This window comes from Panicum virgatum, chromosome 9K (genome assembly GCF_016808335.1).
Source record: "Panicum virgatum strain AP13 chromosome 9K, P.virgatum_v5, whole genome shotgun sequence".
NCBI lineage: Eukaryota > Viridiplantae > Streptophyta > Magnoliopsida > Poales > Poaceae > Panicum > Panicum virgatum.
This window is the reverse complement of record NC_053144.1, coordinates 42,275,720-42,419,898: the sequence shown is the minus strand read 5'-3', so window position 1 is coordinate 42,419,898 and position 144,179 is coordinate 42,275,720. Positions and strand designations below refer to the sequence as shown.

The 144,179-nt window shown below is 44.1% G+C and overlaps 8 protein-coding genes and 2 pseudogenes across 9 annotated transcripts in view; 6 read left to right on the top strand and 4 right to left on the bottom strand.

Annotated features, from left to right (window-relative positions):
• Window positions 1-32,859: 32,859 nt before the first annotated feature.
• Window positions 32,860-34,653, bottom strand: LOC120651478 (protein PHLOEM PROTEIN 2-LIKE A10-like). Its single transcript, XM_039928956.1, has one exon. It carries the CDS (start codon window positions 34,462-34,464, stop codon window positions 33,343-33,345), a length of 1,122 nt encoding a protein of 373 aa, XP_039784890.1. The 5' UTR covers window positions 34,465-34,653; the 3' UTR covers window positions 32,860-33,342.
• Window positions 34,654-41,196: 6,543 nt separating this feature from the next.
• On the top strand, window positions 41,197-49,659 carry LOC120651477 (uncharacterized protein KIAA0930 homolog). Its single transcript, XM_039928955.1, has 12 exons — window positions 41,197-41,408; window positions 42,186-42,378; window positions 42,479-42,553; window positions 43,297-43,403; window positions 43,929-43,986; window positions 46,904-46,963; window positions 47,042-47,116; window positions 47,273-47,419; window positions 47,805-47,859; window positions 48,082-48,204; window positions 48,635-48,846; window positions 49,256-49,659. Exons 1-12 carry the CDS (start codon window positions 41,305-41,307, stop codon window positions 49,277-49,279), a joined length of 1,233 nt encoding a protein of 410 aa, XP_039784889.1. The 5' UTR covers window positions 41,197-41,304; the 3' UTR covers window positions 49,280-49,659.
• A 473-nt stretch (window positions 49,660-50,132) lies between these two features.
• LOC120648011 lies at window positions 50,133-52,677 on the top strand (annotated as a pseudogene).
• Window positions 52,678-73,500: 20,823 nt separating this feature from the next.
• LOC120651475 (homeobox-leucine zipper protein HOX15-like) lies at window positions 73,501-75,329 on the bottom strand. The gene is made up of 3 exons (XM_039928954.1): window positions 74,752-75,329; window positions 74,561-74,640; window positions 73,501-74,314 (listed from the first exon to the last, which is right to left on the bottom strand). The coding sequence occupies exons 1-3, from the start codon at window positions 75,109-75,111 to the stop codon at window positions 74,020-74,022; spliced, it is 735 nt and encodes a 244-aa protein (XP_039784888.1). The 5' UTR covers window positions 75,112-75,329; the 3' UTR covers window positions 73,501-74,019.
• Window positions 75,330-82,858: 7,529 nt separating this feature from the next.
• LOC120651474 lies at window positions 82,859-91,171 on the bottom strand (annotated as a pseudogene). Its single transcript, XR_005666206.1, has 10 exons — window positions 90,709-91,171; window positions 87,740-87,820; window positions 87,159-87,191; window positions 86,766-86,886; window positions 86,317-86,409; window positions 85,028-85,147; window positions 84,774-84,950; window positions 84,496-84,551; window positions 84,332-84,416; window positions 82,859-83,363 (listed from the first exon to the last, which is right to left on the bottom strand). The product of XR_005666206.1 is annotated as an inositol-tetrakisphosphate 1-kinase 1-like (transcript).
• Window positions 91,172-105,419: 14,248 nt separating this feature from the next.
• Window positions 105,420-106,328, top strand: LOC120648714. The gene is made up of 3 exons (XM_039925401.1): window positions 105,420-105,464; window positions 105,584-105,792; window positions 105,885-106,328. The coding sequence occupies exons 1-3, from the start codon at window positions 105,443-105,445 to the stop codon at window positions 106,083-106,085; spliced, it is 432 nt and encodes a 143-aa protein (XP_039781335.1). The 5' UTR covers window positions 105,420-105,442; the 3' UTR covers window positions 106,086-106,328.
• A 481-nt stretch (window positions 106,329-106,809) lies between these two features.
• On the top strand, window positions 106,810-110,191 carry LOC120648010. The gene is made up of 3 exons (XM_039924796.1): window positions 106,810-107,968; window positions 108,113-108,456; window positions 110,177-110,191. The coding sequence occupies exons 1-3, from the start codon at window positions 106,810-106,812 to the stop codon at window positions 110,189-110,191; spliced, it is 1,518 nt and encodes a 505-aa protein (XP_039780730.1).
• An 8,548-nt stretch (window positions 110,192-118,739) lies between these two features.
• LOC120648713 lies at window positions 118,740-120,875 on the top strand. The gene is made up of 2 exons (XM_039925400.1): window positions 118,740-119,878; window positions 120,586-120,875. Exons 1-2 carry the CDS (start codon window positions 119,359-119,361, stop codon window positions 120,624-120,626), a joined length of 561 nt encoding a protein of 186 aa, XP_039781334.1. The 5' UTR covers window positions 118,740-119,358; the 3' UTR covers window positions 120,627-120,875.
• An 11,054-nt stretch (window positions 120,876-131,929) lies between these two features.
• LOC120648009 lies at window positions 131,930-136,611 on the bottom strand. Its single transcript, XM_039924795.1, has 6 exons — window positions 135,845-136,611; window positions 134,716-134,954; window positions 134,489-134,607; window positions 133,169-133,832; window positions 132,518-132,933; window positions 131,930-132,427 (listed from the first exon to the last, which is right to left on the bottom strand). Exons 1-4 carry the CDS (start codon window positions 136,609-136,611, stop codon window positions 133,743-133,745), a joined length of 1,215 nt encoding a protein of 404 aa, XP_039780729.1. The 3' UTR covers window positions 131,930-132,427; window positions 132,518-132,933; window positions 133,169-133,742.
• A 6,811-nt stretch (window positions 136,612-143,422) lies between these two features.
• The window catches only part of LOC120648712, a 905-nt gene continuing 148 nt past the window's right edge, over window positions 143,423-144,179 (top strand). Inside the window, exons 1-2 of the mRNA XM_039925399.1 lie at window positions 143,423-143,589; window positions 143,661-144,179. The exon at window positions 143,661-144,179 is cut by the window's right edge and continues 148 nt beyond it. Of these exons, the coding sequence (XP_039781333.1) occupies window positions 143,574-143,589; window positions 143,661-144,172 (528 nt within the window). The 5' untranslated portion in view covers window positions 143,423-143,573 and the 3' untranslated portion in view covers window positions 144,173-144,179. The remainder of the gene's footprint in view (window positions 143,590-143,660) is intronic.

The following is a 144,179-nucleotide window of genomic DNA, read 5'->3' as shown; positions in this document are numbered from 1 at the left end:
CCGGAGATAAAGATTAGCTTCATCAAGGAAGTTGGATCATATTGCCAACATTGCCAAGTCACCGGGCACCACACTAGGGAGTGCACTTTACCATCACGTCCTCTTCCTAAATTACCCAAGAATTACTCTTCAATGTTTCAAAATAACCATTTTCTCTTGAGTAAAGTGAAGGGCAAGGTGAAGGCCAAATTCATTGGCAAACTCACTAAGGAGTCAAAGAAGAAGCTCCCCAAGCAACTTTGGGTCCCAAAAGCTCTTGTCACACATGTGCAAGGCCCAAAGCTTGTTTGGGTTCCTAAAACTCAAAAGTGAATTCTCATGTGTGTAGGTGAACTACAAAGCCGGTGGAAAACATTGGGTACTTGATAGCGGTTGCTCTCAACACATGACCGGCAATGATAGCATGTTCACCTCTCTTGAAGACCCCGGCGATCATGAACATGTCACCTATGGTGATAACTCAAGGGGAAAAGTTTTAGGTTTGGGTAGAATAGCTATCTCCAAAGATTTATCTATCTCTAATGTCTTGTTTGTAGAAGCACTTAGTTTTAATCTTATTTCTATTGCTCAATTGTGTGATCTTGGGCTAACGTGTACCTTTGACAAGAATGGTGTTGTAGTAACTCTTGAAGAAGACAAGTCAATGGTATTCACGGGGTTTAGGCATGACAACATCTATTTAGTGGACTTCTCTTCAAAGCAAACAAGTACCATGACATGCCTCTTCACCAAGTCTTCTCTTGGGTGGCTTTGGCATAGAAGAATTGCTCATATTGGCATGAGCAACCTCAAGAAAGCCCACAAGAGAGGGATGATCACCGGCTTGAAGGATGTCACGTTTGACAAGAACAAGCTATGTAAAGCATGTCAAGCCGGGAAGCAAGTTGCAACACATCATCCCATCAAGACGATGTTGTCTACCTCCAAGCCGCTCGAGCTACTTCATATGGATCTCTTTGGTCCAACTACATACAAGAGCCTTGGTGGTAACCTCTATTGCCTAGTAATTGTTGATGATTTTTCACGTTACAGTTGGGTCATGTTTCTAGGCGATAAGGGTGAAACTCCGGAGATCTTCAAGACTTTTGCAAGAAGAGCTCAAAGGGAGTACAACTCCCCAATTGTGAAGATCCGGAGTGACAACGGCACCGAGTTCAAAAATATGAAGATTGAAGAATGGTGCGATGAAGAGGGCATCAAGCATGAGTTTTCCGCCACCTACACGCCTCAACAAAATGGAGTGGTGGAAAGAAAGAACAAGACACTCATCACCCTAGCTAGAGCGATGTTGGATGATTATGGCATGTCCGAGAAGTTTTGGGCGGAAGCAATCAACACGGCGTGTCATGCATCCAACCGAGTATATCCTCACCGACTCCTCAAGAAAACTCCATATGAGCTCATCACCGGGAAGAAACCAAATATATCCTACTTTCGAGTCTTTGGGTGCAAATGCTTTATCTATAAGAAGAAAAGGCTCGGTAAGTTTGAGAGTAGATGTGATGAATGTTTCTTTCTTGGTTATGCATCAAACTCCAAAGCATTTAGAGTATTCAATCAAACCTCCGGGTTAGTTGAAGAAACATTTGATGTGGAGTTTGATGAATCTAATGGCTCCCAAGAGGAGGTTGTTGGCTATGAAAATGTAGGTGATGAGGAGATTGATGAAGCTTTGAAGAATATGTCCATTGGGGATATCAAGCCGGAAGAGGTGCATGAAGGCAATGATCAAGAGGGAGGACCTTCCTCATCTACACCAAGCACCTCCACGGCGCCCCAAGTGGATGAAGATCAAGAAAAAGATGATACACAACCTCAAGAAGATGTGCCAACGCCAACACCCCAAGTCCAAGAACAAGAAGAGCAAAATGTTCCACCACAAGCACAAGTCACACAAGATCCACCCCAACAAGCATCAACACAAGTACCGCTAGTGAAGCATGGTCGCATCTCCAAGGATCATCCAATTGGTCAAATCATTGGTAGTCCTTCCAAGGGAGTAAGAACTCGCTCCAAGCATGCCTCATTTTGCGAATTTTACTCGTTTGTTTCTTGTATTGAACCCACTAGTATAGAGGAAGCGCTTGAGGACTCGGATTGGGTGATGGCCATGCAAGAAGAGTTAAACAACTTCACCCGCAATGAAGTTTGGGTCCTCGAAGCTCCTCCGAAAGACAAGAACATCATTGGCACCAAGTGGGTCTTTCGAAACAAGCAAGATGAACATGGGGTGGTGATACGCAACAAAGCAAGACTTGTGGCAAAATGGTTCTCTCAAGTCGAAGGTTTGGATTTTGGTGAAACTTTTGCTCCGGTTGCAAGACTTGAAGCTATCCGTATCCTTCTTGCTTACTCTTCACATCATAACATTAAATTGTATCAAATGGATGTGAAAAGTGCATTCTTAAATGGCGTTATTAACGAACTTGTTTATGTTGAGCAACCTCCCGGGTTTGAAGATCCGAGGAAACCTAACCATGTTTATAGGTTGCACAAGGCACTCTATGGGCTCAAACAAGCTCCAAGGGCTTGGTATGAGAGGCTTCGTGACTTCCTAATCATGCAAGGCTTCAAGATCGGGAGGGTGGACACCACTTTGTTCACAAAAGACGTCAACGGGGATCTTTTCATTTGTCAAATTTATGTTGACGATATTATCTTTGGCTCAACTAATGATTTACTAAGCCATGAGTTTGCTACCATGATGTCTAGGGAATTCGAGATGTCCATGATTGGCGAATTGACCTTCTTCCTTGGTTTTCAAGTCAAACAAATGAAGGAAGGGACATTCATCCATCAAGAAAAGTATACTAAAGATATCTTGAAGAAGTTCAAGATGGATGAGTGCAAGCCAATCAAGACACCCATGGCAACCAATGGGCATCTCGACTTGGATGTGGACGGTAAACCGGTTGATCAATCCCTCTATCATTCTATGATAGGGTCTTTGCTTTACCTTACCGCATCTAGGCCCGATATAATGTTTAGTGTGTGCTTGTGTGCCCGCTTTCAAGCTAACCCAAAGGAGTCACACCTTTCGGCTGTGAATAGGATCCTTCGGTATCTCAAGCACACCCCTAGCATAGGCTTGTGGTACCCCAAAGGCGCTAGTTTAGATCTCTTGGGATACTCGGATTCGGATTTTGCCGGAAGCCGTGTGGATCGCAAGAGTACCTCCGGGGGTTGCCACTTGCTTGGGCGTTCTCTAGTCTCTTGGTCAAGTAAGAAGCAAAATTCCGTGGCTTTGTCCACCGCGGAAGCGGAATATATAACGGCCGGTGCATGTTGTGCCCAAATCCTATATATGAAGCAAACCCTTTTGGACTTTGGTGTGAAACTAGATAGGATCCCACTCCTTTGTGACAATGAAAGTGCCGTAAAAATTGCCAAGAATCCGGTTCAACACTCTCGCACAAAGCACATTGATATTCGCCATCACTTCTTGCGTGATCACGAAGCCAAAGGAGACATATCTCTTTAAGGTGTGAGATTCGAGGAGCAATTGGCGGATATTTTCACAAAACCATTAGACGAGAGTACCTTTGTTAAGCTAAGGAATGAGCTTAATGTGTTAGATGCGGCAAACGTCATGTAAGTTGCCATGTCATATAGAAAAATGCATACATATAGGACACTTGTCTAACCATGGTAAGATAGTGATGAGCAAGGGTTTAGCTAGAGGTGGTGGTCCACTTGTTTTCCTCTAGGCTTGTAGAAAGGCTCATCATGAAGAAGCTTCCCGTGGGTTCAAACTTGACAAGTAGATCTTAATTTCTTGTTATGAATTTCTTGTCATATAGATGTGCACTTCATGTTTACTTTACTTTCGCATGTGGTTGTAGCTTGCATTATCATTGCATGCGTAAGGGTCACAAAGGAGGTCACTTGATGAAAATGAGACTTGTTTCATATACAAGATCTTAATTCATGAAAAGTGAAAAGAGCAAAGTGTTAGGTGCGTTATTGCCTAGTGAGTCATGTCATAATGAGTTTGAAGCTCTCTATCTTCAATATTCCTATGACAAGGCTCATACATTTTATTTGGCGCTTTGTCTCTTTGCGGCTTTTCCTTTTTGTTTGAAAAGAAAATTATTTAAGCAAGTGTGCTATCCTATTTATTTTGAGGGGTAAAGTCGTCTATGCAAGTCCATTAGCTTGAGTTTATTTGAGTTTTATAAGTTTATTGGACTTAGCATAGAAGAGTGAGCTGAGTGTGGGGTTTTTGGCTTCACCGGTTAAACCGACGTTCAAAGGATCTATACCCATCGGTTTAACCGGCGTTACTAACTTGTGGCTCAGCTCAGTCAAGTTTCAGGCGTTCAACCGACGTATTCAAAAGTCAGAGCATCGGATCAACCTGTGATAATAAATACAGATCAGACCTAGCAATCAACCGGCATTTTGATCAATCAACCGACGAGTTCACTTTTGGCATCATCGGTTCAACCGGCGTTCAAAAACAGATCTGCAGAAGTCTCGGGTGAACTACACCGACGCAATCAACCGGCGTTCAAACCCTATGCGTCGGATCAACCGGTGTTAAAGAAAATCGCGGGCCCACCTGTCATATATGTGTCTTGCCCGCGGACGCCTGGCTTTCTTCCTCTCTGTTTCGCCCGACTCCAGCCGCCGCCGCTCGCCCTCAATCTCGCGCCGCCGCTTGCCTTCACGCCGCCGCCGTACCTCCACACCGCCGCCGTGCGCCCGCGCTGCCACCACCGTGCGCCAGTCTCGCACGCTCACCGCGCCGCCCGCGCAACCGCTTGCGCCGCCTGCGCGCCTAGCCGCCGCCGCCGCCGCTTGCACTTCGCCCCTGCACCGCCCGCACGTGTCTCCATCGCCAAGCGCCGCCGTACTCCACGCCATCCACGCGCTCAGAGCCGCAGCTTCCACACATCGAGCAGCCCACGCAGCCGCGCCGCCTTCGCTTTCTCACGCCGCAACAGCACCCAATCAGCGCTCACCAGGTGTTCGAGTTTTTGTCTGATAGAGATGGGTCGCGAGAAGAGGAAGGGGAAAGAGGTAGTTGTCGAGAAGCCCGCTCGCAAGCGGACTCGTGCAGAGAAGGAGGCCGAGAGGGCCGAGATGGTGGCCAAGGCCGCCGAAGAGCAGGCATCAGGCCGTGCTCGTCCGTTCCAGATCAGGGACGACCCCAGAGGCAGAGGCAGAGGCAAAGGTAGGGGTATGGGCAGAGTGAGAGGTGCCAGGGCCACCAGAGCCGCGACAGCAGCAGCAGCAGCAGCGACAGATTCAGATGGTTCTGTCTCAGAGGCAGCACAGTCAGAGGGGCAGAGTTCTCCACAGCAGTCGTCAGAGGGAGGTTCCCCGGCAGCGACAGAGCGTCGCACTGGACCGAGGACTCGGGGAGGACACTAGCCACAGGAGCCCCGCAGGTCAGCAGCAGCAGCTCGCAGAGCCGAGGCCCTAGAGGCCGAGCGCGCAGTGTTCCGTATGGACACTGTTGTGCGTCTGGAGCCAGGTGTGATGCTCCAGAACTTGACCCGAGCCAATGCGGCCAAGGTCAAGAGGCTCAGGTGGAGTGTTGAGGAGGAGGTCTGGTTCCCAGTGACCCGAGACAGCAGAGTCGACAGGAGGTTCTGGACTCTGCTACAGGCCAGCTTCTACGAGACTTTCCAGCGGAGGGGCCACCGGATCTTCCAGCACAGGGTTCTTGACTGGGTCTCACTGAGGACAGCCGCAGGGGGAGCAGACGTGAGAGAACACTTCGCTCACTTCAGAGGACTGCCCAGGCTGCTAGAGATGGAGCAGAACCGTTATATCGAGGACTGGGTCAGATTTTTCTACGCCACAGCTTGGATAGCTCCCGAGCGCAGAGCCGTGCACTTCATGTTTGGAGGGCAGGACTTTGGTTTGTCGAGGGCGACCATTGCTGGTATACTTGGAGTTGACCTGGTCAATGTCTCGCTGCACGAGAGGGTTTACGGGGACTCAGATCCACCCCGCAGGGCGATGGTTGGCGGGATTGCTCCTTCCCACGAGGCGATCACTCAGTGCTTCCGCCAGCCGTTCCCAGCCTCTTACGCCAGAGTGCCGAGCTTGCTGACTCCAGAGGCTTACGCTGTTCACATGGCACTTCGGAGGACTCTATTACCGAGGAGTGGCTACCCAGAGGGGTTCACAGGTTTGCAGCAGCTCTTGCTCCTACACATCCTCACTCACGAGCCATTTGATATAGTTGACTTTATTCTGGCTGAGATCGAGGATGTGATAACTGATGGGATGGGTGTGGTACGACAGTTTCCTTATGCGCACTGGATCAGTTACATATGTTCTATGATAGTGCCAGCAGAGTCACCCATCAGCGCCCCTTACCGTCACGACGAGGCTCCCAGGTTCCCTGTCTACCGACCCACAGCTCCACAGGACAGGAGGAGGGGCAGACACGCAGATAGAGCAGCGATGGCTCGACTGTCACCGGAAGTTCAGGCACGAGTGGCAGAGGAGGATGAGGCACTCCTGGCAGCAAAGGCACAGCTTCCCGAGGGAGATGATGAGATTCACTGGTCTGAGCTTGAGTCAGACTCCTCCGACGACGTAGAGTACTTTCCTTCAGCTGCCCCAGCCAGTCACGACCACGAGGCAGGAGGTTCCGGAGAGCCAGCTCCTCTGACTTCAGCAGCTGCTACAGTCTCTGAGTCCCAGGTGACTCAGCCGTCCGAGCTCACTGCACTACTATAGCAGCTCGTGACTCAGCAGAGGGAGGACAGACTTGCTCAGGAGGAGGCCAGGAGAGCCCATGAGGCCCAGATTGCAGCTATTCAGAGAGAGGCAGCCCGAGAGCGTGCAGCGACAGAGGAGCGCTTTGTCGGCCTCATTGACAGAGTTTCACAGAGGACAGACGCTCAGTTCCAGCAGATGCAGCAGGGCATGATGGCGATGTTCGGGATGATCTCCCGGCTTTACTCTCACACCGGACTCGCCCCACAGCAGCAGCAGCCCGGACTTCAGGGTGTAGGAGCACCTCAGCTTGCAGTCACACCAGCTCCTCCTCCTCCAGCCCCTACTGCAGCTCCAGCTACCACAGTGACACCGGAGACCACGTTCTCGATGTCCGCACTCTTCGGGTCTGCCGGTCGTCCGCTCTTTTCACCACTGCCAGCGACCACACTCTTTCAGGACTCACCGTCAGCGGTTCAGTCGGTCGCCCTCCCTTCCTCACTTCAGGCAGCACCTTCAGAGGGAGGAGCAGTAGAGGAGTCCCTGCTTCCACAGTCGACGCAGCCGGCAGCCTCAGCGGTCCCTTCTTCAGATATTGATACTTCTTCTGCTGACCCGGTTACGACTTCTACGGATCCTCTACCAGGCAGTGCTAGCACGAGAGCCTCCACGACAGTCACTCCCCCAGTGAGCTCAGACCCAGACCAGCAGCTTCCGTCTGTCACCGAGGGTGAGGGTTCTCCGTCCGACGACGACGACGACGACGACGACGACGACCCGGACCGCTTCCTCGCCGTACCACGACAACACGACCCGTAGCTCACCTTTTGGTGCTTTGATGCCAAAGGGGGAGAGGTGGTAGGGGGAGCCTTAGAGTTAGGGGGAGGGTAGAGCTAGAGAGAGCTCGTAGTTATCAGGACTTTGATTCTTTGTATCACATTTGGTGTTAATTCATGGATATGTACATTTGTCGCTTGAGTATGCCGTTCTTTGAGACATATCTATGGATTTCGTTTGAGCCGTTGAGCTCTTTGGTCCTGCTTTCGAGTTTTGCTTGTGTTTATTCTGTTTTATCTTTCTCGCTCTCTCGTTATTTATGTTTGTGTTGTCATCAATCACCAAAAAGGGGGAGATTGTAAGCATCTAGGCCCTCAAGGTATGTTTCGGTGATTAATGACAACCATTATTGTGACTAATGAGTTTGTGCAGCTTAATAGATCATTATCGCTCTTTTGGTCATATGTCAAAAGAGGCCCCTAAATTTTGGTTATTCAAAAAGGCGATCTCGGTTTCCAACTTATATATGTCAAGGCTAAGGATCTTTCTAGTCCTAAGTGTCACAAGATTAAGAAGGACACTTAGGTTAGTATAGGTTTTATAGTTTTGTAGTGATCGCACTATTAAGAGGGGTTAAGGCTAAGTAACTTGAGCATGGACATGGTCATTTGAAAATGGATGCACACTATGGTCACTCAGGTTTCTAGAAGTTCAAATAAGTGGTTCTCAAACTATATCTCAAGAATATTTGGATTTCATTCAAGACTCAGATCAGAAAAGACAAAATCAGAAAAAGTCTATACACCGGTTTAACCGACGCTCTCAATTTTCTATACGTCGGTTAAACGAAGTCAGCAGAGTCTGGACAATTTCAATACACCGGTTAAACCGACGTGTTTAAAATTAACATCGGTGCATTAGTCCAGAGTTAGTTTTTCCAGGGTATTTCAAGTTCTATACACCGGTTAAACCGACGATGTTTAAATCAAGACGTCGGTGCAATTGACCAGTGAGATGGATTTTCAGAGGAATTCAAAAGTTGTACTCACCGGTTAAACCGACGATAGGTTTGAGTTAACGTCGGTGCAGTTGTCCAGAGACTTGGTTTTTCAGTTGATCAGTGGACAACTACACTCACCGGTTAAACCGATGATACGTCGGTTAATCTGCCCAAGTGGTAACGGCTAGTTTTCAGAAGTGGCAGTTTACATTCACCGGTTAAACCGACGATGACTATTGGAGGGACGTCGGATTAACCGGCGCTACGCAGTTTTCTGGCAGCTTTTCTCCAACGGCTCTATTTGTGTGAGCTGCCTATATATACCCCTCCAATGGGTCATTTCGCCCACTCTTGACACCAGGCAACATCCACACACTCATACTATAGTCAAGAGCCACCTTGAGCTTCATCATTCACATACTTGTGCATTCAATCAATCAAGAAGCAAGATTAAGGACTTGAGTAGAGAGAAGCTAGTGTGCATCCGTTCTTGGTGATCGGTTCTTGCTCAAGTGAAGGCCTTAGCTTGTTACTCTTGGTGATTGGCATCACCTAGGCGATCTTGGTGATCGAGGTGTTTCTCGTGGAGCTTGCCAAGGATTGTGGGAGCCCGGAGAAGAAGATTGTACGTGGCTTGAGCTCCACCACGCCGGGATGGTGAACGGAGACTCTTAGTGAACGCCCAAGTCTCGGTGACATGGGAGGTGACAAGACTCTTTGTGAGTGTCACAACGTGGATTAGGGGTGTGTGCCAACACATCGATACCACGGGAAAAAATCCGGTCGTCTCTTGTCCACTCTCGTTATTCAAGCATTTTCTTTCATGCAATTTACTCATGTGCTTGACTTAGAGATCATAACTTAGCTCTACCTTGCTAGGTTTTACTTTGTTTTATCTCTCTTAGCTTGTGTAGGTAGCTTAGTTATCCGGTTGGTGAATTGGTGCCCTACTAGCATTGCATAGGTTAAGGTTGCTTTACTTTGTTTTAGAAATTGAAAAAGGCCCAATTCACCCCCCCTCTTGGTCCATCGATCCTTACACCGGGCAAGGCTGTGCATGACTGAAACGAGTGCTTTAAGCTTCTGATTGTCTTTTGGCATAGGCTTGGCCTCGTTGCTAAGTAAAGCATGACAAGCTTTCAACCCCTGGCACTTAGAATTGCTTGATATAAAAAATTGATTGAAAAGTGAATGTTGGCAACTTATTTTGGCTGTTTTGGCTCACCTATATGAGTATGAGTAGCACTGCTTTTCATTCCCTACTTGTTAGTGCTAGATCATGGGTGATGCTTTTATTTCTCATAAACTGAACTTGCCTAGCTCTAGACTGATATGATATACCCTGTTGAGCTAGATGCAGGTCTTGTTTTTGGATGCACACGTGCTTGTGACTAGATGTTGTTCATATCCTTGTATCCCTGAATGCTTTCACTTACACCTTCTGCATTGCATTCATTGCATAGCATCTGTTCAGGGGGAGTCTCAGCTTCAGGGGGAGTCTCAGCTTCAGGGGGAGCTTTAGGTCTTTTTAGACTTGATGTGTGCATGTGCCAACAAGGGGGAGAATTTTGAGAGAAGTGATCGAACAAGGGGGAGACTTGTTTGATTTTTGAAAAACTTGTTGTGCACAGGGCTTTGAGAGTGCATCTTTTTGGGAGAGTTGCACATGTGAGAGGGAAAAACTTTGCTTGTGGAGTTTCTGCTTTGGTTTTGGCTCCTGGTTTTCTCGTTTTCCCTCTGCTGCTTGCATGACTGCATCGAGCGTTACCTCTGTCTTTCAGGAGTCATGTTTTGGCTTTTGATCGATTGCGTCGAGCCGTTGCCCTTGTCTTAGGGGATCGATCTGTGCTTGAGTAAGTGACTGTTCTTGCCTTTCTGAGCTTTTTGTCACTTGCTTGGGTTCTTCGCTTTCTTGCTTCTCTTCTTTTCACTTCTCTTGGTTCGTTTGTGGTGTGTTGACAATGCACTCATCAAGGGGGAGATTGAGGAACGAGAGTACTCTATCCTGCCTGTGATGAGTGAATTGTCAACCGTGCGGTGTGATCGTGCGCTTGGTCTTTGGATTGCAGGTACACGGGCATCGAGTGTCGACGGGGAGATGCCGTGGAGGTGCTGTGGCCGATGGACCGTGCGGTGGACGGCGGGCGGTGAAGGGCAGCCGGGACCGGAGCTCGGACCGGGCGGCAGCTGTGGCGTCCACTCCTGGATCGAGGGCGCAAGCGGCGACGGAAGGCGGGTTTCTTGGTTTGCGCCACAAAACCAAGGAGGCGGACTGCGGTTGAAGACGCCAAGTCGTGGAGGCACGGGCGTCGGTCTCGGGACTGACGGAGGCGACGGGCGTCGACGGCGTCTAGGGCCTCGCTGCGGGCGAGGAGGTGACGGGCGTCGGGCGGCGTCTAGGGCCGTCAAAAGGCCGAGGCGGGAACGGCGTCTAGGGCCACGGCGTGGAGGCGGGAATCTTCCCGCGCGTGAGGTTTTGGCGGTTTTCTGAAAACCGGCCACCTACCCGGGTTTCGCGGACCCTCCAAAACCGCGGACTGGATCTTCATCAAGACGGCGGCATCGCGGAGAAGACTTCGTTTCGAAGAAAGAACCTCGGCCGTCGAATGAGATCGTTGTACAGGGGGTGCTGCAGGCCAACCGGTCTGACCGGTCCCTGGCACCGGTCTGACCGGTCTAACCAACCGGTCTGACCGGTCCAGCGTACCGGTCTGACCGGTCCCGTGGGTATAAATACCCCTTCACTTGTGTTAGGTTAAGGGGGGCTTTTGTAATCTGTTCGTGGACTCTCTATTTCTCCAGGCCGCCGCCCCTGTGTCTCCCTCCCTCTGTTCCTCTCGTTTGAGTTGATTTTGTCCATGGATTGTTGAAACCTTGTAAGGGATTTGATTGGGAAAGGAGGCCCTATCCTCCTTGTGCCCTCTGGGCTGTTGATTTGATTCAATCCCCTGGTTTTGTGCCTTGTGCAATGGATTTTCGATTTCGTTTTTGGCACACTTGATTGAGAGGAGACCTCGAGTTCTTTGCTGTGATTCCCGTGCTCCCAACTCTGATCTAAACCCTCTGGAATCACTGGCGTGTTCGAATTCGAGTTCTTGAGTGTTTGAGAAAAACCCCAATCCCTTTTGATCTTCCCCATAATTCTCACGATTCGTTGATCCTTGGGGCGAGATCTTTTGGGGATATGCTCACGGGGTAGGGGCGAAGCAATCCCCCAAGTTTCGTCGGATTTCGTGGTCGTTTGCTCAGGATTCACCGTTTGAATCAAATTTCTCGGGGGTTTTCTGGGTGCTACCGGTCAGACCGGTAGGCACGACCGGTCAGACCGGTACAACGCACCGGTCAGACCGGTCCAGGCAGATCAGTTCTGCAGCTTTCCCAATTCGCTTCCGTTTTGCTTCGTGGGTTCGCTCGTTCGTTCGAGGCCTTTTGTGTTGGGTTAGCTTTTCAATAGTTACCCCAAACTTTGGTCAGAATGCTTGAGAGCTTGGGCGATTTTGGGACATAGGCCGACGGTTTGAATTTCGGAAGAAATTTTGATCGGCTCCCATTCACCCCCCCCCCCCCTCTGGTCGCCGGCTCCGGTCCCACACTTCTATACTAATCGTGCTCTCTAAAACTCTTATTTTCTAATATTTTAAAAGTATGCTTAACACGGAGTTATTCTATTGCTGCCAAATGCATTCTTACCTTCTTCCAAATCTATATGGTTTACGATTTCATACTATTTATAAAGAAAAAATGTTCCTCACAAACATGGTATACTACTAGTAGGTGCTTCTATCGACTGTATATATTAGGTGATCTATGATTTTCTAATGATGAGTTTTTCTAGTTCACATTCTTTTCAGGTTCCGAGGTTGTGTAGACTACAGATCTTTGTTCGGACTGCAGACACATTTAATTAATTTAAATGTTTGTTCCATTGGAACAAATGAAATAAATTATGTTCCATTCGAACAACTCATGTGTTCCAACATAAATGTGAGATTTTTGTTCATAATCAACAATTTTGACCTACAATTTTTGAAATAAAAATTATTGTTCCATTGGAACAATTCTAGTATCCTGTTCCAAAGAAATTATGTTAAACATAATTAATTTAATTTTTTATTCCATAGGAAAAAATGAAATAAATTATGTTCAATTGGAATAATTCATAATTAAAAATATTGTTCCACATAACAAATTTAAATTTGTGTTGCACAGGAACAAATAAAATAATTTGTTTCTAACAAATTATGTTCCACATAACAAATTCTAGTATTTTGTTCCATAGAAATTATTCCAAGAAACTTTTTTATTCAAAATTTTGTTCCATTGGAGTTATTCCAACAAACTTTTTCAGTTCAAAGTTTTGTTCAATTGGAACAAATATAATAATATGGTCCTAAGCAACATCATTGTTTTTAAAGTTTTAAAAAATTGTCCCCTTTGAACAAATGTACTAATTTGTTTTTACTATTTTATGTCCTACGTCAATAATTTCCGTAATTTGTTCGGTGTTCGGCTACAACAATTCAAGTATTTTGGCCTATGATTTTTTTTAAATTTACAAATATTTGTTCCAATGGAACAATTTTTGTATCTTGTTCGAAAAGAATTATGTTCCACATAATTAATTAAAAATTTTATTCTACAGGAACAAATAAAATAAATTATGTTCCATTTGAACAATTCATGTATTTTTCTTCCACCATAAATGTGAGATTTTTTAATTATGTTAAGTTCATATTTTGGAATTATATTCTACCTTTGAAACTCGCTTTCCCTCTTCACACTGGTGCTAGCGAAAAAACAAACGAACGCAAAAAAAAAACACTCGTTGCATGAGAGAAGAAGAAGACTCATTCCGAAAACTGGTTCCGAACGAACCACTTTTGTGGGTCTGAATGCCACTGCCAACCCTACGATCGGAAACAAATCGATGGAAGAATGGTCCACAAAACAAAAACAGCCCTACAACCTGTTCAGTGAAATTGGCCCAACAAAGAATTGGCGGGGCGCCAATTCACTTCTGCGATATAATACATCGCAGTCACATATGTGACCCCTAGTACGACCCGTAAAATGGGCCAAAACCATATCAGACAATTTTTACATTTATCAACCCATTTTTACCCTCATTTATCAGCCATGGCAGGATAATTTACATTTACGGCTCAAGCTCGTCGGGAGTGGAGAATGTAATTGATAGTAGAGATCAATTAATGGACATAAATTTCGCATCTTGTCCTATTGATGATGGTAGACAAGACCTGATGAGCATATTTCCCACTGTATTTTTCAAAGGTAAATTGGTTCCATCGTAATTCTGAAACAGAACAATAAACATGTGAAGAAAATTCAAAGTAGTTGGGGCCGGTGCCATTGAACTAAGTTGTTCTTTGAAAGGGCCACAAGAAAATTGCCGGGATATACAGTATTATACTAGGAGTAAGAAATAGTGAAGAAAACAAAAGGGTTCGACCCGGTTTCATGACTAACTTGGAATGGATTTTCCTTAGTCTAAAAAAAACTCGGAATGGAAAACATGGGGGCTAAACAACGACAAGACAGCCCGTTACAGCAGAACATATGGCAGAACTGCGACTGAGAAACGCCACCGTGAAGCTGAGTCGCAGGTTGGAAAATCCACACTCCCCGGTGAATGAACCAAATTGCCTTAGAGCAGGGCAGAACCACTATTCAGTGTCAGGTTAATTCCTAATGCCACCCATTCGCAATCCACATTGTGTTTCCCACTCCAGCCCTGACTAGTTTACTAGCTTTTGAAACTATAAACGGGTAGTTGCAGGACCCACTACTATCACTGGACAGGAGGAGGCTAGGGTAAGAGTCTCGTTATATTATATGCGAGCCTCTGCTTCACCACCTTCTCCAATGTGACCGTACAGAAGTGCTTGCATAATTTTTATATCCTATAAAAGCTGGCGTTAGTGCATTAGTGCGTTACCCTCTGGCAGTGCATTGCTATCTCAATACATCACCCTAGTAATGACATATGACAGAAAAGACTTAATATAACTATTTGGTAAACTTTCATTCACTAACAACAGCAGCACATGCGGCACAATGTTTCTCCTAGAATTTTTCTAAACTGAACAATACAAACAGGCACTGCCAGATGATCAACTGAATTGCATATTTGGGACTCCAAACATCGGGCTTCGCAATTATGCTATTCCTAACATCTTCTTGTGTGTAGTTGGAAGACCTTGCATGGCGAGCTTTTTTGGCCGTTGGAGTAGGAATATCAAAGCCATCTTGTTCAGCCTATCCCTCTTGTTCATATGGCATTGAGAGGGAGATATCATCTGTGCCAACATCATCTCTCATCATATCCATAAAGGAACCACCACTAGCCATTGGATCACTGCATAGATGGAATTATAACAAAATTAACTAACCATCTTCACCTTAAACTTGAGGTGCTCTAGCCACCGTGAGCGCGAGCGCTAGGTGGTTGTGGTTCTCGATTTGACCCGCAAAATACCGATAATGAGAAACTACATGTGAAGGGTTCATTCCTGGTACCACCCATTCCGATCCAAACCAAAAGAAGCAAGCCACTAGTGTTACCGTGCTTGTTCAACTTTGTCTTGTTATAGTGTGGGTTCCTCGTCAACAACAGAGCCCCAGGAACCAGTGGCTCATGCTGCGGACACTAGAGATGTGTGTACATATAGAGAGAGAACCCACGAGCCTTCCATACTATGTACTGGTGTCTCATAACAAACAACAGCAAACTACTGGTAGGAGTACGTGCATTTACTGAGCCATCTGTGTGTTTTCTTCAATAAGGGAAACTTTATTTAATTCAAGATTTCTTTTCCTGCAAAGAAAAAGAAAAGCCAAGCGTAAGCAAAACAAGACACAAGAGACCATTCCGGCTCTCGCGCAACCTGGATATGAAGCCGTCTTGAACAGACAGCTACATCAAGATCTCAAGCTACATTGAGTAGTCTTTTCATCATTTAAATTGTAAGAATCTTTGGCCGAAGTCACGCCTTGCATCAGCTTGGCGCAGCACAAGTTCGCGGCAATGCCTATATACTATCTGAAGTTCAGAGAAGCGCCTACTGGTCCTTGGTAACAGCTGCATGTATTAGTGAGTGCACCATGTGCTCTTAAGCTCTAGACATCAAATGAGCAATTTCACAAATACAAGGGGAAAAAAGCTATAAAACAAAGAAAGAAATCTAGAGGACTAAGCTTCAAACTTCTTCTTCATTCCCGCTTCAATCTTACAATGTATTCATATATACCAATCCATCACATCGCTCACCTTCTTAGAAGCTTGATATCCGAATGGTCTAATGCTTGCTGATTTCACATCAACCTCGATCTGGAGGATATGTCAACATCTCCTCCGGCGAGGGAATGGCACCAAAAGATGTCACCAATACCGATGCTGGCATTACACTGGATAAAAATTTCCTCAAACGGTTTCCCATATCACCTGACACTCACGGACCTGCAAGTAGGATAGCACATCGACAAAGCCACCAGCGAGGAAAGCACTGCAACAAGCAGCACCATTGTTGGCCGGCATGACACCGGCTGAGATTTCTCCCCGTGCACAACAAATCAAGTTGGCAAGTTAGTGCCAGATCAATTCCTAATGACTTCCACTCGCAATCAAAATTGCATTTCTCTGTCCAGCCCAAGCGCTATCAGAATTGAACAATAGGTGCTTGCTACAGACACTAGTACACTACCTACTATTTATTGGACAGCTTAGGAGGGGAAGAGTCTCGTTGTATATATATAGACCACCCCGCTTCACAATCTTCCCCTATCTCACCTTACAGAAGTGCTGCATAATTGATATTCGGCCTATAAAAGCTGGCATTGGCTTTTGGTATTGCACTATTAGTTACATAATGGACTATAATTGATATCAGGCCTATACAATCTTTTCTTTTTTTATATATACTCCAGCTGTATGTCTGGCGCACCCTCTTAGATATTACCTGAGGCGTCTAATCTTATTTTGCCATCTTTGCAGCAACGTGGTGCCATGGCATTCCTGTCGCCAAATATCTGCGACCATATCAAGGAACCCATCTCTAATCAACCAGCCCCTCTCAAATTTGAAGGACGATTGCCCATTCTGGTGAGTAGAAGAGCTAGTGTTTAAGACAAGGGGACATGGGACTTAAAAGATAGGTTAAAGACTAATCTTGTGATGTTTTTTCTAGATGGTACAGGGTGCCAAGCATAAATACATTACAGAAAACGTTAAAAGTAAAGCAAATCTACACGGCTGTTTTGTTGTATGTCAGATCAGTTCCTAATGCCTTCCATTCGCAATCAAAATTGCATCTCTCTATCCAGCCCAAGCGCTATCAGAACTGAACAATAGGTGGTTGCTGGAGACACTAGTGCACTACCTACTATTTACTGGACAGCTTAGGTGGGGAAGAGTCTCGTTGTATATATAGACCACCTGCTTCACAATCTTCCCCTATCTCACCGTACAGAAGTGCTGCATAGTTGATATCCGGCCTATAAAAGCTGGCGTTGGCTTTAGGTATTGCCTATTCGTTACATACTGGACTCTAATATCTCAATGCAACATCCTATATATTAATGGCATATGGCATACGACAGATAATACTTCGTACAACTATTGACTAATAATTAATAAACTTCCTTTTTATTAACAGTTAATGAATGGCGGTGCAGGTAGCACATTGTTTCTCCCAAAAAATCTTCGTAACTGAATGCAACAAACAATCATTGTCTCTGTATGATTGAAACTGAATGGCATGGACTGATGGCTATCTAAATAACAGCATCAGTATTAAGGTGTGACCAAAGGTTAACAACCACACCATGTTTACAGTGCTAATATGTAATATCCTGACCCATCATTAGTGCTCTGGTTTTGGCCCATTTTGTGACCCATTTAGTCTATTCCAATTTTTAATTAGTTCCACATAAGTAGTATAAGTTTGGACCAGCTTTTATAATCCTTAACGCTGCAAACATAGCATGAGTCCTAACTTCGATAGGTCGCAGTCGCAGTAGTTCGTCACCAAACTGCTTCTACAATGTGTTGATTGGTCAGGTGTTATGTTGTGCACCCTGTGTACAGGAGATATGAAATTTAGATTGAAGGCTCAATTAGTGATGCAGCTAATTCACAATATATATGCTTCGTGTTCCCATATTAATCTGCCATGGTTGATAACTTGGGGCCAAACAAGGACAAATGAATTTTAGTAGGGACAGGTTTTCTGCTCATCAGCCACCGGTTACACAAATGGACATGCCAATTCCGTCCTTCCGACATACATGGAGCAATGGTGAAATTTTGTTCGTGAATGGTGTATCTGTGACCTCCATCATGCTGCTCTGGTGGAGATGCATGCTGAACAACAAAGAGTTGTTCAAAGAAATTGTGATAGTGAGCGCTAGGTGCTTCTCTATTTGATCCACAAGAATATCGAAAACACAAGACAACAAGTGGAGACTTGTCCATGTCATGTATCTGAACCATTCCTGGTACCACCCATTCCAAACCCGACAAAGATGTTATTAGCCACTAGTGTTACTGTGTTAGTATCTAAGTACGTTGGTATCTATTATCTTATTATTTGGCCAACAAATGGAGCCTCCGCGTTCGCTCTCAAGGCCTAGAAATTTCCACGTTAATCGAAGAAAAATAAAAATTACCCACCACTGCCATTACGATAAAAATCTATTATCTTATTATTTGGCCAATACGATAAAAATTAGCCTAAAATACCCCTGTGCCTAATTAAAAATCGCCCACCAATGCCATTATAAAAAATTAAATATAAAATATCATTTAGCTATGTAATAGTTACAAATATATACTATTAATAAAAATTAAAGCTAACAACAATCAATCAAAATAAAATGAAAATAAGAATAATTATCTGCATAATATTTTAAAGCTCAACAAATTAAATTGTTATTATAGGTAGATCATAATTGAATTATTTTAATCAACAATAAGACATAATTTACGATAATGAACAGGATGATGTATGGTAAAAAAATAGTATAGCCTTTAAGTATGGATACAACGACATACAAATGTGCGGGCTATACGCCTAGTTGTTAATTATATAGCATGGGTTCCTCAACAAGCCTCGGGTGCCGGTGGCTCATGCTGCGATCATATATATATAGACCCGACGAACCTTGCATACTCTGTACTGTCTCCTCAAAACAACAACAAACCCTGTGCTTCGCATCCCCCACATTTATCAGCCACATGACAGGGCAATGTAATTGGTGTACAGAGATCAATTAATGGACATAAATTTTGCATCTTGTCCTATTGATCATGGTAGACGAGACCTGATGCATGCACATGTTTTTCACTGTATTTCTGAAACAGTTTCTCAGGTAAATTGGTTTTATCTAATTCTGAAACTGAACAATGAGCAGGTGAAGAAAATTCAATGTAGCTGAGACGGGACCACTGAACTACGTTCTTTGAAAGAACCACATGAAATTGCCGAGATATATTATACTAGGAATAAAAAATAGTGAAGAAAACAAAAGGGTTCCGCAGGGCACAAGGAGGATGGGGCCTCCTCTCCCAATCAAATCCAACACAAGGTCTCAACAATCTATGGACAAAATCTACTCTAATGAGAAGAACAGAGGGAGGGAGACGCAGGGGCGGCGGCCTGGAGAACAGAAGAGTCCACGAACAGATTACTAAAGCCCACCTTAACCTAACACAAGTGAAGGGGTACTTATACCCGCGGGACCGGTCAGACCGGTACGCTGGACCGGTCAGACCGGTTGATTAGACCGGTCAGACCGGTGCCAGGGACCGGTCAGACCGGTTGGCCTGCAGCACCCCCTGTACACGATCTCATCCGACGGCCGAGGTTCTTTCTTCGAAACGAAGTCTTCTCCGCGATGCCGCCATCTTGATGAAGATCAGGTCCGCGGTTTTGAAGGGTCCGCGAAACCCGGGTAGGTGGCCGGTTTTGAGAAAACCGCCAAAACCTCACGCGCGGAAAGATTCCCGCCTCCACGCCGTGGCCCTAGACGCCGTTCCCGCCTCGGCCTTCTGACGGCCCTAGACGCCGCCCGACGCCCGTCACCTCCTCGCCCGCAGCGAGGCCCTAGACGCCGTCGACGCCCGTCGCCTCCGTCAGTCCCGAGACCGATGCCCGTGCCTCTATGACTTGGCGTCTTCGACCGTCGTCCGCCTCCTTGGTTTTGTGGCGCAAACCAAGAAACCCGTCTCCCGTCGCCGCTTGCGCCCGCGATCCAGGAGTGGACGCCACAGCTGCCGCCCGGTCCGAGCTCCGGTCCCGGCTGCCCTTCACCGTCGTCCACCGCACGATCCATCGGCCACAGCACCTCCACGGCAGCTCCCCGTCGGCAGTCCCGTTGGCTTCCTTGTCCCGCTTCTTCTTCTTCTTGTCGTCGTTGTCGGAGGTCACTGAAGAAGAGCGATCGGTGTCGGAGCTCTTGTCGAGGTAGCTGAGTTGCGCCAGGAAGGCCTTCTCCCGCTTCTTGGCCTTGTACTGGAAGCGCTTCTTGAGCAACTACTTGTCGAAGCATCCTCCCCGGTCTCTACTGCGATGCTTGTGGCGCCGACGCTCCTTGTTGTAGCCTCCCTCGTCGCGGTCGCGGTGGCGGTAGTAGTCGAAGGAGTTGTTCTGGTCACCGCGCGGACTTCTTGGGGCACTCGGCGATGAAGTGGTTCAGGTCACCGCAGTTGTAGCACCCGGGGTTCTTCTTCCTCTGCCTGTTGTGGTAGATGCGCTGGAACTTGCTGATGAGGAGGCACAAGTCGTCGTCGCCCAGCGTCTCCAGCTGCTCATCTGTAACAGAATGCAAAGAGGCAAGAGAAAAGCCAAGAGCAGAGTTAGCGTTAGAGCTCGATCCACCGGGGCCAGTCACAAGAGCGATGCTCTTGGAAGGAGGGGCACCATTGATCTTGGCTCGTGTCTGGTTATCCACCTCCGTGGCCTTGAGCTTGCTGAAAAACTCATTCACCGTCAGAGTCTCATAGCCAGCAGACTGAATGATGGTGTTCACCTTGAGATCCCACACAGAGCGGTCAAGTGCGTAGAGCAACTTGAGGACCTTCTCATGCTCTGTGTACTTAAGGGCATCAGCAGATCTGTTCGCATTGACTTTGTTCACAATCGACTGAAAATGACTGAACCTCAAGTCAATGCTCTCACCCGGCTCCTGTGTGAAGTTCTCGTACTCACGCCGGTGAGTCTCGAACAGTCTAGCCTTCACCTGTGGTGTGCCCTCGTGGTAGTTCTCAAGGCACGTCCAAATCTTGTGGGCTTCCTGAAAACCCTGGACGCGTGAGAACTCCGCACGAGAAACGCCAGCAAATAGGGCATTGACAGCCCTGGCGTTAGCCTCGTGCTCAGTCACTTGAAGAGGAGTGACCCGAGCGGCAAGCACCACGTAAGCCTGGTTCTTGGTAATATCCCATACCTCGGCTCCCATGCTCTGCAAGAAGGCTCTCATGCGAACCTTCTAGTAGGCATAGTCCTCGCCGGAAAACACCGGGATCTTTCCAAGACTCGCCATGGTCGCCAAGTGGTTTTCGAACCGGTTAAGGTACTGAAAACCTCAACCAAGCTCTGATACCAATTGAGGGACCGAAGCCGGCGACCAGAGGGGGGTGAATGGGAGCCGATCAAAATTTCTTCGAAATTCGAATTGTCGGCCTATGTCCCAAAATCACCCAAGCCCTCAAGCGTTCTGACCAAAGTTTGGAGTAGCTATTGAAAAGCTAAACCAACACAAAAGGCCTCGAACATGCGAGCGAAACCACGAAGCAAATCGGACGTGAATCGAGAGAAACCGCAGAACTGATCTGTCAGGACCGGTCTGACCGGTTCACTGGACCGGTCTGACCGGTCAAGTCTGTCCAATGGCGAGCAGACCGGTCTGACCGGTCTTGCCTACCAGTCTGACCGGTGGCACCCAGAAAACCCCGAAAACTTTGATTCAAACGGTGAATCTCGACCAAACGACTACGAAAATCGATGAAACTTGGGGGATTGCTTCGCCCCTACCCCGTGAACATATCCCCAAGAGATCTCGTCCTAAAGATCAAAGAATCTTGAGAATTCGAGGGGAGATCAAGAAGGATTGGGGTTTTCTCAAGAACTCAAGAAATCCAATTCAAAAGAGCTCGTGATTCCAGAGGGTTTGGGACAGGATTAGAAGCACGAGAATCACAACAAAGAGCTCGTAGAATCCTCGCAATCATGTGCACCAAAAATAAAATCGAAATCCATCACACAAGGGCACAAAAACTAGGGGATTGGATTGATTCAAAAAGCCCATAGGGCACAAGGAGGATGGGGCCTCCTTTCCCAATCAAATCCAACACAAGGTCTCAACAATCTATAGACAAAATCTACTCTAATGAGAAGAATAGAGGGAGGGAGACACAGGGGCGGCGGCCTGGAGAACAGAAGAGTCCACGAACAGATTACTAAAGCCCACCTTAACCTAACACAAGTGAAGGGGTATTTATACCCGCGGGAACGGTCAGACCGGTACGCTGGACCGGTCAGACCGGTTGGTTAGACTGGTCAGACCGGTGCCAGGGACCGGTCAGACCGGTTGGCCTGCAGCACCCCCTGTACACGATCTCATCCGACGGCCGAGGTTTTTTCTTCGAAACGAAGTCTTCTCCGCGATGCCGCCATCTTGATGAAGATCAGGTCCGCGGGTTTGAAGGGTCCGCGAAACCCGGGTAGGTGGCCGGTTTTGAGAAAACTGCCAAAACCTCACGCGCAGGAAGATTCCCGCCTCCACGCCATGGCCCTAGACGCCGTTCCCGCCTCAGCCTTCTGGCGGCCCTAGACGCCGCCCGACGCCCGTCACCTCCTCGCCCGCAGCGAGGCCCTAGATGCCGTCGACGCCCGTCGCCTCCATCAGTCCCGAGACCGACGCCCGTGCCTCCACGACTTGGCGTCTTCGACCGCCGTCCGCCTCCTTGGTTTTGTGGCGCAAACCAAGAAACCCGCCTTCCGTCGCCGCTTGCGCCCTCGATCCAGGAGTGGATGCCACAGCTACCGCCCGGTCTGAGCTCCGGTCCCGGCTGCCCTTCACCGCCGTCCACCGCACGGTCCATCGGCCACAGCACCTCCACGGCAGCTCCCCGTCGACACTCGACGCCCGTGTACCTGCAATCCAAAGACCAAGCGCACAATCACACCGCACGGTTGATAATTCACTCATCACAGGCAGGATAGAGTACTCACATTCCTCAGGGTTCTCCTCGTGTCAAAAGAAATGGGAACACGAGCATGTCCTTCTCCTATAGGAGCAGCAACAGTCGGTCAACCATGTGTTGTGAAGCCTTAGAACAGGGCAGAACCACTATTCAGAGTCAGGTAAATTCCTAATGACACTCATTCGCAATCCACATTGTGTTTCTCACTCCAGCCCTGACTAGTTTACTTGCTTTTGAAACTATAAACGGATGGTTGCAGCACCCACTAGTATCACTAGACAGGGGAGTAAGAGTCGTTATATTATATAGGCGAGCCTCTGCTGCACCAACTTCTCCAATATCATCGTAGAAGTATTGCATAATTTTGATATCCTATAAAAGTTGGTGATGAGGACATGATACCTTCGGATACGACCATTGATTATATGGTGAGCTCGTTTCGACATTTGCATAGTAAGTTTTAGTACAACTCACTTGGTTTCACATGTACATGTATTTATTTGATTGAAGGTCCAATTGTGTTTTAAAGTGCAAGCTCATCAAAGTCCAACATTCGGTTCGTCAGCAGCCCAACAATGCTTCATTGGGAATGCCATAACTCATCCATCAGAGTGTGATTGAGGTCGATGAGGACTTGATAGAAAGCTTGTTTGAAAATCTTTGAAATAGATCTGGTCACACCTCAATATCATGTTGGCAAGACCTTCGAATCATCAAGACAATATGTCGCTGTTTCTGCCGGAAGCGATGTCGTCGTCATGGGCCTGATATTCACCCTTGGGACCCCGGCCCAAGTTGGAGCATGGCCCAAGGACATGGAGAACACCTAAGGAATGACCCAGGACGTCCTCCATCTTGGCCACTACCTTAGGACGTCAGCAAGGGCGTCCAAGCCAAGTTGGAAGCCCAATCAATTCGGCTTCAAGTCCGTCTCGGAGTCCAGAAGCAGCCCGCACCAAAAATGACGCCCAGGTCGCATACAGAGTCTGTTTTGGACGTTCTTTATATGGATGGAAAGATAATTTCAAGGAGCTTCCAATGGCACCAGTTTCAGGCCCAAATTCATTAGGAGTCTACAGAAATCGTCGAAACAATGTGACGTCCAGAATCTGTCAGGCGCTGCATCGTCGTTTTTTGGGCTATTGTCCCATGTACCGTGTCGGGCCAAGTGGCCCAAGTGGTGGACGCCCCCTTGGCCACCACCAGCAACTCTAGGATGTCCCTTAGGGGTTATCCATCACCAGAAGTGATGGTTCTACAACCCATCGCCTGCATGCATTGGCGCGTCGAGATAATATTTTGGGCCGCCCCACTAAATAGAAAAATCTTTGCATGCATGCTAAAGTAGACAAAACTGATGATGTCATCCATACGCATACAAATCTGAAATTTAAAAAGCTATAACTCTTAAACTGAGCATCGCATCGTTATCTTTTTAAGGACAAGATCTTCAAAACAAGACCAAACCGTTATCTTTTTAAGGACAAGATCTTCAAAACAAGACCAAACTTGCCTATATTTGCACGATATTTTTTAAAAGCATTTTAAAATACTAAATATTAATTTAAAAAACTAGGAACAAATATTCTAAGAACACAAGCAAATGATTATTTTCTGCGAATAAAACAATTAAACATAATGAACAAATAATAATATACAATGAACAAAATATTACATAACACGAACATTTAACTGTATGGGATATATAATGAAAAATAAATACCACGAACAAATGGATCAATGTCACGAAACAATTTAATCTACAAAATGAATAAATAATTTGGCATAAAGAACAAATTAGTTACGCGCGAACAAATATTTTATAAAAAGATAAATACATCTATATTCAATATGAATCATTTCACATATAAAATAATATTTTTATAAGTATATATACACATGCTAAAACAAGTTAGCCTATAGAAAAATGGAACAAATTATTTCACACACCGATTTATAAATCTGCAATACAAAGAAATGAATGTGCATATGAAAAAAAATACTAAAGTAATAGCAATTTAGATTGAATAAAGGAGAAAGTGTACCGGAAGGAGAAAATAGATGGAACGAAATGAAACTAGTAACGGAAGAAAAAAGTGTAGAAAAGAAAACAAAATTAGAAATAGAAGGCGTGACTTGCTGGTAGTGTGGAGCCGTGGACTGCGGCAGCAGCCTGCAGCCTGCAACACATCGAGTGGCAGTAGCCTGAAGCATGTGGACAACGAGGTCTGGTAGCCTGCACATGGATGGCAGCAACACATCGAGATGCTGAAACTGATCTAGAGCTGCAATAAATAAAACAAAAACAACATGCAGCAACAGAACAGAATGTTTTAATGGGCCGAATTTATGCTACCGATGGTTCAGGCGATGAATCGATAATATGTGGCATCGGCGATATATAGCCTCCGTTGTCCTTTAGGGTATAAACTCAGTAGCTGCCGCCTAGGATGATTGGGTTTTGCTTAAGTTATTCTATCAAGAACAGTTCGCCGCTAGATCAGTTTATGAGACCCCAACTCGAGTGTTTAATCATTTATCTATAATTTTCCAGATTGTATTCTTTCTTGTTCTTACACTATGACACCTACTTATCTTGAACCCAACTGGAGTTCTATGTACATACTTTTGCATGACATTCAATGGTGAAAAGATAGTCGCGGAACCTCAACTGATATTTGATCCACCCCGTGCATATATTTTTTTTAGCCGCTGGGATAAAAATAGAGGGACAACAAGATACTTTGTTATCCCTCCATTTTTATCCCCTTTTTTTTTGCAGGATGAAGCTGAAGGTATAGTAGCTATGTTGCTTGGTGAGGTGATACATCTGGTCGGCAACTTTGGTGAAATACAGGAGCTGAATGCATCTGAATTTAGCCATGGTAGGTGCACGATGACATTTCAATTCATAGTCATGGAGGGAACTTTCATTCCAAAATAGATGGCTGTCAATGTACAAGATTTGTCGCCACTGAATGCAAACTACCACTCTGCCTATGTATATAAAGAGAAGTGAGATGAAAATAGAACATGGCTAGAGAGAGAGTTGAATAAACATTCAAACTACGTATAGGGCTATGCATACATCCAAATAACATTCAAATTAGATGATATACAAAGACACTGGTATGCAATGCAAAGCATAAACACAGCCCTTTTGCTTTGCTCTTCTTACTACCAACTAGCTCCCAAATGTTTCTTTCCCACAACAGATGCGTTAGGTGCTTCCTACTCACAAAACAAAACGTGTTCTTCATTGGTATCTTGGGTAAATGGATTGTTCTGGGCAAAAATCATAGCAAATAATATATCCGTTAGGCTGATCAATGGGTGGTTCCGATTCAGCACTTCCTCGAGGAAGAACCATGTCAGTGGCACGGGGCACGGTATCTCATAAATATTGAACACTGTATCTAGAATCTTGTGTGCTCAAGGGGATGAAGCCGGAACTCTTTTTGTTATCTAAAAATAATCTTGTGCACATCACGAGTCAAAGTCAGATGTGTGTGCGTTGTGAGTGTCTAAGTATACTGTGTAATCTTAAAAACTAATAAATAAGTAAATTGCCACCACATTTTTTCTATTAAGTTAGGATTTTAGGTGCAACTAGTCGAGACATGCAAGTCGACTCAACAATAGTACCAGCAATTACAAATTTCAGGACCTAGGATTTGTCTTTATTTTTCTAGCTCTTTTCTTTATTGTTTTTATCCGTTTGGCCAAATTCTTAATTCTCTAAGTGTAACAGCTATATGTCCTCATTGTGTTGACATCTTGTTAGTGCAGAGGTTGCAAACTGTACTGCAATTATCTACAAAACTTCCAGATTCAAGATGACAACCACTAATGTGGCATTAACTTCATGTTGTTAGTTGCGAATTGAGCATAGCTCAGCTGGTAAGGTTTAATGTGACCATCCAAGTTTGAGGTCTCAACTCGGCACGGGTGCTCGTATTTTTTCTATATTTATTCTAGGATTTGACCGGCGCTATTAGGTTTAATGTGACCATCCAAGTTTGAGGTCTCGACTCGGCACAGGCGCTCGTATTTTTTTATATTTATTCTAGAATTTGACCGGCGCTATTCTTTCAGTGGTAGCACATCCAAATTCGAATCCTCAACTTAGCACGAGTGCTTGTATTTTTTAAAAATATATTCTAAAATTTAACTTGCGCTATTCTTCTAGTGGTAGGTGATGAGCTCGTCAACAACGAGGCATCTGTGGTGACTTCATCAATCATAATCTACCGGCTCAGTCTCTTAGAGGTGCTCACGTAGGGTTGCATGCGGGTGGAGGGGGTGAGTGTGCGTGCATGTATGTATGTAAGCGCCTACATCATCTGTACTGTGTTTTCAAAAAAAAAACTTGTTGTTAGTTTTGTGGGTTTCTGAAAATAAGCTTTGAATACTTGCAGTAGCGGCTCGAGCTACTAACACTAGAGATTAAGGAGAGGAAGGCACAAAGGTGGCACTCTGGTCATAGATCCATCAGCCTTGCGTACTCTCTACTGTCGTGTCTTGTTGCAATCACTCATTCAACCCAGGTAGCCCTCATGGTGTCACATGTTTGCATTGAGCTGAGTTGCAAGTTGGTTTGTAGAATTTCAACCACCCTGCGTTGGATGAGAAGCCAGCAAATATACCATTTAACAAATGAACTCGTCTGAATCTTTATTCGCTGCTCAATTCTCTTCTCACAAGACAGGACAGCAGTAATAGATAGGGTACTCTAGCTATTAAGTAAACCAGTCTCTTATGGAGTAGAGACAATGCACATGTTCTGCGTGAAATAATGTGACAGCTATCTGTAGGTTCGACCGCACCGGTGTAAAATTGTTAGTGGCAGTCAAGTGACAACTAATTGAACAACACAGATCAAATATTCAATTAGCACATTCATAAACTGAAAATATGACGAGAAGGACAAATTAAGAATGGAAATTAATGTGCATTCTTCAGCTTCCCTTTGTTACAAACGCACCAGTATACCAGATAAGAACTGATGCCATGTGTAAGCAAACAGACCGATTCCCTTTGTTCCCTTCATTACAAATATATGAACAAGTGGCATATAAGTAAGAACATAAACACCATGCTGACACAAAGTAAGGTCTATTCACTGCTTGGTTGAGTTCAAATGGTTTCCAAACTTGTCATAGTACCACACTCACTACTCATCTCAGTCCTATCATTATGAAGCATAAACAGACTATTCACTCAAACAGCAAGTCACAGGCTTCTACAACACAAATTTATAGATCAACGCAAATAGTGAATAACATCTATCGCCACCACCTACAAACATTGGCAATCCCCAACACAATTGTGCCGTGCAGCTTCGAAGATGGCTCTGCTGCTAGAGTGAAGCTTTTCTTAGAAGGCAGCGCAGCATTCTCCTATACGATAGGTTCATCAGTCTCTGGGCCATGTGCCGTGCCCCGCACTGGGCAGAACAACCCTCCAGCCTCGAGCCAATTCCTAATGCCACTCATTCGCAATACACATTACGTTTTCCCAAACAGCCCTAACCTAGCTAGTTTACAATCTTTCAAAACTGTACAGGTGGTGATGGAACGCTAGACAAGTGAAAAGGTGAGGAATCTGGCTATTATATAGGCCAGCCAACTTCAGATTCCTCAGCTCCTACCACACCTTATAGGTGTAAATTGCTATCCACATTTAACAACTGACACTGCAGATTAACTCCTTGCTCCATCTGCATTCAGTTTGGACCCTGATGCCCTTTGGCAATGCACTAGTTATATACAGGAGTTCAGTGCATCTCACATAGGGGTGATATGGTAAACTTTTCTTTCATTAACAGTGAATGAATGCCAGGGCAGGCAACACATTGTTTCTCCCAAAAATATTCAAAACTGAGTCAGAACAAACAGGCACTGACTCTATAAATAAAATGACAAGCAGATAGGGCATGGATTGATGGCCATATAAAAAGATCAAAATCTTTTGACAAACCGAGCAGAGACAGGATTACAGCAAGCAAACCACATTGACAAACTGCGCAATCATGTCTATCTTTTGATTGTTTAACTAGAGTAGATATTGTCTCCCACCTTCTACGAGTAGCGGAGTATCAGAAAGCACTACCAGCTTTCACAATCATGTGGCGAAAACAAAAATCCTTACAGGCCACTAGTTAAATGATATACTCAGAGACAACTGAAGAACATCCTATTAGCTGCAAGCCTGCAACCAAGTGATAACTCCTAGGAAACCAAATCGGAGATCCATGCTAAAACCTTTCACTAAAAACATAAAGAATGAATGAAATGATACCAGTGGAGGCGGGGAGCATGCAAAGCATCTCAAGAAGTTATGTATATCATAGACCTCACATAACTAATTTGCACAGCCAATGCCAAGCACCCAATCCGCCTTTTTATTAATTAATACTTAATATTGACCCTTTACAATTATGCTGATAAATAAGTAGTTCCATAAAAATGATATGAATGTGGTTTTCATTTCTGCATGAAACTTGGCACAACAGATGGGTACAATAGTGGTTTACAGTTCACAACCACCGTTTTCCCATAATCCAGGGCACAGTAAAATTATACAACAGTATCTTGATTTTTTCCAGTCCCGCTGATTCTATAGGGCATATGCATATATAACATCTGAAATTCTTCAATAACCCCAACATCTAAAATAGCAACAAAAGTGGGCCTCAACTCTCTGTTGAGATCAAAAGTCAGGGGAATGCACAAGCAGTTCTCCTAATGGCCTATTGGTTGATTCTCTCCACTTCCTTATGTAACACAAACTAAACCCTTGCTCTAAATCCACTTCTTCTTGTTAGTACACAAACTAAATCTTATCTCTAAATCCACTTCCTAGTATGCAAACTAAACCTTTGCTCTAAACAGGCTTTGGAAACTGGATGACTCATGCTGCCAGTCTGCTAGCAGTAGTGAGGAGAGAAACTGAGAAAGGCACATATAAGCCAACAAACTTGCATTGTTGGCACAACTTATTGCAGCACTCAACCCCCAACAGCTACTCATTTGGTTGGGAATTTAATTTGCTGGACTATGACACCACATGCGAGTTGAGCCGAGCACTGAGTTGCATGTGTGACATTCATGGATGGAATACTGCACAATGAAAATATTCTAATAGTGGATCGGATCGGACAATACACAAGTTCAGTAAGAATTTAAAATACTGTAAAAGAAAGACATACAGAATGTATGTTTAGTCATAGAATTAAGTGGAGTAAAAGGCAATGCACAAATGGTCGAAGGACAAGTAAAAGCTACTTAATCGCCACAGATCATTGCTATGAAATGTCAATTCGACATTCAAGTGTGTTAATTTAGTTTACCTACATCTCAGGTGGTACTACAGTACTACATTCACAAAAGAAAATTGGAAAAAGAAAGGATAGAAAAGAACATGCTAAGAAACCAGGAAATGTCTAATGAGCACATAATTCCTCTATTCACTTACTGTCCTCTGTTATAAATAGCACTGAAGAGAAAATGTAAAGCATAAGCAAACAAATTTTCTGCTCCTGCTACTCCGGATGGATCTTTATCCTTTTTTCAATGAAAAACAGCTCAAGAATATACACAACCTCCTGCAAGAAACAGGTGGTAACTGCTAGGAAGCAACACTGTCGGTCTCAATACATTGCCAAATTGGTCAGTGTGATTTAGCTGATCCATATATATACATATATATATAGGACGGATCTAAAATGCACCTTGTTGCATTTGCTATAGAAAATACACAAACCCCCGGACTCCCGAACCAACCAACCCGACCCCGCGCGCCTCCCCCGCTCCCGTTCCCCCCCCCCCCCCCCCCCCCCCGCCCCCGACCTCGGACCTCGATCCCCCACGCGCCTCCCCATCCCGCGCGGCCCCCTCCCCCGGACCCCACGCGCCCCCACGCCCTCGGTCTCGACTCTCAGCATACGTACAGAGGAAGCTGCCCCTCGTTGATCTCCCGCTTTAGGCCACTACAGCTCGATTCTTTCGACGGTGAGCACCCAATGACCCTCTTCTACCATCCCCAAGCCTAGCCTCTTGCTATCCCCTCCTGTGCAGAGCTCCCTACGAGCTCCAGGATATCATCCATGGCTGCCCCATGGCCCCCTCCTTTTCCAACAGCAGCCCCTATCGGGAAGCCCGAAAATCGAATCCACTCGTCCTCCTCTCTCTAACCATGCCCTCGGATTTGAAAACGGTGGGCTGTAGCTCGATTCCGGCGAAACTCCGGCGAACTGTCATGGGTTGCAGTTCCGCGAAAACAAATTGCAACAACGAAAATAGATCAATTGCAACGACGACACCATATCTATTGCAACATGACAGATTTTAATTTCTCGTTCCTCTGTTCATGTACAGAGGAAGGCCGCCCTCGTCGATCTCCCGGATTATGCCACCAAAGCTCGATTCCTTCGGTGGTGAGCACCCTAAGTCCCTCCTCTACCTCCCCCAAGCCTCGCCCATTGCTATCCCCTCATGTACAGAGCTCCCCATAAGATCCAGAATCATCATCCATGGCTGTCCATGGTCCCCTCCTTTCCCAGCAGCAAACCCCATCGGGAATCCCCAAAACCGAATCCCCTCACCCTCCTCTCTCTAATCATGCCCTCAGATTTGGAAACGGTGGACTATATCTCAATTCCGCCGAAGCTCCGGTGAACTGACATGGGACTAGTACAGTAGCAGTTCCGCAAAGACCAATTGCAACAGCGGGAATAGACCAATTGTAACGAAGACACCGTATCAATTGCAACGCGACGAAAGTGCACTCTAAACAGCAAATGCACAGACCGTGGCGGTTGCAACTGCGCCACTGCACCAATTGCAACTCGATGGACAAGTTGCAACTGGACGCCAATCAAACCCAACCCAGTTGCAACTAGAGACGCAATTGCAATCAGACCCAACCCAGTTGCAACTAGAGACAGACCAATTGCAGCTGCGTGCGACCAATTGCAACCACGGCACTACAGCAATTGCAACAGCGATACCATACTAATTGCAACTGACGAAACTATTGCGACAAATTTGATCCTGTTGGAACTAAATATGAATCAATTGCAACTGGGCCCGACCCAGTTGCAACCTGACACGTACCAATTGCAACTAGAGGCGACCCAGTTGCAACTACACGACGAGCTCAGTTGCAACCAGAGGGTGGGTGCATTCTCTATATAGAATGCACCCAGGTGCGTTATAGAATAACACTATATATATATATATATATATATATATATATATATATATATATATATATATATATATATATATATATATATATACACACTTCTGTCAACCAACCAAACAATCAGAAAGTAACTTAATCCCACAGATTTGAAGCTTTTCTTTGTTGCGCCTCCTTACTTTTCAGTTTTCACCAACAAAAAAAAGGCGCCTAGCAATAAGATTAATTTGCAATCTACATAATTTATCTGAACCTACAAATCAGGACAGGTGGTAATTGACAACCAAGAAATGGAATTTCAGCGACCCCCCCCCCCCCCCCCCACCCAAAAAAAAAAACTCCAGGTCAACAAAATGTGCATGCACTAATTTTTACATTCCCAGTACCATTACCACCCACCCCCAGCCCAACTCTACAATCTTCCTCAGATCAATCACTTGTAGTATCAACTTCATCTTGGTAACATCCACACAAACCAACTGGTCTCAAAACATCTTGAGTCTGGATGGCTCCTGCTGCTAAACTGTTGAGGAGGAGCCTATTGGGGCTGGCAGCTAGTCCTTAGCTAGGGAATTAGATTTAAGTGGCTGGTGGTATCACATGAATTGAGCTGAGTTGCAGGTGTGCAAAATTTCATCCACAACATGGCTGAAATGAAAAAGATTAACATGGAAAATCAAAGACATACTCCGAATAAGTTCATATGAATCTGCACCCCCTGTTATTGCTTTCCATAGGAGTTGTAGACTTTAGCTAGTGAGAAAAATACTCTAATACTATGAGACAAAAAGTAGATGATCGGTGTGAATTTAAGAAACTGAAAATTATGGTAAATTTGTCTAAGTAGGAAGCAAAGGTCAGTGGTCAGGTTATTGCTGCTCAATCTCTACTGATCTTATCTACGAATTGTGGCACTGATTCATCATTCAGCTGAAATCAATTAGTTCAGAAAAGAAGGGGAAAAGGACACAAAAGGAAATGACAAAATCCACTCACACTTCTCTATTAACTTCATCTTCACCTTCAATACAAAGCATACAAAAGAGAGGATTTCAAGTGTAAGCAGTCGAGATTCCAGCTCCTGATCCTGTGTCTGGTTGTTTTACATTGATCAACAGCTTAGCAACAAAAACAACCGACACAGCAAGCTAGTGACAGCTAATAGGAAGCAACACTACAGATGTCTAACCTCACAATGACATTGCCTAATTGGCCAGCGTCATTTTAGCTGCATATATACCTCCTTCAACCAAACAAACAATCATAAAGAACAAAGCACCAACTACAAACCCAAAAGACTTTCAAGCTTAAACTTTAATACTTCTCACCAACACACGAAAGACAAGGACAACTACTAATATACAATCAATTGTAATCTACATAATTTACTCTGCAACTACAATCAGGGCAAGTGGTAATCAGTCACCTGCAATGCAACTCCAGCTGCCACCCAGCCAGGTAGCTAGGCCGGCAATAGGAACCTTGTTCCCATCAAAATGTGCATGCACAATGCCAGGGAGATGGTGAAGATGGCCATGGATTTGGCTCCGAGGTACTTGACAGCAACTAGTCCCCTCTCAGCGACCTCATCACGAGCGATGACAATGCTTTTCCTAGCCCCATCAGACATCCGCTGTGCTAGGAAGTCAAGGAACGAACGGACAGTTTCCGCCGTGACCCTGCCTGTGACGTCCAGAACGAACCTCCTGTTACTCGGCACTGCCAGCGTGCTTGACACCCTCTGGATCACGCAGTTGTTGTCTGGATTGTGCGCCACACGCTCCATATGTGCTGCCTCAATGCGAGCAATGGAAGCCTCCTCAGCCAGCTGCCGCGATGTCCTGAGGAAGGTTTCGACGGCGCCATTGCAGACCGACACGGCCAGGTCCTTGACCTTGGCCTCGTGCCTTGGGTCGGAGAGGCCAGCGAGCAGCTGGTCGTTGGTGCGCACGGCAGCTGTGCCTGTGCGGTCGAGGTAGGCGGCGACAGCGGTGCTGACGAAGACTCGGACGAGGTCCGCGGCAGCCTCCTTGCCCGCTGCGCTGCAGAGCGCAGCCAGCCACCGCGGCTCCTCGCGGTCGCCGGGCTCGGCGGAGGAGTCGGTGCGGGCGTTGCAGGAGGACAGGACGAGGTTCCTGGCGAAGCTTCCGACGACAGCGGAGGCGAACCCGGCACCTTCGGGGGAGAGGAGGCGGTCCAAGATCCGATCTCGGAGCGGGGTTTGGGGGTTTTGCTGCTGCTGCTGCTGTTGACGCAATTGGTGCTGGTGAGAGGAGATGGCGCGTAGGACGCCGGAGGCGAGGGACTCGGAGAGGGAGGACGCGGCAGAGGAGACGGGTTCCGAGGCCGCGAGCTTGGAGAGCTGGAGCAGGCTCCGCGGGACTTGGTCGGAGTCGGAGCGGAGGAATTCGGCGAGGTCGGAACCGACCTGGGAGACGGCGTCGGCGAGGGAGAGGGCGGCGACGATACGGCGGCGGTGGTGGCGGTACAGGCCGTACCCGGCGGCGGCCGCGGTGGCGGCCAGGAGTAGCCGGCGGGCGCGGCGCCGGCGGGGGCAGAAGCAGGCGGCGGCCAGCGAGTCCATCGAGGTGAGGGACTGAGAGGGCGAGGCGACGGCGCGAGCTCAGGTGAGGATCGGAGCCGAGGTTATTGCGCTGTTCACCCGCTCCCTCTGCTCCCTCCCTCCCTCCCTCCCTGCCTCGCCCCGCGCCGGCGCTGGGGAGGAGGAAGAGCAGAGGAGACTGGATCGGAGGGTCCAAGTCGTGCCCAGTCGGGCTGGTCTCTAACTGGAGGGAGCACCGTCGTCCTATACTGCTGGAGCCACCCCAGTTGACCACACCGTCGATTTGCCTCCTCCGTAGTATTGATTTTGCTCACCCAAAGTAATCGGTTTGATTCAAAAATAAACTAAATGATTTGTTCTAAGAGTCATCTATTTAAAAAATAATTAGTGTATTCCAAACTTTGTATAATTAAATTGTATAAAGTATTGATGAACATTACTAGGAGAATTGAACTCTAAAAACAATGAGGCGCTGTAGAAGAAAAAGCAATGAAGTTCTTTGTAGCTTGTCAGTGAGATTGTAATATTATTGAATTCCATCATAATTTTTTTGTAAACAAGTGGCCTGATGACCTGAACGCAAACACAATTTTCATATGAGCTGGGTTCAGCAAAATTGTTGTGTGGCAATCTCGAGGTTTCAACGAGATACGTCCCAGGATTACAAAGAGGCTCCCAAAAACATGCTAAGCCAATATGTTATAGAGAGGCAATGAATTTAGAAAAAAAATAGTATATCTCAAAATGGATGTATATGCCATCTTCTCGTTTGGAAAATTTTGCTACATGTTGCACCTTCATGAAATTAGTTGTAGGACACTAAATGTGTTTTCTTTATTCTTTGCTGCAGGGGCAATGGGTACAAAATACCCGTGTACCCGCGGATACACAACCCGCTGGGCGCAGATTCGGGTCTGGGTTTGTGCCCGCGGGAGCGGGTACGACTACAAACCCAACGGGTATTTTATAACGGATCTGAAAATTTGATACCCGAATCCGAAAATCCGCAAACCTGCTGACATATGGGCCCTACCACCATTGTATATAAAATATCTCTAGGGTTTCTCTCATTTCCTCCCCAATTTCCAGTCCAGCCCCCCTCCCACCGCCCCACCCACCCGGCGCCCCGCGCGGCGCCCCTTGCCCCAGCGCCGCGCCCCTCGCGGCCTCACGTCACGGGCTGGCACATCGCCGCTCGGCGCTCTCCCCCCTCCCCGTCCCCACGCTCCCGCTCTCCCTCCTAGGCTGCGTTGCATGTGCCTCGCGCGAGTGGCCCAGAAGAAATGGCCCCTCCTGGCCTCGCGTCGCGGCTTGGCGCATCGGCTCCGCCCCTCCCTCATCCTCGGGCTACCACCGCCTGCGCCGCGCGGAGCTGCGGGTTGCCCCCCTCCCCACCCAGCTCGCGGCTCGCTTGTCGCCCTTGGAACAGCATTCCCCCAGGTCCACTGCCTCCTCGCCAAGCATGCTCGCATCGGGCCCTCTACCCTTACCCGGCCGCTGCGGGGACCTGGCCGCCCTGGTCCCTGGAGGCCGAGACCGGTCGCCGCCGTCATGGGAGTCCTCGGCGCCTTGGACTGGCCGCCACCGTGAGCTATTCACCATGTCATTTTCAAGTTCGCGGGTAGCGGGTTCGGGCATGATTTCGTGCCCGTTGCGGGTGGCGGGCGCGGATGCGGGCATAGATTTTGGGTCGAGGGTACGGGTACATGAAACAAGTATCCGCGCGGGTTTTACCCGTTGTCATCTATATGCAGGACACTCTAGTATCCTGCAGCCAATCACTCTTTTCTCAATATCCCACAACATATACTAGAATGACTGTAGCAAAATTTCACTCCCCTTTTTTTGCTTTTCTAGTTTGAGATATAGCATTTGACAAATAGCAATGCACCTTCGCACCTTCCGAAGTGTTTAAATGCAAAACAAAGAGAAGCGAGTGAAATGCTATTGTTACACTCAGTATTCTCCTTTGACTAGAGGCAGAAAGTGCCGGGTCGCTTTGTTGGGTATGCCTACCAATTCTGTCTAGATGAGAGGAGCATCGGAGGAGTTGCTGTGTGTTGGGGACTCTAAAGACCGACTTTATTGGGGGACATTGACAATACCGTCAATGACATACGGGCCCCATTAAGATGCAGGCCCACACAAATATACATCGAGATGGAGGAGAAATTACAGAGGGAACTGGAGAGAAAAAGACACATCACAGAGAAATTGCCGCGAAAAGCTACTGCCGTTCTCTTCTCATTATCGTACCCGCTAGACTGCAACAGGACCCCACCAGTATCTGTTGAGGTTGGGGTTGGAGCCTCGGGGGCAACGATCTCAATACGGGAGGATTAGCTGGGGCCCAAGATGAGAGATTTTTACCTATATATTTTTATGTTAAGTGTTTTTAATCTCCATATTTTTTTTTCAATCACAACTGTATGTCCTGCCGCCAATTTATCTTTACCTCTGTATCTTTTTGGACGAAATGAGCACTAACAGTGGCTAACGGAGATGGGAAAAGACAATTTTGCCCTTATGTTGGGAGGTGCTGGACAGAGGAGTCAGGAGAGTTTTAACAGATTTGCACAGAGGCCCCTGAAATCCTAAAACTAATTGCAGGGAGGTCCCTGGACGGAGGTTGAAGAAGGGGGCGGGCGAAATCCGACGAGCTCCCTCACTGGCGGCCAGGGGGGAGGGGTGGGGGAGCAAGAGGAGACCGAACTCTACCTGTTTGTACGCTCGGACGGGGCTGGAGGCGCCCAGAGAGGGATCGCCCACAGCGGGCGGCGGTGCACCAGCGAGTTTGGGCGGAGGCGAGCGGGTCGGGGAGCTTCACCGAGGCACAAGGAAGGCCCGCCGGAGGGGGGCGGCTGGGGGGGCGCGCCCTGCCCCTGCTCATGCGGGGCCTCTAGCCAAGCGCCCCGGGCCGTCCGGCGCCCATGGCCGTACCACGCGGCGCCCCCTGGCCGTGCGGCGGCCGAGGCGGGGCCGGCCGGGAGGCGGGCCTGGAGGTGGGGTGGATGGAGGAGCCGCCGGCCGGAGGTGGGGCGGGCCGGAGGGTGGCGGCCGACGGTGGGGCTAGTGGGAGGCCGCGGCCGGCGGCGGCAGGGGGGTCGATGGGGGCGGCAGCGATCCGATCTCGGGTGAAGGGGAGGACTTTTTTTTTACTTGAGAATATGAGTAAATGGGCACCTAGGGGCAATAGAGTCATTTCCATTATTGAGTTCCACCTGTCAGGGCTTTACTTCCCTTATCTTCTAACGGAACATGGACGGAAGTGTATAGGGGTAAATATGAGTTGGTGGTAGGACATATAGGTGCGACTGAAAAAATAAGGGTATGGAGGTCAAGAGCACTTAACATAAATATATACAAGTAAAAGTCTCCCACGACGATGGGATCCAACCAGGTGTGGGAATGAGATTCTCGCAGCCGTATGATGGGCCTTACGCCGCTCCCCTGTCGTCGTTTCTTTTTTTCTTAACGGAAATGGGATTATATTGCACGAAGAAGCACAGTATAAATTCATTTTACAAAGAAACCCCTGAACTTAAGAAAAAACACAACACACGTATGCAGAGGTCTGTTCTCCATCACCTTCGGCAGCCGCCTCACCACCCCCAGTAGAGAAAGTATCCACAAGAGATCGAAGCTCCAGAGCAAGATCCACAAGCCAACACCAAAAAGAAGCTCCAAACATCGAAAGATGCCACATGAGACATCGTTGTCGATCCACCCAACGACGAATCAAAGACGTTGAACGAGCTTTGGTGCTACCTTTCTGATGCCGGCAAGGGAAAGAAGCAACCAGCTCTGCAAAGAAGCCGCTGCCCTGATCTGCAGCCATCTCCGCAAAAGGAAAGGTGTGTTTGGTTGGAGGATCCAATTGGGTTGGGATGGGTTCGACCTAGTTGGACCCGTGTTTGGTTTTGATATTCACGTGGGTTGGATTCAACAGCGAAGGTCCGTTCTTCTCCATCACCTTCGGCAGCCGCCGCTTCCCGTCTCACCACCCCCCGTAGAGAAAGTATCCGCAAGAGATCGAAGCTCCAGAGCAAGATCCACAAGCCAACACCAAAAAGAAGCTCCAAACATCGACATATGCCACATGAGACATCGTCACCGATCCACCCGATGACGAATCAAAGACGTTGAACGAGCTTTGGCGCTACCTTTCTGATGCCGGCAAGGGAAAGAAGCAAATAGCTCTGCAAAGAAGCCGCTGCCCTGATCTGCAGCCATCTCCGCAAAAGAAAGGGTGTGTTTGGTTGGAGGATCCAACTAGGTTGGGATGGGTTTGACCTAGTTGGACCCGTGTTTGGTTTTGATATTCACGTGGGTTGGATTCAACAGCAAAGGGGCATATTCCCCTCAGATGTGGGTCGAAGTGGTCCGCCCAAATCGAGCGGACCACCCCGACCCACTTGGACTCCATCTTGATTCGGTTCGGGGGGGGCAAGGCTGAGCTCGCAGGCGTTGGGGCGGGTGGAAACACGGGCACGTGGGAGCTCGCTGAAGCGGGGCTGGGCGGAGGCACGCCACGGCCGGCGAGGGGGTGCGGGCAAAGGCGCTGGCAAGCTCGCCGGCTTGGGGGAGGGGGGTTGGCAGCGCGTGGCGGGCGGAGCGGGGCGAGGCGAGGCGAGGGGAGGCGGAGGAGCGAGGGCCCGCGACGGAGACAGGGGAGGGCGTGACAATGGCTGGAGCTTCGAGGAGTGGCGCCACGGTGCACGGGGTGGATGCACGGCGGCGGCCGAGCGGATGCTGGATGGCACAGGTAGCTCCAATGAAAAGAAGGGGAAGGAAGAGAAAGAAGGTGAAAGGAAACACCAACATGTCTGGTCCCGCAAAAGGCTCCCTAACGGTGTTACAAATAGTTATCCAAACCCACATATGTAAACTTCGAATCAAACATAAAACTGGAACCAAACCAACCCATTAACCAAACACTTGGTAGGTTGAACCCAATCCCAAAAAATAGGGATGTACCCAACCCATCTCTAAACCAAAAACATGCGAAGAAAAATTCAGGAAAAGAAATCCCAACATACCTCGCCGAACAAACAACGAATAGCACCTCGTCTCTGGCCTCGGCACATGGACTCGACTGGTGTAGGTATATCCATCTTCATATTAACGCAAATATGTGCACTACTCCAAATATGTTGGAAAGAGTATTAAGGTTAGTTTCAGTTAAAATGTAATCGCACAGTTACCAAATTTGTGAACTAGGTAACCGAGTCAAAGGAGTATTATGGTGATGACACTCCTGTGGTAGAACCACCCAAATCAAAGAGGCACAAGTGCGCTATTCATTACCTTAAAGACAATTCAAGTTAACACGCACTTCAAATAGAGTAATATGGAAGCTTGTTGGGTAACATCCCAATGCAACCACTAAATCATGATCGAAACAAAGCATAAAAAATACTCACACGAAGTTGAGTCCAGAGATTACAACATTCCATAATTTTTACAGCATAGAGTCTTACATTGATAATTATTACAAACCAAGATTCAATTCATAAAACAAGTACTTCAAAGTTCAGTCCAGTGAAAAATAAATGATAATCCTAAACGACGATACAAGACATCATAATAAAGTCGTACATAACATCATTCAACATTATCATCGTTGGCCGGGGAGACATTCCATTCCACCGACCAACCAGGAGGAAGAGTACACGGCCAAGTCAAACTAGCAACCGTGTCCTCAAAACTTTCGCTTGAAAACAAAGCCTCAAGCAAGGGTGAGTATATTAATATTTAGCAAGGCTTACTCAAATAGTGGGTGCACTTAGCCGACTCCTAGACATGCAACACGTTTGACTTAAGGGTTTTGTTTTTCCCCAAAAGCATCTAAGAGTGAGTCATTGCTTTCAAGTTTTAGCACCAGGTTCTAATTCGATTAGCCCTTCTAAGTGAGCAACTATCCAACATCATGCATGGTGAAAAATTAGTTTAAGCATCCAACAATATTCATCATTATCATTGTTCCACTTCTTACTCTATATGGCAGAAGGATTAAGCAGTCTCAATGGACACGAGAAACGGATGAATTGAATTTCTTAACTTTGCAATAAAAATCTAAACACATGTCACGTGATTACTTCTAGAGTCACGCGTGCAACTTTTCCCTTTATTCCAGTTTCATGGAACAGGCCCCACCCTGGAGTACAGAGCCCTGCTCCGCACTCCACATGTGGCCTCGTGGGAATGAAGTTCAAGACGGCGGGGACTATGTTCCAGCCCTGATTCAATCAGATATTTAAGTTTACTGATTATCATATTCTCGGTACATGAGCAATATGTTCAAAAACTTCTTTTTTTAGAAACAATATGTTTAAAAACTTAACCATCACATTTTGCATTAAAGTGGCCACATAGATTGAAAACACATTTCGCCCCTAAAAATGAAGGTGACTTGTTGATAAGGTGGACATGTGATGACACAATTTATTTCCTGCGACCCAAACATCTCAAATTTTCATTACTATGTCTTGAAATCCTGTAGTTTCTTAGTTTGCCTCTTTCTTGGGCACGCGGGATAATGAACCAGGCTGGACCGGAATTGATAGCTTAGTCAAAGGACAGCCTCTACTGGCGGCCCAGTGGGGGAACGCACGATCTGATTGTTCGTATTCTTTTGGCCCATCATCGTCAGATTCCATCCGCGCATTCCCCCGAGCCCAGCCTTGTCTGAAGCCACGTGTGCCGTGCCGTGCCGTGCCGTGCTGCGCTGTGCAGGACAGCGGAGGAGGCGTGCGGGTGCGGTGCGGGCGGCTTGGCCGGCTGCTTTGCTTCCGAGTTCCGACGCGCGTGGCCTCTCTCTCCCTCCCTCGGAACCGGCCGGAACCCCCAATCCCGTCCGCCATGGCGGCGCCGCCTTCTCCTCCGTCCCCCTCCCCCTCGCCGTCCGGAGAGATCGCCGTCCACAGAGTCGGCTGCAACATGGATGCGTCATCATCGCCCTCTAGGTATGTGGTGCGATGGGCTCCCTCCCTCGCGGTCTTCCTCCCGCTTTCCCTCGACAATCTGGATGGGGGTGGGGATGGGCACTCCGCGCGGCGGCCAGGGGAAGAGAGAGGAGCAGCCAGAGACGGGAAACCAAATTTAACCTGGGAAGCATTGCCCTGTGGCCGTGGAGATGGGGTTATTTTTAGCCTGCGATCAAAATCGTTCCTGCCTTGTGCGAAGTTGTGGTATCTCAGTCTAATCTAGTTCTGAGGGCTATCCACGAGCAAGCGTTCCATGAAATTTAACGGTCTCAAACTGAGCAAACTTGAAGAATCAAGCTTGTGATTCTCACGCCTATGATGGTTGACTTCAGTTCCTGTTGCTGTTTGAACCAGTTATCTTCTAATTGACCGTGCTTCGGTTAGACAAAAAAGAGAAAAAGAGCTTCCAATTGACAACAGCACACTACAGTGGGTTGGTGCATGGTATTCAGTTATTCACAGTTCTGGCACTGACGTGTGTCATTACTAAACCTATTCGACTATAAGATGATGGTAGTCAAAATCATTTATGTGGCCCTGGTACTTGTACGCCTTTGTTGTTATATTTGCACAAGCTAGTCTGTTCTAAGTCTGTAACACACTTAAAGTAATCTATGTTAATGAGTGATTGATCGGGTCCATGATCTGTTTATAGATTTTTCATCAAAAGAGACGTGTTTTGCAGCCACAGATACTCCTTTGACAAGCTTTGTCTGCTGCTTAATCTTCACTCTTCTGCATGCTATATGTTCTCAGGACCGAGTTGTTGAGCATGGTGAAGAAACACTCACATTTGATTGGGTGGACAATTGTTGACGCTGAGGATGATGCATCAGATGTGGGAATGGATGATAAATTCTGGCATGAAATGCTTGATCTTTTCTTTGTGCGTGGTGGGAAATCAAACAGAAGTGAAGAGGATGACCTTGTCTTCTTTGTTAATAATATGGTACTCATTATTGTTCCTGCTGGTTTAATCCTCATTCTTGCCTAATAGATCGTGATTCCATGAAAAACCACTATATTGATATTACTGGGTGTTGATGCAGAAGTTGCATGGTTATGGGTTCAATGATAACATGGAAGATCCGCCTCCCTTTTTTGTACGGAGATGGGCTCCCACGGTAAATCAAGAAAACACCCGGTTTACTTTACTGCAGATCAGCTGATGCTTGATGCTCATGACTCTTGTGCAGTTGCTTCAGTAAAATTTTCATGTTTCTTGCTCTTTGTTACCTTTTCAGCTTTTCTTAGTGGCACATTCATTCATTGGATATTATGGAAAGCTGTGACTAAACTAATCTACATTATCAATTATGGAACATATGTTTTCTTTCATTCTTTATGGAGGTTTCCCAAGATATATATATTCCTACTTCACAGGAAGGCTGATAAAATCTGTTTTCCTCTGAATGTTTTTTCCTTGACTGAAAGTTTTGACATGCACCCTTCATCTTTGTTGGGTTTTAAATTTACTTGGGTAACACAGTGTTTTTCTTTTCTTTCACTGCACAATTGCATGTGCTCAAAGAATAATTTGTGCAATTATTCATTCAAATTAATAATTTTCATTGAAATTTTGAAGTGGATTACACTTTAGTGTCCCTTTTAGATGTTTTCTTAACTTGTCGAGGAGTCTTACCTGAGTAACTTTTGTCCAACATGCATATACATCAAGCATATGGAGATGCAGTATTGTAATTTTTGTGCTTGTGAGATAGTCATCGCACCTATTATTTGCATTTCTTTAAATATATGGTTAGGTGTTGAATCGAAATCTGTGGTACGTTACTTTCTTTGGAGTTGCTGTGGTTACTTTATTTTGTGTTGCCGGGCTAATTAACTTCATCTGTTTTGTTTGAAACAGCTTGAAAAGGTCATCAATTCTAATACGGTGGAGGTTGACTGGGAACGTTCCTTCTATTTGAATTTAATCGCTCACACATTTTACACTGTTACTGTTGCAATATTTTGGTATGTTTCTGCAGCAGTTATGCAAAAGGTTGCTTGCTTAGTAGTTATTCTAAGTAATTGCATCAAATTTATGCAGGAACAACCGTTTCGTAATGATTTCATAAAATAAACTCTTAGTTGAATTGTAATGTGGCAGTTCTGATATGCCAACCGCATACAGCTGTCCAGTCTCTTGTGTCTTGATCTCTCATCCTTTTTCTGAAATGTTGCACAGTTGCGCATGATGATTCTTGTGTCATGTGTAGGTTAGGGTAAAATGCTTTTCTCTTTTCTAGGCAACAGGTTGAGGATTGGGCCTGGCATAAATCACTAGCTTACTGAACAACTAGAGCCATTGAAATTATCTTTCTTTTTCATGAGGTTGTCTGACATGTTAAAGGAAATTGTAGTTCCGAGATTCCTGTTGCATTCATTGTCATAGACTCATAGAAAAATGAGAATCAGTTGTGATATCTTCTATTCTTTAGTTATTGTTTATGGATAGTTACTAGTTTGTATGGTGTTTCTTACGGGCTACTTCCACAGCATTGGAGATCTTCGCAACCGTGCAGCGAAAACCAAACAGGTGTCTCCAGTTTATAAGGTACAGTACAATTAAGCATTTTCCATTTTGTCATCTTTGATTGTTTTCTGAAGGAGTACATATTCATATTGTTTTCTTCTTATGCTTTGTTTCACAGCTGCTTATTTTCACTAGTACATTTGAAAATCTTTTGACAATTTTACTTAACTTTGCAATGAGTGAAGGATAATGATGTAGGAGGGAATAGAATTGTATAATGTTGTGGATGTATTGCATTGAGGCCTCGGCCGGTATATATGAGAGTACATGACTTGAGGGGCAAGGCTCCCTGGGATACATATGGCAGTCTACGATACGTATATCTACAACTACCAAATATACTCTAACACTCCCCCGCAGTCACAGCGGGAGCACCGCAGACGGTGAGACTGGAGAAGAAGCCGAAAGTAAGAGCTAACGGACTAACATCCCCCCGCAGTCATAACGTCGGTGTGGTGCGGATGCTGCGACTAGAGAGAAAAACCGGCGAGTAACTCATGCGGATGGTAGCCCTTTGTGCCGATGTCGAGGTAACCGAGCTGGAGGGCGAGGAGCCATGGTCAAAGATGCTGTGCATAGGTTAGCCGTGGTCGACGTAGAGCTGTCGAGGTTGCCGAAGATGATGTAGCCGTACATGAAGCCGCGGGCGCACGAGGAGGCACCATGATGGTGGCGTAATGGATAAGACGCTGGAGAAGAAGATGGCGATGCGTCGAGGCAGTCATAGAGGGAGCGATGCCGAAGTCGATGCAGTCAGGCCATCGGGCGACACATGCCTGGGTTTGCCAGGCTCGGGAATGCGTCGGTGACGATTGGCATGCACCGGTGTTGCCAATACCGGACGCAAGGGAGGATACACAACTAGACGCCGTCGCCGAGGGGACCAGCAGAGAAGGCCTCCATGGAGGTCGCAGGCGCAGAAGAACGGCGGTGTAGAAGATGCCGACGCCTGCTGTTGCTTGGAGTAGAGGTGATGGCGACGTTGGCGACGGTTGTGCTGGATGAAGCGAGAAGGAGAGCCCGAATTTTCCAGCACAAGACCGAATGATCCGGGTGACGCGGCGGCGGTGCTCGAAGGAGACGGCGAAGAACTCGTACAGCTTGACGAAGACCATGCGCGAAGCGCGCAGCGACGAGTCGACGATGAGGTTGTGGACGTGGTCGGCGGCGGTGAGGGAGCAACGGCGGAGAAGACCACGGGGTGACGCCACTACTACCCGAAGAGGCGACGCAGCGGTAGCCCTCCATGCTAGGTGAAGAGGCGCGCTCGACGAGGACGGACGTCACGGGAGCCGGTGGATCACGCACGTCGGCTGATCAGACCGAGTAGCGTGAGGCGAGACGTCGGTGGGCGAAGTCGGTGAAGGCGTCCCGATCGGTGGAGGCGATGACGAGCCGGCGAAGGTCGACGTGCGGACAAGGCGGCGATGTAGGCGGCGGCGCAAAGAGCGCCCCCTAGGGTGCCGGCTATCTCGCCATGCCGCAGGGTCGGAGAGGAAGAAGAGGCCGGTGAAGTCGACACCGACGTCAAAGTAGAGGCGCGAGGTCGGCAGGCGGCGGGCGACGCAATCTCGATCAGTGATCGAGCAAAAGAAAAGACACAGCAACATCTCGTGTAAAACCTCTGGGTGCGCGTAGTGTAGCCCCTCATCCTCTAATCTGTTTCCTTCTTTCTCATGGTCAAGAGAGCAGCCATGGGAGAGAGAAAAGGGACAGAAGGGTGAGGCTGCCAGGCAGACGGCGATGTGGAAGGGCGGGGCGGATCCTGGTAGGGAGGCTGGTGGTGTCGGGGCAGGCGGCTCCCCGTCAAGATGCGGCGAATCCCGCCGCGAGGGGGGGTGGCCTCCGCCGGTAGGCGGCGGCGGATCCCGCTGGGCCGCCGGCTCCCGTCTGGCGCGGCGGTGGTGGATCTCGCCGGGACGAGCGACGGACGAGGTAGAAGCGGAGGCGCTGCCTGGGGGTCCGCCGGCGACGAGGTGCACGCACCACGCAGAGTCCCTGCTGCCACCACGGCAGCACGGGGTAGCACGGGCGCCGCAGGAAGACCGCGCTGCCACCGCGGTAGTGCAGGTCGTGGTCGTCGTCGACGGCTTCCATGGCGGATGGCGAGGTACACTCGATCTGCTACTGCTTGACGCGGTACGGCGACGGACTAGAGGATCCGCCGCGGAGGAGGGGCGCTGCCCCCGGCGGAGGTCATGGACGACCTCCCCGGGGGCGCGCTAGGAGGCCGTCGAGGGGGCGCGCAGGAAGTGCGCCCTGGAGGACGACCGGCGACGTGTGAGGAACGCAGGGGCGTGGGTAGCGGCAGCGGAAGATTAGCCTAGGATCCCAAACCCTAATCTCTTGATACCATGTAGGAGGGAATATAATTGTATAATGTTGTGGATGTATTGCATTGAGGCCTCGGCCGGTATATATGAGAGTACATGACTTGGGGGGCAAGGCTCCCCAGGATACATATGGCAGCCTACGATACGTATATCTACAACTACCAAATATACTAACAAATGAATTTAACTGTTTTAAGAGATGCCTGCGAATAGTATGATTTACTTTTTCAAGATATAGTATATGGGACCTAGACCTACCAGTTAATTTTAATATCAATCTTTAAGCCTAAGTACATAGAATTAAGAGACAGCCTAATTGTGTACATGAAACTGCTCCTGTATGATAGCAAGCCCTATAGTAGATGCTCATTGCCGAAGGCTCTATTCTATTCTAATTCCATGACCCTCTCCTTTTCTTTATTGCCCTTTTGACTGAGTCTTACCTTTATTCTGTATGAAAGAAAAAGAAACAAAAGAAAAATATAGGTAGGCGCCCACTTATATGACAATTGACAAACAAGTAGAAGTTGCATCAGAGGTGTTGAGAGGCCTTTATGTTTGTATTAACTAACCTTGTTGCAATGTCATTCTCTTCATGGAAACAGGTTACAAAAACTGTATATGCGTCCCCTAGCCGTGTAAATTTTCATCTTGACCGAAGGAAGGTAGGGTTCTTTTGTTCACCATATTTTGAAAGAGGCAGTCATCTATGTCCTAATAAAAGCCCATGCATCTGTTGACAGGCTGTAGAAACAGTACCTGCATATCCCAACATTTATTTTTCAGTGGACGACTTCGATGATACTTTTGATGCGGTGGTAAGGTTCTGTGTAATGATATCAAAGCTGTAGTTATACAACATAGTGTCCTGGTAATATCATTGATGTTGTTAATGCTTATTCTCTGATGCTACATGATTTCTCTAGTTTCTGAAATTGACCCTACTGAGCACTATATTCTTCTGATTTGAGCAGGTTTTGTCAGATCCTGAACACTGCTATTGTGTGATTCTTAATGCACATGATGGGGCAGCATTCCCCGAAGAAACTGAGTCCAAGAATCCTGGTTCAAATGTACAGCCTGGACTGAACTGTGGGAGTGCCCAGGAAAAACCACCAAAGGTTCCCTCTCTTGTAATTCAGAACTATGTCTATGAAGCTTTCTGTTTATCCAGATATTAGTGACAGCTGCCATTTACATTTAGCTTCTTTGTAGAACAGGATCAGGAATCTATGTTTTTTACAGAACCAATATGTCTATTTTCTAAATAGTTTGGTATTTCTCAGTAAAAGGATTAGCTCAATTAGTTTTCATCTAATAGCATAATTCACACAGAAGCCATCTGCAGTCGCCTTTACTGAATTTACAGAAGAATGTTTATGAGCTCTTATACATACATACCAAGACTCATAGCAAATAATAAAGTAAATGGTCCTGTTTTTTACTATCCGGGGCACTGTCCATTTGTACTCTTGAATTCAGCAAGATCTTTGATTGCCATCGCAGAGAACTCTCTTCTCAGGTTATGTGAGCTACCAAAACGTCCGTGAGGCTTATGATGGTGAGAGTTTCATCTACCTTGTTTAACCCATGGTGCTAATTAGTACTTGAGTTCCCATGTACCTAGTACCCACTTTCTATATTGATCTATTTTATACTGGAGGAACTCTTTGCTCAACTAAAGATAGGTGTTGAGTTGTTGAAACTTACTGTAAATGTAATATTCTGTTCCAGCAGTATTAACATTACATATTCTCATGTGTGTGTCTATCTTTTTCTATAGCTGGCAGATCAAAATTTGGGAGCTTCCTCTCACTTGGGCATGACCACACTAAACTTGACAGACTTTATATGAGGGGCCCAGAAGGGCGTGGAGAAGTGGAAGTAGCTGTTTCTGGTATTGCAGGTCTGTTATGTTTAGCATTGGAATATTTCTTTCTTTCTGTCCATTGCACATGCCTTAAAAAAAGTTTATTGGAGTTGTTATAAGAAAGGGTGCATTTGGTGCTCTCAGCTTAGGTAGTGATGTGCTTCTGGACATGTAAACTACTGATGCATTGAGTATTCTTCAGTCTCGCTTCTGCAAATGCTATCTATTGACAGTATGGAATCGCACTAAATTACAAATCGCATTAATGGTTTCCATTTTGGAATCATGACGAATTATTCAACATGCAAAACTTAAGAACAGATTGCTAGTGACCTACTAGTCTTTTATTGTCTTGCACCTTAGCTCACTCAAAATCACATGCAAACTTGTTGCTTTGAAGTGCTCGTAATGTAGCTTGTCAACCTGCCACACGTTCTCATTTGGAAGTGCTTACTGTTGTTATTAGATCAGAGCCATGAGAAGTCAAAGAAAGATCCAGGAGATAGCTTTCGAGTCCTTGTTCACAGGGCAGCTTCTGCTGCATCTAAGCTAGCAAAGCATGCTTACGAGTCTGCAGCAGCTAACAAACAAATGGATGATGGGCTTGTGCCTCTGAAGTGCTGCTTGATGTCTGTGTCTCTTCCTTGGGACTACACTGCCCATGACCTTTTGCACAAGGTGAGTTTTTCCCACAGTCTGCAATACTCTCAAAATTATCTTGCTTCTCTATCTTCCTCTGTGCTTCATCGTGTCATTCATTTAAGATGAAGCTACTGTAGTATATGGTTGATGAATTGAACTTGCTTGAAACCTTTTACGCTATAAAGATCTTTATAAGAAATGTTGATCTATGCCTAAAAAATATGGTGCATACTCCTATTTAAGTTCTGGCTGTCTTGTTTAGCTTGGTATAGTGTGATGTGAGACCTTAAATTGCATATGGTACAGACATGTGATCGAACTATCGGCGGATTACTTTGTGCTCATATTTGATTTAATGAACCTGATGTACTGTTTGCATTAATCAAATTTCTCTTTGACATGACTCGTGAAGAGATTTATGGCTTCCCTTATGGCAATGTATCAGGACACACCTCCATTGGATCTATGAGACTACAATCAGATTTTCACTGCCAGGAGGAATCAAGGTGTGATGAAATGTAAGACAAATAATCAAAGTGGAAGCGAGATGTACATGTGTACATGTAGATGGAATATGTTGTAGGATTTTGCAATTTGCTTTAATTTGTACACAGACAATCATAGAATGTAAATATGCGTTTTTTTTTAAATCTTCAGTTCTTTATAATTACATAGCCTTCATGCCTTAAAGAACTTAAGTGTTCCTGGAATGGAATGGAGGTTTATGTTTAAAAACACCCTGTAATCAAATTTATTATGGGCTTGGCGAAGTTGTTTTAGGGTTTTGTGGTCCTATAAGCTATGTACTTTGTTCTTCAATGTACTCTGACCGAATTACGGAGTAGGTTATAGGGAGTTTGCCCTTTACTTTATTATGGCTGAGTCTGTTTTCAACCCTCAACTACCAAATTGTTTACTTTTTAACTCTTAATTCTGTTAAGAATTAGAGTTTTTTTGTGAGGGGCGTGTGCTGTCGGGCAAGTGTTTGAATAAAATAACATAAATGACTTAAAACATAATATCCGAGACCCATCCTCGCTTCATCTAAAAGGATCAATCTGAAGGTACTATGATTGGAAGATAAAGATTTATAAGTTGGTTTTATTTTTGCTCAACTCGTAATGTGGTACTAAATATGTGCACACAACACTGATGGTCCACTATTGGGTCACATCTAAATTGGACTGGGTGTGTCAATACTTGATGTTCGGACAAAACAAAAATAGAGTACAAAGCAAGTTGATTTTTGGAGAAAACAAAAATAAAGTACAAAGCAAGTTGTTTTTGCTATCTGAAACCCCTTTGTTTATTAACTTAACTGGATGGAGTATCTGTCAAAGGCTAAACTATGTAACGGAGCATATTTCACAATAATTTTACTTGAGGATCTTTATTTATTGTAAACATGATACTTATCCTTCTTGAGTATCTTCAGTTGAGAGAGTACAGAGGAAGAATCATTCTCACACACTACTGTTTGCATTAATTCAGGATGGTCGTCGGGTGCGCGTGATTGAGAGAGATTTGAGGGAGCCTGATAGAATCGTTGGTGAGTTGTTGCAGCCAGGGGGATACGTGAAGCTGCTTGAATTGGGCTTCCAGGGTAACTATATAAGCATTAGCGTTTTGGATTTTCCATTACTGTTGACATTACGCTTCTGCAAATCTCATTTGCTGCTTTAATTTAATTTGTCATTTCTCCGGAGCATACTTGTAGTGTCTAGCTTGCACATTTTAATAAAATGCCGTCGTCGATCTCAGATTGTGTAGAAGAAATTGATGGTCAGCGTGTCCTGAGAAAATTGTAAAAATAGGACTCCAATCGTTGCGTTTCACATATTTGCCATTCCAAACGTTGACATCGTAAATTTGGGACTCCAAACTAGTGTCTCTTGATTATACTGCCATTTGAGGTATTTTTCCTCTTTTCTTTTTTCTTTTCAGGTATTTGGCAGGGTGAAAAGACCTTCCTGCCCTTCTCTTTTTCTGTTGCATCCCACGACAATCTGTTCGCGGGGCGCAAGCTTCCATACCCCATGGACAAGTTGTACGCAGATGTCGCTGGTAGGAGCTTCCACAACGGGCGGTTTGTACAGAGGATGCGCGAGAAGGCGTCATCTCTGCCCAGGTACGTAGTTGCAAGCGTCGCGTCTCAACTCTCAATTTTTCCATCGACTGACTTGTTGCAAATTTTATTTCTTTTCCTTGTACTGCTGTGACTTGATGGCCTATATGTACTGTATGAGCATGTATTCATCACCAGTGTGCAGCTTGAGCAAGGAACTGTCGTTTCATTGCTCCGAGAGAACGGTACAGTCAGGGGTGTCGAGTACAAAACCAAATCAGGTGACAAGTTGCAGGCCCTAGCTCCTCTGACGATCGTATGCGATGGCTGCTTCTCAACGTTTCATGGCCAAGTTGCAGGCCATGGACGCATGATCTTCAATGCCAGATTGAGGTCCCATCTTGTTCGGTTGGGTTGGTCAGGGACAAGTGCCTGCTCCCCTACCCGAACCATGGCCATGTCATCTTGGCCGACCCTTCACCTATCCTGCTCTACCCAATCAGCAGCACCGAGGTCCGCTGCCTGGTGGATGTTCCTAGCCGCCAGAAGCTGCCATCCGTCGCCAATGGCCAACTGGCAGATTATCTCAAGACCGTCGTTGCGCCTCAGGTCACCGTTGTCGTGCACTCATTCACCATTGTTTCTGCAACATGTATGCTCACGGGTTGTCGATGCTGATGCATCTTGTCAACAATATATAGACCCCACGGGAGATGTACGACCCTTTCGTAGCTGCAGTCGACAAGGGGCGCATCCGGACAACGCCCAGCAGGAGCATGCCCGCCGCACCTCTTCCAACTCCCGGCGCGATCCTGCTGGGGGATGCCCTGAACATGCGCCATCCCTTGACCGGCGGGGGCATGACCGTCGCGCTGTCGGACGTTGCCCTCTTGTGCAGCCTTCTCAGGTCTCTGCAGAACCTGCTCGACTCGGCCTCCCTGCTGCATGACCGTCTTGAATCATTCTACACCCTGCGGAAGGTTGTAACTGTCGCAGTGCAATGTGGTTAGAGTCTTAGAGATTGAGTAATTCTCAGCTTATTATATTGTGAACAGAATTTACTGCAGGTACGGTGGTGATCTGATTGTACTGTATTGATTGATGTTCAGCCCGCTGCCTCGACGATAAACACGTTGGCTACCGGGCTGTACAAGGTCTTCAGCTTGCCGCCTGATGAGGTTCATGACGAGATGCGCCGAGCCTGCTTTGACTACCTGAGCCTTGGGGGCGTCTTCTCCGGTGGAATTGCCTGCCTCCTCTCCGGCCTGGATCACCGGCCGGCGAGCCTCCTTGCGCACTTCCTCGCCGTTTCTGTCTATGGTGTTGGGCGCCTCCTGTTCCCTCTACCTACGGCCAAGCGGATATGGATGGCCTCAAGGCTGGTTTTGGTATGTTGTAACTGTAAGCTTCCTGTTTCGTGAATTCATCGGAAATAAAGGGAGTGCATTTGCAGGGCGCTTGCGGCATCTTCTTCTCTCTAATCAGAGCGGAAGGGATCAGGCAGATGTTCTTCCCAGCATCCATCCCCACGTACTACCGTGCATCACACAAACCTAAGATGCATGAATGTCATCTTTCCACCTGACGATGCCAGCACACAGCGCCCACCGGCCTCGGCAACCAACACTGGCCTCCGCGCCCGAGCCGCGACCATCGTCGTAGGACGTGCAGCTGCAGCATGTAGCAAGTCGCCACCAATCTGAATGGTTGTGTCCTCCAAATAAATCAATCGAGATAAAAGGCTAATTTGATTGACTCACATATAACTAAGGTGACTTCAGGTGGAGTTATATCGCAGATGAGCTTCATCTGGATGCTGGCACCACTGGATGACAGACCGTCAAGTTGACACAAGTCAAGTCAACTAGTAACAGGCTCAACTTAGGCACAGTTATCAAAGCACAACGTGGAGCAGAAGCCACGGTTTACCAAAGCGCCTAAAGCTTTTCACAAAAATTATTTGAACTGGAACTAAAAAAAGAACTCTTAACTAAGTATGCAAATTACCACAAATGTCTACCAGTAAACAACAATTTAAGCAAGTAAACAGAAAATAAATGTGAAAAGAAATTAAAAGGAAACGGCTCAAACCTTGCTTACTTTTTTTTTAAATTATACAGTACAACTCAGACACTCACGACACATGCACACTCACCTATGAACACAGGTACACAAATTTTACCCTTATGAGCATCTTTAAAGTCCGAGCCAGTAAGTTCTCGAGATTGACAAAGTCACCACATGCATATCTCATATATATTTCACGCCAAACCAGACATATATATATATTAGGGTTCCAAAGGTTACCCCCAAATCAGACATATCTATTTCACGCCAGAAGATAAGAATACCCTTACTTTAATAACTAGCATAACTGCCCATGTAGGGGCATTTTCATCCAAGTTTTTGTAGACGCGTCGGATGGACATGTTGGCTTCATTCACGACACTGTACATGTGGGGTTCCTTTTGGCATGAGGAGCTAGGCCAACCGCCCCACTCGCCCCACTCTAGGGTTGGACCTACATAGAGACAGTAAGGCATTTATTGCACCACCAACCTTGTAGTGTCAGTAGGCCAAAAATATCAAATGAATTAGTGACATGTTTATTGCCACTACAAGAAATATGTTGATCTATGATGATTAAATTTCATCACAAATTAATTTTAAAAACTGTCATAAAACAATATCTATGACGATCTTAAATTTTGTCATGTATTGAGTGTCATAGATTATACCTCGTGACGTTTCTTAAAAAAACATCACAGATTGCTTAACTCATGATATTTTGAAACCGTCATAAAATGTCCCCGGCCCCCGAAGCCCAACCCAAGCCCATTTTTTATGATGAAAGTAAACATCACAAATGGTGGAATATTCGTCACGGATTCAATTTCCACATCACACAACATCGAGGGGGCAATGATGTGGCTGCTTAGTAGCGCTGACATGGTGAATAAAGTGATGATGACATGGCCGATGACATGGCACAGCTGACGTGGTCAATGACATCAGATGACATCACGTAGCCCATTTGTGGATGGACCCAATTGAGACTAGACTTCTAAGATGGGCCAAATATTTCTCAGCCCACCATTTATTACCAGCAATACACAACCCATATAACATTCAGCCCACCACTTGGCCCATAAACGAAAACAACAATTCCAGCCCAGAAATCATAGTATGTATTTAGAGTCAATATCTCAAGTTACATCATGTCAAAAAAAAATCTCAGGTCTAAAATTAAGAAGCACATTGAATAGCTAGTTATTACACTCATGTTTTTATTTTTGCATCCAATGGACCTTCTTGTCCATAACCTGCAACCAAAATAAAAATATGCATCAGCATAAATATATTCTCATCCACAATCTGCCACCAAAATAAAAATATGCACCAGTACAAATATATATAGTACTCTAGGCAGTCCCGTGTTTAACGAAAATAAGAGCATGAATAGAACTATATATCAAACGTTGTTACTAACCACCAAGAATTAATATGTGAATCAGAAAGAGCTACAACTTTATAAAAATAAAGAGCCACTGACAGCTACTGAGCTATTGCCACTTGCTAACAGGAGTTCATGATCCACCAAAGAAAATAGTACTACATAGTACTACAGACAAGAATTAATAATATTATCCCATGACTCCAAAAATGGACCAACCTGTTACGTGGATTCACAGGTTTAAGCATTCAATCAGGACATAACTACACAAAAAGTCAGAACGCTGAAGAATCATAATGACATTGAAGATTGGTCCTCAAGGCCCTAATGAAGAACAAGGATTTGTCGCTCAGTTTGCACATCATATTGTCCCTTTAAATAGCTTATCATATTTGCATAAGATATTGCATATAACTTATATTTAGAAAGTAGAAATGAAGTAAGGACCACCTACCCTGCCTTATATCACTAGTAGGGAAAACAATTCAACAAATTACAAGATAAGAATGTGTGGTAACAAATGCTGCTTTAGCCGAGCCAAATCTTGCACTGCTTTGCCTCTCTCATGAGAAGCATCCTGTACTGCTCTGTTCAACAAATCCAATTCTTCATTAACCTTTATAGTAGAACTACAAGCACATCAGTACCTTACGTAGGGCATCTTGAAGGGTTACATCATAGTTGATCAGTAAATGCGTTGCTTACTTTCTGAATAAAGCAAGGAATAAAGGCGACGAAGGCAGCCATGTACGGAGTAGCATGAACTCAATTTGTTCCTAAAACAATGAAATGGAATTTTCATGAAGTTTTGATGCGGTATATGTATTTGAAAGGTTTGTGTTACTGTTAATTGAATTGATTTGAGAATTACATGGACTACATCGACTCCAAAGTCATTATACCACAGGCTAGATTGGGTAACTGAATAATCCAGCAGAATCCAAATAGTGACTGCTACTACTTAATAGTAAATTGGAATCCTGCGAGTGATTAGGATTCACTGTGATGGATTCCATGAGCAGAGCAGGTAATTAATAAGGTGGAAATAAATATGTTAAGAGCTTTCGCTGATAGCGATTCGAATATTAGTAACTACTATTATTAATGAATTAATGATAGAAATTGCTTAACCTCTCTCTCTCTCTCTCTCTCTCTCTCTCTCTCTCTCTCTCCCGGCACAATTTGTAGGAGCTGACAACAAAAAATAAAGAGTAGAAGCTAACTCTACACAGACTTGAAAGACAATCAACAATCCACAAGAACCATGGCTACAAACATATCATTCCAGAAACATTTGACCCAAACATTATAAGTATCATGTAAAATGTTAGACACAAGTTGTGAAGCTTTTTCCCCTTTTGTGTATACTCGATTAGTTTACCAGTAGGCACCGGACCCATTCAATTTCTTTTAAGTTGCTTTGTAGACAAAACAATGATTTAGATGTAAAGGATTAATACACAACTAAGGATTAATTCAAGGATGTGTAACTTAGCAAATATTTTGTGCAAGTTAGACTATATTTTGCTTAATGTCTTCGCGCACCTTCGGCGACCGGTCCGAAGGTGGTGTCCCCAACAGATACGGCTCCCCAGACGTTGCAACCTCACTGCCAGAGAGCTCTGGCTAGGGTCGACGCCAGACGGGAAACTGCGCTTGCTTGGCGCCTACCGTGGCTTCACGGTATGCTCGTGGGTGATGTTGGGGGACGGTTGGTCGCGGCGTGCCAAGGTGGACACGTTGGCGGCGTTGCGGTCGCTATCGGAGCCGGGGGATGATGAGGACGACAACGACGATGTTGAGGAGTTCTTCCGGAGGTACGACGACAGGGTTCAAGTGGAGGGCATCGGGGATCAGAGGAGCGGCGTTACGTTGCTTCGGCTGGCGAATTTGCGATTTGTGCTCGACATGGATGCGAGAGATATGCAAGACTACTGCTGGGTACAGGTTGGACGGTTTGCCGTACGTCGTGGACCTGCCGTCTCGGCTGACCACCACGAAAATCTTATAGCTAGCCCTGCTAAACTATATGCGGATTCGCGTGCTAATCTCTGAATATATTGTATTTTTGAAGGGCACTATGAATATATTATTGTTGTAAGATTTAATTTTCGATCACATCATGTGCTTGCGTTGCTTCGACTGAGTGCTTTTAGTGCCGAATCCGGCCACCGTAGATTTTGATTATGATGAAGTGGAAGTGGCCCGAGGCCTGACGATGGTAGAAGCCGTAGAGGGGTGCGGCGGGGAAGTGGCGAAGCGCGACGTGGTGAGTTGGATCGGTGGAGGGGCACATGTGGAAACCTGGAGCCGTGCCATGGGGTGAGGAAGCGTGGCATTGAGGGCACTCGCAACAGTTATCGACATTTATTCTCTGCAGCATCTACGTATACATGCCAACTCAGACACAAACGACAACCCATCCAACGATCTATCTTCAGCATATATTGTGTGTCCCTGGTGTCAGATTCATCCTTCCCATAATCCCATCTCATCCCAGAAGCATCAATCGATCGTTTGCACGCATACGGCCGGCAACCACACGGGGGAGACTAATTTACGGGCGCCCGTTAGTTGGCGTCCGTACGGTTGATTTCTGTTTTTGGTAACTTTTTTTTGATAAAAGTTTTTTAGAGAAATTTTCCAGAGAGAAAAAAGTTTTATGAGAAAAATTTGAAAGAGAAGTTTTGAGAAAAAAATTATAGAAAAAATTTTCTATCCAAAACAAAAAGAAGATGCTCAGATAAAAAAATTGCATCAAAACTTCCAAAAAAACACCTGGGCAGCTCGCCACAGCGCCCCCACCGGCCCTCCATGCCACCTCCGTGCCACCGGCCCCGTCCGCTTGCCTCGCTTCCGCTCCCCGCCGCCTCTCCACCACCAACTCCGCCGCGCCATCCCTCCCGGTGAAGGCCCGCCGCACCGCCCCTACCCGCGGCTGCAGGCTCGCCGCCACACCACGCTGTGCCGCCCCTCTCCTTCCGCCGCCATGGAGCAGAGGGAGCTGTGGAGAGAGATAAATGAGAAAGGGAAGGGAAAGAGAAAAGAGATGGGAAAGGAAGATTGCTGATGCGGTAGATAGCTGGCGCTGTGGGGCCTACCCACGTGTGCATCGACCGTGCCGAGCGCAGTGCGCGGTCGACCGCAAAGCAACATTGCCCAACCACACGCCACCATGCACCAGCAACCTCGTCCCACCACCGCTACCGCCCACGTTGGTCCTTGCGCACGCTCACTGGCCGGCCCTCGCCCCCGCAACCGGAGCTCGCGAGTTCCCTTAGCTCGTGGGCCATTGGCAATACAGGTGCCCCGCGGACGGTGGTGCTGAGGCTTTCTTTCGTAGTGACCGCAGCCGGCCGGCACATGCGTCCGCCCCGCTCAACACTAGGGTTAACCAAACTGGTGGGAACTGGTTCGATTTGAGGTCCGGCTCGGTTTCGGTTTGGACCGATACCAAAATCAAAATTCAAATTTGAATTAAAAAAAATAAAAAAGTCCTAAAAATATTTCAAGGTGGACGAATCTAATGGTGTCAAATTTTCTCAAAAATCGTCCATTTAGTATAGTTTGCGGGCATATGAAGTTAAATCAAAAAAGAAAAAGAAAAAAATAAACCGGCCCATTAAAGCCCACCGCATATGGCCACCGGTAAACCGGTCAAACCGGGAAACCACTTTTAAACCATTGGATTTTTTTGGTTAAAACACCGGTAACCAGTCAGACCGGACCGGTAAACCGGTCGGAACCGGTTACACATGTGCTTTTGAATTTGGATTTGAATTCAACCGGTTTCCACTGGTTTCCGATCAAACCGGTCCGGTAAACCGCTACCGGAGGTCGCCGGTTTGACCGGACCGATCGGTTTTGTAAACCCTGCTCAACACTGCCACGACCGCGCTCTGCTCCGCCCACTCCTGGCTGGCCTCTGCACCTCCCCTCGCACACGGTTGCCCACGCGCGGCCCCCCGCTTTCACACTGCCGGTCAGCGGCGACAGTGGCAACTTCCAAGTTGAGGCACGAAGTCGCAAAGACAGTTCAGTTAGATTTTGCAGATGCTGGAGTGAGAAAGAACAGAACTATAGTCTTTAAAGGATAAGTCGGAAGAAGATCAATCGCCCTTCATATGCTTAGAAAGTTGTTTTAGGGCGTTAAGAAAGGTAGACCGTAAATCCTAGCAAGATACTACATTAAAAAAAGTAAAGGCACACAAGTTATAATATGAAATGCGAAAGCGTAAAGGAGGGATGAGATGAAGCAAACTCTCGACACGAGGATTTATCCCGCGGTTCTGTTAGCCACGAAAGCACACCTACATCCACGTTGTTGAAGCACTCACGAAGAATTTCCGGCAATCAAGTCTCTTCCTTGAACACAATCACGGTCACATTAATCCCGCTTTCCACTAAGGAGCTTGCCCACGAAGGATGCAGGTCTGCACGTCCCTCGCACAAAGTTGTTGTCAACTCTCCACGCCAAGCCGGAGGATCGAAGATGTACTGGCGAGCCACCAATGCTACAAAAGGCTGGCGCACCGAGATATAATGTTTGATTCACTCTAGAACTATGCACAAGACAACAACACCTTGCTCTCTCACCCACTTAAGACCTAACCAGCTCTGAAGTAGCCATTGAGCTTTCTAACAGACACTTGCTTCTGACGTACCGACCATCGGTTAAATCGATGCATTGCTCCGACGGACGTCGGTTCAACTGGTCCTAAACAACTTCTCCTCTGCGCCCTTGCATGCTCTCTGGACAATGATCCGACCAATGCATCGACGCCTCCATATGACCCGTCCGTTTATCCGGCGTTGAAGTATTTGCTCTAGTCACTTGACATGCTCTCTGGGCAATAACTAGGTGAATGCACCTATGCTCTAGTCACTTGACATGCTCTCTGGGCAATAACTAGGTGAGTTTTCTTCACCTGGCTCAGCATTGCACATCACCGATGCCGACCGGTTTAACCGGTGCAGGGTTGTCGGTTAAACCGGTGCAGCTGTCTCGGGTTTTTCACTATAGTTTGATGTTTCAGCGGAGGATTGGACATGGAGTCTCGACGATAGATTAAACACGGTGAATTAGATATGTTGGATTATGGAGCCTAAAAACTCCTACAAATGGTTTGTTAGTTTCATTGATTATGTTGTCACTCAATCACGAAAATAATAAACAATGGCCTAATGGGGTCATGTTCCTTACGCACAACTCTCACATGGTCACACCCTCACAAAGTCGCACCCCTGAAAACCCTAACTCGAATTGATTTTACCGGAGTCGGCCATTACCAATGTTGATGAAGGTGATTAAACATCACCAAAGATGGAGGAGCGCAGCGCGAATCTCCACAGTAAATAGTTAGAAATTGGACTGATTTACGGAGGCAAGTATCTAGAATAACTAAAAATAACTATAGCTATGTAGAAAGTTATAGAAAAGTCGATACCTTGGTACTCATTTGTTATTATCTAGTATACCTTGGTCCTGATAAGTTACCTTCTGTCCCATTCCAAATTTAAGTTTATTAAGGACTTACTCCCTCCGTCCTCAAATGGAAGTCATTCTAAAATTTTTAGAACAGATTATGGTTGTGTAGAAAGGACCAATCTCTCCGTGCAAACTATGGAAACTTCAATCTGAGTTATTGGATCAACATCCAAAGGGTATGGGGGATTGAGTACTTTTACAATCTGGACCCGTCTTTAGATTTGGTAATCACACTTTTGCAAATCCCCCCTCCCACCTCTCTGCGTGCCTCCCCTTGGATGTTGATCTGATGACCCAGATTAAAGTTTTCATAGTTTGCACGGAGAGTTTGGTTTGCACCTGATATGTTTCCGTGTAGAAAAGACTCTCCTACCCTAATTATTAATCATTGGGAATGTGCTAATTAAACTAGCATGTCTTTTTCTAAGCACCTCCCCCACATGTACCTCCCCTACATGGTTGCATGCACATCTTTTTATTGGAAAAGACCCAAAAATAATATACAATTAAGATGGTTGGGTCCACTCTCAACTTAGAATGATTTATATTTGAGGACAAATTTTGAATCCCAGAATGACTTACATTTGAGGATGGAGGGAGTACTAGAGTGTCCAGTCATTAATAAGTTTCTCTAATACCTTGTCTAAAATAATATATATTTGAAAACAGAGATAATATATTATAATTTAAATATAAGAAGACCATCTCAGGTGCTATCAATGCAAATAAGTATCAATTCAGTAATGCTAAAATATAGTTTTATTATACTTTTGATAAAGAAAAATGGACCAATATTTGGATTAATACTTTTTTGATGATAAAGCCAATGATAATGAAGTCATTGCCGACTCCTGGTTGCCGTGTGACCTTTGCCGTGTGCGGCAGCCCGCTCGGTCTCCCGTAGTGGACAAAGGCAGGATGTGGAAACCGATCCCAATTCGGCCGGCTGCACGCAAATAGTCGAAACAGATTCGAATACATTGCGTTGAAGCCATCGCCGCCGCCGTTGACGATCTTTTGCTGTCACCACAAATAATAGCCGATGGCACCAGGCCGGCCGCTCACGTACAAGCCACATGCCCACAGCATGGCGCCACGCAAACGGCGCCGTGCTCATACACCGCCGACGTTGTCGTCGCCGGACTGGACTCTTCCGGTGGATCTCGTGCTCGAGATCGTCGCGCGCTCGGACGCCGCCACCCTCGTCCGGTGCACCGCCGCATGCAAGCTTCTCCGGCGCGAGATCCTCCGACCGGCCTTCCTCGGCCGGGTCTGCCAGGAGCCCGACGGCGTCGTGCCCCCCAGGCTCCTCGGCTACCTCGCCGACGACAGGACAGACGTGTTCTGCCTTATGCACCCAGCGACGCCGGCCGCCGCGTCCTTCGCCGAGAACCAGCTCGCCCCTTTTGTGTGGCGGTGCGCCACCAGGCTCCTCGAGGAGTACAAGACCGTGGCATCCCGTGGCGGGCTCGTCCTCCTGCAGCGCCGCAGCCTCGACGAAGACGACGTCCACTGTACGCGACGCCTGAGATCGCACCGCCTGTCCGACCTGTGCGTGTACGACCCCATGTCCGGCGAGTGCGCCTTCCTCCCATTCCCGCCGGACATCGACGTCGAGCAGTGGCACCACTCCTACGCCCTGCTCACTGCCGCCGACGGCATTGGCTGCTCCTTCCTCCTGCTTGCCGCGAACATGGCCGAGCTTATTAGTCTAGAGTCGTGCTTCAGCGTGCAGGCAGTGTCGTCGGGCGACGCCGGCGAGTGGGGGCCCGTCGCTCGCGTCGAGAACGCGCTCCGGCCGTGGAGGTGGAGCGTGTTCACCGACCGTGTCGATGCCGTGGTCGTCATCGACGGCGTCGTCTCCTGGATGGTTGACGTCGGCCACTACATCATCACCTACGACGTGCGCACCGCCGCCGCGGGGTGGATCGAGCTCCCCGCGGTGAGCACGGCAGACGACGACGGCGACAAGAGATGTAAAATGCACCTGGGTTCGTCGCCGGACGGGAGGCTGTGCTTGTTCGCCGTCCACGAGCTGAGGGTATCCTTGTGGGTGCTGTCGTCGGGAGAGTGGGAACGGTACGCCGAGCTAGATTTGTTGCCACATGTGCGGTCGCTGTTTGAGCTGTACACGGATGGGGCAGACTTGTTTGAGGCGTTCCAGTTCCAGCTGACTGAGTTGGATTTGAGGAGCCGCACGCTGTTGATATGGCTGGAGCATTGTCCAGACAGTCCACTCCCTGGTAACAGACTAGGGCGCTTCGTGGTCGACATGGACAAGTCGGAGATAGGCTGGACCGGAATGACGATGCGGGGTGTCCCGTACGAGGTGGACCTGCTGTCTCAGTTATCTGCCATGAAGACATACTAGCTAGCTTGTGACATAAGCCAGTCTTACTCAAGTTTCCTTGCATAAGCAATTTATAGCATATATATCAGCAATTTATTTGCTGACTTGACCTAGCTCATTATATGAGAAAAAGAAGAAAGTTTGTATCCCCACAAAAGTCAGCGGGCTCGTTTACCATGTGCCGTGAAACACAATGAAACACGCACTAAGAATGATGTTTACCATGTGCCCTAAAACACAATGAAACACGCGCTAATGAGAATGTATCATTTCATTGTATGAAACATTTGGTCACAACACCATGCAATTGAATGCTGCAGTCTATCTATGAAATTGTGCAGTAAAATTAACTGTACACTAAAGTGATTTGTTTAATCTGAGTAAACAATGCAACGAAATTGTGCGCCCGTACATCCAAATTTCGATGCAGAAAATGAAGTTGGTGTACGGCCGGTCCAATTTTAGCAAGTGGATCGTCAATCTTTTATTCGCTTTATCTTTTTAGACAAAACAATACTGCAGCACAAAAGCACTATCACAGACGATCTGGGGTTAGAGAAACACATGCATGGATATATATGCAATTTTTTTAAAAAAATTGTAGTTTCAAAATCGATCGTCAAAACCAAAATCCGATTGCACAGTTGTGTTTGTTTCAATAAGAGCTTCAAAATAAGATCTCACACCACTATATTTCAATGATATAGTTTTTGTAAGAAAAAAATACTTTAATGTATTCTAATTTGCTTATGATATTTGCAAAAATTGCTTATGGCTTTACAGAATGTTGCTTTACACGTCTAAGTTCAGCTATATAGATATTGGTGTTCATGTTGTGAAGATAGATTGTTTGATGTAACTAGTGGATGAGGGTAAACAACTTTATTGGATAGGTGAATATTTATTACATGATCAATAAAAGGTAAATTTAGTAGATCAGTTGAGCATTTTAGCTAATTTATTTTGGTATTTTTCTAGTATCCATAAAACAATTTATGTGTCTTTGAAAAATATTGTCGAAACATATACTTGTGTGATTTTATATTGAATCTCTCCTTGAAAAAGATACTATTATGCAATTGGAATTTGAATTTGATGGATTGTTTATGAACTATAATTTGTAAGTTTTAAAATTGCTTGCATGTGCCCATTGGCCCACTATGGCGGCAAACACTGCTCGCCACTGCATCTCGAGAGAGAGGGCTTGTGACAGTGAGCGAAGGAAAATGGAGACGGCAAGGAGATAATATTCCCTGAGGTCCATGCATATGAAGGGAGTACAATGGACATAAACTGACACTACTAAAAAAATAATTTATAGTAACGCTCCGATTTGTAGCAACATTAATGTAGCAAAAGAACCAACCCTTGAGAATCAATTTGTATGGGCGGGTTACCGCCTCACCCACCCCTATAAATGGGCGCCATTTTTAGGGGCGGGTGGGGGCTGAACCACCCCTGAAATACTATTTGTAAGAGTGGTTCAACCCCACCCACCCCTACAAATGGCGCCCATTTGTAGGGGTGGGGAGGGGATGACCCGCCCCTACAAATTGATTTCCAGGGGCGGGTCACCTCCCGACCCCACCTGCCCCTAAAAATGGCGTCAAAAGCTACAGACAACCTTCTCTCGACAAGCCACAGTTTGGTAGAGGAGGTCTCCAAATATCCGAAAAAAAAGAAAAAAAGGGAAGGGGAGTTTTAAACTTGATTTCCTTTGAGTTGGGGTCTCGACAGAGAACTTGCACACGAAGCAATGTACGGCGACCGATGACCCCGGCAGCTCCACCAGATTGCCCATAGAGCGCCTAGTTGGACCACGATGCAACCCTTATTAGCTTTGAGGGTGAAGTCGGTGCCGCTGTGAACTATCATGCTGCTCCGACCGGTCACCGGCTTGACCAAGCCGAGCAAGCGCTGCAGGCCTACGCCACCGTGGTCAGTCGACGTGCCGCCTCCTAGCCCATCTCCACTATGAGCCGCCGCCTCCACCACCAAACAAAATGTTGGACACCACCACGCGAGGCCCAAAGCCAACGGCCACACGCACTACTAGAAAAGAGGCCATCTGCACCGGTTAGTAAGGGCCTTAGTTACCAGATCTTGAACCGGTACTATGAAATCGAGACTAAAAGTCTTGATCTTCATTGCTGGGTAAAATAACCCGTATCTAAGGCTCTCTTTAGTACATGGTGAAGGTTCCATCCGGTGGCAATGTATTTTGGTCAAAAAATATATTAAACCTGCGAAGAGACCTACACATTGGGTGAAGTCACAAGTCATATGATTTTTCATGCAAAAATACACGCGCTTGTGGTGGCCGGGATTCTAACTCAGGATCTCTTACCTCGCGTGTACCTTTCGTACCATCTCACCTAAACATCACTCGTGACTTTTCCTTATGAAATAACTCACGGATGTGCCTTAGGTACCGGGTGGTAACACCACCCGGGGCCTATGGATAGCCTTGTACTAGTTGGTGTTACCAACCAGTATCTAAGGCTCTCCATAGGCTTCCATCCACTCCAAAAGTATCGGTCTTCTTCATAACATTACTTTTGGGGTGGACGTGGTTCCACCCGGTAGCAAAGTATTTTTTGTCAAAAAAAAGATATTAAACCTGGGAAGAGGCCTGCACACTGGATAAAGTCACAAGTCACATGATTTTTCACGCAAAATACGCGTGCATGCAGTGGCCAGGATTCTAATTCAGGATCTCTTACCAGCAATGGCAGATCCGCCCTCGAGAGTGCTGAATTTGCCCACCAGAGAAGTGGATCTAACGCCGTCGGCAGTAGCCGCCGCCGCTGCCTTCACCGTGCCTAGCTAGCGGCGCCACCAAGCCACTTGTTGGGAATAGTTGATTGTTCATGCATAACTTAACTTTCAAGGGATCTTGATCGTTCCGTGGGCTCTTGAGAAGAAATTAGGTCGATCTTGTGGATTTGTGGCTGGGCACCGTAAGATGTTTTAAGCACACTGGTGCTTTTGGCTAGATCTTGGAAAAGAAGGGGTTTAATCTTTTGACCCTCGCAATGCTTCTGCGAAACCTTCTTAGGCTCGGGGGCTACACCCAACGGGTGCGCCCAGGGTACCTCCCTACCAAGTAGTGTCCCAGTCTTCAGGAGATGACCCTGCATAACTGCCCTGCGAACAGGCACTCGGCTGGACGGTGGAAGGGTCGTCCTTCGCGGATAAGGATGCAAGATGAATCATGGTGCCTGGATTTTGAGTATTTTAACCGACTTACTTTCTTGTAAACAACCCGAGTATATATTAACCTAACTTGTAACTCACTGCACCCAGGCTATATAAAGTGGTCGTGGAAATACCCTAGAGCTGGGACTTGGGCTGTGAAGTGCCGGCCCGACCTGACCCTCTCATGCCTCGTGCCGTGTCGGGTCTAGATTTTTAGGCACGATTGGCACATCGTGCCGTGTCGTGCTAGCATGACAAGTCTATTATCAAGCCCAAGCACGGCCCATGGCACGCCGGCACGCCTTCGTGCCGTGCCGGCCAAGCACGACCCTCCGAATACTTGCAATTAGATTTATATGCATCGATTAAAAAATATTACTATTGCAATTAGAAAGCACATAAACTATCGATGATATGAAATTACATGATTTTCTTGAATGAATAATATTTTCTTTCATGATTGCTCTTAATTAGAAAGGAAGATTAACTGTCATAATAGAACAAGGGGCTACATACTGGCTGATGGGCTGTTTTCGTGCCGTGCCAGCCCAAGCACGGCCCAAAATGCGGGTCGTGCCATACAGCCCATCATGCTGAGATCCTAGGCACGGCACGGCCCTCGTGTTCGTGTCGTGCTGGCACAGCCCAAAATATTTCGTGCCGTGCTTTGGGTCGTGCTAAATGATCGTGCCGCGGCCCGCCCAAAATTGGCACAGCCCAAATCCCAGCTCTAGGGATACCCATTCAAGACATCATCAGCTTCATCCAGACCGCTATTAGCTCCAGCTTTTTCCAGAAACCCTAATACAATTCAGAACATCAGACGTATGGTGTTACGCTCTCGGTGGCCCGAACCTGTTAAACCCTTACGTCTTTGTGTTACCATAAAGCTCTTGTCTCTGAGATCACCCTCACCTAAAATCTACCGCCTAGTGTACCCCTAGTGAACTTGTTGGAATCCTAATCTGGCACTAGCACTACTACAGAAAGGGGCTTTGATCCTTTACATTTGTCCCGGCAAGTATTGGACCCGGGACCAAAGAGCCCTTTAGTCCCGGTTCCAAAGGCTAGGGGACAAAAGGGTTTTTTAGTCCCGGTTGGAGCCACCAACTTGGACTAAAAGTCTATCTTTAGTCCCGATCGGTGGCTCCAACCGAGACTAAAGGATCTAACCTTTTAGTCCCGGTTGGTACCACCAACCCGGACCAAAGGGTAACCTTTTAGTCTCGGTTGGTGGCTCCAACCCAGACTAAAGGACCCTTTAGTCCCGGTTGGTACCACCAACCCAGAGTCATGTGTGCTGCTTAGGTGGTGTGGCAAGAATGTTTGTATGAGACAAGAGGTCTTGGGTTCAAAACTTGAGTGGCGCAATATTTATTTACCATCGCGGACACCCCTTTAGTCCCGGTTGTAGCAACCGAGACAAAAGCCTGGGATCTTTAGTCACGGTTGCTACAACCGGGACTAAACGGGATTGGCAACCGGGACTAAAAGAGGCTTCTGTAGTAGTGTAGCCAAAACCATAGTCGCCCCACTACAACCATCCGATCCATGGAGGTGCTAGAGCGCCGCTGCCGTCGTCTGGTAGTGCTGGTGGTGACCCAAAGGCCGGTGGTACCCGTGACGGCCTTTACCGACCCCGAGAACAACTACGAGAACTATGGCAAACCCTTCGTCGCTCTCGTTACCAACCATGGTCGCGATCTGTGTCCTCAATGGTTGCTGGTCTAGATCTGTCCTCATGTTTATTTGGCTTGTGCTTACATTATTTAAGTGCAGATCTTGTGAGTTTTATGTATCGATCATGCATAAAAGAGTTAGATCCGAGAGAAATAAGAAAGATAAATGGGAAGAAAGCCTCATATCCGTAGTTCCCACCTATCAGAAAACCCCAAAGGCCCCATCAGATCCAATATTCCATAAGATCCACGCATCAGAAACAAAAAAAAAAAGAGAGAGACCATGCAGGGTGCAAAGGCCCCACAACGGTGCCATAAAACCACAGCGGCGTCCGTTTCCGCTAACAGAAAACGTACTCTCAGGCACCTTGAGGCAGGCGGTGGCATCTCCAAGGTGCATAAGATGAGGCGCGGCATTGTGACTGTGCAAGCCGCGGAAGCGTGCCGACTCCATGGCCGCTAAGAGTGGTGCTGGAGACGGTGGCGCCACCGCAGCCCGCACGTGCGCGCCCAAAGGAACAGAAGGCGGCGACACATGAGCTGAAGACCGTGGCCCGCGCGGCAATGCCTCCACACGCGCGGATTAAGGAGCCAATATGGTGATGGGCCCTCAAACCGGCCAACAGGCGCGGCGCCGTGGCCAGCACTGTCGCGGTAGCGCGCTCACTCTATGGCCGCCGCAAGGGCAGCCAAAACCGGTGGCATCATCGCGACCCGCGTGAACGCGGCCATATGACTGGCCGTGGCGGTCGAGCGGCGAGGCCGCGCTGTGCACGTGAGAAGTATCCCGAGTTATTTCGATCCGGTGAGTAATCACATACATTTTCTAGTTATCTTTTCTGTTCGTTGACTAGAAAGAATTCGAGGGCGAATTCTGTTGAAAGGGGGAGATTGTAATATCCCAAGTATTCAGATAATTATTTTTAAACATCGAGTCGACAAAGATTAGTGAGTTGACTAAAAGTTGACTTTTTTGAATCATTGGTCATATGAACGATCAGAGACCATGGTTGCATATAGCTCGTCGAAATGAATCCGTTTTACTACTAGCTTGTTTGGTTTGTATGTCGTATGAATTTTAACGGACCGTCGAAGCTGGACCATCGGCCCTTCACCTGCCGAGGTATTTTTCCACAGTGCCGCCACCCCTGCCTCAGCCCTCGTTTCTGTCCACCGCCGCCACCAAATTCTGCTCTTCTTCCTTCCCTTGTGTTTTCTCCCCTACAGTGCTTTGGGCCTGACCCCTGAATGCTGCTCGTGGTGCAATACTGCTGGTAGAGAGCCAGCAGGAAGAAGGCAGCCAGCAGCGAGAGGAAAGAGAAGCAGTGAGGGGAAAAGATTTGGGCCTTGCAAGATCCATCAATTTTTTTTGCAAATCCTTGATTTCTGGGTTAAGGTAATCCTCAATTAGTCTCCTGAACCTCATATATGGATTTAGGATGAATCAATCTGTAATTGAAGATTTCTGGCTAGTTCGGTTCATGCAGAAATCTTGTCATTAAATCTGGTATTAATTGGCCCTAAATTTTGGTTTCTCAACAATATGAAAGTTTTAGGTTTTCTGATTAACTTTCCAATGGCGCTAGTTTCACTCAATTCCGATTAGTGGTTTGGGAGTAATGGTCAAAACAGTGCTGCTGTCAGGCAAGGTTAAATGCAGATGCAGAATTATGTTCATCTATTTTCGACTTATTTAGAGGCTGAATTCCCCCTGGGTGCAGTAACAAAAGTTGTAAGAAATTCTCTGTAGATGTTCAAGATGTTGAGGACTGTCACATGGTCATTTGGTTGTTGCCTAAGATTTATTTATTTGGTTGTGCTGGTTGATGAGAAAATCCTTTTACTATCTTTAATTCGCTCTGCTATATTTATGTCTTATGTGCCGCGGATATTAGAATTTACAAATGAAACTCTGCCGAAATTTACTAGAATTTTAATAATTAGTACAATTTAATGTCATTAGTAGTAACCCCAAGTATGTCGGTACTTGGGACGTTACATGCGGCCATATGACGGGCTGTGCCAACACTCTCACGGTGCAACTGGCCAGGCGAACACACCAGAGAAGCGGTTTGCTGAGCCAGCTCGGGTTCGAGTCATAACACAAGCTTCTTAAGATGAAAATCAGGGGACGTCTCTCTCCCTGGTCAAGTTTTTTTACTTTGTTTTTTTATATGACTGGCCTAGCGGTCGAGCGGCGAGGCCGCGCGGCGCACGGAAGCCCACGATGGTGCTCGGTTCACGGAGGCCGACCAACAACCGGATTCGCTAGGATTGACCATGCCCGAAAGGAAGGAGGCAGCGGCTGTTGGTGGATGAGAGGGGAAAATGTTGGCTAGGATTAGGTTTCCAGGGCCGGCTAAGGTTCTTATACCCTCCAGAATTGCGGGGAGCCGTCGATCTCGCCCAATGGCTGAGATCACAATCGGGGCGCTGCTGGGGGTCACGCAGGTGACCCCAAGCAGACTTGTCACCCACTACAGATTTTATGTTGTTGGGCCTAAACTGGCCCATAGTCGAATGTGTTCTAGAATAAATTTATTTTGTTCTGGAACAATTTTTTAATTGTTCTATCAATACAAACAATTTGTTCGGAAACAAAAAAATTTTGTTTTGGAACAAAAAGTAGTTATTGAACCTTATGCGATGGTTTTACTAGCAGTAGCTCGAGCGATTCCTAACATTTGCGCACGATCGCCGGGGGGGGGGGAGGGGGCTCCTATTTACCTTGTGGAAGGTAGATAATATATGGATCTTTAAGCCCAATAGATGGCCCAACTAAAATTCATAATGGCCCACTGATGTACCCCAGGCTTTTCATTCAACGGGAGACACGGCAGCGTGCATCAAAGCATTCAAACCCTCCAGAAGCAACAGGAGGTTCAGACAATGTACAGATATAAGCTAGCATATTTTTATTTTCTTTCCTATTTCTAGTCCATATAGTTACTAAAGAAATGCATGTTCGATTCCATGTATTTTAAAAGCCGTCAACATTTTCAAAAAGTTAATTCAACAAATTTCAATAACTAGTGCAACATTTGATATGAAAATGTTGACATAGCATATCCAAATTGTTGAACAAGGTGATTCAAAATGTTGACTTTTGAAAAGTAGCAAAATATATTCATATTGGATCTTGTTATGTTAGATTAATTCTCAGTAACACAGTGGTCGAAACAGATTCAAAAATAAATTCATGGTTTAGAAAAAAAATGCATTTTAAGATTGAAATCTACAAGGCACATGTACGGGTAGCAGCCAACCATGAAGCGATACGGAGGTCACCCTCAAACTCAGCTAGTTGGCTAGCTCTGTTCTGCTCCGGGCTCCGCTGACTGCACATGATGTATTTTAATTGGACGGTGTAGGATGTGCGCACAGATCTTAGACATTGGAAGATATGTAATCTATTTTCTTGCGGAAGATGGATAAGATTTCTGGGGGTGCTTTGGCAGCCCAAGCACTAGTTGTCGGGCCCCCAGCCCAGGAAGGTGAGATTGGTTGGGCCGAATCGGCAGCCCAACCCGAGGTTTTTGGGCCAAAGACTACTGGTTTAGACCCACCAATAAGTTGTGTTTTTCATTCATTTAATTTTTTCTAAATTATTTTCAGTATTATTTCCTCATTAGCACTAAGTAGATTTATATCATGGAGGTTATTTATACAGTGTCCCGAAGTGTCAGACTTACCTCTTCCTAGCCTTCTTCCTTGCGAGAGCATTGCTAGCACAGCACTACTACGAACATATTGTCTTTAACATACAGGTTATATATATACATCTAATAAGCCACCAAGTAGTTCATATTAAAAGTTTTAACACTTTTCGGTAGAAATCATCCAAGTAATTTTTAGGAAATAGAGAGCCAATTTAACAACTTTGACATACATTGTTCAAAGTTTGGAGTGTCTGAAATAGAATACCTAATATCATTGACAGCAGAAGATGTCGATGTAAATATTTACCTAAATTAGGGACACTTGTTCATCAAATGCGCACACATAGAAGCGGACACAAATTTATATAGGCTTGTGCTTGAGATAATAACACTATGGCTTGTGTATCCTTTATTACTTTTTCCAAAAAAGACATTGAAGGGGAGCTATCTTTTATCTGGATCCTGAAAATCTCCTATAATCTTGTATATCATGCTAAGTGGTTCTTCACTCCGAGTCACTAAAAGATGACGTTTCAGACATCCAAATTAGCTACGTACGTGCAAGTTAAATATCTTATCTGAAACGTCAGGCTAGAGCTACGAGTCCAGAGGATAGGATTGGGGTCAGCTGCATTAGTGGACAGGGTCGGGTCAGTACTCAATGCAGTATGAGCAGTGATGATCTGCTATATATAGAGTTTACAAGATTCTGACCCGTTAAATTAAGACGGACCCGCCCCTTCTTCCTGTATGTGTGGTATGTATGGATGTCAATGGTAGCACTAGCAAGAAAAAAAAAAGGGCTCACGCTAAACCCGAATTGATCACTAGATCCATCATGATCAACTTTATTATTGGAGCGGAAAAATAATAGAGGTACGCATACTACTTGTATCAGTACTTGATAAGGTGTCCAATGTTGACTTGGTTTACAGTCAACATTTCGAAATCTCCTGAAGGGAGCATATTTCTAGACACAAATTTTCTGAGACTTTTCTATGAAACATGGCATCAGACTTTCAGCCTTTCAGGGAAGTTTGTTCCAACTTTTCTGAACAATGAAACTGATTTTTGGAAAATGGATTCTTGAATTGGCCATGGATAAGAAGTTCTTTATTTTGTAGTCGACTAGCTAGTAGTACGTGTATGGTAACCCTAGTTACTAAATACCCTCATGGACTTTATTATTGGAGGAAAATATATAAGTAAATTAAAGGTATGTACATGCTCACATGCATCTGTGTCCATGATGAGGTGTCCTTGTTGGTAGACTTGGTTTTGTAGTCAACGTTTTTTTTTTTGAATGAATTGCAGTCAACATTTCCAAATCACCTGAAGAGCGTACAACAAACTTATATTAGCATTACATGAGCCATCATTGGCTGACTTACCCATCATTCTGGACTTTCCCTACACGCCAGCTTAGTTTCCAACCCTTGTTCTTCCCATCCAAGACTTTTCACCATACACCCAAACCACACTAGACATCCGTATACCGACAGCAGGGATCGGATGATGTCCCTCTCAACGCCTTATAAAAGCATGAAAAATCGTTGCTGCATCAGGTACTCAAGGACGGATATGCTGTGTCTGTCCATACAAAATTTCATGGTCCTATCACAAGTTGCATATATATTTATATGCTGTGTAACTACTGACAGTATTCAAGGACGACGATGTCACGGACTAGCTCAGCTCATCAGCTCGATCGAATAAGCCCAATGGCATATTAATTACTCCCTCTGTCCCATAAAAACTGTTCATTTAGCCTTCAAATTTTGTCTCACAAAAACTGTTCGTTTAGATTGTAGTAAAGTCTATTCAATCAAGACAATATCAAATATTAAGAAAAAATTACATTGGGAAGGGCATGCAGCCAATCAAATGTTTAGTAGATGCTACTTTTCTGGTTTTCAATGCATTTGCATTATTTATTGAGGATCTAGAGAATCCAATAAAAAATGCGGTTTTCATCACAAATATTATTGTTAACTAGGGGTAACATGATCATTTTCTAGTACTAGTAATATGTCTGAAATTTTCTAAACGAACAGTTTTTGTGGGACGGAGAGAGTACATGCCTGTTGATCGATTCCAAAGCCATGTCAACGTACAACGGTAATTGTACCAAAATATACTTTTTGCCTTAGTCAGCGGATGGAGGTTTGAACAGAGTGCGTGACTAACACAGGGGATTATTTCGTGATGCCGGCCGTCCCGCAGGTGACGGGGGTCATCAAGAAATTGCCAAGAGATCGGGAGACAGGAGCCCGGGCGGTGTCTGTGTCTCAACAGAAAGATCATTGCTTGTCTGTGCCCCCTGCATGCACACCCATACATGCAGGCGACGCATGCCTAGCTCACAAGCTAAACTACCACAGCCCAACCTCCTCTGGTGTATCACGACTAGTTCGTGTCTTTGCTCACATAATCTGTATGTGCCTCCATCTTCCCTTATTATTAGAGGGATCTGGATATGCATATATTAGGTCCTCCAAATCAAAGTTTATTACACACTAGCGTCGTCTAATAAGCAGCTTAGCAAATATCATCAGAACTAAAATACGTTATTTTATTCTTCCAAGCACGAGCACCTAGCTACCTTATTTTATTTTCAGAAACAAAAAGAAAATGGAATTCTAATTGGTTTCTTCACAATTGTATCCATCATAAAATCGATGCAGACTTTTTGCAAGAAAATAGCTTCTTTTAGTTATTAGAAACTTTAAAGGCATCACTTTCAACGACCGCAATACACAAATTTCTCTTCATCCGTGTGCAAGCATGGCACACACAATTTTTCGAAACAAATCAATATATATTATTGAATTGGTGAAACAGATACATCATAGGCATATATATACATGAATCCACATCCAAATAAACTGGCGGGATGCGTCTGTGGTGTCATGTCATCATCATCTAATGATGATACTTCCCTGACTGACAATTAATAAAAGGAAATTCTTCAGTAACAACTACTAAAGCTATAGCTACACCAACAACATCAAACAAGACATTTCTTTTTCCTAGTTGCATGTGTGGTGCTCCATCCTCCTCACACGCTAGTAATATAATTCATTAGCTTGTGAAAAAAAACAAAGCTGACGAATTCAAGGGGAGGGGAGGAGAATATTAATTATGTGCTATCTATAGCCAAGGCAATCACTTATACTAGTATGACGAATTATCGCTAGCTGATGAAGAGATAGAATTGGCTAGCTAAAAATATATGTATATACACATATAATGATTAAATGATTTGCATGCTATTGCGTAAATCATGGGTGAATGGATGGACCAATGCAAACAACGTTCAGCAGGCGGCGGAATTGGCGAAAGGGTTGAACAAGTGGGTTGCTCGGCCAGGGCCACTCGCCTTGGGCCGGTCTGCACCGTTGGTGGTGGTGGTGGCAGGTGCTCCGGTGAGGCGCTCACAAGAGGGGCAGATGGAGAGAGTGGCGGCGGGCATGAAAAAGGCGGCGGTGTGGGGGTGGTTGAGGGTGCGGAGCTGCTGGAGCTCACGGTGGAGGCGGCGGTTCTCCTCGGTTAATGTCTCGCAGCAGCGCTTGAGAAGCTCACAGTCCACCTCTGTCTGCTTCAACTTCGTTCTGCGACAATCCATGCATGCATATATATCAAGATAATTATTCAACAGATTGGTACAAGATAATATTCAAAAATAATATCTATATATGCTGGATTAATTGATTGATTTGTTATCAGGGAGGGTTTATGGATTACTTCTTTAGTTTAAATTACAATTGCCAAGAAATATATATGATGGAAAAGAAAGGAATGAAAAAAAAGGAAAGAAGATATGGATAGGGGTTTTGAGGTGAATATGACTGACTAACCTGGCTCTTCTGTTTTGGAACCACACCTCCACTTGCCTTGGCCTGAGGTTCAGTTGCTTTGCCAAAGCAGCCTTTTGCTTCTGCCCAGAGACCAACCATGCATCAGCAAAGGGGAGAACACAATTAAGGAATCCACAAACAAAAAATACTGACAATTTAATTTCCAGACGATTCTAGTTTTTTTTTCTTACCGGGTTGAGGGTGCTGTGCTCCTTGAAGCGGTCCTCCAGCAGCGCCGATTGCTCCTTGGTTAGCCTCAGTTTCTTCCGACTGTTGCACCCTTCATCGTCGTCCGGCGCCACCAGTGCCGACGACGCCACCGAGTAAAGCGCCCTGTCGGTGGCCTCGTCGTCCTCCTCCATCCGCAGCTCCCTCTTCACGGCAGCAATCCTCACCCGTGCCGCCGGGCTGTCTTTGGCTGGGAGGCGGAGCGACAACGACGGCTCCAGCAGCGTGCACGAGTGCGACGACGGCGAGGGTTGCTCCTTGAGCTGGTGGTGGCCGGAGCCCAGGGAGAGGCCCAGGGCTAGACCGACCTCTTCTTGCTCCATACAGAGTTTCTGTTGTTGTCGTCTAGATCTTCTGCTGGGAGATAATACAAGCAAATGGTTTCTTGCAAAAGTTTACCTATGGCCTGCGTGCATGTGCTCTCTAGCTGCTTCAATTTTGTGCTCTGTGGATGTAGAGAGAGAGAGAGAGAGAGAGAGAGAGAGAGAGAGAGAGAGAGGGAGTAGTTGGGGGAGGAGAGAGGAGAGAATATGTGTGTGAGAGGAGAGGAGGATGAGCACCCATACATATAGGGGAGGCAGCAGGCAGGGCGCCACAAGAGCCAAAAACAAGCAAACACTTCTACAATAATGCAGTCGACACTTGCAAAGGTTGACAAAAAAGAAAAAGGTACAGGAATTGCAGGATCGGATCGAGTCCATATATATTCTGATGGAGAGTATTCTAATACTTGCATGCATGCACCTACTGACTTTTCTTCACTTTCCTAGCTCTATCTCTTCCTGTGGCTTTATTATTACCTGCTGCTAATCATTCCCTCATTACATGATGATGGAAGCTAGGCTTCCATGGGCCAGCGTTCATTGTTTACAAATAAAAAGCCCCCTTTGATTGTATATAGTATATTGCATTTATTTTGTTATATGCACGAGTATGAGTGTGTGGTGCATGGTGATTGTTCCAACGGCACTCATGCCCAACTGCTGCACACACCCAACAACACCGGCGTGCCTTTTTTTTGAGTACTTACTGGACGCGCATCGATATATATGCTTCGTGACTCCAAAGTAATTAACTTTGGTTTGGTAGTACTAGTAAGATTGCCCCATCATCCTCCTGTTCTCGGTAAGGCTTGGCTTGCCCTCTTTACACACCACACAATTGCTTTCCACATGGAACTCTGAATATTGGGCCAATTGAAAGGTCTGTCCGATGTGGGACATAGGTGGTGGTTAGCTCATATTGTTACAACCTTTTTAATGATGGGGGTTCCCAGGTCACAATTGCAATATCATCATCAATCTTTTTTTTTGTAGTGACCGTGTCTGAGCATGTTTTTCGCAATATCATCATCAATCAACACTATATATATGGTTGAATGAGTTGGTCTCTTCTCCTAATTCCATTCAGGAGAGTTTCCTAGAAATATCGATAACCTTCCATACTGGGGTCTCACAGCATGCATGTATATTACAAAAAAAAAGCAGTGGAAGGTTAATAAATAATCGTGTTTTGAAAGTTAATAATAAGGTCCCTCAGTCAGCAGAAATCAATTTTGATGCATAAATTACAAATCTTGATTGGATCGTGTTTTCATGTTCTCGACAAGGATCGCAAAGCACTGGGTGGGCCCCATCCATTGTCTGGCTTTTTTGCTTGGACACTACAGACATACACTAGCCAGTGGTGGATGGAGAGAGGTCATGATGATTTTGTGACCACCAGAAGGATGGCCTCATTGTCTCGGCTATATGGGAAGGGTGATGGCAGCATGTAATAATCATGCGAGGAATTAGGATCCTGATGTCTCACAATGAGCTGCCACAGTACTCAAAAGGCTGATGCACTGTTGGGGATTTTGGAAGAACATATCATTTGAGCATTTGGTTGTGTCCCCTCACTTTTGGCAATGATGTGTGTCTGGTATGATCAGCCATGTTTGAAGAGGGGTGCTAATTAGTATCAGGTGGTGATCATAATTATTACTGTCAACAAACAACCATGCCAACACTGTGACTGAGGGCGAACTTAATTATCTCATGGTATCATCTAAGTCCCTAAATTCTAGAAATACATATTTAAATTCCTAAACTTGTTAAGTGCGCCCCAAAATACCCTAATTAGCACGTGGCACACAAACAAAGAACCTTAACATGCAGTATACATGATATCAATAATAAATCTAAACACTTGGTTGAGCAAGCACACATCTCAAGCTGCACACTATAGTCATGGGATGTAAATACTTGATGACTAGTGTGATTTGGACCTCAAATAATACACTGAGCAAGCTCAGAAACCTAGATGATACCGCAATATAAGTTTTAGGACCGCCGGTGCATTTTACTCTTTTCTAAATTTTAGAATGAGACACATACAGTGATCTCGTTGATCAGAAGAACTATCAACCTTGTCTCTTGGAAGTGCTCAAAGAGGTAGGATGTGTGTGTAAATATTATTACGATGGTGAGTGCATGCATATATATGTGAGTATCTTCTTCTATACCATGTACCATGTCTAAGAAACATTATGATTGAGTGTGTTCCAGTTTTCCTTCAAACAAGCAACAATCTGTATTCATTTTCCTCTAGAACATTCCATATTGATTTAACTCACAATTATTGACCCTTCGTCTTTATTATACAACTATAGTGTTGAATCTTGATGTCCACAGTGTATCGATAGATTTGTTAAGCATGGATACATACAATCATTCAAAGTACAAATCATGTGGTTAATTGAGAGGTATTCCTAGATTCGCCAATATCGTCGACAAGTCTATATGTGTCATGCGTCTAATGTTATCTTATAGTCGCCGAGTTCCTGACCGTGATCTTATATATACAACATATACCACGTATCCATATCTCCCAACTTAGTTAACATAATCGGGTTCTGCACGTACGTAACCAATTGTATATATTGTAACGAACTAGTTAATGTGCTTTGGCCCTTTTTCATCCTTATTATCACTTAATTAAGCAATTGTCTTTCAGTTTTTTCTTCTATTTCTGCGAAACACAGTACACACGCAAACGCTCAAAGATGCACGTACACTCACCCCTATCCCCTATGAGTACACACAGTTTTAAATTCTATTTTCGAAAGTATAATTAATTAATTAATTAAGATAGAACTATAAATATAAGATGAAAAGAGAAGTCTTGCGTGCTCCCTCTGTCCCGATTTATATGTCGCTCAGGAATAGGAATTTCCCTCAGCACGCGACAGTTAAAGCGGGACCGAGGGCGTACGTGATATACTCAGGTTGCCTCTCAGCGAAGCAAGAAAATCCTGCCGACCGTTGACGTCTCCTCACAGCTGTTTTGACACGGCCACATGCTGACGAGGATTTAGTGTGGCCCTACCAATGATTTGCCATCATGCAGTTGGGTAACATTCTATCTCATTTGGATGGTGGATGATGACTTAGACTGACAAGGACCTCGCTCTTCATCTCTCGGATTCTTTGTGCCAGCGTATCTTCATTATATTGTTCTCTATTTATCTAAATGCACATAATATTTCGGCTATGTACACTTGTATTTTTTCTACTTTGCCAACTTTATTAATATTTTTATTTTGTACGTCCCTATTGTTTAGTGTTTATGTACACCGTACCATCAGGAATTCTAAAGCAAAAGTAGAATTTTCCTGTCCATATCAAAATTAGTCATAGTGAAAACTTCACGGACGTACGTACAAAGTGTTTAAGCGAGGGTTATTTTGTTTCGAACCTGTGGCTACACCAGTGACCAGTGAAAACAAAGGAATCATAAAATTTCTTACAAATGGTATTTCTGAAATTATTCATGCTGTACCTTAATCACAGCTGAGTTTTGGTGTTTCTGCAATATGCATTCAAATGTGTACATGAATTTGACAGCAGCTAGTGGGGCTACCATATACATATATCCACATAAGATCTACGTACCAGCTGTGAGTAAAAGGAGTAAGCAATCATAAAACTTTCTGTATGCATGGTGATGAAAAAGAAAGAGACAGGTTGAAGATATATATCTTGGTCATTTGGGTGAGTACCACCAATACCACAAAGATAAGGTGTTTGCATGTTTGTCTAATCCTATATGTATATGCTGCCCTCTCTCTCTCTCTCTCTCTCTCTCTCAAGGAAAAGGGGAACTTGCAACTTTTTACATGCCAATTTGACCCAGAATTATTTGTATTTGTTCTTTTGTATGCTTTGGTGAATTGGTGGTGTTGGACTATATATTTGAGAACCTTTTTGATCATTTGAGTTTGTCATACCTTTATTTTATTTCGTCCTCCACCACTGGCTGCAGTCACCATCACTAAATCCTTCATAAATCTCTGATGGGGACCTCATGCCCACCTAGTAAAATGTCTTTACAACCCAACACCTGAATTTAGTTTAACGAATGATCCATCAAATTGACAAAGCTACCACCTCTCCTTCCGTAGCACCACATTTCCAGCTCTTGTGGTCAACCGATCTTGTTGCGGCGCAAACCACGCCAGCCAAGATAACTGCTGAGGGAAATGATGGAACCAATCTTTTTCTTCAATATCTTTGGTGTGGTGCGCACGCACACATACACAAAAAAAATTAAATTTTGTTACAAGTCTTCGATGTTTAAGGTGCAGATAATTTAGTCAATCAAGAACTTGGTGGCTAATATCAATTGTGGTAGTAGGATGGTCAATAGCTCGATACATTGCCACTAGAGCATGCTTAGTCCAAGGATCTTGGAAACTGAGTAGAATTGATGGCAACATTCATATATTCTGGATGATGTTGCATCCCATGACAATGCGCTAGTAATTATCAACACTTATTAGGTGCATGATGTATGAGTCATGGTTTAAACCACAGAGTTCACTTTTACAAGCACCAAAGCACATAGGCTTTAGCCTAATAGAGCTGGAATGTAACTGTTAGTGGCATATTATTCTTTCTTTTTCCACTTTCCTATCCGTCATTTTACCCTAGCTATTTCTATCTTGCACAAGATTTCAATTATTGTACTAGGGCATTTTATGATTCTTGTACTCATGATGTTAGATATGTAGTATATGCAACTTGTTTTGCTCCCATTTGTTTTGTAGGATTACCTAAAGATGGAGAGGTTGTTATTCTATTTTCCTATACATCATGTTGGTGATTGAAGCTAAAGAAAATCTCATGCAAAAGAGGTGGAACTGGAACTCCATCATCCCATCACTATACTAAATGGGATATAAGTTGAAACTTTCCATTCAGCCAAGTAGCTTGATCAAGCACTAACTGAGTTTTGAGCTATTATACAGATAGTTGTGCACACAGCACTTTTGTATGCTCTTGAAAAGAAAAGGTTTTCCACACACCATTAGTATTCATACATCTCAAAGGCAAAGAAAAAAAAAGATATTGAATAAGTTGGTGCCGACATTTTGACTTTCTTCAGCAAGCAAATAAATCTAGACTGAGACATAAAAGCCCCAAAGGTTCAAATTGTTCATCAACTTTCTTCGAAAGAAATACATGACATTGACAAAATAAAGAAAAAAGTTCCTAGTCATCCGTATGAACTAGTACCATGAATTCCACTAAGGTATAGTACGGTGATTAGGCATCAAATCATAAAGAAAAGATTATCGATTTCCCCATGTAATTTCTCTGAATTCTTTACCCAACTTTACGGTGATAGGGCATCAAGTACAAAAACACTACGGGTGCTCCAACCACACCCGTAGTAATTCCCCCCCCCCCCCCCCCCCCAATTCTCTCTATCTATGTCCCAAAAGTTCTTTGATTATGCAATAATCCTACCATGGAAACGCAGGATCGCAAAGGACCCCAAGGAATCCCTTGCCGACGAATAGTTTTTTAGATATATACTATACAAGCAGGATGATGAGGTAGATGGAGAATTTCCAGATATTGTATCAGAGAGAAAGGGACACGGCAGCAATAGGCGAATGCCCTTTGTCTGCTCTTGAGCAATAATATATAATAAATGCACCCGATAAAGAGATTTAATTTGAGTGCACAAGAAAAGGATAATAATATAATTCACTACCATTGTTATCCCTGATTTATACTTTTGCTGACTTTTTTGCAGTAGTTATCTCAAATAATAAAGAATCCGTCACTACTAGAAACAAGCTAGATATTTGTCGAGCACCAAGGACACTCAGCAAAAATCCAAAAACACTAGGCAAAAGGATTCGACAAAGGTCACACGGCAAAAATTTACTTGACAAAGAGCTCTTTGCCGAGTGTTTTCTGTCGTGCGCTCGGCAAAGAGTTTGACGTGTGTTAAACCGACACTCACCAAACATTTTTGAAAAATATAAAAAAAATACTCGGCAAAGAGCTCTTTGCCGAGTGCCCGAGGTAATGTAGTCGGCAAACTAATAAACACTCGGAAAACACCCAATTTCCGGTACCGTAAAATATAAAAGAAGGATGCGCATCGAGCAAAATTACATTATATTTATTAGTATAATCTGAATTAACATGCACCGTTAGTTTAACGGCATCGGATTCCTTATGTCTTGGACGAAGTAAGTATGACAATGATTGCTAATAGCAACCTATCATTAGTACCATATCTTGTTGTTTGCCTTGTGTCTGCTGGTTGCAGTGGCCAACCTATCATCAGGTACGGTCCAAATTGAGAAGTTCTGCAAGCTGGGAAAACCAACCTCAACTATTATTTAGTAGTTCATTTGTGCCTTAGCTTATGACTAAGACCAATCATATGGGCAAGCTGAAAGTACCCCTAAAATATGTTGCTTTCAGGAAAGAGACTTTGGATAGAGTTGATCTGTTTGTTTCAACAATTTCTTTTTTTAAAAAAGAAAACCATGCCATTAGGATGCAAAACATCACACGCTTAGTACCTAAAAGATTTCATGACCTAACATTTAGTTGAAGGCGTTGAAATTAACAAACAGTTGATGTGTACTTATCCTCTCCTTTGCGATAAGCTGTGTGTTGACTTGGTTATGAATCTGTGAGGGGAAACCCAGATGATTGGATCAAGTAGGTAGTAACAAAAAATTAGAAGGCTGATGATTAAATTGATTAGTATGTGTTATGCTCATCACGTAATGTGCGAGATAAAGTGATCTTGACCGACTAAGATAATGTTCTGATAGCCTTCATTATGTATTTGAATGTGAAAGTCATGGGCGGACAAATCTTTGCTTGACACTTCATACAATACTTATGTCACTAGCATGTTCGGATCAGCACAAAGAAAAGTAGCCATCAGATTCTGATACTAGCTAATATGAGTGTACCCCCATGTGTCCATGTTTCAGTGTCAAAATGATACAACAGTCAATTCGTATTTACCCGGCCCATCATATACATGTGTAAACAAAAACTGAGAAAATGGGAATTTCCACTTCTAAATCAAACCGTCTAGATAATTCACCTAGTATCCAATGCGAACTCGAAATTACTCCCTATTTCCGAAATTCTTGTCTTAATCTCAGATGCAGTCGGCAACCTAGTCATCTCTGAAGAATTGCTCATTCCTGAGCAATTTCACTGTAGTATTTTCATCCACACACCGACTCTTCACTGAAACTGGATAGAAACTCACTGGTGTATGCGCATCGATAGCTTAGTGCAAGCAATTGCATCCATATAATCTCAAAAGATCTAGCTTCTGGAATATAAGGCTATTGTAAAAATCTGTAGGTTTTACAGTAAGCTGCATCCACAGCTTTTGTGTAACATCTGAAAGATGGTGAGAGGAAAGGATAAAAGTTCATAGTAGTTATGCTGTGATCATGATATTGGAGAACGAAGTGCTTCTAGCCTCGCTGTTGTGAGATAGGTGCATAACATGATAGCATGATCCGCATTCTAATCCATTAAACATATGCCATCATTTTGGTTCGGTGACGGCTGTAGCAAGATTTAGACGTCTCAGATCATCGGCTGCATCGATGTCACCACAAAAGCTATGCACACCCTCTTCACAAGTCAATTGCTAATAATTTTCAATCAGATAAAAAACTTCTGGAAAGTGGAACTGTCTCAAGGGGAACCTTCAGTAGCAGCTGCCAGCTGGTAAATTAACCCATGAGTTGTCCAGTTTGCCTTTATATCTTCTATAAGTTCAGAAAGATGTTTTAGGTATCCACTGTGTCCGCGAAATCAGCTGGCGCCTCAATCGACAACAAAACATCAGGTTATAAAGGATGAAAGCAAGCCAAGCCATGCATGTCAAGAGGACTAACTACAAAACCTTGTTGCAAAGACGCTTGACATTTAAGGTAGGCACTCAGTTAAACGATTTACACAGGTTGGGCACAGGACCAGAAACCTTTTTTTCTAATACTGCCCCCAACCACATGATGGATTTCTTTGATTTCTGATATGCACTTCCTGTCAAGGCTAACACCCATCCCATTGCTATATACAACCTGGAAAATCTATTAGTTGCCACTGTTACATGGCTGGCTGGCATCAATTAATGGGCTCCATCATGGCAATGCTTCAGCTCCCGCTTAAAAGCCTCTTGTATTTGCTTTGCACGAGGCTTAGAAGGAAGTCAGTAAATATGTGCTCATATCCTGGCATCTTGCCATACCCTGCAGAATTTAAGCTATAACAATAAAAAAACACAAATAGCAATATAACACTTTCATTTGCAACAAATTGAATGTCATATTGATGATCATATAATATGCGTTGAGAGCAGTTCTGGAAAGGTAAAGAAACTTATGCAACAGCACAGATTATAAAACTGATCTTGGCATGTATAAGTTTATCCAAATGAATTTGTTATGATCTTATCTCAAATAGATCATGCTGCAGTGATATTGAAACTGTCTTTAAAATTCACCAAGAAACGCATCTGTTGCTAAAAAAATGGTGTCTGTGACGACTATACAGATGAAGCAATAGCAATATGCTTAGGGTGTGTTTGATTGCTCGAATGTGATTCAGTAGAGTCGCATCGTATATCCTGGATGAGTGTAAGAAGGCTGTGTGGATGAGTGAAAACAGTGTTTGGTTGGTTGCATGGAAGATGCAGTAATCCTGCATCTGCAGATGCAATAACCCTGTGAAGGTGTTTGGTTGCACGTATGAACGGATGCAAGGAATATTTAACTGAGACTGACATGTGGATTCTACGCTATGCGGTTGCATCCACCGGGCCTGGCCCGAGAGACGCTCAACTTGAGCCTTTCCATCGGTGCAAGATGCCAGCATATATTTGTCTCCATTGGGCCATGCGGCTACAGTGGAGTCAGGCACACAAACACACTTCTTTTACAGATACACGGATGAGTGGATGCAGGGAGGCCAGCATCCGGCCAACCAAACACACCCTTAGCTGCTACACAAAAGTGGCTACATGCTGTCCATAAATCTAATCCAAACAAAGGTTTACGCCCCAGAGATTCATTGAGGAGAAATGAATTCAGCTGAAAAGAGAGCCGTCACGCACAAAGCTATAGACTTTACAAACTGCATGCACTATAACTTGCATGTGCACAAAAACACATGGGGAGGGAAATAGAAAAAACATAAAACATTGAAAAGAGTAACTTACCAGGAAAATAGTTGATGTCAATGACATAGTACCGATCCTTTCTTCCATGTTCTCTAATCATGTCTATGTTAAACAGTCTAAGACCCTGGTATATTCAAAAGTGTCAGGCAAGCACATAAATGTCAAGTGTTGCATAGAGCTTATATATAGTGAGAGTTCCATACCAGTCTGCGTCGAAGCTCCTTGCCGAGTTTCTCTAGAAGTGGCTTTGGAGGAAGTTCTGTCATAAGAGCAAAATATAATTAACAAGGAAATTAATAAATTGATCTCTTCTAAGAGACTAAACAATTTCAGTAGAATTTATTTTAAGGATAAAAAAAATGGCATACAGGTCACTCATCAGGGCAGTTATACCTGAACTAAAGGACTCAGGTGTAGTAAGCATGTTGCAATAACTTAAACCAATGCAGATGTAACAATTTCACCTGTACAGGAACTTTACCTGCAATACAAGGGTCAACATCTGCATCTTCTGCATTATTTGTAGCACAGGAAACTCTTGGAAACCGGAAGATGCCATCATTGTTTCCCAAGTCATATGTGTTAAAATCTGGAAGTGAAAACCGGCGGACAACCTGTATAGTTTCACCAACAATATATACCTTAAATAGGATCCCACCTATACAGATAACAAAATCAGTTTCAATATAGACCAATAGTTTGCAAGTATATACAGGAGAATAATTAAATGTTTACCATGGTTGACAAATTCCTGGAGAACTAAAGGAGGATCAAGCAAAGGTAGCGATGCCTCCACATATGCAAGGGATAGCTCATGAGATTTTGATGTTCCATCAACAACCAATGGCTTGGCGACTGCAAAAGGAGTATTGTTCACATTAGAAACATCTAGGATTTTACCATTTCTCCTTTTAAAAAAGTTGCATCTTATGAACAAGGAAGCATAGAAGATGCAGCATGCTAGAACGAAAAATAAATGGAACCATTACCAGAGAACTTTCAAACCATATAGTGTTGCCTTCATCATTAGTTGAATTGTAAGAAATAATGGAAAAGCAAAGTTGATAACAGCAAACATCCCTATTATAGTATATATCGAGACCAGTTTCCCCTTCATTGCCATGTAACCACTCACTACCAAACACTAACAAGCTAGTATGCAAACATTTTCAATAAAAGATTTGAATAATTTTACATGTCATTGACTCATAAAAAGCCCATAGATGTGGAGTAAAAGTTTGCAAATCCTAATTCTTTTCATATTTCTGTCCTTCCCTTGAAAGGTACATTTTGCATACAGCTATGAAGCACATAATGAAAACTACAGGGAAAAAAGCCTAATCAAAAAACACAAAGAGATAGATAATTAAACATCTAAATAGAAGATCAGCAAAAGGAAAATTAAGTCTAATAAAATAACTTAATACTAGCAAAGAAATAGAAGTTACTAATTCTGGAGCATCATAATATAGGTCACATTTAACAGTAAACACATACTCCCTCCGTCCCAAGAGGACTGTTCTTTTAGAAAATTTCAGACACATTACTCATACTAATAAATGACCTTGTTGCCCCTAATTACTATAGCAATTGTGATTGAAAATTTTGTTTATTTTGTTTTCTAGATCCTTAATAGATGCATATGCATTGGAACTAGAAAAATAGAATCTACTAAGCATTTGATTGGCTCTATGTGCTTTTCTTTACAATTTTTTCTTGGTACTTGCCATTGCTTTAATTAGATGGATCTTACTGCAAGCTAAACACTCTTTGTGAGACAAATTTTAATGGCTAAACCAACAGTCTTTTGGGGATGGAGGGATCAACAATATGTCAACAAAAATACAACTACTTATGCCCGTATTGGAAAGTTTAAATGAACCAGCATACAATTTTCGAGTATAAATCCAATAGAAAAAAAATTCTAGATATAGTACATCTTCAAAGCCAGAAACTTCTTCGTACTATTTTCATGATTTATCTTTGAGGTATAACAGGATCATAATTATGTACGAATAACTCACCCAAGGGCAAGGTTAGTCCAGCCTTGGCAACTGCATCAGGTATGGAAGACGGATCTTTCATGATGACCAACTGCCGTGGAGTGCAAACTTCGCCTGCAACAATTAATCACAAGAAATAACTAAGTGAAAAGCTCATCATGCTATTTTCCCAGGATAAAAGTGCATAACCCATTTCCAGTCACATGGCATGACTAAAATTGTAATTTTACACTTCGAGCAAGTTAGAGAACCATTATGAGCATTTAAGAAAGTAGAGCTCCAGTGTCTCTGATTCCATACCAATAATTATCCTATCAATAACTTGAATAACTTATTAAGAATTGACAATAACAGTTGAATTTGACTCTCCCTCCCTCCTCTTCATCTCTGTTACTCTAGATCACGACATATCAAATTAACTTATAAACACATAATAAGAGCAAACTGAACACATCACATATATCAAATACCATAGCTATTGGACAAGTTCAGATCAGCAACTTCTTGAAGCATGGACTGGCGATTGTGCAAATGCTGGATAGCATTTGGTGGATCGAGGACAGTCACTTCTGGATGCTCTTCACGATAATCCTTTAAGAACATTAAAGAAGTGAATATACGCAGAAGAAAACACAGCACTCAGTACTTACAATGTTTAGCATGAAAGTACTGCAATAAGCCTCACAATTCTGCAATCTGGCTTTGAACTGAAACATAATATCTAAGTTACATGTTGCATGTTGCAGATGGAAAGAACTATACAAGAAACATGATAGTAGATATGCTCGATGCAGATCCAGTTTGAGGTCTACACAACTACACATTACACATAGAAGGTTTCCACTTTGGTGTTCAGGGCCTACCTCCAGAACTTGCTGCCACTCCTTGCTAGTAAGCTAACAAAAAGCACACACAAAACTCAGTCAGAAGAAAACAAAATGAGCACAGAGTGTGAAGACAGGTTCTGAAAATCAGATGCAGGACATCAAACTATTCTCTTATAGATAGAGGCCAGAGAGGTACATCTGGATGTAACCTATGTACTCCCTCCATTCTCATATGATGGGCAAATTTCAAAAAACAAATCACATATGATTGGCATATATACTGGACAACGCCTCACGGGAGATGCAGCCTTGGTAAGTAGCGCCATCTCGCATTTACTATGTACCACGTGTGGGAACTCAATCGTCAGCTACATGGACTGTTTGCATGCGCGTTGGATGGGTGTGGCTTGGCGTGAACACCGAAGCATCGCGACTTCAACAGCTGGTTTGCACAAGGAAAATCTAATGATGGGAGTAAATGGGATGATAAGCACACTTGTCTGCCTTGGTCATTGAACCAAGAGAAAATGTGCCCATCATATGAGAATGGAGGGAGTAAGAAATAAAAGATACCCAAAACTGCAATATCATCTTAACAGAAACACCAACTTACGGACCTTGTGCAAAATAATGTCAATGGGCCTTGTTCAGAGAGAGGATGAGTCTCATCAATTGATACGAAATGAATGCCTTTCTTCCTGAACAAATGCAGAAAACACTCATCAAGGAGTATAAAGGGGCAGGTAAGAGCATACTGGTCATATTTACACAAAAATGAATAGAGAAAAAAGAGCAGAACCATCCGAAAGCAACATATGAAATTTTATTGAGGCAGCTTCAACAGCACACTGTAATAAATAGATGCATAAAAATTGAACTAGCAAGGATAATCACATATTGGAAATATAATTCAAGATTTTCCTGGATGTAACATAGACTCTACTTGATTTTGGGAGAGGAAACAAAGAAATAATATATAAACCTCTTCCAAGGAAACTTAAAAGTGACTAAAAAATCATATGGATGTTGTACTGGCTTGAAGCTTTGTACTCTCAGAAGTTTTACATAAGCTTTGTTAATTTAGGAAATTCATATTCTTCTAAATATAGCAAAGAATAAAACATGTATTGAATTGTATATGTTTATTATCTGTTGTTTAAAATTTGACTGATATGCTTCAGTACACATTAGCTGCACACTAACCCTAACCATTTAACGTGCTGGAAGCAGAGGCGGAGCCAGGAATTTGCGGCTGGGTATGCCAAATATAAAAAAAATCGAAGCAAAAAAAATTTCGAAGTTAATACACAATATAATGAACGATTAAGTTATACCGGCCATAACAAATCCATAATAATAACCAGTGGCGGCCTCCTTCGTGCTGGTGCTGGGGCGTTGGCACTAGGGCGGCGAGGCGGCTGCGGTCTGCCACTGGCGGAGTTGTCGTTGCCGAGATGGGGAGGTCGGGAGGTGGGAGACGAACTGTCGGACGCCGGTCTGGGGACAGGCGGAGGGCCAAGGGCCGAGAGCCGAGGGTCGGAGGCGCATTGGGGCGGACATGAAGCCAGGGGGACGGGGGCGAGCCGCAAGCAGAGAGAGAGAGAGCGATTCTTTTGTATTTTGGGCTTCCTTGTTGGGCTTTGTTGAACTGGGACTATAAGTTTGTATATAATACTCCCTCCGTCCCAAAATAAGTGTAGTTTTTGGCTTTCAAATGTTGTCCCACAAATAGTATAGTTTTATCTTGTCATAAGATCCATCTAATTAAAGCGCAATACCAAGTATCAAAAAAGCATTGCATAGAAAAACGTAGTGCCAATCAAATATTTAGTAGATATTATTTTTCTAGTTCTAATGTGTATGCATGCATTGAGGATATGGAAAACCAAATAAATAACACGGTTTTCTATCACAATTGGTAGAAGTAATTAGGGGTAACAAAATCATTTCATTGAATGAGTAATGTGTCTAAAATTTTCTAAAACTACACTCTTTGTAAGACGGAAGGAGTAGTATATATCTATGAATACATATTAGTATTTTCCCCTAAATCTTGGGTATGCCTAAGCATACAGGGGCATACCCCTGGCGCCGCCACTGGCTGGAAGCCAACAGGTACACTCACACCATAGCATCCAGCCTTTCTTCAAGTAAGTGAGGTAATATATCACAAATGCAACTAACAAATCAGTAAACCGAACCATAAAGGTTCTCTAGTTAGGGCATATCACATTAATGAATTTTAGAAAATTAATCAAAATAGTGTTGCATGTCATTCCTTCCTTCAGATAGAACCTTGAATGCAGCCAAGACTGGAGCTATATGCTAGCTAGGACAAAGCAGGAAATAAACCTCAAAATACAATTCAATGGTTCTACTAAAGAAGGTAAATCTGGAAAACTAAAATTTATTTGTTTACATCAAACTAAGCGATGCTGGAGCTAAATATGCATCGAGCTCATTCATGATATTCATACTTAAAACTACAACATGGGAAGCATTAAGAACAACTGCACTTGCACAGACGGTGCTAAAAGGGGCATTTCATATTGTATTTGAAGCAGCTTAAGCCTCTAAATGGTAAAAATTTACTAAATTCACCTGATAGAACATAGTTGATTTTTTTATCTTATAAGTACTTAAAAAGACTTATAGAGACACGCAATGCTTCAAAATGTTCTTTAAAATTATACAAACTATGCATCAAAATGTTCCTTTTTTTAAAAAAAATTCTCTTCTAGCAGACAAAGCAAAGGCATTCCCTGTTCCAATTATTTATTTCCTTTTCCACCATGATTTGTTTATGTGAACATGCATCAAGTCTTGGTCAAATTAAAACATCCATATAATAGATTAATTTGGAGTGAGGCTTCAGTCAAGGAAGTTTTAGACATCGCCCAACAACCAGGACAGATTATTTTGGTCACCAGTGGTCATTTTAAAGACATACCCCAAGACATGTGATGTGCTTAGCCACAAGAATATTCCAACATGAGAATCCCTGATACCAACCAAATACGATGTGCATACAAAATTACTCATTTTCAAATCAACACAGCAATAAGCTATACAAAGGGTCAGGTCAACACAACAGAAAAGTAAAGACGGCCACTGATAGCTTGTATCAGAATTAACATTTCACAATCAAGCACCCTAAGTTCCTTTGAATACTAGTAAAATATTATGCCCTCAGTTTTTAGCTAAGATAACTCATACAGAAGCTACTCTCCCTACCCAATTGACTCCCACAAGATCACAAGGTTTCAATTTCATGGCAACTGCTTGTCGCTGGGGAATACAGTCAATTCCCTTCCATTCCATCCAAAACCATAGAAATCAAATCACTTCCGCCATTTCCTACCTACCAAATTAACAAAGTTCACTTACCCATAGAGGATTTTCCAACGACAGTAACAACATAATCCGAACAGGCAATGCAAATTAAATATTTAAATTGACTTGCCCTTAAGGCCCTAATCACCAATCCACCATTTCCTTTGCGTTGTTCCAGAATAATTAAATTAAACAGAAACCACACAACAGATTCCAGCTTTGACGCGGGGGATCAGCAGGTCTCTTCTTTTACCTAGCGAGCGCGAGCAGCTTGGGCTGAAGGAAGCTCTTGACCTTCTTCTTGGTGAGGGCGTAGCCCACCACCAGCCGCTGCTGGGCGGGCGGCGGGGACAAGGGCACAGGCTCCCCCGCCGCAGCCGCAGCCGCAACCGTCTCGTCGTCCGACACCTCCCCGTGCACCCTCATCCCCACAAACCCTAACCCTAACCCCGCCCAGGAATGGCGGTGAACCCGACCCCCAACGAAAAAAATACCTCGAAAAATCTGGGGAAAAATCCAGGAAAAATCCGGGGCGATCGAGGGAGTTATTCACGGACAGGGATGGTTCGAGATGGAAGGTTCAAGGTGGGATCAGAGAGCAGATAAGATGATTTTATCGCCCGAAGTGTTTTGTTTTTGGAGCTTTGCGTTTTAATGGCGAGGCGAGAGAGAGAGCGAGCGAGCGAGCGAGAGAGGGAGGGAGCCGAGAGAGAGGAAGAAAGCAGAGGAAGAACAGGCGGGTATTTGTAGATGACGGAGGGAGCAGAGCACGGGACTGCTGCTCGGATCGTCTGCGTATGCGCAGCCCTGTGGCTTCTCCACTCTGATGGTCTAGACCTTCCACTAGTAGTAGTGGGAAGGAGAAGGAAGTCATGTCCAAATCACCAAATGCACGGTGTAAGGCCAATTTCAGTGAAAATGTCATAAAAATATTATGTACATTAAATTTGTTAACATATACTAATAGTATATGTATCAATAGTATGAGGAGAGAGAAGAGATGAGTGTTATAAAATATAAGAGGAGTGTCATCACCATGACACTTCACTGGCACACTTCTTAAGATTTCAGTCTAGATAACTATGTCAATGACACTCCCACTGAAACTGGCCTAAGCCAACAAAAATTATCCTATTCCATACATGCACGCCTCGTCGTAATTTAGAGGTTCCGTATATACTCTCACTGTTACAAATTGTAGTCATTTTAGTAAAATCTAGGTATATAGATTTTACTATACACACATATATATAAAGTCTTGTTTGGTTCTTTAGCACCAGTTGCACTGCAAAAGGAATCTTGCATGTATGAAGTATTAAACGAAATTTATTTGCAAAACCTTTTCACATATGAGTGCAACTTTGCGCGACAAATCTAATGATGATAATTAATCAATGATTGGCTACAGTAATGCTACAATAATCATCATCTACTTGTGCAGTCAAAGGTCTCATTAGATTCGTCTTACAAAGTAGCGCGGGAGTTGTGGGGTTAGTTTTGTAAATTACCTTTATTTAATACCGATAATTAACGGTCAAAGTTTGCTACAGTTCCTAGCGTTAGGGAACCAAATGTCTAGATACACTAGTTGAATATCCCGCGCGTTGCTGCGGGATTTGTAGACAAAAATGTTGAAGTTGAGTGTATTGAAAAGATGGAGATATGTAGTTGTAGTCAATTTTAGCATTGGAGATATATGACATGATTGTATATAAGATATGCTTAAATACTAAAATTGAAGTACATATAAAAAATTCAAGTTGATGAAACTGATAAAAGGCAGAATCGTAATTGGTATGGTAAGATCGCTTTAATTTTTTTCTAGGAGAAAATGGAAAAAGTCTGCATCATTTTTTGAAATGATTCGACTTTGTATCGACTCTTTGGCTAAGCGAAATTTATGCAAATATTTTTTTAAATGAAATGTGAGGAATGCAGTTGTGTGTGAAATGTTGATAATTGGAAATATAGTTGTACAAATATAGTTGTATCAAATAGTAAAATATTAAGGAGGAACCAAACATAGTATCAATATCAGAATATAATGAATGAATGTGTAATATTGAAGAGAAGAGACCTGGAACAATCATTCACGATGCTCTTCCTGCATGCCACAGTGATGCAAGACAAAATTTAAGAGTAGCAAAACAGCTGGGGAAGGCAAGGAGCTACCAGAACCGAATGGAATAATGGTGTCGAGAGAGTGTGTAACGCTACGATGGCTTCAACTAAGCAAAATATATAGAGCGTTGGGTTCTACAGATCATGAGAAGTGTAAGGGGTGGTGGTAGTGTATTGTTAGATAGAGAGACTTAAGAAAATGACAGCTTGGATGATCAAGTTACAAACATGAGAGAAATGAAGAGACATAGTAAGGTGGATGAATGAGTGCTTCTTCCATTGTTGGTGGCTCAATGGAGATTGAGAGAAATATAAATTAACATTTTCTAGTGGGATGTATCAATCTTAGAAGACAGAAATACAATAGGAGACTAATTGTTTTTCTTTTTGTTAACGTTTCCTAGTGGGATGCATCAATTTTAGAATACATAAATACCATAGGAGACTAAATGTTTTTCTTTTTGAAACAAATGTGGATTTATTTATTAATATTAGATAGACTAATATTTAATTGATAAATGAAAATAATGTTCATGAGACAATAATAAAAGAAAATAAAGGGAGGGGATTTAACATATGTATGTTGCATAGAGTAATATTTAATTGACAAATAAAAAATTTGGTTGTTGGGCTTCTTCTTTATTTATATTTTTGATGAACCGCAACATATTGAAAAACATGACTGAGAGAAATAGAAATTATGACATTTAGTGGGTTGATGACATAGCAACATGGCACTTAGTGGATTGATGACGTGGCAGCACGAGGATTGAGAGAAATACAATTATGACACTCAGTGGGTTGCATCTATATAGAATATATAGATAGCACAAACTATGTGAAGACGACCTTCAATCTCTGTTCGCCCAAGCGGCTATTAAGTCCGTTTAAACAGCATTTAAACAGTAAAACCCATGTTGTTTAGGTCCTAAGCGGTAATTTAAACAGTTGGCCCGTTTAAACCCATTTAAACCATTAAAACCCGTCCGAACCGACTAAATAGAGTCGAGTTAAACATGATTAAATGAGATAAATGACCATTTAATTCATAATTTAGTCAATAAGAGGATTACAACTACCACAATCAATACCGAACTAACTAGCATCGTAAGTATATGAAGTGGTGTGGGATCAGATTTTTTCAAAAAGATTATTTGGTACAGTACTGAAGGAACTTTGGCTATTACTAACAATAAACAGTCGGTAGAAACTTTGGTTATTACTCCCTACGTTCCAAAGTGTAGGTCATTTTGGCTTTTCTAGATTTATAGTATTTGTTATGCATCTAGATATAACATATGTCTAGGTGCATAGCAAAATATATAAATCTAAAAAACTCAAAACAACCTACATTTTAGAACGGAGAGAGTACTATGCATATAAATAATGTCGGAAACGGAGCATATATAGTTTGGCTAAACACGTTTCCGGTAGAACTTTGGCTAAACAGTCGGTCCTTGAGTAATGCATAAATACTAACTAGCATCGTAAGATTTCTTTCTAGTTGTAGAGAAATGAACTTTGGCTATTACTAACAATTTGTAGTACATTTCTATGCATGTGATAGATGATGCCAGTTGTTACAACTAGGATATGGAAGCACGAAAGGAATTGCTTCGTTAGAAAAAGAATACAGTAACACCTTAAAGTTGTGACTTTTGAGCACAGGTATATTCCTTCAAGTATGGATGTATTGAAAATACATAATGGCATAAGAATCTTCTTCGACGTAATTTTTTCCCTCCTTAAAGAATCATTCTTCTCCACTTTCATGCACTAGTAATAGTTGAATTGACTTTTATAGTACGCATCATTATTCAATTATTTATTGTTTAAATCTAGTATCTAAAATTCATGAATGGAAACAATAATTGAGAATAAGGCTAAGCACATATTTAGCAATGATTTGGTTATTAATACTATATACCTCTTTAGATTCTATTGTTTCTTGTGCCAGTTCATGTGAGCATGGTAAAAATTTAGCTGCTTTAGTTCTTACATTTCTCTCGTTCTATGAGTAGCTAACTGCAGAACTTTTTTAATCCAATAAAAAATGGTTTTAAATTTTAATAGAGTCCAAGGTAATCTTCTACTATTTCAAAAAAATATGTGCCTTCTGCATGAAATGTATATTGTATTTCCATTTAAAGTGAACTTGAGTGTGTGCCTGCCAGGGAGTAGAAAGAGAAAAACTAATATAATGATTAAGGATCTTTAGAATACAGAAACATATATGTTGAAGTGGGGTCATATTAGATTTGCGATACATATAGATTTTTTGTTAAAAAAGAGAAATTCGCATGAGCTCTAACCACATAATTAGATTTTTACAAGAAACCTTAGCGCGGCTTTGCCACGCCCTTTTGATTGTTGGCCCGTTGTTTATGTGTTAATATGGCTTGAGCCTGTATTAGATACTGTTTTTAAGTGGAAATATGATAGCATATAAACAGTAAGAATTAAGATGTAAGATTATATCACAGATAATACATTGATAGAGTTAGATCTGAGCTTAGTCTATATTATAAAGAACCAAAACAATTGGAACTTTTTTTACCAAATTAACCTACCTATGCCTAGCCTACCCACCCGCCTATACCCACGTTCGTTCAAATTTTGAATGAGCCCACGACCGGCAATCACGTGACGGTAATCACGTTCACGTCTATCTATATATTCTATATAGATGCAACCCACTAAGTGTCATGATTGTATTTCTCTCAATCCTCGTGCTACCACGTCATCAATCCACTAAGTGCCATGTTGCTATGTCATCAACCCACTAAGTATCATAATTTCTATTTCTCTCAGTTATGTTTTTCAATATGTTGCGGTTCATCAAAATTATAAATAAAGAAGAAGCCCAACAACCAAATTTTTTATTTATCAATTAAATATTACTCTATGCAACATACATATGTTAAATCCCCTCCCTTTATTTTCTTTTATTATTGTCTCATGAACATTATTTTCATTTATCAATTAAATATTAGTCTATCTAATATTAATAAATAAATCCACATTTGTTTCAAAAAGAAAAACAATTAGTCTCCTATGGTATTTATGTCTTTTAAAATTGATACATCCCACTAGGAAGCGTTAACAAAAACAAAAACAATTAGGCTCCTATTGTATTTCTGTCTTCTAAGATTGATACATCCCACTAGAAAATGTTAATTTATATTTCTCTCAATCTCCATTGAGCCACCAACAATGGAAGAAGCACTCATTCATCCACCTTACTATGTCTCTTCATTTCTCTCATATTTGTAACTTGATCATCCAAGCTGTCATTTCCTTAAGTCTCTCTATCTAACAATACACTACCACCACCACCCCTTCCACTTCTCATGATCCGTAGAACCCAACGCTCTATATATTTTGCTTAGTTGAAGCCATCATAGCGTTACACACACTCTCGACTCCATTATTCTATTCGGTTCTGGTAGCTCCTTGCCTTCCCCAGCTGTTTTGCTACTCTTAAATTTTGTCTTGCATCACTGTGGCATGCAGGAAGAGCACCGTGAAGGATTGTTCCAGGTCTCTTCTCTTCAATGTTACACATTCATTCATTATGTTCTGATATTGATACTATGTTTGGTTCCTCCTTAATATTTTACTGTTTGATACAACTATATTTGTACAACTATATTTCCAATTATCAACATTTCACACACAACTGCATTCCTCACATTTCATTTAAAAAAAATATTTGCATAAATTTCGCTTAGCCAAAGAGTCGATACAAAGTCGAATCATTTCAAAAAATGATGCAGACTTTTTCCATTTTCTCCTAGAATAAAATTAAAGCGATCTTACCATACCAATTACGATTCCTCTTTTTATCAGTTTCATCAACTTGAATTTTTTATATGTACTTCAATTTTAGTATTTAAGCATATCTTATATACAATCATGTCATATATCTCCAATGCTAAAATTGACTACAATTTCATATCTCCATCTTTTCAATACACTCAACTTCAACATTTTTGTCCACAAATCGGTATTCAATTAGTTTCCTTGTATAGCCCACGGGAACGTGGATTTCCATAATTTTGCCTAGCTTCCATTGATAGCGTCTCTTACCATTGTTCCTCCCTGATCGCACACCATCGCAGTGCTCGGCGTCTTCATCCGTGGCGAGGCAACATCGCCGGCACGCGACTGCCTGGGACCGACGGACACGGCGGCACAGCGACGCAGAGTTCGGCATCTTCACCGCGGCGAGGCAACGTCGCCGGCGCGCGACTGCCTGGGACTACGAGCCACCACTAGGGCGAGCCAGGGCGGCCGCCCTAGCTCCCTCTAAGTGAAGTTCAGGGTATATTTGTTAACAGTAGAGGTAGCAGAAAAAGAGAAGAAGGATGAATTTGAAAAACATAAGAAAAACATAAGAGAACAGGAAATTGGCTTCCGCAGAATAGATTACTTGAGAAAGGAGTAAGAGTTCAAACAAGTTGTTCAATACCATTCCTCCTCGCACGCACTCAGTATTTAACTAGCGACTCTCTTGCGTTTACATGGGCTTGGCCTGATACGTGCCCGCAGGCACATCTAGCGAACCCATTCGCGCCAAGACAGACACTAGGCTTCCTGGTGCGGCGGCCCATAGTAGGAGATGCTTTCTCTGGTTCGTGGGTGCTGACAATATCCCCGTTCTCAACTCCGGCAGAGGCTCATGGCGGTGCGGCGGCACCCCCCGAACGCGAGGTCGAGTGGGCTGCGGCCTCTTAAGTGGCTCAACCTAGCGCCCCAGTCTAGCACTGCATCTTGCCACCAGATGCCGCTGCCAATTTCGGCAGTTCACCATCTACCCCCCCTGCAATCCCGCTCTGGCGCTCACGCTGGCGTGTCGATGCCGTTGCGCGACGCCACTCCACGCCCGTCCGTTCAGCAGCCCCATCTCGACACCCGTCGATGGCGACAGCAGATCCCGTGCGCCGCCGGCGCGGGCGCCTGCAGCCGGGCAGCAAGTCTCGGCGTCTCGCTCTGGTCGTGCAAAAATTTTATCGTAAAAGTCCGCCCTAGGTCATTTTCTGGGCTGGCTTCGCCACCGGCGCCGAGGCAACGTCACCGGCGCGTGACTGCCTGGGACCGGCGGACACGTCGACACAGCAACGCCAAGCTCAGGTGCGTGCCGCAGTACTCTGCGAGGGCGATCCTTCTTTGTTACCATGTTGATATAGCTCGTCAGATCCTGATCCCCCACGTTGCTCATTGGCCAAGGTGCGTGTTTTCTCGACGGTGTAGCACGGGAAGCAACTTCATCTAGCGTAGTTTATTCTTTGTTTGCTAACTGCCGTCACGATCGCCGACCTTCATCTTTCTTTGTTTCATTTAATCAGGGCACTCAGGATCTTGTACTGTTTTCCTGTTGTGGTAGCCCCGTCCAGATCCTGACCCACCATGTTGCATGCTGTATAAGGTACTTGTTTTCTCCATGGCATAGGACATCAAGCATTACCTCACGTGCGCGGCGTCGCTGGAGACCTCGAGGGCAGCCTGCACAAGTCCGCGGCGCCGTATGGGAAACGCTGCACCTTCGGCACCGCGCCCTCGTCTGCGGCGATCCAGGTCGACGCGCCGCGACCATCGCAACCACGCGCGCAGGACGGCGGCGAGCACGACGACGTAGCCGTGCCGGTAGGAGACACTGCATCTCCTGACCTGGTCCTTCACCACCCACTCGTCGGCGCGGCAATCTGAGCGCCTGTCTGCTAAGGCTAGCGTGCCGGAGGGCTCGTCGCGACTGGCCCCGTCGATCAGCTACCGCTGCGCCAAGCCCTAGCGGGAGAGGGGAGCTGCCGCTTCCGGGAGCCACTACGGGAAACCGAACATTTATTGTGGGCCTAAATATTTGCCGTGTGTCGGATTTCAGACACACGGCAAATTGCATATTTGCCGTGTGCCGCAGATCCAGCGCACGGTAAAAATATACGCACGGCAAATGCCTCTTTTACCGTGTGCTAATCATGGAGCCACACGGCAAAAATCAAGCACACGACAAACATCGGCAAAGACATTAGTTGCCGTGTGCTAGCATAGACGGCACACGGCAAACATTTGAAACACGCCAAAACACGGAAAATATTTTGGGCAAGCCAGGCAGGCCAAATTTGTGCCGTGTGCTAACTCGCAGGGCACACGGCAAAAAAACTGATTGGGCAAACCACGTGGCCCTTTAATTTGCCGTGTGCCTCTTCACATGCACACGGCAAATGTGATTCAAAAAATTTGAACCAGCCCTTCAAAATTTTGTGGGTATCTTCATATTGTTCATGGGTCTATAATCTATATTTTGGTGTTTTTTCGGTTCTTTTTCTATTTTTAACATCTTAATTTCATGAAACTTAATTTTAGAGAAATAGTCAAATTTGAACTACAATAATTGTATGTAGTTCAATACTGTAAGGAAAAAAATGTTATTCACACCCAGAAGTCCCATGTGAGACCGTATCCAAAAAATGGATGGAAAATTCGAAGATCTTGGTCATGTACCATGACTAGGATCGTCTAGTCATATCGTTTTAAAATTCTATAAAAAGCAAACGAAACCTAAAAATCACAAGATTTGTTCAGATATCATCATTTCATGTGTGTAGCCGGACGGTAAAAGGTAAGTAACTTTAGCCTATTTCATTACGTTTCGTACTTATATATTTCAATTCCAATTTTACACAAATATTTTTCGCAGGAATTTTGTAATTGTCGTTCCAGGTGTTCATAAACGCATCCCCAATGTCATTCTGGGCATGCTTTGCAAGGACCACTACCCTGGATGCATCGAGATTGACGGCCGTCTTCAGCCGGCGTCGGCTTGGGAGAACTACATCCAAGCCATCGATAGACCGGACCGGGAAGGCAGGTGCTTTGCGAGCAAAGCAGAGCGGGTGTTGCAGGAACTGTGGGTAAGTCTTGTATGTGCTATAATTGTCAATACATCTCATTAATTGGACATTCTTGATATAATGGCTTCGTTCATCATCATGTGCAGGATTTCTACAGGTGCGAGGAGGGAATGATGACCGTGGCACGCGAGGTGGCAAACACGGCCTGTCACAAGCTGGTGGCAGATATGCTCTACGAGGCGTGCATCCAGGCCAACTGTGATTACAAACGTCGCATCGAAAAAGTGAAGACCAACAAAGGGGCTGTGCGAAACCTCAGGCTAACTCGGGAACAATATATGAGGGTAAATATACAATATTATTAATATTGACTTTTACTAAAATGAAGTACGCTACAGTTGATCTTATATGTCATGTATGACCTGCAGGTGATTCCTTGGTGGTTAGTCGGGAATGAACAGTGCTGGGACATGATAATCGACAGGTGGTATGCGGAAGGTTGGGTGGAGATGCACGAGTCTTGCCGGCAGCGGCGTTTGATGATGCCAGGTGCACCACACCATCAGGGCAACAGTCACCTACGACAGTACGCGGCCAGATGGGTAAGTGAATTCATTTCTTCATTTTAATGCTCAACCGTACACAATTTGTAATCATCTTTCTTTTTTCACAGTCGGCCTCACATGGAGGCGAGCCTTGCCCCCTGATCAAGGCGTGGGCTTTGGCCCACAAAGGGAAGGCGACATCGGATGTCAACTACAACCCGGCGGACCCTCCAGAAGCGTACAGCCACGCGACTGTCCATAGTCGCCTCAGTGAGTACAACTCGATGGCAACGGAGGTGCATGGGCCGGACTTTGATCCGAGCATGGAGCCCATTGATGGAGAAGTCGTGATGAGGGTGGGAGGAGGGAAGAAGCATGGCCGGTACTGGATTGGAGACAGCTTGATTGACACCGCCAGTACTCCTACTCTCGCGCAGATTCGAGCCAGGAGCACCAGCTCTAGCCCGGCCATACGCCCACGTCAGAGCACTACGGAGATTCAGATGGAGGCACTGAAGGTTATTTCTGTTACAACAAAGGTTTATTAATTTTGACATATGTTTCTTGGTACTCTAACCATGCAATCTAATTTTGTAGGCCCAGATGCAACGGGACTTTGAAGCACAGCTCCTAGCACAACAGCAGGCATGGGCGGCACAGCAGCAGGCACAGCAGCAGGCGTGGGCGGCCGAGCGGGAGAGGATGCAGCAAGACCTTCGGCAGACACAGGAAGCCTCCCAGCAGAATCAGATGCAGCTGGCCCTGGCTTTTCAGTTCATGCAGACTCTGGGCTCGCAAATGGGTCTTTCGCCACCGCAATTCACTCAGACTAATATCCCTACGCGTGCAGCTACCCCTACTCCTGTGAGCGATTTCGCAACCTTCTAATTTTATTTATCGTTATTTGACTAAACTCTATCATGACTTAGAAACAATGCCTTAGAAACAAGGACTTAGAAACAAAGACTTCAAATTAATGACTTTGAATTTGCAGCCTCAATCGGCGGCATCAAATGATGGGCCAACAGAAATGTCCCCTTCGCCGATGCCTCAGAATGTGTGGCCGCCTCCTCATTGGGTGACTTACATGCAGCAGTTCCAGCACCCGCAGCCGCCGCCACCGTAGTCGTGAGTTGTGGTTGTATGGACATGCACTCTTTGTATAGACTATCGTTTGAACTTGTGCTTGTATGGACATGTATGAACTACCAGTGCTTGATGGACTTGTATCGACTACATTTGGGTTTGTATGCATTGCGATATTTGCATTTGGACTTCTATGGATTGAATGTGATGCAAATTGTGATATATGAAATGATTGTGACATTTGATGCAATATATATGAATTGCCTGTGATGTTAATTTGATTGGAATCTGAAATATTTGTGATTAAACAAAAAAAATGAATCTGAAAATTAATTTTGCCGTGTGCCGCGATTTTTTGCCGTGTGCCAAGGCAAGGCACACGGCAAATCTGCCATTCTTTGCCGTGTGCCACGTGGACAGGGCACACGGCAAAGCGGCTGTGTTTGCCGTGTGGCCGCTTTGCCGTGTGCCTGTCCACGTGGCACACGGCAAACAGGCTGTGCCATGTGGTGTTTGACCCTGCACTTTATTTTGCCGTCGGCCTAATATTGCACACGGCAAAGTGTTTGCCGTGAGCCCGAGATGTAGCACATGGCAAACTAGCTCTTTGCCGGCCGTTGTTTGCCGTGAGCTGTTTGCCGTGTGTTACACTCGGCAAACACTTTGCCGAGTGTAAAGCGGCCTTTGCCGTGTGCCCTTGGCACACGGCAAATAGGCACAGTCCCGTAGTGAGCACATTGAACGTGCGTGGACCTTGGTGCTCTTCTGGCATCATCGGTGGACAGAGGGGGCCGTCGCTATAGTAAGCGACTACATGATGATTGTTCATCCCAAACAGTGATCCATAGGTATGTATATACACGATTGATTCTTGTGCCCCTGGCGAATTTCTGCAGTCCCATGGAGCTGCGCCGTCCACTTTCCGATGTCACAAACACGTTTGAATCTTCTGTTGCAAAGAGATTGAGGACAACAGCAACAAACTCATCTGATGCAGGTCGTATTTAGACTAGATTGATTTCGGTAATTTTTTCGTAGGCAATGGTAGTGCTCAGTGAGTTTTTTTGTGTTCAGGGCTTTCAGCATTGGATCTAAAACGACAAAGGGACAGAGATAGGTATGCAAAATTGACAGATGAGCAAAAGGCGCAGAGGAATGCAAAAAGAAGGGAGAATTACGCCCGCAAGAAGACTGAGCAAGTTCGTCGTGCGTTGGGTGACCCCAAAGATGATGAGATTGCTACTACTGTACCAGCATCAGGTTCGTTTTGTTTGTAACAAAAAATTATTCAGTCCGACGAACACGTTTCCATTGATATGATAGATTTATAATGATTTATTTGTCTTTTTGATAGGTTTGACACAACTTTTTCCCATATCTGTACCTGTCCATGAAGTGTCCCGCATGGTAGATACAGTTATTGTCAATGGAAACCCATTGTTAGGTAAGTACACTTGTGTCAATCTTGACCCATTATTTGCTCTCAAACAATCTTTGGTGCTCACACCCGATAATTATGGGAAACAATTTGATAAAAGGTACATATAATATGGGTATATGACTTTTAATTTCTTGTTCAGTGAACTGTCATGAACAAACACCTCAGGCTATCTGTACTTCCAAAAATTTGTTGGAGGTCACACCTGAATCTGTGGGAAATAATTTGAAAAAAAGGTACATAAAGCCTGATTATTTGGCTTTTCAATAGTTGTGAATTTTATGTGACTTTGTACTAATTTAGGTTATTATTTTGTTTAGTGAACTATGAAGAACAAACACCTCAGACTATCTGTGCTTCCAATAATTTGTTCGGGATCACACCTGAATATGTGGGAGGTAAATTGAACAAAGGTACATATAGCATTATTTTATGGATTATCAATAATTGAGATTTTTATATAGCTTCGTATTAATTTAGGTTATTTTTTGTTTAGTGAACTATGAAGAACAAACATCTCAGGCTACTATGCTTCCAATAATTTGTTCGGGATCACACCTGAATATGTGGGAGGTAATTTGAAAAAAGGTACATATAGCCTGATTATATGGCTTTTCAATAATTGTGAATTTTATATGGCTTTGTACTAATTTAGGTTATTTTTTTGTTTAGTGAACTATGAAGAACAAACACCTCAGGCTATCTGTGCTTCCAATAATTTGTGCAGGATCACACCTAAATCTGTTGGAGGTAAATCGGAAAAAGGGTTATATGGCTCTTGTAGTAATTGACTGACCCGTACAAAATATGATTACAATTTTTATATGGGTAATGGTTATATGGCTATGTAGTAATTTTAGTTATTTTCGTGTTCAGTGAAGAACAAACGTCTCTGACCATCACTCGCAGTAATTATGAGAGAAACTTAGATGAAAATACACCAGCAGAAATTATGAGAGAAAGAAAAAAAGAAACTTTATGCTGCCATGTCCGCAGTTGATAAACAAGAAAGATTTCATAAACAGAAAATCAGACGTGAAGCTAACAGGCAAAAGAAAGAGGATGTGTGCCAAATGAGGTTGCAGAACCCTTGCTTGCAAAATCACGAGGCCAGAGTTTCTAAACACCCTATCACTAGGAGTGCTACAAGAGGGTATTATTATCATCATCATCATCATCATCATCATCATCATCATCATCGTCATCATCATCATCATCATCATCATCACAATCTGGGTTAAGTCATTCTGATCGGTTTGTGCTTTTCATACCAGGTGTGAACGGTGGAAAACCAGTATTTGACTCTGGTATTTGGGAACCAGATGATGAGATGTTAGCTACACAAGAAGGTACGATCCAGTAATTACTTTTATGCAGGAGAACACACTTACTTGATTCAGATGTAAAAACAATATATATTTAAATAATAAAAGGATTTTTTACAGAGGAAGATCTGGATTGCAGAGCGCCAGATGATAGTTTTTTTGACTGTGACTTTCTCGTAGATGATGAAGCAAGAGTCTACCATAATAATGGTTTGTGCTCATTATTATTTCGATCATTTAGTGTTCTACTGTGCATCAATGAAATCTAAGTACGTATTGATGCAGACATTTATTTCGAGACTACTTGGGATCCAGATGTGGTAGTGTTGGACAATGATTGTTACGATCGAGTGTACAAAGATTTGCCGTCTCACCATCTTGTATTGAGGAAGGTTTCGATATGCGAGTATTGCGGTGCTATAAGGTTTCCAAGTGAGGGACCAGGTTTTTGTTGCAGGCAAGAAAAGGTTAATATAGTTAACACACCAGTTCCCGATGAATTGCGCCGACTTTTTATTAGTCAAACGGATATAGATGCTCTATATTTCAGAAAAAATATACGGCACTTCAATTCACATTTTGCTTTCACTAGCTTTGGAGCTACTGTGGATCAACGGGTCGCTACTGCCGCTGGTGATTATTTCTTGCCAATATTGTGTTCATTATTATGTACATTGCAATTCACTTAAATTGATGATTTTGCATGCCAATATTTTGTATGTAGGTACTGGTATCTATACTTTCAAAGTACATGGACAGATTTATCATAGATTGGACCAACTGCAACTGGGGAAAGACGGCCCACGTCATATGCAGTTGTACTTCTATGACACAGATGAGACCCTATCACACAGAAGCAAAAGATCACCCCATCTTGATTCAAGATTGATTCGGATGATTCTTCGAATCCTCGAGAACAACCCGTATGTTCGTGTCTTCAGGAGTGTTGGAGAAATGCAAAATTTAGATGAGTTGAAAATTGAATTGAACACCAGTATTTCGGTTGATCAAAGAAGATATAACGCACCTGCTATGGATCAAGTTGCGGCTATCTGGCAGGATGGCTATGATGAAAGAAATAAATTTAAACGGATTATTATGGTTTATCCAAATTCTGGTCATCTAGAATTTATACGGGCGTACCATGGTTGTTACGATCCGTTAGCTTACCCTATCCTGTGTCCCGGTGGTGAGACTGGCTAGGAAGACAAGAGTATATTGCTGGAGGAAAAAACGACAATACGCTTTCCTCGAACTAGAAAAAAGTATACAAAGTGCAAAACTGATGGTATGACATCCACATGTCCTACTCGGTTATTACTTGTTGGTTAAATTATTTTAACCATTTTTTAAGTAGATGGCAATTTACTAATATATTTCTATTACCATATAAACAGATAGTCATATTGCTCCTTCTAAAAGGGCAAGAAAATCAGGTGTCAAGCAGAATCAAGTACAACCAATCAGTCAGCCGACGCATTCAGGTTGCAATATATAATCACTTTTGATTCAGTCATGGTTAATGATTTTTTAGCATTTACAATAGCACTTATTATGGTCTTGTAAATTTATAGTTCCTTATATTTGTGAGGATGAGGAGGAAGACGACTGTGACAACAACATGGCTGAGGATGGTGATGGAGGTAAACTTCATATTAACCTGTTGTTCAATGTAATTTTATGAGTGTTCATTTAGCTTAAATACAATGGATAGTTTTTTTTATCAGTGCTCTTATCCTGTTCTTATTATTTAAATAACCAGATGGTGGGGGTTCGCGTCTGCATGTCAGTGCGAGGGAGTATTACTGCTATATTATGCAGATCCACAACGATGTTTTTAATATATTCTTTCATGGTGGAAGGCTTTTCCAGCAATGGATAGTGGATATGTATGTGAAAATTGAGAGTATGCGACTAGATTGGTACTCCCATCCAGACCACCAGAAAATTATTAGGGCACACCTCTATCAGGTATAATAAAATTTGTTCATATCATATTTCAGTACTCCGTCGTTTTTATTTAATGTGTTGATTGATTCAAGTTGATATGTTTTCAATGACAGGGTATAATGGACACCCTTCTTGCCGGTGAGAATAGGGGTTTGAAGGCTGGTAAATTGGTTGTTTTATCTAAAAATTTCCCCAGAAGTGATAGAGATGTGCAGTGTAGGTTCATGGATACAATGTCATTGGTTGCTAAATATGGAAGGCCAGATTATTTTTTAACCATGACTTGCAACCCCTACTGGCCAGAGATCACTTAACTTTTGCTGCCTGGTCAGACACCCCAAGATAGACCTGATATTGTGGCCAGGGTTTACCATGCCAAACTCATTGATTTTCATGATTTTGTGATTAAAAAGGATTTCTTTGGAAAGGTGGCAGCCTAGGCACATGTTACTGAGTTTCAGAAAAGAGGTTTGCCGCACGAACATTTCTTGCTTATAATGGAAAGCAGTTCAAAGCTTAGTGGGCCAGATGATTTTGATAAATATATTTCTGCAGAACTACCGGATGAAAAGAAATATCCTCTTCTCTATGAACTTGTATGCAAACACATGATGCATGGACCTTGTGGTGTTCTAAATAAAAAGTGTGGTTGCATGCAGGATGGTGCTTGCCGTTTCAGATACCCTAAACAGTTCAGTGAGACCACGGAGCAAGGAAAGGACGCATATCCTATATACAGAAGACGGAATGATGGTCACAAGGTATTTGTGCGTAAGAAATGGTTGGATAATAGATGAGTTGTACCATATAATCCAACACTCTTGAAGAGATATAATTGCCGCATCAATGTTGAAGTTTCAAGCAGCATCATTCGTAGTTGCGAATCAAGACTAGAATGGACAGATAGAGATAAATGAAATTAAACAGTACAGAAAAGCACGGTGTATAACGTCTATTGAAGCAGTATACCGGCTCTATAGGTTCCCAATGTTTTCTATGTATCCCCATGTTTTACAGATGCAAGTTCATCTTCCTGGCATGCACATGGTCACATTCAATGATGACGACAACCTTGAAGATGTGCTGGAACGCGCTAGGAACCAAAGATCGATGCTAACAGAATTCTTCAGAATGAACAGTGAAGATCCAAATGCTCGAAGATACTTATACAGGGAATTTTCAGAACATTATACATGGAATAAGTCCAAAAAAGTTTGGTCTACTAGAAAAAGAAGTTACCAGATTGGAAGGTTGGTGTATGCGTACCCGTCTGAGGGTGAAAGATTCTATCTTCAAGTTCTTCTAAACCATGTTCGAGGTCCAGCATCATTCATATCAATCAGAACAGTTCGTGGTGTGGTGAGTCCTATTTTTAGAGAATGCTGTGAGAAACTTGGTCTTGTTGAAACAGATAGGTCACTCGACAATGCACTTAGCGAAGCAATAGTTTTTCAGATGCCATGTGCTCTCAGAAGAATGTTTGCCACTATTATGGTTTTCTGCGAGTACACAAACATTCGTACCCTCTGGGATAAATATTTTGAATCAATGGTTGAGGACTATGTGCATGTTCATGGAAATTCTTCATGTGTTGAACAATTTGTCCTTAGGGACATCGCGGATATTCTCTCCTCGATGGGTAAAGACATTAGAAAATATATTACCAGACTGAAACTAACTGAGGAGAGAAAAATTATTGTATCTGATGAAGATATTAAATTAGCTGAGTCTCTCAATACTGAGCAAATGGAAGGTTTTAACGAAATTTTTGATCATGTCATCAGAAATAAAGGGAAAGTTTTCTTTATGGATGGTCCTGGTGGGACCGGAAAGACATATCTTTACATGGCTCTTTTGGCCAGAGTTCGATCTACGGACCGCATCACAGTGGCTACAGCTACATCTGGTATTGCAGTATCCATCATGCCTGGTGGTCGTACAGCTCATTCGAGGTTCAAAATTCCCATAAAACTTCAAGATAATTCTGTTTGCAACTTTACCAAACAAAGTGGTACTGCAACACTATTGTGTGAGGCGTCTTTAATTATATGGGATGAGGTGGCGATGACACGAAGTCAGGCTGTGGAAACACTTGACAGATCGTTACGGGATATTACAGGATGTGATTTACCGTTTGGTGGTAAAGTAATGGTATTTGGAGGGGATTTCAGACAAGTTCTACCTATTGTTCCTAGAGGTACTAGAGCACAAATTTGTGACGCTACCTTGCTTCAATCCTATATATGGGATGATATCAAGATAATACGGCTGAAGCAGAACATGAGGGCCTAGAATGATTTATGGTTCTCACAGTTTCTATTAAGAATTGGTGATGGAGCAGAAAAGATCTTCCCAAATGATTATGTGGATCTGCCAGATGACATTATGCTTGAGTATAATGATGATCAGTCTATTGATACTCTCATCGATCATGTGTTTCCTGATCTAGCTAACAACTGCACCTCCGTCAGTTACATGCGCGAGCGTGCTATCTTGTCAACAAGAAATGAGTATGTTGATAGCCTCAACGCAATGATGATTGGAAAGTTTCCTAGAGAAGAAAAGGTTTACTACAGTCATGATTCTGTAGATGATGAATCAACTAATAACTATCCTCTTGATTTTTTGAACTCAATTACTCCAAATGGTCTTCCTCTGCATGAACTTAAAATTAAGAAGAACTGTGTAAGGATCGATGGACCAAGAAGGGGGGTGAATTGGGCCTTTTTCAAATTTCTAAAACAATTAAAGCAACCTTAACCTATGCAATGCTAGTATGGCTCAATTCACCAACCGGCTAACTAAGCAAACTACACAAGCTGTCAAAGATACAACAAGATATGAAACTAAGCAAGTTAGAGCTAAGTTATGATCTCTAAGGTCAAGCACATAAATAATTGCATGAAAGTAAGTGCTTGAAAAGAAAGAGTGGGCAAGAGACAACCAGATTTTTTTCCCGTGGTGTCGATGTGTTGGCACACACCCCTAATCCACGTTGTGACACTCACTAAGAGTATTGTCACCTCCCATGTCACCGAGACTTGGGTGCTCACTAAGAGTCTCCGTTCACCATCCCGGCGTGGTGGAGCTCAAGCCACGTACAAACTTCTTCGGGCTACCACAATCCTTGGCAAGCTCCGGAAGAAACACCTTCAATCACCAAGATCGCCTAGGTGCTGCCAATCACCAAGAGTAACAAGCTAGGGCCTTCACTTGAGCAAGAACCGATCACCAAGAACGGATGCACACAAGCTTCTCTCTACTCAAGTCCTTAGTCTTGCTTCTTGAATGATTTAATGGACAAATGTGTGAAAGATGAAGCTCAAGGTGGCTCTCAACAATAGTATAGTGTATGAATGTTTCCTGGTGTCAAGAGAGTGCAAAATGATCCATTGGAGGGGTATATATAGGTAGCTCACACGAATAGAGCCGTTGGAGAAAAGCTGCCAGAAAAGTACTTAACGCCGGTTAATCCGACGAACCTCCAATAGCCAGCGTCGGTTTAACCGATGAATGTAAACTGCCCCTTATGGAAACTAGCCGTTACAACTTGAGCAGATTAACCGACGTATCATCGGTTTAACCGGTGAGTGTAGTTGTCCACTGATTAGCTGAAAAACCAACCCTCTGGACAACTGCACCGACGTTAACTCAAATCCATCGTCGGTTTAACCGGTGAGTATAACTTCTAAAAAATCTAGAAAAACCAACTCACTGGACAACTGCACCGACGTTAATTTCAAACATCGTCGATTTAACCGGTGTATGTACTTGTCCAGACTCTGCTAACTGCGTTTAACCGACGTATAGAAAAATGGAGTCGTCGGTTAAACCGGTGTATAGACTTTTTCTGATTTTGCCTTTTTTGATTTGAGTCTTGAATGAAATCCAAATATTCTTGAGATATAAGTTGAAAACCACTTATTTGAACTTCTTGGAACCTGAGTGACCATAGTGTGCATCCATTTTTTATTGACCATGTCCATGCTCAAGTTACTTGGCCTTAACCCCTCTTAATAGTGCGATCACTACAAAACTATAAAACCTATACTAACCTAAGTGTCCTTCTCAACCTTACGACACTTAGGACTAGAAAGATCCTTAGTCTTGATATATATATTTGAGTTGAATGCCGAGAACGTCTTTTTGAATAATGAAAATTGAGGGGCCTCTTAACAAATGACCAAATGAGTGATAATGTCTCATTAAGCTACACAAACTCATTAGTCACAATAATGGTTGTCATTAATCACCGAAACATACCTAGAGGGCCTAGATGCTTACAAACTGTCCTGTCATACTTCTTCGAAATCTGGATCCTCATCATAGACTGTGCAATGGAACTCGACTTATAGTGAAGGCTTTTGAAGACAATGCAATTGACTGTGAAATTGTAAATGGACAGCATGCTGGAAATTGAGTTTTTATACCAAGGATTCCATTGTCTCCATCAGAGGATATTTCACTACCTTTCAAGTTCAAGAGGAAACAATTTTCAATAAGACTCAGTTTTGGAATGACTATAAATAAAGCTCAGGGTCAAACTATACCAAATGTTGGGATCTATCTTCCAGAGCCTGTTTTCTCTCATGGACAGCTATATGTTGCCTTATCAAGAGGTGTTTCACGTTCAACTACATGGATGCTAGGTAAACCTAACAAAGATCTTGATCCCACTGACAGAAGAATAAAAAATATTGTTTTCAGAGATATTCTACGGTCTTCAAAATGAAGGTATCTCATAAGATGTATCTTTTTTTAGTGTAGATGTTGTTGGTTATCACTAATATATTATAAATTCAAAGGGCCAATCTGATTGGTTTTTTTACTTAATGGAACTTTAATCGTTTGCAATGACACCGGAGTCCATCATAAATGGGATATGAGTTGGAAATTAAATTCCCGCGACATAGTGTGAAGATTCTGCATCGTTAAATTTTTATAATATGTATGTTAGATGTGTCATTCATATGTTGATTTTCTGAAAAAAAAGATGTACTACAATCAAGATATGACCAATGCAAATATTTTTTTCTTACTTTTACCCTCCTAAATAATTCTTGGGATGTCATTAATGGGTTGCATGTATGTATGGTCATGTCCATATGATCTGTATATCTCAAAATTTTCATTTTGGGTAAATTTGTATCGAACAATGTACTAAATATTGTATCCACAAGCTAATTGTAGATGTGGCTATGAATACATATTTTTTGTAACATAATTCTTTTATTTGATTTTTCTAAAACACTTGCGTGCTGCACGTGCACCCTACTAGTATACACATATGATGGATGATGATACATGCAAAGTAGAAGCATAAATATATATACATAACTAAATAATATCTTCCTGGATCCTCGATATCTTCTCAATCATTGGATTCTGCAAAAAAACGAATACAATGGAAATGAGTCATGGACTCCTGATAAACATATTCAGCCATTTAGATATTTCCACTTTGTGGCCATTTTGAATCATTCCCAAGTTTCAACCATTCTGCCATTTTGGAGTTCATTTACAAATTTTAAATCACACTACTACAAAATTCTATTAATCGAGGCGCTTTAAAATTGCCTTGGAGGTGGGCACGTTAAAAAACCACCTTGGTTAATGCTCGATTAACCGAAGCGGTCATTTTTCATTAACAGATGTGGCTGCAGAAAACCGCCTCGCAAAATTGATTAACCGAGGCAGGCACTATTAATATGACCGTGTCGGTTAATAGATTAACCGAGGCGGTCATACTAACTCAACTGCCTCGGTAAATAATTAACCAAGATGGTCAATGTAACTCAACCGCCTCGGTAAAACAGTCCCAGCACACTAGCCTGAAAAGCCCAATTGCGAACATATATATAAATACTTCCTCCCCAAAACCCTAGCTCTATCCTCTTAATTTTTTCCCCACCCGAACTACTCCCTTTGCGGCGGCGGCGCTGACCTCTCCTCCTCTCTCTCTTTCCCTCCTCCCTCTCCTCCCAGCGCCAACCTCACAGCGGCGGCAGCGCGGCAGCCCGAGCGCGTGGCAGCGGCGGCCACGAGCGGGGGCGACCGGGGCCCGGCATCCTCGAGTGCGAGGTGGTGGCGGCCACGAGCGGGGGGCGCACGACGGCGGCCTCGAGATCATCCCCGGCGGGTGGCATAGGTGAGCTCGAGCTCGTGCTCGTGCGGATCTACTGCAGGGCGCGGCGGCGGCCCCGAGCTCATCCCCGGCGGGTGGCAAAGGGGAGCTCGAGCTCGTGCTCGTCGAATCGGCTGCGGGGCTCGGCAGCGGGTGAGTGCGACGGAGCAAGGCGAGGCCGGCGGTGGTGGCCGATAGGCTCGGCGGGCCTGTGGTGGGCTCTGCGGGCTTTCCTTTTTTTAATTTTGAGTAAAATGCACAGTGGGTACCTAAACTATTAGGAGGGTACCAAATAGGTACTCCAACTCAAAAAGGAACCACCTATGTACTGGATCTATTTCTATTGATCACTTAGGCACCAGCACATTACGTGGACAAGCCACACTGTACAGGGCATGGCAATTTTGTTGAAACACCCCCAACCGAACAGGCTCTTCAGCACGTTCACATTCACAGGTTCCAAATGAGATGCAGGTTGACATATATAGTGATATATATTGACTGAAAAACCATACATGTCCATACTTATGGTCGTTACAGCCAAGAGCATGTTTTGGTCATTACGGCCAAACAAAGGTTCACTCATCAACAAAAGGCAACTTTAGTTGTTGCACAAAAGACAACTGTAGTTGCTGGACAAAAGGCAACTGTATTTCCTGCACAAAAGACTATCTAAGGTGTTGTTTGGGCTATCCTACTACCCAGATTGACCTCTCTTTACCTTTCCTGTCTTCTTACTAGGGGCGGCAGTGTTGTTCTTCACTTTCGTGGTCCTTAAGGTCCTTCCTGCCTTTGTTGCTGTTGTAAGTGTAGCATGCCTCACTGGTGGGAGGTTGGAAATAATGTAGGCAGAGTCTGGCAACGGTTGAGTAGATGGAATGTGCCTCATGTTATGTGAAGCCTAAATACAATTGACTACATCAGTTTTGTAATATGGCAGTAATGAAATGAAGTTGTTAATATTTTGGGGCAGCAGTAGTGAAATGATAATTATTGGTACCTCATCTAGTAGTTGTGACAGCATGGGGTTCTCCACTTGGGACAAAAGTGACTGTGTTTCAGGACCTATGTGTATGTGACTCACCTCCTAAACCAATAATTTAGTCAGGCAATTATATTTTGCACATGTAAAATGTATGGCTGTGGCTATGCACATACCTGAGAATTTTCTTCATAACTTGGTTGTTGGTCTGGCTCAGCTGTAGTAGCAACAGTTGGCCTTTTGGTTTTCTTAACAGCTGGTTGGCCTGCCTTTTTTGCAGCACAGGAAGTTGAGTTATGACCAGCTTGTGCATAGTGACTGCAGTGTATGATTACTCCATGTTTAGACAGCCTTGGTCCATTAGGTCCTTGAACTTCATGTGCTGCCCTTCTTCTTGCCTTAGGTGGTCTGCCTACCTTCTTCTCATACTTAGGTGGTTGCACTTCTGGACCTCCAACATTCTCCCAAGAAGATTTTTCAGAACATGGAAATATTCTGCAGCCATAAGCATTTTTGAATGCATCAATGGAGTAACAATTTGGAAGCACTGGATTTTCTGGGATTCTTTCATGCTTCAGGCAAGAAATCGCATGGCTGCATGGTATGCCTGTCAATTGCCACCTTCTGCATTCACAATGTTTGCCAAAAAGATCAACCACATAGTGCCACTCTCTGTCATGAACTTCAAAAATACCATTCCCACTTGGTACAGGATAACATGTGTTGGAGAACTCAGCATGCCTATCTAACTTTTTCCTGATCTTTGGGCATATGGCCATTCCTAGCCATTTCTCAGCTAGGTCTTTCTGTTTATTGTAATGCCTGACCATTAGTTGGGACTTGATCTTCTGTATCATGGTCAAGATAGGCAGCTCTTTAGCTTCCAAGATGTACTTGATGAAAACTTCACAAGTGTTGTTTAACAAGATATCACACTTTGGGTACTCACTAAAAAAAGCTCGAACCCAAGTGTTGGGTGCCATCTTCTCTAACCAGGCATAGGCATCCTTGTTGAGCACTTTCATTTTCTCCATTTCCTGGTTCCACCTTGTCACTGTACTTGCTCTAGCACATGCCCATAGTTGATTTTTCAGATTTTCTCCTTTGAAGTGGCCTTGGAAATTTGAGTATAGATGCCTAACACAGAACCTGTGCTCAGAGTTAGGGAAAACTTGTTGGACAGCAGGGATTAGTCCTTTTTGTTTATCTGTCATTATGGTCCAAGGAGTGGTGTTGTCTATGCCCAGATCCTGTTTTAGTGTCTCTAGGAACCACTGCCATGATGCCAGAGACTCCACCTCTACCACTGCCATGGCTACAGGAAAGATACAATCATTTGGGTCTATGCCTACAGCAGTGAGTAGTTGTCCCCCAAATTTAGTCTTGATGTGGCAGCCATCTAGACATATCACTGGCCTACATGCACCGAGAAAACCCCTCTTGCAAGCATCCAAAGACACGTACAATGAACTAAAGTAGCCATCGAGCAAGTTCAGATAGAAGCTACTACCTGGATTTGACTTCCTAAGTTCATGACCATAGTTCCATAGCATATTGAATTGCTGCACTTCATCTCCATAAATGATTTTCCATGCCATTCTTCTTGCCCTACTTAGCTTCGTCCTAGATGGAGTCAAGTTTAACTCTAACTGAACTGTACTTCCAAAATTGGTCAAGCTCATCTTCTCATCAGCCCTAAACCTGTCCAAGTACCTATTAGCTAGCCATTTTGCAGTGCACCTCTTAATCACCCATTTCTTTTGACAATGGTGGTCACCAACGTAAGACTTGATCAAGAAACACTGCATCCTTGAGTCAAATGAAGCATACAAGTACCATGGACAACCATCATCACAGTGAGCTTTAATTCTGTTCTTGTCATTCCATGGCATCTTTATCTCTACCCTTTGTTTGATACTGTATTCTATAATAGCATCCCTAAGCAGCTCTACTGATGCAAACTTCATTCCTATTTTGAAAATAGGGTTTTGCAAGTCCTCTGGCCTAAAGGTCTTCATTTTCCTCCCAACTTGACCCTCTTCATCAGATTCTGGTAACTCCAACTCATCCTCATCAGATGACAACTCATCCCATTCCCTATCTGTTATCATGTTCTCTTTGCCATATGGGGCATTTCTTTTCTTCTCTTTGCTCACTATGATGCCCTTGGCTGCACCCTCATCAACCACCCCATCATCAACATTGTCATAAAACAGATCATCGTCGTCATCATCAACTTCATAATCACTGTCTACAAATTCCCCATCTGTACTGCCATCCTTATCTATGCCTTCACTGCCCACATCAACATCTTTTTGAGGTGCCACCTTCCTGTCACTGAACACAATGTCTTCCCAGGCATTGTCATCAAGTGAATTGTATTGATCAAAGTACAACACAAAGTTCTTAATCTTATATGCAACTTGCTTCATGATGTTAGTTTCTCTATCAGAATCTACGATTCGCAAACCAGTACCCAACTCCATCTCAGGCAACAACCAGTGAACATTGACATTCTCAAGTCCATAATCTAGCATCAATATGATCTCATCAATTCCATAAAAACTCCAGTACTTCACTTTGATATGGTCAAACCAATCCACCTTGCCATCCAGATAAACCCGATTCTTACCAGCCCCATAGAAAAATCCCCCATGACGTATTTCCACAGAGAACTCATCATCATCAGGCCCTAAACATTCAGATAAACCTAAAGTTCAGTGCTTTGCCATAACAACCCAATCTGTAAATCAAATCCATGTACTAACACACCAAAATCAACTATCACAAACTACATTGAACATTGGATAGGGCTTCGTAGCACTTACCATATACAGGTGCTGGTTCCCCTTTTAGTCGCCGTCGATCGGCCATGGTGACGTGCTGTGCCGTGCAGCGACGGTGAAGCTCGCGGCGTGGGCCACGGTGAAGCTCGCGGGCTTCAGCTGGTTCCTGCTGTCATGGGCGACGGTGAAGCTCGCGGCGTCCTCGGCCTCGGCGAGATTGGGTAAGGAGGCGGGGGGAGGCCGGCGGCGGAGAGACTGGGGCGGGGGGAGGCCGGCGGAGGTGAGGTTGGGGGAGGCGGGCGGCGGGTGGGACGCGGGCGGCGGTCAGGTTGGACGAGGCGAGCGCGCTTCTGCGCTTCGTGAAATTGACGAGAAAAGGGGGGTTTTTCATTGATTAATGCCAAACATAGGAGGTGGTGGGGGGTGTTTTCAGCAAAAATGCCATGCCCCCTTCTCCACGATGGCTGTCCACGTAGGCTGCAATTGCTTGCGTGGCCCAGTTAGGACTGCTAGTGATCAATAGAAATAGATCCAGTACCTAGGTGGTTGCTTTTTGAGTTGGAGTACCTATTTGGTACCCTCCGAATAGTTTAGGTACCCACTGTGCATTTTACTCTTTAATTTTTTTATTCTATATATCGAGGCGGGCATGAAAACCACCCCTAGTTAATGCCATGATTAACCGTGACGTTGGCTCCGAGGCGGTTGCAAAAACCGCATTGGTTAATGTGACATCCCAGCCCAGGGCTTAATAGGTTTAATAGGATACTTATACCAATAAGTTGCAACTTCTTTTCCGGAAACTGGTCTCCAAAGAACTCCAAGGTTAAGTGTGCTTGGCCCGGAGCAATTTGGGGATGGGTGACCGACCGGGAAGTTATTACCGGGTGCGCACGAGTGAGGACAAAGTGTACAGAAAAGACATGTGTTGGTCTGTGAGGGCAGTCTGTGCCCTAGTTAAGCTGCCAGATATAAGCGGGCCCGGCCTCGGAGAGGTGGGACGTTACAGAATGGTATCAGTGCCGACTCTCGCGGTTTCATGGGCACGTACGGGCGTAAGTGTACGGGCGCGTGAGGGCGCATATGCCACCTACATGTGGACGGGCGTGTGGCGAGTCAGTGCGCGGGCATCTGGGATGCGTCGTTGGCACTGGACGCACGGACGTGGCACATGGACTGTTGGCACTGGACGCACGGACATGGCACATGGGCCATTGGCACTGGACGTACGGGACATGGCAAAGAGAGGACATTCCTGGCTTGGGATTGACCGACGAGGACGTCGGTCTTTAAAGGGGGTGAGTATGTGACATCCCAGCACAGGGCTTAATAGGATTAATAGGATACTCATACCAATAACTTGCAACTTTTTTCCGGAAGCCGGTCTTCAAAGAACTCTGAGGTTAAGCGTGCTTGGCCCGGAGCAATTTGGGGACGGGTGACCGACCGGGAAGTTATTCCCGGGTGCGCATGAGTGAGGACAAAATGTGCAGAAAAGACATGTGTTGGTCTGTGAGGGCAGTTTGTGCCCTAGTTAAGCTGCTAGATGTAAGCGGGCCCAACCCCGGAGAGGCGGGATGTTACAGTTAATACTTTTTGCCCGCCTCGAAAAAGGTTTCTACAGTAGTGTTACTTTCCAATGTGATTAGGTGCTCACATTGCTTTAAGGAATATATGGAAGCTATAAAAGGGAGATAGTTTAAGATCCAGAATTGCTCCCCAAGTTTTTGAAAATGCACATTTGAAGTTCTGTTTCAGAATCTTGATTAACATATACCATCATTTCGAGGTGTATACGGTTATGAACACTTGTAACAAGTTTAACCCCCAAAAGATGTCAACTTTTTTTATTTTTTCCCTAAAGAATGCCTTATTAACCACATTGTTTTGTGTATATAACAGTCATAACACTTAACCTAGTTTGAAGTCAATAAAAAGTTCACTGATACTCAAGAGAACTCAACTACACGAAATGTCTATTTTGTGGCCACCTGCATGCTAGCCTCTTCTTCGGGATGGCGCGGTCGCCACGAATTCGGATGACGTGGTCATGGTCATGGGCAGCACCACCAGCGTGGCTGCCGTGGTTGAGCCTGTGCTGCTTGTCGGGTGTAAGAGGCTCATCAACACCCTAGGGATAGGCTATAATCTCAATCTACTGGTGGTCTCTTTGGCTCTAGGCTATCGTGGTTATTGCCATGCTCATGGGCGCGTAAGAGGGAGCAGATCTGGTGCATGATGGAGAAGACTCAGTGTTTGCTAGCCCAGATGTCGGGGCAAATGCGAATCGACTGCGCCCGACTTCCCGTGTGTTGTTGTAGTGTTGTGGCAGTGGCGGCGGTCGCCCGACCCGAGCAGCGAGGACGATGCTAGTCTCTGGGAGCCACAACGAGCCCACATGGAAGATTGAGACTATCTAGTGCGCTTGCGTTATCAACCATTGGCTCGAGATCCAAAGGTCAGGAAAAAAATGGCGGGCCCAATAAGAGTAAAGAAAGTTGACCAATTTTAGGTCTTTTGAGATTCAAAATTTTATGACCACCCCAAAACAACCATCTTTCGTTTTGAAAATGCATGGCTGCGTAACCCCGCTTTTATCCCTTCGGTGCTCCCTGCTTGGCATGAGGCCGCTCCTCACGCGGATGCCGCTGGTCGCCTCGCCGGATGTCTCAAGACGACCCGAACAGCGGCTAAGGTTTGGGCTCGGCGTACCAGGGCGCCACCAACTCTCATTCCAAACTGCAAATTCCTCATTATGCTACTTGATTTTTTAGAAGAATCTCGGAACTTGTCTCAGCAGGAAACGAAAGTGCGCACCCTCTGCCAAGAATGTCTGGCGCAGGCAATCAAGGAGCGCGCAGCCTATTGGAAACAACGGGGGAAGCAGAAGGCGTTGCGAGAGGGGGACTCCAACACACAGTTCTTCCATGCGCATGCTACTCAGCGCATGCGAAGAAACATGATCAAGGTTGTTGAGGTAGATGGACTACAGATCACAACACACGAGGGCAAAGTTTCAGCACTGACGGCCCACTACAGAAGAATCATGGGCGAGTTCGGCAACAGTCACTTCTCCTTTGATCTTCGGGCTCTGTATGCAGGAAAGCAAACGGCGAGCGCACGACTGACCGAGCGCTTCACGGCCGCGGAGGCGCTGAACGCGGTTCGTTCCATGAATCGCTGCAGTGCTCCGGGCCCGGACGGCTTTGGGCCAAGCTTCTATGCAGCATAGTGCAGGATGATGTGATGCACTTCCTTCATGCTTTTTACGAAGAGAACGTCCAGCTTGACAGAGTCAACCGCTCCTACATGGTGCTGCTACCAAAGAAGCCGGGAGCAGTGACAGTGGATGCGTTCCGGCCAATTTGTCTTCAAAATTGCAGTGTCAAGATAGCAGCTAAGCTCCTGACCACGCGCCTGCAACATGAAATCAACGACCTGATTGATCTGGACCAGACCGGGTTTCTGAAAGGCCGAACCATTGCCGAGAACTTTGTTTATGCAGCGGAGCCTCTCCAAGTCTGTCACAAGCGAAAGGTGCCCACACTTGTCCTCAAGCTCGATTTTGCTAAGGCATTTGATACCGTGAACTGGAGCTGTCTCATGCACGTGGTGGAGTCGAGAGGGTTTGATGCAAAGTGATGCCCACGTGGACTCAAGCCTGAGTCCCAGCCAATCACGGCACAGTTTTGGGCATGCGCAGCCAACAGGGCCAGGCCTCCCATCGCCCTTGGTGCTGCCGCATCCCTCCTACTCGCAAAACCCTCCGATCCCTATATGCGCCGCCGCCCCTGCGCAACGTTGCTCCGCCACCGCCCGTGACCTTGCCGTTCGGCACCAGCAACGACCTACCAGGGGCCCTGCGCGCCTACTCGTCGCGCGTCGCCCCCTGCTCCCCGGCGACCCTGCAGCCGCGCCTCTACCCCTGCGTGCATCCCCTGATTGGTAGCGGCACCCAGGTCCGCTCGACCTTGTGCGTCGCTGCTCAGATAGCAGAAGCCGATCAAATCGCCATCGTCTCCTTGCCGGCCAAATTCCGGCCATCCCGAGGACCTCCGCTGCCGGACCAATCCAGCACCACCATGATGACCCCCTCGTCGAGACAAACCCTTTTTGCCGGTCCCCTCGTCGTCCCTTCATCGCCGGCCACCGCCGCCCACAGTGCTGCCGCGGCTAAACCGCTCCGCTCCATCGTCGTGACCAGGGAGCATCTCGGTGAGAACCCCTCCCTGCCTTTTCCTTCCTCTCTCCATGTTTGTTGTTGCCGCTCTATCTTTTGCTGTTACAACATGCTGATCAGTTGTGGTCGCCATGGCCATCACATAGTGCCATATGCATGCTTATGTTCCTACAGGCAAGCAAAACTATCCGCACGTGAATATGTGTCTAACCTGAACAGCCGGCCAGAATCATTCACATCAGAGTCCATTACTTCCACCAATATTTGATTCGTTTGTCCATATTCATTTATTCAATCAATTTGCTTTCTTTTCATTCAACTTCAGTGCTAGCCCATCAGTCCTGATTTATATATAACACTGCATATTGATATCATATTAATAACTAGCTTCGTATTGCTTCCGTGGTATAGTATTTAATTATCCAATTATTACTATGCCAATGCACCGCAGTATGAAATTAAACTATTAAAGTGATACACTACTTTCTGATGTGCGCATATTTTCCTAATAATGTATCCTTGTATTAATTATCATCTCTTCTTGTTCGATGAGACCTACCTAAACCTTTATATCTTTCTCATTTTAAATCTGAATTTAATATTTCTTGCGCTCTCGCGATCGTCACTTCGAACCTTATCCCTTAGTGCGTTATTTTATAGCTTTCTTGTGTTTGATGCTTGTTCTTAGTTCTGCTTATTTGCTTGTTTCTTGTATGTTTGTCCCGATGCTTATCACGAGTAGAAGGAACGCAATTCGAGAGTTGTGAAGATGAAGAATTGTGAGAACAAGAGCTGAAGACTCTGAGCAGTTATTATCTGGATTTGAGGCAAGTATATTCCTCGATCATATTTTGTCCTAATAACATTTATTTTAAGCTTGCATGCATTAATTTTGATGGGTACCTATTATCTTTATTGATTATCCATGTCCTTCAATAGCCGGGTTTCTTTTATAAAATCTTTTGGGTAGTTTGCTTAGCTGCTGAATAATGGTTATGGGTGGTTTGCAACAATAATTCTTGTGACATGATACTGTGGACTGTGGTTGATACACTTTTGGAACAATATGATGAATTTGTGAACTTGATTAAAATCAACCATGGAGCGACCACCCGGAAAAACAGCGCAACCACAAGGACTATATGGCTCTAGTCTTGGCTGATTAATGAGATGCCACTAGTTTATTAGTAGCTTACCGAAAGGCGCATGAGGGGGGCCTAGGTTCAAGAGGGGTTCTCGGTCTGCCAAAGGAGTTTGGTATGCCTACGGGGTACACTCGCTTTGGGGGAGGGTTCACTCGCCTAGCTGCTGAAACCTTAGCGGGCTATTACTTGTTAGAGAGTCTTTGTAAAGGTCTCGTAGCGTCCTTATGCAATCACACCTCGGAAGTGTGGTATTGTTCCTGATCAGCACATACATGATTGGGTTTAAAGTTCTTTGGAACTTTTACGCGACTTGTGGTGAAAGTGTGCAACCTCTGCAGAGTGAAAACTGATATATCAGCCGTGCTCACGGTCAAGAGCGGCTCGGACCCTCACATATCTACTTAATTGGAGTCTGAACTTTAATCGAGACATTTAATGTTCCAAGCTTGATTTATTACTCAGTTATCAACTTCTTTTTCATAAATATGGGATGGTTCCATACATGCGTAGTAAATAGGTCGTTAATGTTCAACTGTTATTAAAATGCTTACTGCTTTATTCGGCCAGCCTTAATTCCTTGCTTTAAGCCTTGCATGTCATTTATTTCCAATATACTTGCTGAGTACGACATGTGCTCACCCTTGCTATAACCACACTGCTAAGAGAAGAAAGTTGCAATGAAGCTGAAGATGTTGCTGAGTTCTAGGCGTACACAACCCTCGGTCGATTGCTTGTGAAGTGTGGAGCCGTCATTTCCAAGATAAGCTATGTATCTCTGATAGACTTTTATTCGTTGTAAGTCTCTTTTACGTGACATTGTTGCTCAATATTCCATTATGACATCGCTATATGTATGAAACTTGATCCTGGCATACATATAGTTATGCATTCGGTTTTATTTTTAAAATCGTGTGTGACACCCCTTTACTCTTATAACCCTTAGAATTATAGAAACGGGCGCTCGATCAGCATCAAATTCGTGCTCATGCTACTTTAAGTGTAGACTAAGTATGTTGGTTCTTTTATAGTGTGATCAGGCGAATTCTTAATTCAGTCTGCTGTGTAGATATAGTGGTTGGATTTTTGTGCGTATGGTCAAGTTGCGCTGGCTATCCGGCTGCTTGGCCAAGAATTATCTTGGCTAAGTATTCAGTTAGTTATCTTAGCATGTGTTTGGTTCTAGGACCGAGTGGGATGGGTTGGGTCCATTCTTGTTTTTCAGGTTGGGTCCAACCCATTTCGTGTTTGGTTAGAAGGATTGGTTAGAAACAACCCTCCTAATTTTCTATTTGATTGAAGAGGTTGAGTGGGATACTATGGATGACAATTTCATATGTTAGCAACAGTCATTGGTGGAAACCACATGCATGTCAGCCTTGGACCCACATGTCAGTCTCTTCTTCTTCCACCCTTTTGTTTCTGCGAGGGAACGAGCCTGGAAAGTGTAAGGGGATTAGGTTGTGGTGGCAATTTTGACGTAAGTATTATGAAGTTTAGGGACAATTATTGTATACCACTTCGGGTGTGCAACTCTTGCACATTGTAAGCTATTTCCAGCTTCAGAAGGAGCAACTTCTGAAGCCGTTTCCAAAACACCTGTTTGGTATACAACTTTAAGTGAAGTATCAATGGAGCCCTTCCAAGTTCCAAAAGCTCTGCGGGGTAGTAGACAATCTACTCCTCTCTCCTAATAGGCATACAATACAACTAATGGCAGCGACTTGGGTGCAATCAGCCCATCTATGCAATCGTGCAAGCAGCTATCGTGGTGCGTCAGATGGCCATCCAACGGTGTTGTGTCTTTTTACACATAAACCCTCCCACCACACCATCTAATTGGCAAAACAAATATACCAAAAACCCCCTAGGAAAATTAATCCCGGCCAATCTTTCGTAATCCCTGCCTATCCCGCTGATCGCTGAATCATCGCGATATCTGGACGTCCTCGTTTCAGGTGGAGAAGCCGCCGTCCTCCGAACTCGTCGTAGAGGCTGGCGCGCGGCCACCGGCAACTACCATCTCGCCGGCGCACGGCCACCTGCCACTACCATCTCGCCGACGGCCACCGGGCACTGCCATCTTGCCGACGGAAATCGACGCCGCGACACATCGTACTCCAACCCAGGTACGTGCAAGTTTAGGTCCAGATCTTATTAGCTTCTTAGAATTGTTGTTCGGCATGGTGGCAAACTGGCACATGCACATGGTGGCAATCCGTGCGCCGGCGAGATGGTAGTTGCCGGTGGCCGCGCGCCAGCCTCTACGACGAGTTCGGAGGACGGCGGCTTCTCCACCTGAAACAAGGACGTCCAGATATCGCGATGATTCAGCGATCAGCGGGATAGGCAGGGATTACGAGAGATTGGCCGGGATTAATTTTCCTAGGGGGTTTTTGGTATATTTGTTTTGCCAATTAGATGGTGTGGTGGGAGGGTTTATGTGTAAAAAGACATAACACCGTTGGATGGCCATCTGACGCACCACAATAGCTGCTTGGACGATTGCATAGATGGGCTGATTGCACCCAAGTCGTTCCCACAACTAATAGATCTCTCTTACAAGCGCACCCAACTTTGGAAAATATACTATAAATTGATCCGTTATATATAGGCATCTCATGATTAGGAAATGTGTTGTCGGATCTTTGAAATCGGTGAAATTATTATGTGCATCATATTATCGATGTACATGCCCCTCGCTGCTTTGAGACTAATTAACCAAAATACGAATATATTGAGTTGGATACTCCCTCCATTTTAAATTATAAGTAATTCTAACTTTTTTGAAAGTCAAACTATTTTTATGTAATTGTATTTAATGAAAAAATTTATAATACTTATTTGGTATCATAAATGTTAGTTTTTTATTATATAAATTTTCTAGATAATGCAGCTATACTTTCATTATAATAATTAATTATATTCTTTCATTTGGCTTTTTTCTGTTCCCATTTTGACCTGAATTAAACAGTAGGTGTGGAGAGAGGCGCCTTTCAGAAAGGCAACAAACTTTTTATTTTTTTATTTTGCTATAGAAATGCTCGTACACGCGTCATTTGATTAAGATAGGACCCACACACCGATTGCTGATTTCCTCTGGACGCATTTGGTGAGTGATATGTTGCGGCATTCGTTCTGCAGAGCAGTGTGTATTGGTACGTGATTGATGAAATCCATCATTTTTTTATTCGCTTTCTTAGCGTTTTTTCTCAGCTTATATGCAAACAAGGATGGTTTAATACACGATCGGATCTTTTAACATAATTCAGATCAAAATTTATTTTATATTTGTTATGCGCTAACACTTCCACTGTAGAGCGATGTTAAATTCATTACCCAAGCATGCCCATTAATAATCTAAAGTTAATTACTACTTTGCTGTATAAGTTAATTAATACTTTCTTTTTCTCGAATGCGCAGGAGAACAACTGCGCATCAATATATTAATAAGAAGTTAATTACTACTTTGCTGTATAACTTTTTAATCCTCAAGTAGCTATTGTAATTAGATGTAATTTTACCATCTTAACTACACCTTAGTTATCACATACTCTCCATCCTAGAATATATCTAGCTACATGTACCTTTTCTCTAAGTTACATGTTTTTATCTTTAGCCAACAACATATCTAAAAACAATATATTTCAAGAAAAAATACATATTTCATAATGAATATACCAACATCATTTTTTTCATTGACAATGTTTACATTCCTTTCATTATTTATAGTGAAAATTAAAAAAAAATAACTTAAAACAAACCTCAATGCAGCTATGCTTTGAGATAGTGGGAATAGTATTTTCATCATGATTGTCGTAAATATAACTTCACCGACAATTCTTAACTTTCTAGTTATAATTTCAGCGAACCTACTCCCCAACTGTAAGGCATTTTGCTTTGTCCTAAATCAATCTAAGTTTGACCAAATTTAAAGAGTAGAATATCAACATCTAACACATTGAATAAGTAAATTATAAAATATATGGATCTAATTATTCTCATTGGATATTCAAAATAGTATTACTCTTTTCTATAAATTTGATCAAACTTAAAACAATTTGACTTAGTGTTGGTACGTCACGAATAAAATCCGCAAACGCACGGATACCATTGTAGCTTTCACCCAAGAGTATTCCAGGGTATCGTATCCACTGGGGAACGTGAGTACACTATCTACGGGTTCAGACAGTCCAAGGACACACACGCCGGTGTGGAGAAGATAGAAGAGATGACTTTCTAGATCTAGAATCTATGCCTATATGAAGATATCACATCGCCGTTATACTTCGAGCTACCGGTTTCGATCGGCTTATACAAGCCGTTAGCTCCAGTAATAGTGCTCTATCCAATATCCGAATGTGGAGAATTACTAGGGCTCGAACAGGGCTGTCACCACCTGCCGGTTACCTCTACAAATCATGGGACTATCGGACAACTGAGTGGTATAGTCCAGCCTAGACACCACGTCTACGCCTTTCCCTACTAACTCTAGAGGCGATCAGGGTTATCCTTTTCTATCCGGAGCCCAACTCTAGAGTCAAATGCTACTCGCTAAGCATACACATCAACTAATATAAGACAGAGATGATAATTTGCGATATAAACTCTAATTCTAAATAAACAACGAAAGTCTCGAACACTTACAACCGAATAAGCATCCGTCGAGGTACAAGCGGAGAAGAGCGCCGACAAGCCCGGCACATCCCCCGACTCCTCCTCACTCTCGTGTAGAGGTACAAATTGGAGAAGAGCGCTGTTACCGGCGCCCCTCCTGAGTACCTCTACCCTCTCTTCCTACACTAACACAAGCTAAGAGGCTCTTCACTTGGTGGTGAGTGAGTGTGTTCAATTCTCACCCCCTTATATATATATAGGAGGGAGCCACGACCTCTTCCTTCTGGAACCGCCATAAGGCATAAGGAGCCAATGGGGAGACGCCACGTGGAGGTTGAGAGGCGGTGGGGCCCATGGACCGTCGGCCGACCACCTTGGTCGGCCGAGCCCATGTAGGCCCCAACCGACCTCTCCTTTGGTGGGGTGATTGACATGTGGGCCCCTCATCCAGGGAAGAGTGCATGCCAAGTTTCCTCCTTATGTATGGCTGCCATGTGGGTCCTTTGATCCTCGTGCTTGCGTCTGATTGGTCGAGAGGAGTTTGCCTCGGATAGTCGGATTGCTGATGTGGCATTGCGCATGGGCTAGTTCTCCTCCTCTTGTGTGGCTGCCAAGTGGGCCTTTTTGTCCCTTGAGCTTGCTTGTGCTTAGCCTGGGGATTTATGCCTTGGATAATATGCATGTTACATGCAGTTTTGGCCCAAATTCACCTGCACACATTCTCAGACTAGCATATGTGTAATTCGTCAAATAATCATTCTATGCTAACATTTATTCTTTCTGATGCTCGAATTTTGCACGATAGTTGATGGTCAAAATGGGTCGTTAGTGACCGTCAACACTTGGTACGAACTAAAATGTCTTACATTTTAGGACGGAGGGAGTAGATTTTATTGACTTCTATAGCATGGCCCTGAGAGCGCTTGCTCTGTTATTAGAGATTTAGAGGTATTTTTGGTCACACCACTCGGACTCTTAAAGTTTATACGGAGATTGTGGACTTTTAAATATATGGATTTTAAAAGTCGCAAGCTTGTGGATTGCCGTGTAGATAAGCATTAGTCTAAGAGGAACTTTTTAAAAAGGCATCTCGTTTATTTCAACTCTAGATTTTGGAACGAGAATCTACCATGGAAAGTTAAAACTAAGCAAATGCTTACTTTACATTTTTCTCCACATGGGTACATGCAGAAAACTGAACATATACTCCCTCCGTACCTGAATTAGTTGTCGTTCTGGGCAAGTGATTCGTTTTTTAAAAAAATCGTCGTTCTGGGATCGCTGGGCAAGTACCGAACGCGTTTGCCCCTGCATGCATCCGTTTCGGCTGCCATCCGCTCGTCAAAGGCCCAGCGATCAAGGCATTAATCGTCATGCGCTTGGGGCGTTCGACGAGCGGATGGCAGCCGAAACGCTTGGACTCATGCACGCATGCCTCAAGGCATTAATCACTCTCCACCCATTCGGCGCTCGCGTCTACTCATGCACGCATGCATCAAGGCATTAACCGCCCGCTTCATTTTAGCGTTGCACGCTCGCCTCCCTTCCTTGCATCGCCGCACTGCAGCATCGCCGGCTCACCTCCATACCTGAATTAGTTATCGTTTAGGACAACTTTCATCATCGATCATTATACAAACCGACCGTGATGACCACTTTCACCGTTGATTCATTATACAAACTGACGGTGATAAGACAACAGTAAGATGCCTCACCCCTTACTAAATTGAAAACATATCCTTTCGTACGAAAAATTGATAATTTTTTCATACAAAATTTATCAAAATTATAGAACCTAATGAGATTTAAAACTTTGTAGTTGACTTTTAATTTGAAATTATATATATACAAATATCAAATATAAATTATTAGACCAATCAAAACAATCTTAAATGGAAAAAAGATGTGGGACTGGAACTGGAGATCAGAGGGGGGGGAGCGAATGGGAGCCTTAAAAAAACTCAATGAAAAAGCTGACTCCGATTCACTAATTCATCACACCAGGAGTAATCACCACTGGTCCTCAAAAGATCAACACCAAGGTTGTAGTACTCGACAACATCTATAACTTTGTAGTTGAAAACATCTTTATTTGAGATTCCGATCCGGTTTGCAAGTAGAGCAAATACGATGCCTCTATTCATGTCCATCAGAGTCTAGATCGAGTTCACTAGCTTTAAGTAAGATCGGATCTTAACTAGCATAATTTGGAAATCATTATCCAGTTCGAGGGCCTTAAATTAAAATGCAAAGGCGAAGTATATCTCATTATAAAAGTTCTGCGTGTATGTTAATTAATGTCTGTGCATGAAATAATTCTTGAAAAGGTAATAAAGCTGGTGCGTGCTCGATGCCAAAGCAAACGATGACGAAGCTAGTGAGAGTTAGCGCCATGGAGATGTGGATGCATGCAAGTTTCCCCTTTTGACGTGGGTGATTGATCGAACTGAGTTTTGTTGCGGTACAGTTCAGCGAGGATGCTGGAGGACAAAACGTTGCTTCAGATCAAAGTTGACCTAAACGACACATCGCCCTCAGATAATGTCAAAGCTCCCCGTGCGGCCGTGCCCAACACTACCACTGACTGCACAATGAGAACGTGCGAAGACATCCACTACCACGGCAGCTTTTGTTGCCATCCAAAACAACACGGCAGAGAGAGAAAGCGGACACTAGCTGATCATGATGTGATCGAGGGTGGGAGACTGGGAGGGATCACCACTGTTCACACTCCCCTAGTTGCCCTCGAGCAAATATATGATGAACTGCTGCTAAAATTAAAGCTATAAACTGGTAATTGATTTTTTTGTGAGCATGCATGTTAAAAGGCAATCCAGGATAATATGGCTTCTTTTGGTGAATTATCCATCCAGATCGATCAAGTGGAAAGTCACGGGTAAAAGACCCGTAGTCTAGTGGTGACAAGAGTCTCGGGTAGCACCTTAGGTTCTGAGCTCGACTTGAGAGCGAATATTCTAAAATTTAACAGCGTTATGCTTTCAGTGGTAGGCGACGTTCTCGTCGATAGGGAGCCGTCTGTGGTGATTTCAATAATCTCAAAATTTGCGTATGTGCGTCATAGGGGTGAGTGTGCGTGCATTGTGAGTGTCTAAGTTGTCCATACGATAGCAAACAAAAAGTCACGGATAATATAAAAATGGGGAACCTGATCCTACAACTTTATCAAAAGCTAAGCTCGCAACTTCTTGCTTTTGTGGATAAGCATGGATCCAGGTTAGAAAGCCGCTTGAGCACCATTTTTGCCGCGTGCAGTAGTGTGCCTACCACCACTCCCTTTTTGCTAGTGCACCTGCCACTTGAATGCGTGCGTTTGTAAAATAGACCTCCTCCCTATTATCACTAGTAGGGAGCAATAATACTACTCTAGATTGTTTGGTTCCATGTCATGTAACTGAAAAACATGTGCTCTTTTATACATATTTATTTTTAGAGCAAACCTTTCTACATATTTTCCCATTGACCAAAATACTAACAAGTATTACCATAGTCCTAGTAGTGGTCTCCTTTAAATTATTTGAGCATAGACATGCACCTAACATTCTTAACATACTCAAAGCCAATTATGGGGCAATGAGTGTGTGAGATATTTGGAGGATATGTGAAGGACAGGTTGTATTTGAACTACTGCCCGATTGCCAAGTGGAAGCAAGGTAACTAAACTGAAGAGATAAAAGTAGGCCAACCTATCTGTACATGCATGGGTATGCACTACTACATCATTGGCGCATCCACATCCCCAAGTGGTCGATGTAGTGTGCACACGAAGCAAGGAAAGGCGCTTTCAGAGACACTGATTTGAGAGGGTGCGTGACTCACACGGTCAACATTTTCCAGCATACTATGAACTATACCTCTTTTCGTATGATGCACCGCATGGATGACAATGATATATTTTATGGTCAAATGTGTGATACCTTCTTGTATATTTATACAAATATTTATATAAGAAATGAAAAGTGAAACGAAGGGTGTCATATATTTCAGAACGGAGGGAGTACTGCCTTGTAAATAAAAATTAATGAAAAATGCTAGAATATGTAATCCACTCTATTGTTTTGAGGCACATCCACTTTCGCACCATGGCACCATATACACTATGGAGTATGGAATCAAGTTGACCCTAACTGTTCTAGAAAAAAAAAGAGAGGAAAAGTCAAGTTGACCTAGATCGAGATTCTCCTTTTTTCAGATGTGCGGAGATTCTCCGTTTGGGGTGGTGCTTCATTCGGAACCTGACCTGTGATTTTCAAATCCTTCATTTAGAGCATAAAATAGAATGGAGCTAGCAGTCATTTCAATGGGGCCGGGACTTTGACATTGCATTTATACATGGAGACATAATCATTAAGGGCGAGAAAGAAATACCATATGAATGGACCACGCCACACACGTTGTCACTAGACCAATTTTTTGGGGGGAAAGAAAGCGATGAGATAATGAGATCTTCAACTTATTTGTCCCGCAAGGTGCACATGTTTATCTCACTTTTTCTTTCGCGAGAAACCTGTTTATCATTATGATTCCAATTTGATGTGCTCCCAATTTAATTTCCTTTAATGCACGATATATTCTGTGCTTGGAGGTGGAATCCTTTTTCATTTAACTGCTAATATTTTTCCACTTGAAGAACAGTTATAGAGAACATTTTTTTTCTTCCGAAAGAAAAGTAAAAAAAATAGAGATGAGTCCACAGCCCAAGCTTTCCTCTCCAGGGACGAGATGTGGGGCCTAAAACAAAGATGAATTCTGACTCAGTGTGGCAGTTGTGCTCTGCAATTTCTAAAAGTACTACCTTCATTCCATGAAAAATACAATCATGCCATTTGAATATAAAAACCACAAAAAAGTGGAATCCTAAAAATTAGATCACAAGCGAGGTCCATTTTATCATGATTTCTTCTCTAATTCCCTCTAACTGCTGTCTAATTAAGTGGTTAGATTAGATTTTCATGGTAAAAATCATTTCTTGCTGCGATTGTAGAAAATTTGGTTAGTTGCATTCAACCAATGAACAAGGATATGAGGATTATTTTCACGCCATCGCTAATCTATCTAACAAACTAGAACCACACTTTTTGTAGGATGGAGGGATTAAGACATAGTCCCCCGTCTCCAAAAGACTGTTCTTTTATAAAAAATCAGACAAATTACTAATCATGAGAAATAAACTCTCATTGCCCCTAATTACTTATAGTAGTTGTGATTGAAAAATGTGTTATTTATTTGATTCTCTAGATTCCTTGTGTGTGTGTGTGTGTGTGTGTGTGTGTGTGTGTGTGTGTGTGTGTGTGTGGAAATTAAGCAGTTGTTGGCTCTGTGTGCTTGTCTATAATTTTTTCTTGGTATTTGATATTTTGTTTAGTATTTGACATTATTTTAATTATATGGATCTCTAAAGAAACACTCTTTGTGGAATAAAATTTGAATGCTAAGAGGACACTTATTTTAGGATGGAGGGAGTCCAAGCATACCTGCACAAATAGAATAATTCATGATTACAATAAAGGAACAAAGAAAGTGGTCAACTTGTTACAATCACATGAATATAATGTTCCTTGATGGGACGGACATCCTTGATTGATCCACAATTCTCTCACTACACCACAGCCTCGAAACGGCGATGGAAAGGCCGTCGGTATAAGCCGTTATACTGACAGATAGATAGTTGGTATAAACTTATACCGACGGACAGATCCCGTTAGTGCACGTGCCGTCTGTAAAAGTTTTTACTGCCGGACCATCTATTAGAATAGCATTTACCGACGGACTATGTGTGTAACAAGTTATACCGATGGATAGTTTGATATTAAAAGTTTATTTACTAACTGACCATCCAACGCGATAATTTCAATTGTAAAAAAGTAAAAGCTCATTTGATTGCAATTTAATTAGTACAATGAGAAGATTCATTCATAACAAAGTCCCAATGTAATTCCAGACAAACATTATTCGATTCAATGAGTGGTCTATACAATATATAGTCATATATTACTCCACATAATCAGACAAACATATTCTTAATAGGTGAATATCTATATAGCACATCATCCATACAAGTCAAGAGTCAAGATAACAGCTAACAATTCATATATCTATAGTCTAGCTGCACAGTTCATATAGCCTCATGAATTGCAACTAGCTCTATAAAGGAGGTAAAAACAATTGTATGAATATATCCTCGCAATTGATCTGCAATGGAAATATGTGAATTATTCTATGAGGTTTTAATTGAGGCATATTCCGAAGCTATTGAACTGCTATGAAAACAAAATCTAATAATTGCAGAAATATATCCTCACAAAAAAATTGCAGAAATATATGCAGATGTGTACGGCGTAATAAAAATGCAACAAATGTGAATCATGTACAAACAAAGAGCATTCTCGGTAAATGCTAGCTGGAAAAACAAAAAAAAAAATTGTTACATATGTAAATGATGCCACATAACCCATAGAGCCACTAAGAAACTAAACACCTTACATCTTGTGTAACCCACAAGAGTCCTATATATTAGATGGACTTACTGATTAGAGCTCCTCTCCACGTCGATTTGCATCCGAGTTTGACGTAGTGCAGATTGAATCTGTGGTAGCGTATAACATAGCTAAGGGTTAAAGCAACTCCAGCAGACCATCTAAATAAGCCCACAACTTAAATTTGGAGGGTGAAATAAAAAATTCACACTGCAGCAGGCCCTCTGTTAAAGCCCTCATTTTAGGGAGGCCTCCAAACCCCTTCCTCCACACCCTCTATTCCTGGAGGGTCTCTAGGAAGTCCCTTATCCACTGATAAATGGGTCCTACCCTTTAAATCAAAAGAAGAGGATGAGATTTAGCGGCCACTGCTGGAGTTGAGGTTAAAAATTAGCCCTTAAAAAGTAGAGGGAGCCCTTACTCAAGAAGTAGAGGGTCTGATTTAAGAGCCATTGCTAGAGATGCTCTTACATGCAGTTGCTTTGCCTAGAAATGTTATTTTCATCGCTCATGCAGGCTTCATGACACCAATGGTTCGGAGATACCCCTAATCCTCCTTCTCAACTGTGACACTCGATCCAATTTGAATGTGGCCTGTAGTGGCCTATAAGTGTTGCGTGCATATGTTTACATCACTTTGCTAATTGAGACAAGGTGGAGCCAACTTATAAGTCTTTGTCTTCCAACCATAGCACCATTGGTAAATTCTTTTACACGAAGTGAAGACGAAAGTGTAAGCATGGTGCTATGTGTATGCGAGCTCAGAGCCGATGCTCGTGGTTGCACATATTGCATGGCATATGGCACCGACACTGGGTATGGTCATGGAGTTTAAACCTTTTACACAAAGCAAGGACGAAAGTGTAAGCATAGGAAAAGAGCTAGCAACACAATATTCACATTGTCCAACAAAATAATTTTAAAAGAAATTTTAGTGAACAAGTTAATCAAATTTTATAAATCTGTAATTTCTCATTTTTCACCTTCTCAATTTCAGTTATCAATTTTTTTACAAAAGAAAATAATTAGTTTCTATATCAACGATAGGTACACAACGTGAAATACAGCATACCTTCAGTAATCTGTTTCGAGGCAGAGGAAAGGCAGGTTACAGAAATAGACGGGAGTCGGTCTATATTCCACTCTGCAGACTTGAGATGAAATTGGGCTGAAGTCGTGGTAAAGAACGGGAGTTCGGCACGAATGCGTCTCCTGGAAAAGGTGGATCCTTAGGCTCATTTACCATTCACTCAAAACTTATAAGCTTTACAAAGGAAACATGAATGTTTGAACACAAGCTGGTAATAAAGTGCTGGAGCTAAAAGCCGATGAAAAGCATGAGAGATCTCAGTGAGCAACATATCAGGAATGCTGCAAGTTTTTGGAGCCCATTTTCTTCAAGACACTTGGATGAATTCGCCTCCCAAAAATGGCCACCTAAGGGATTCACTTTTCAATTTGTACAAGTTACAGGTTGCACAGAAAATTGGTATGCTGAAAATTCAAGTCTAGAGTTTGCCAAAGTCGGATCTGAGTACAAATTCTTCTCTTTCTGACAAAAATATAGCAGCAGTAACAGCCCAGTTATCATCACTGAGAGAAAATCAGAGAAACAATGGGAATCATCGAACATCATCTTCAGAGCATCAGTGCTCTAAACTTTTTAGGATTGCACCTACGAACATTGCAGCACCAACAAGCTCACAGACAGCTTTGGAGAAGTTATATGAGTTCCCCTGCAACAACCGCAAATGGAATTGTCAAACGAGCACTAGGATTCTCAAGCACTGATACAATAACAGATTACTTATCATTAGAAACTCCAAGGAGAATGAAACCATGTCATTTATCACCATTTTCCTGCAGCATTAACCGTTTTGGTTTGGGAGTAGCAGGAGGTTGGATGTACTTAGATTAAGGACGAAATAGAAAGCAAAGGTACATCAGGAAAACTTGTCCTGCAGCAAGTCAAGGTTGCTCTTGCTGAATAAATTTTGTATAACATAACCATCAAGTCCAATGATTCAGGAAGAAAACTAAAGCCCTATAAAATGCACCAGAGATTCAATAATATGCACATTATTCTAACAAAAGAGGAATAACAGTATTAAATATAGTGTGCTAACGCACAGTACAAAAGCAATCTTCCACCATATATATTTTTAGATAGTAAAACATGCTGCCTTTTTGGCTTGAATTTTACTCTTGACCAATCCCAGTAATGTTCCTAACCTACTCTGATATGGAGAAAACTTCAAAGTTGTAGCATATACTAATATTCTTAGTTCCCATTTTCCCATGCTTCAAGAATTTGACAACTTGGAGACAAAAGAAGAAAGAATAATCTAAAATGAAAGAATGGGAAAAATTAACGTTGGTAGAGGCCACTTACCATGTTACTATTGTAGTAATCATCCAAAGTTTGCAATTTGGAGATTGGCAGAAACCTCTTGAACTCCTTGCACAGCTTCTGCATGTCAACTTTCAATGGAAATGGAACTGGCATTGGTCCTAACACCAAAATTGGAAAGGTGAGCTGTTAAATCGGCATCTAGACAAACATAGTCAGCAAGATTCAGCTACCGCATATATGATATATCACAACATTTTGGGCGATACCTAGGTCCTGGATCATTGGGTGTTTGGTGAAGCTCACGATGCACAATGGCATGATGCAGCTGTTGATATGCTCATTCCAGATGATGTACCAGCTCGGGTTGGAGAGGTAGTCAACACCACCAACAGATCTTCCGAGACCCGACCAATCTGACCCAGCACGAAGGACAACTGGCTGACCCTGCACAATGCGGCAGAGTAATATTTGTGCCTTGCCGACATCTGCCTCCGCAATGCTCATGCTGATTGAATGAAATGTCCAAATCAATTCCTCATGTTTCTTGTTTGCAAACAGGCACATTCAAGAAATAATTTGGCATTTATATCAGATCAAGACTTTATTTTCTCCTTTGTCAAAACCGTGCATATATCAGACAAATCCATTTGCAATTGATGAAGACCGACTCCAATTCAGAGATAGAAAAAGCTCTACCATCCAAGCAAAAAAGCAACTAAGAATTCCTCCTCTACCATTGACAAAAATATTATCATGCTGCATTCTTGCACATACCCTTAGTGATTAGCACTTGTCTAAGTTAATGACTGCTCCTGCTGTCATTACTCCATACTTGCAACAGATCCCAATTTTACTACAAATAGTAACAGGTTATGGAGGGAAACAGCAGAACCATTCTCCCAGACCGAACAGTTGTAGAATACACCATTATTTATCAACCAAACTTGAGGAGATTCCTGTGATGGCACAAATGCTGCTGCTAAATCTAGAACCAGGACTAGAATTTATTCAGTTCAGGAAGTTCTCTTGCTCAGTAGTCAGTAGACTATAATCAGGACAAAATTTTAACCAAATCTGTAGGGAAACAAGTTTCTTGTACAGTTTATGATCTTTCCGAACCAAAACAGGGCAATGTTGCAAGTTGCAACCAATTCATCAGGTCGATTATTGTGTCCAAAACTCCAAATTCGTCAGTTAGAACACATTGCGATCTTTGACGACTATTCCTCTTTTCCAGCGACTATTCCTCATTTCCAGAGAGCACAAAAGTGGTAGTTATCATTAGCTGGAACCAAAAACCAATTGCTCCCAAAATCAAGAACTCAAATTGCTTGGCAAAATCATGAACCAGTTGCTCCCTAAATCATGCCACGAGGATGGATCCGGGAACAGTACCTAAGATGCGGGAACCTGAGCGGCGCTAGATGCAGTCCGCGTCCGTGCGCTCTATCCTCCCCGAGCAGCATCCAGTTGGGATTCAAGGAAAAGTCTGCCCCCGCCGCCGTCCGCACATCCGCGGGCGTGCCCCCGTACCATCCGAGCTTGACGTTCCCCAGCTCCTGCTCCCGCTCCGCGAACTGCTTGAGCATCGCGCTCGTCGGTACGCACCTCCGCGCGCCCGTGAGCACGGCCCCGTCGAAGGTCCAGGTGCGCACGACGGCGACGGCCTCGTCCTCGCCGACCTCGCAGCGGGCGCTGGGCTCGATCTCGGCTCCGGTGGTGGTGCCGGGCGGGAAGAAGTGGTTGCCGCCCTCATCGATCCAGGCGAGCGCGACGGGGCGCGCGGCCGGGTCGGCCTCGTCGAAGCGGAGCATGCGGGCGAAGTCGAAGACGTGCCAGCGGCCGCCGGGGAGGGGGGCGCGCGCGACGCCGGAGCCTCTGGCGACGGCGTGCTGGAGGCGGGCGAGGACAGTGGCATGGACGTCTTCCCGCCGGCCGGAGGCGGGGTCGCGGCAGAGGACGCGCGCCGGCGTGCCGCTGCCATAGAGGTCGGAATCGAACGCCATTGCTCGTCTGTTTCTTTCGCGACGGGGTTGGGGAGACTTGGCGCCTCGTCGGGAATACTCCTCTCTCTCTTCCTCCACCGATGAAGCTGTGGCCTTGGTTCGTTGTTGGATCATCACTGCCTCACTGGAAGCAGGCCTTCGCGATGCATTGGGCATTTGGGCTAAAGATCTCCAGAATCAGGTTGGCAAGCAAGTCCATCAAGGCATCAAGCAAGCCCATCGAAAATACAATGTTAGCCGATCATTGATTATTCAGTTGAGTTTTAATACATGGTTGAGATTTGACATTAGAAAAAAGAGAGTGAAAAACAATTTATTCTGAAAGTTTTATTAGAGGCTCATTAGGGCAGCTGCATTGCGTGTTCAAAGCCGGTGCATAGAGAGAAGAAAATAAAGGAGGTGCGTTGGAGAGAATGTGCTAGCCTAGCACCACCTTGCACCTGTTGCTTATTTTAGCACCTGCTACTAGTAATATAAAATATTTTATCTCCTCTCTTATCCAATCACATCTCTCCTTCTCAACCGCCCCATACACTGAATGTCCATCCATTCATACAATTTTTATATAGTGTGGGATCCACCTTAGTGCGTGCTAAAAAATTTATGCATTGAAGACCTTTTTTCTAGCAAAGCTCCTCTTGAGGTGTCACATGTTTGCACCTTGGTCAAAATTATACATTGGATGCACCTTTAGTTTAGTCCTCAATTTTTCTATTGGTGCGAGGTATTAATTGTCCTGTTTTCGATTAGGATTCGGATTGATTTGTTCGGATTTTGATTAGGATTCCGATTGATTTAACTATCCATTTAGGCAAAGATTTTTTTTCTCGAATATGCAGGAGAACTGCGCATCATTGTATTAAAAGGAGAAGAAGAGTCTTACATAGACTCACACACAGACACACTCAAAACGCACACAGAAACACACACATCCACACACGCACAAGGAAAACAAAAGACACAGGACCACCTCCTGTTCAGAGCACCAGAGACACAATTGAGACCTGACCAAAGTGTCAATGGTTAGCCAACACCCATGGTGGTGAGCAGGGACAGGCCCTTGGCTCCTGACATGCTCCACAGATGGGCTTCATCCTTTGCCATGACCAGGGCTGCAGCAATGCTGGGTGTAGTACCATTAAAGACACAATCATTCCTATGCCTCCAAATGGTCCAACTTCCTAGGATGATCAGTGAGTTGAGTCCTTTTTGCATGTCACCAGTGACCGATTGATCAGCTTTTGACCACCATTCATCAAAGGAAGTGTCACAAGGTTGAGGGGCAAGAACAGCTAGGCCGACCTGTTGGAGCAGGTCAAACCAAAACTGTCGGGCAAAAACACATCCAACCAGGAGATGCTGGATATCCTCTTCAACTTGATCACAAAGTGGGCAACGTGCTGGGTGGGGAAGATTTCTTCTGGCTAGGCGGTCTGCTGTCCAGCAACGCTTGTGAGCCACTAACCACATGAAGAACTGACATTTGGGAGGGGCCCAGGACTTCCAGATTCGTTCATAAGGTGCAAAAGAAATTGCACCCTGAAATAGAGCTTCATAGGCTGATTTGGCTGTGTATTGTCCTGAAGAAGATAACCTCCAGATGTGCTGATCTGGTGAGTCTTGCTGAAGCACCACCCCTTCGATGAGATCCCAAAGAACCAAGTATTCCATCACTGCATCAATTGACAGCTGCCCTTGAATGTCTTCGAGCCACCTCTGATTTGTAAGAGCTTCCAGTACAGTCCGTTTGTTTGCCCTCCTTTTAGGCACTAGAGCAGCTACCTCTGGTTCAATAACTTGTATGCTTTTCCATCCAGCCAATTATCTTTCCAGAAAAGAGTGGAAGCACCATTTCCAACTGTTGTAGTGACAGCAATAGCAAGAAGGCACTTGATTTCCTTACTGACCTGGAGCGGTAGGCTCGCCCAAGGCTTATTGGGCTCAGTTTTCTTCAACCATGGCCACCGGACTCGTAAAGCATAGCCCAGCAATTTCAGGTCAGAAATCCCCAAGCCACCTAGTTCCCGGGCGCGACAAACTTTTGGCCAGGCAATGAGACAATGTCCCCCTTGTGCTTCTTTCCGTCCTCTCCAGAGAAAACCTCTCCTTATCTTGTCAATAGCTTTAAGTGCCCAGGTTGGTAGGTCTGTTGCCATTAGCTGATAGACTACCATCGAAGTGAGGACGAATTGCACCTGGACAACCCTCCCTGCCCTTGTCATCAAATCAGCCTTCCATCCAGTTAATTGGTCTGCAATTCTGTCGATGATTGGATGTACCTGATCTCTTGTCAATTTTCTGAGAGAGAGAGAGGTATGCCAAGATACCTACACGGGAAGCTTAGAATCTCACAAGGCAATAGGTTCTGAATAGCAGATATACTATCATCCGAGCACTGGATTGGTAAGACACTGCTCTTTTGCACGTTGGTCTTGAGTCCAGAGGCCTCACCAAAAAGCTTTAGGATGTCCAGTATCAAGGTGATGTCATTTGCAGCAGGTCGGAGGAAAAAGAGCTACATCATCCGCATACATAGAAATCCTGTGTTGAATCGGTCGACTAGAAAGGGGCTGCAGCAGCCCGTCCCGTGATGCCTTCGTGACCATTAAACTGAGGACATCCATAACCAATATAAACAACATGGGGGATAGAGGATCGCCCTGGCGAAGTCCTCGTCGATGTTGTATAACCTCTCCCGGATGGCCATTCAGGAGGACCCGAGTAGAGGAGGTGACTAGTAAACCACTCAAAAGATCTCGCCAACATGGTCCAAAACCCATTTTAGGCAAGATTTCTTCTCTATATTTTGTTACACTTCAATAACTAGTCAAATTATCTATATATGTACTTGACATGTGGGACCTCCTCTCTCTATCTCCTAGGTCTCACTGCTCTCCTCTCTCTCTTCCTCCACCGATGATGCTCCACCCCGCGCCACCGTGCCGCCCGCGCACGGCGGCGGCCGTGCTTCGCGAGCTCCGCAAATGATTCGACTGGCGCGCTTTAATCTCCGGATCGTTTCACATCCTGATATTTCTCCCAAAGTCCCAGCGCTTTCTCCCTTCTCCGTACAGGAAGAAATAGTTGTTGCGTGCAGGAATTCATGGCTTGGTTACTGCCAGCGACATGGCATTCAAGAAAGCTCCCGTGCACGGCAGCGGTCGAGCTCCGCCCCGCGCTGCCCACACACGACGGCGGTCAACCCGCACCGGTGGATCTTGGCGTGCGGGAAAGGAGGGGAGGGCGTGGATTGTGCGGGAGGAGGAGATGACGAGGCCTCCGGCAAAGATGGTTAGCGGGGCACCGCGGGTGGCTAACGAAATAGCAAGGATTGAGAAATAGAAAGGTTGTTGGATCCGGTTTTACTCTAGTTTGGCTATTTTATCCAACTCCTTTTTACAGAGGCTGTTGGAGATGCTATAGCTCTTTTCTTCTTAGTTTGAATTTAAATAAAAAATAAAATAATACATTTCCTAATTTTATTGCTGACTTACCATGTAAATTTGGCATTGCATCAGCGTAGGGATAACCTTGGATGTAAGGAGAATAGGGGATAGTTCCAAGGCCTGTATGGACAGTGTCAAATATCAAGTACATATCAAATATATGTCATTTGGAATTTGGACAAATCGATTTGCTTGTCCTAAACATCATACATTAGAAAATGGAAGGACTGACATATCAAGCTTTGAGCCAAACTTTAAAGAAATAATTTGACTATTCTTACAAAAATGTCTCCATTTTTTTTGCTTCTCACATATGTTGTTGTTTACCAAATGGATGCATTTTACACGCTAAACAAGGTAAGAGAAGAGAAAGAACATGTTCAATGAAACCCAGATAAAGAGGTTTGCGACTAAGCATTATTAAACTTGTAGGGGATCAAATTGGCACAAAACTTGTGAAATTTAATGTACTCCAATTTGTATTGTCAATTTGAGGATTGAATGTCTCAATAAGTACATAATTTGTTTAAGAAGCAACAAAGGATGAAAAGCCCACTTGAATTACAAATGCATAAACCTGTAGAAAATACTTGTTACCTTTTTCAAAAAAAAAAGAGAGAAGACTTGTTACACTTCCTCCAATTACACTTGTATGAAGTTTAGGATATTGACATCATTTACAATAAGCCATTTTAACTAGTAGTAATTTCGATGAGAATTCTTCATTTCAACACTACGAGACACAGCTCATTTGCTGTGTGCCAAAGGCACGCACACTACAAGAAACTATTTAATCTGTGAAAAATTCTGACGAAATTTTTGTAACATTTTCAGAGATCGTCATGGATCTACATTATGGATATAAGGCCCAAAACACAGTGACATTTTATCGATTTCGTCATGAAGCAGCCCAAAACCTATGACGTTTTAGCAAATCCGACGTAAATAATAAATTCATAATTATTGTGATATATAGCATAAGGGGAGAAAACAAAAATAGAAAAAGAAAACAAAAAAAGAGGGTTTTGAACCACGACCTCAAGGATGGGAAACTTGTGCCTTACCACTGTACCACTCGACCAGTTTTGATTTATCAAGGAAGATTAATCTTTATATAATTTTAAGGGAAGCTCTTTGGTAAAGACTTGCATCCGCATCTAGCTAGTTCGTCCCCTTCCCGACTGCACCATCTGTTGTGCCGTCGGCGCCGGCGCCTCCTGCTGCGCCGCCGTTGAGGGCGCCTCCACCCCCACGGTCCCGGCCCATTCTGTACCACTCACCACTGCCATGTCACTGGCCCCGGCCCACCACTACCTCATCTCGGCCGGCGCCCGCCATTGCCAGCATCCCGCACAGCCAGATCCCGCCATTGCTAACTCATCCCGCACGGCCGCGGGAGCACGACATCGACTGCATCACAGGGTTGCGACCATAACTCCGGCTGTGAGGCAAACCTTGTCCCCCACCTCGACGACGGCCATCAGTCAGTAAGGTATTTATCCGTAATCTTCTTTTTTTTACCGTGTTTTTTTTAATTGGTGCAAAGTTGTTCATTTTTGTTTTTCTGCTATGCTTGAATAGATGGATCAAACTTGGGTGCATAGAAAATTGTTTTCCCTGAGCACATTGATGGTGTGAAAGAATTTATGAGCTTCATTCGTGAAAAATTCAGTGATAAGGTTGAAATTCTATGCCCATGTGGTAGATGCCTTAATCAGAAGTATCAATGTCAGGTCGTAGTGAAGAAGCACATATTGACGAATGGAATGGACAGTAGTTATACTCGATGGAAGCTGTACAAGGATCGTCCTGCGGAGATTGAGACTTTTTTTAGAATACTTCGTGTACGTACATTCTCGAAGGCCTTACCCTTATTTAGATGCAATAACAACTATTATTTTGTGAAGTGTAGTATGTGTAATTCTGGTGGTAATTCTTAGCATTCCTGCATACTACCTTGCTGCGTGGTATATGAAAATATGCATTATTCTTAGCATAAAGAAATTTTGTATATGCATGTATTTTTTTTCTCCTATATGATCTGGTCATATATGCTTTGAAAGCTATTCATTTATTGCATATTATATTTCTTATATACGTTGTTCCATCTGAATAGGCAAAGTTCAACATTGACACAAATGATGGTGCGGTTAAAAATGGTTGCCTTCAAATGATGAAGACTGTAGTTCGCCAACAGCGACACAGGCTGAAAAAAAGATTTTTTTAATCCTTTTTCGCTGCATTTGGTTCCAAAGACTTCTCCTGTGAAATCAACAAGTAATGATGAATGGATTGCCCTTGTGGAAGAATCCCAAAAAAATAGTATTTCTCCTTATAACCCAACTGTTCCCTGAAACATGATACATTGCCACATGTCTAACATGTATTCCGTGTATGATGTAGGAGGCATGTCAAAAGAACAAAGACATCCGAGGCAATGGTTTGTTACATCAAACAACCGGCTCTCGTAGCTACCCGGTTTTTGTAGAAAATATGGTAAGTTATCCATGTCGATGCGTCTTTCATTTGGTATCCAAATGTCTTCTATATAGATTTCCATCTATTGATAGTAACTAGATATCCATTTTCTTCAACTGAACTTGTTGCTCTATAATGTTATAGTAAATGATGTTCTAGTTCCATAAGTTGCCAGATTAGTTTGTATAACTATAGATTATTACTTCTTGCTGCAATAATAGAAATGTCCAATGTTCATGGTGTTTCTTAAATATTTTTCCTACTATCAAGTGTTGTGACCACCATATAAACATTTTTTCAGGAAGATGGGCACGAGGACGAGGGTAAAGAACATGATGCGTTTGAGTTGTTCCAAATGTGCCAATTTAGCAAGAAAAAGGGCTACATACTGCTGAACAATCAGTTATTGTTAGTTATTGTAAGTCTGCTCTCTAATGGTGCTGTTTTGATTTGGATATTTTAGACCGCACTGTGATCCTGAACACTATTTGCTACTTGCTTGCTAGACTGAAATGAAAATCCAATTGGCTGCACAACCAACAGAAGGTGGACAACCCAACTCTGTTGTTCAGGTTGTAGCTAATGTGCTTGAGCACAGCAACAAGAAGAGTGTGTTCCTTCAAAATGTGGGGATGTAGACTAAGCGACCAAGGATAAGTGCACAACTGGAAGCGGAGAAGAGGGAAAATGCTGAGCTTCGATTGATTGTCAGCAACCAGCGCGAACAAATGGAAGGCTTGAGAAAGAAGCAAGATGAGTTGGAGGTTAAGCTTGACCTTGCTCTGGGTCGAAGTGGAACATGCTGATAGGCATGATGGTATGTTAGATACTAGGCAAATAGCGTGCTGCGCCGCACCCAGCCCCAAGTGCATATTACATGGGCCGCAGGTTTCCTTTGTTTGGGCTTTAGTATTAAGAGCCCATGTAGAATATTGCTTCCACGCTGCCTGAAGGAGGTGGGTTTGACGCGACGCTGCCTCAAGGAGGTCGGTTTGACGCCAGCGCATAGATAGAGGCGGTTGCAAGCATGTCGGTTCCTGTCGGTTGTTTCGTCGGCGCCAAGGCAAGCTAGGTATTAATGGCTGGTCCTCCTCTGTTGGCAAAGCCGAAGCCAAGGTTCTCTTTTTTCCCTTGGCGCTAGCAGCGGAGGTGTTTTAGAAGAAGCGTAGGCTGCAGCTTGCCGATGGTGAGGTCATGGCTGCCGTTCCTGGTAAGAGTGAATTGGCAGTTAGGTCTGTTTTTAATTTGTTTCATAATGGATCCGATTTTCCATCCGTGTAGGAGGACCTGTTGCTTCTGTTTCTGCTCGTGCGATTTTGAATGATGTAGTCAAGGCTCTGGAGGGTTCAGTGCCTTTCTTTTCGTTCAATGTTGCTGACGGGCTCTATGTGGCCACTGGTTTTGTGATTGTTCCACTACCAGATGAGATGGATGATGTCACTCTTCTTGAGGCAACAGGGCACCCATCTCCAACGAAAGAGGGAGCAGAAGAGGCTGCAGCAAGCACAATGATTTGGGCAGCAAAACACGATTTCGGTGTTGTTGTTGCTGATTTCAACTTTACTGAGGGACAACGTCTCCAAAAGGAGAATGAAAATTTACGCAAGAACAATGTGTTTCTTAGTTCTGGATGGATTCAGCCGCTCGGGCATTTGGAAATTCTTGAGAAGACGTTGGAAGCCATCACTCTTGACGCTGTTGATGTTTGTCCGAGATATTCAGTTGGTTCGCTTGCTGAAGCTGCCACTGTTGCGGTTCAGGAGTTGTCCAGTGAGCCTATGGATGAGAGCTGAGTCTGTG

Coding starts and splice junctions, on each gene's coding strand:
- LOC120651478 (XM_039928956.1), bottom strand. CDS start 34,464: ATGGACTCGCTGGCCGCCGCCTGCTTCTGCCCCCGCCGGCGCCGCGCC.
- LOC120648009 (XM_039924795.1), bottom strand. CDS start 136,611: ATGCCCAATGCATCGCGAAGGCCTGCTTCCAGTGAGGCAGTGATGATC. Junction 134,608..134,715: donor CCCAATGATCCAGGACCTAG/GTATCGCCCAAA, acceptor TTTTGGTGTTAG/GACCAATGCCAGTTCCATTT. Junction 133,833..134,488: donor ATTACTACAATAGTAACATG/GTAAGTGGCCTC, acceptor CGGTTGTTGCAG/GGGAACTCATATAACTTCTC.
- LOC120648713 (XM_039925400.1), top strand. CDS start 119,359: ATGCGCAGCCAACAGGGCCAGGCCTCCCATCGCCCTTGGTGCTGCCGC. Junction 119,879..120,585: donor CGTGACCAGGGAGCATCTCG/GTGAGAACCCCT, acceptor TATCACGAGTAG/AAGGAACGCAATTCGAGAGT.
- LOC120648010 (XM_039924796.1), top strand. CDS start 106,810: ATGCACATGGTCACATTCAATGATGACGACAACCTTGAAGATGTGCTG. Junction 107,969..108,112: donor TCTACCTATTGTTCCTAGAG/GTACTAGAGCAC, acceptor GTGATGGAGCAG/AAAAGATCTTCCCAAATGAT.
- LOC120651477 (XM_039928955.1), top strand. CDS start 41,305: ATGGCGGCGCCGCCTTCTCCTCCGTCCCCCTCCCCCTCGCCGTCCGGA. Junction 43,404..43,928: donor GTTACTGTTGCAATATTTTG/GTATGTTTCTGC, acceptor CTACTTCCACAG/CATTGGAGATCTTCGCAACC. Junction 47,117..47,272: donor ATGATACTTTTGATGCGGTG/GTAAGGTTCTGT, acceptor TGATTTGAGCAG/GTTTTGTCAGATCCTGAACA.
- LOC120651475 (XM_039928954.1), bottom strand. CDS start 75,111: ATGGAGCAAGAAGAGGTCGGTCTAGCCCTGGGCCTCTCCCTGGGCTCC. Junction 74,641..74,751: donor AGCACAGCACCCTCAACCCG/GTAAGAAAAAAA, acceptor GTCTCTGGGCAG/AAGCAAAAGGCTGCTTTGGC. Junction 74,315..74,560: donor TTCCAAAACAGAAGAGCCAG/GTTAGTCAGTCA, acceptor GGATTGTCGCAG/AACGAAGTTGAAGCAGACAG.
- LOC120648714 (XM_039925401.1), top strand. CDS start 105,443: ATGGCTGAGGATGGTGATGGAG. Junction 105,465..105,583: donor GGCTGAGGATGGTGATGGAG/GTAAACTTCATA, acceptor TTAAATAACCAG/ATGGTGGGGGTTCGCGTCTG. Junction 105,793..105,884: donor TTAGGGCACACCTCTATCAG/GTATAATAAAAT, acceptor TTTCAATGACAG/GGTATAATGGACACCCTTCT.